Genomic DNA, 121,896 nt, shown 5'->3' with positions numbered 1-121,896 from the left:
GGTCACTAGTGTCCATGATCATCTCTAAACAGAGTGCAAGACTATGACCTTCCTTCATGGGAGGAGAAATTGAGATAGGGTCAGATCCAGGCAGGCTCCGGCTCTCTCTGTCCTTGATTGGAACAGCCTACGGGGACAAGATGCTCTCGGAATGCACTTTATTCCATTGCTAAGGCTGGCCTGGCTTATGGAGTTATTTTGTGTGGTCCCTCCACTGTTCTTCCAGAAACTTCCACCCAATAAAGTCTTCTCATCTTGACTTAAGGTCCCTCATTATTGCCCTGGTGACAACTGCTTCAGATGGTGTCCTCTGAAGTTACAGTGATGCGCTGGGAAGGAAATGCACCGAGGCAGAAAGCCCGGTACCCCTGTGTGTTTTGGCACGCTGGCTTGGCAATGACCCATTCCTAAGTGGTCCTGCTAGTCAGGAATGCCATGTGAGAACTCCAAGACTCACCATTGGGGCCACTGCTGGTAGAGAGGTTGCACATGGGTCTACCACAGTCACTCCTCAGAGCTCACTGGCAGCCAGACAGAGTGTGGCTAAGAGAGGAACTGATGAACTGTAATGGGCATCCAGAGCCTCTTGCTGGGAACTGGCTGAAAATCAAGAGGTGAACTAGGATGTCCCTAAGAGAGAGCAGCAGGGTCAGAGAAGTTCTTCCAGGTAAGAAGAGATAAGATCTGTTTCTCCACAGAAGTGGGCAAGGGGTAGGTCAGTCGTGGAATGCCAGGATGGAGTTACCATGCTATGATTGCTTAATGATTAACTCTGTTCCCCAATGACAGTCGGTTCTGCTAGGCGGTCCTGTTACAAGATAATAAAGTCGAATAAATCCTGAAGGTGGCACAGCCTTGTGTGGAGAGTTGCCTGCAGTGGGCTTCCATGCAGATGGCTGTGGGGCTCCAGGGGCCCCTGCGAGGGCTTGCAGTGTTGTTCTTGCTGTGCTTGTTGCCCAGGGCTGAGGGCAAGAAGGTGCTGGTGGTGCCCATGGAGGGCAGCCACTGGCTGAGCATGCGGGATGTTGTGCGGGAGCTCCATGCCCGAGGCCACCACACCGTGGTCCTGGCTCCAGAGGTGAATATTCACTTCAAGAAAGAAGACTTTTTCTCCTTGGAAACTTATGCTATTTCATATACACAAGAAGAATACCATAACCTCTTAGTGCAGAGCCTTTTAGGGGCATTTGAACATCAGCATTATGCGAAGCTATTTGCAAAATCAGTGGAAGTTTTGAAAAATGTATCTGCGCTCTATCTCAGTTCCTGTGCAGCGATTCTGCATAACAAGACCCTTATCAGTCGTCTGAATTCCAGTTCCTTTGATGTGGTCTTGACAGATCCCGTTTTCCCCTGTGGGGCTGTGTTGGCTAAGTATCTGGATATTCCTGCTGTGTTTTTTCTGAGATTCATCCCTTGCGAATTTGACTTTGAGGGCACACAGTGCCCCAATCCTTCCTCATATATTCCTAGGTTTCTGACAATGAATTCAGACCATATGACCTTCCTGCAAAGGGTCAAGAACATGCTGTACCCTCTGCCACTGAAGTATTTTTGCCATATTGGTTTTATTCCTTATGTGAACCTGGCCTCTGAGCTTTTGCAGAGGGAGGTGTCCTTGGTGGATATTCTCAGCCATGCATCGGTGTGGCTGTTCAGAGGGGACTTTGTGTTGGACTACCCCAGGCCTGTCATGCCCAACATGGTCTTCATTGGAGGAATAAACTGTGTCCACAGGAAGCCACTGTCTCAGGTCTGTATTGGTGCCTTTACCAGTTTGTGCTCCAGGCAGAGTTCCTTGAAAAAGAATCTTGTTTTCGAGTGCTTACTTATCCAGAGGTGTCTCCCAAGATTCCTGCCTCTCCTTCTCCTAATCATCTTCAGTGAGTTTAATTGTTAAGGTGTCACTGCTCATGTGCCTAAGGCTTGCACTGACCACTGGTGGGGCTGATGTGTGGCATGGGGTTTGTATGATGACTGACAGGCAATGATGTGACTCCATCTGCCCAGCCATCCATCTGTCAGGGCAGTACCTTCTTGGTGGTGCCATGTCCTTCCTGTGCAGTAGCAGAGAAATTGAGGTATGGTCTGATCCCTATGGGAAGATTTGCTTGCAGGTCTTTAGTAGAAGTGCACAGCAACCAGCAGGTTGGGATTGTTGACATGATGGTTTGAAATGGTCTTGTCTAGGAGGGATGGAGAGGTGCTCACAGCACACTGAGCAGTCAGTGGAGTAGAAGCAACCTAATGTGTGTTGTACTTATGCAGCCTGACTCTGTTAGGGAGAGTTTAAAAATGCTCTCTGGTCTCATGTCTGCAGTGGCAGCTAAATGACAAAAGAGTTTAAATGTTCCCAGAACATGCTTCAATTGCACATTTTCTGTTTTTGTGTAATAAACTCATGAATCTCAAAACCATATCTTGTATAACTGAGTTTTCTTCCTTATATAACAGTTTTGCTCAAATTATATGTAATTGCAGCTTTATACATATAGCAGCCAGACTGATGCATGTAGGTTTACGTCTTGTATTTTGTTTATATGGTTGTATCTTATCTTTAAGTAATATCCCTCGTAATCCACCTGGTCCTATGTATGTATTGCTATTTCTTGTTATTTAGGTATTGCCCATCTGTTTTCTTTTGCCAAAAATATTGTGACGTTTTAAAAACATTTCAAAGAATTGTTCAAAAAACCTCCAATTTTTTACTTCCTTTAGATGTAAGAGCTCTGCCCATTCATGCAATGTATGTGCTTGATCTTATTCCTCCCACATAGGGTAAGCTTATTCTATTTACATCACTGTTTCCTCTTGTTAAAACCATTCCTCCTTCTTCTGAATTCTGGAATGCAGTGGCCCTTTTTCATTTCCATCTGGATGTGGTGTGCCATGTGCTGGTGGTCACGTCTCCCTCTTTCAGTTATTTGAGCCTACGTGACCACAGCGGGCCTGCCCAGATACTCCAGGACAGTCCTTTCACATCCACACCCCTGATCTTCCCTGCAAAGTCCTTTTGCCATGCAATGCAGCATACTCACAGGTGTCAGGGATCAGGACGTGACCAGCCATTTGGGGCCACTCTTCTGCCTACCACAGGCGGGAAGCTGGACATTCCACTCAGGTACTTCTCTAAGCTCGAAGGCTGTCCTCCATCAAGCCACTGAAGTTTTGTTCTGGTTTCTCCCTTGAGCACACCTGTCATCCACTCATTTCTTTAGTGTAGGCTCTGTGCTATGGTCTTCTATACCTCCTCTATTTGCCCCTGAAATCCAAGAAGAGCATCTCTGGAAGTCCATGTTTATGTCATTGGTCTCTTTTCTGCAGTATCATTTTCTTTTGCTTTAAATAAGCATTTGAAAACTTTTACCACTTTTGCTTTCCTGAATCAGTACTATCCTGTGAACAACTACTGCCCACAAATAATTTGGTTTTCCTTAAGGTCGAAAATTCCTGTGAGTTTTGCACCATAGAGTTACTTACAAGTGACAGATTCTCCCTGCATTTAAGTTAGTATTCTCAGCCCCCAGATGGAAAAAGACAACAAAAGAAAAGCAAAGCTATGGAGCAGTTTTTAGAGATGTCTAGCTTCACACAGCTTGCTTGGGAGTCAGGTAAAGGCGGAAAGCAGAGAGAGTGGTCCCGTGAGGTCCCTGACTCCTTCTCCAGCACAGTCCCACCAGGGTGGTGGTGCCTGAAGTGGGACTGGAGTGTGTTCATCAGGCTGGGGAAGAGGGAATGAAAGGGATCTGCATTTGTCGAGAAAGCCTGATGAGAGAGTGCAATCAGGTGTCCCCAGAAAGGTATCAGGACCAGGTGAATGATTTCCTTTGATGGGAAAGGTGTGTTTTCTCCATCTGGGGACAAAAGAGTAGAATCAGAGGAGAAAAATATAATTTTGGTTATTTGAAAACAGCATGGGCCCTTCCAAATGCTTTCCACTGTCTGAGGTAGGCAGAACCCAAATAGTGTGTAGTGCCTCAGGCAGGAGAAGTGTTGGGCTTTTTGAAATTTTGGAGCCTTCTCAGAGGGCTGCTGGTTTCTGGGGATATGACTCTCCTTGCCTGGTGAGGAAGGAGGAATTCCCCCAAGTGGACTGGGGAGGTTCATCTTAGCACTAGAGGAAATGCCCCATTTTTCCCACTTTGAGTATCTACTAGAAGCCCTCCTGCCTAGAACAGTGTGTCCACTTAGAACAGAAACATTTTGAAAATAGAATTTCAATTTTGAATATTTTTTAAGTAAAATGCTTTATTACTCCATAAAAAGAGAACTTTCCAGTCAAAGTGGTCCTAATGCAGGGTACACCAAAACTGATTTTGAGTTTGCTCCCAACAGTTAAACCTAGCCAGACCTCTTAAAGACCTCTGAGTGACCTTGATAAGACAGGACCTTTGCCTACCACTGATCTCTTTCTGGGCTGTCTTTTGATCTATTGTGTAGCTACATAAAATCTGTCTTGCGCTGAGCCATGATTTCACATGCACCTCCACTGGCACACTGCCTGCTCCTTTCTGTCGCTTCACAACTCCCAAGGTCCCCCAACTGCTTCAGGAGCAAAGCCGCCCAGCAACTCCCTAGTGAGCAAGTTTACAGGCAAGAGCACTCTGCCTGTGAATGAATGAACTCTTTTCCAAAAACCCCAGTCATCTGTTTTTCTGACACTCTTGAAATGTTAGTACATAGGGAGCAACTGCACAGGTTATCTCAGGACTGTTCCCTGAAAGTGGCTTCAACAATTATGTGTGCTCGTGAGACAGTGCTGAGTCCCACATTTCTGCTGTGAGTCATCTGCATGTCATTCCATGCACACTGGAATTCTAGGACACAATAAGGATTCAGGCCTGTTCTCACACAGTTCTAGTTGACAGTGTGTTCAGGCCACATGACCGCTTTGCAAAGAACTAAGAGTTTGCTGTGTTGCTAACCTATTTCACGTGTCTATTTGCTTTTCTGTCCTGTAATCCATAGATGACAACAGGGTTAGGACCCTTGGTGATGGACTGTCCCAAGGCAGCCATGCTTTGACGAGGTGTTGGCTGGAAATGTGCATGGTGGCTGCCCTTGCTGGGAATACAGTAGCGGGCTTCACCTAGACACTCTTCACGTCTGACTCCTCAGCCAGCAGCTGCGCCCTCTCGTGATTTTATGCAGGGAACATGGCAGATGAGCACCTCACCCTGCACAGCAGGTCATTGTGCGAGGATCTCCAGAGAAGGGAAGTGAGGGATTCCTTCCCAGGCTAGTAAGACAGACAGTAAGAGCTATTTCTCTAGGAAAGAAGAAAGATCCAGAACAAGAGAGCAGAGAAGTTGCTGTGGAGAGGAAACAGGAGAACCAGGCCTCTGCATTCCTAGCCTGCAGGGAAGTTAACCCACTAGCTCCCTGCATGGTGGCAGGTGGCAGTGCCCAGGAAGCTTTGGGATGCACACTTGTGCCCGTGTTGCCACCCATCCTGAGTGTGGTTCTGTAAGGGGGCCACTCCCTCCCAAAGGGCAGCCTCAGCCTGGCCCTCCATGGTGGAGCAGGCTCAGCAGGAAGACTGAGGTGCAGGGGGAGAGAGGATGCCTGACAGCCTGCCACACTGTTCCCAGGAAGATGGGACAAGCAGGTGGCAGCCATGAGCTGAGCCACAGGGCGTAAAGATGGGGCAGGGCCAGCCTTGTAGCTGTGCAAACTGTGTCAGCCCACGGTTTCCAGCCTGCCCTGGCCTCACACTGGCTCTGTCCATGTGGAAACCTGAGCTAGTTTTCACAAGTTATGTCACCCATCCTGTTCCTGGGCCTCTGTCATCAGGAGTGGAGGCTGACAGTGATCCTGGAGGAAAGCCTCATCACAAGTGCAGGGCATGACAGGTCACTTAGTGTTCATGCACGTCTCTAAACAGAGTGCAAGACTATGACCTTCCTTCATGGGAGGAGAAATTGAGATAGGGTCAGATCCAGGCAAGCTCCGGCTCCCTCTGTCCTTGTTTAGAGCGAGCAGCCCACGGGGACAAGATACCGTCAGGATGCACCGTACATCACCGCTTAGGCTGGTGTTTACACCTGTTCTTTACATAGTGGCAGACATGGCCCTGTAGGGTAGATACAGAATCCTCAGCAATCTTTTCAGTGAGGATTGCAAAATCATCTTCAGTTCAAGTTATCCCTCACCACTGTCCCATTTGACAGCTGCTTACATAGCATTCCTGATCACTACAGTGACATCCTGGTAAAACAAATGTCCCAAAGCAGAAAGCCAGAAAACCAATCTTTGGTTTGGTCAAGCTATCTTAGGAAAGAGCTATTCTTAAGTACTTCCTGCTACTCGTGAATGTATGATAGAATTTCAAGACTCACAGTAGGGCCACTTCCAGTAGAGAGGTTGCACATGGGCAAACATCAGTCACTCCTCAGAGCTCACTGGCAGCCTGAGTGTGGCCAAGAGAGGAACTGATGAGATGTAAGGGGCATCCAGAACCTCCTGCTGGGAACTGTCTGAAAATCAAGAGGTGAAACAAGATTTCCTCAAAGGAGCTCCAGGGTCAGAGGAGTTTTTACAGAGGAGAAGAGATAAGATCTGTTTCTCCATAGATATAGCTAGAAGGGTAGGTCAGTCGTGGAAGGCCCGGAATGGAGTTACCATGCTATGATTGCTTAATGATTAACTCTGTTCTCCAATGACAGTTGGTTCTGCTAGGCGGTCCTGTGATAATAAAGTCGAATAAATCCTGAAGGTGGCATAGCCCTGTGTAGAGAGTCGCCTGCTGTGGGCTTCCATGCAGATGGCTGTGGGGCTCCAGGGGCCCCTGCGAGGGCTTGCAGTGTTGTTCTTGCTGTGCATGTTGCCCAGGGCTGAGGGCAAGAAGGTGCTGGTGGTGCCCATGGAGGGCAGCCACTGGCTGAGCATGCGGGATGTTGTGCGGGAGCTCCATGCCCGGGGCCACCACACCGTGGTCCTGGCTCCAGAGGTGAATATTCACTTCAAGAAAGAAGACTTTTTCTACCTGGAAACCTTTCCTGTTTCATACACCCAGGAAGAGTATAACCATTACATGGTGAATAATGCTCACTTCGTTTTTGATTCAGAACATTTTGTGAAGAAGCTTCTAAAACATTTGGCAATTTCAAAGAATGTGTCTGCACTCTTTGAAAGTTCTTGTGCTGGGCTTCTTGGTAACAAGGTCCTTATCAATCATTTGAATTCCAGTTCCTTCGATGTGGTCTTGACAGATCCTGTTTTCCCCTGTGGGGCTGTGTTGGCTAAGTATCTGGATATTCCTGCTGTGTTTTTTCTGAGAGCCATTCCCTGTGAGTTGGACTTTGAGGGCACACAGTGCCCCAATCCTTCCTCATATATTCCTAGGTTACTGACAATGAATTCAGATCACATGACCTTCCTGCAAAGGGTCAAGAACATGCTGTACCCCCTGTTCTTGAAGTATTTTTGCCATATTGGTTTTATTCCTTATGTGGACCTGGCCTCTGAGCTTTTGCAGAGGGAGGTGTCCTTGGTGGATATTCTCAGCCATGCATCGGTGTGGCTGTTCAGAGGGGACTTTGTGTTGGACTACCCCAGGCCTGTCATGCCCAACATGGTCTTCATTGGAGGAATAAACTGTGTCCACAGGAAGCCACTGTCTCAGGTCTGTATTGGTGCCTTTACCAGTCTGTGCTCCAGGCAGAGTTCCTTGAAAAAGAAACTTGCTTTCAAGTGCTTACTTATCTAGTGCTGTGTCCCAAGATTCCTGCCTCTCCTTCTCCTAATCATCTTCAGTGAGTTTAATTGTTAAGGTGTCACTGCTCATGTGCCTAAGGCTTGCACTGACCACTGGTGGGGCTGATGTGTGGCATGGGGTTTGTATGATGACTGACAGGCAATGATGTGACTCCCAGCCATCCATCTGTCAGGGCAGTACCTTCTTGGTGGTGCCATGTCCTTCCTGTGCTGTAGCAGAGAAATTGAGGTATGGTCTGACCCTTATAGGAAGATTTGCTTGCAGATCTTCAGTAGAAGTGCACAGCAACCAGCAGGTTGGGATTGTTGACATGATGGTTTGAAATGGTCTTGTCTGGGAGGGATGGAGAGGTGCTCACAGCACACTGAGCAGTCAGTGGAGTGGAAGTGTTGTACTTATGCAGCCTGGCTCAATTAGGATGAGTTATGGTGTCATGTCATACTACATGATCAAATTTCATAAATATTCTGAGCATATACCCATATTGCCTAATTTCAATTCTTTTGTAATATATTCATTGAATCTGCCTAATGCTCATAAATGTTATATAACTAATATTTTTTCATGATGTAACTGGTATTTGTTAAAATATAGTTGATTTTTTTAAAAAAAGTCTTTGCAGTAGCCAGGTTGGTGCATGTAGGTTTAGTGCTTGTACCTTGTTTATAGAGTTGGCTGTTATGTTTGAGTACTGTCCATATTTCACCTGATGCCAGTGTGGCTACTCTGTTATTTTTTTTATTGCCAGGCTCTTTACTTTCACTTAGAATATTGTGAGCATTTTAAATAATTCAGATAATTTTTTAAAAACCCTCAAATTAGTTTCTTTTGATGGAAGAGGTATGCTCATTCACATCATATGCTTGATTTTATTCCTAACCATTAATTCATAGGAGCTTTTTATCCAGCTTACACATTTTCAAAACGGACTTTCAGTTCTAAATATTCTTTAAGGAAAATGCTTTATTAGTTGATATTTTGGTAGAAGAATTGGGCAGTGTGGGAAGAGGGCTAGAAGAGATACTGTTCATTGTAAACTGTAGTACTTTAAAAGTTTTGTTCCATGGAAATATACTTCTTATTCAATAAATTGATAACAATGAAAAAATGCTTTATTACCTCTGTAGATAGAAAAATTTCTATTCACTGCAGCACTGATATAGAATATGCCCTAATTAATTTTCGGGTTTGCTCCCAACAATTAAGACTAGCCAGAGATCTTAAAAGACTGTGACCTCTGAGTGAACTTGGTATGCCAGGCCTTTTGCCTACCACTGAATTCTTTCTGGACCATTTTGTGACCTATTGTGTTGCTACACACACTCAGTCTGCCTTGTGCAGAGTAGTGATTTCACATGCATCGCCATTTGGACACTGCCTGCTCCTCCGAGTTCAAATTCCTGCTCCCGCAGCTTCTTTGGAAACAAAGCCACCCCAGCGACTCCTTAATGAGTATGCTCACTGGTATGAATCCCCTTTCTATGCCAAATGAATATGTTTTCTTAAATCCATGGAAGTTTGTTTTTAAAAATATTTTGCTTGTGTTTGTGTGTGATACTGGGTATTGAATCCAGGATGTTCTACCGAGCTCCATCCATAGCTCTATTTTTCATTTTGAGACAGAACTTGTTAAGCTGCCCTGTGTTCCTCCTGCTTCAGCCCACCAAGTAGCTGAAATTGCAGATGTGAGCCTCCACATGTGGTATTTTGTGACACTCTTGAAAGGTTACTACATAGGGAGCAACTGCACAGGTATCTCAGGACTGTTTCCTGAAAAGTGGCTTCAACAGTCTGGGTGCCCATGAGAGTACTGAGTCCCATCCCATGTTCCTGCCGTTGAGTCATCTGCATATCATTCCATGCACACTGGAATTCTAAGACACAATAAGGGTCAGGCCTGTTTTCACACAGTTCTAGTTGACAGTATGTTCAGGCCACACAACTGCTCTACAAAGGACTAAGAGCTTGCTGTGTTGCTAGCCATGCCTTGGTGTGTGGTACATGGTGCCTCACCTAACCAATCTTTCTGGAAAAAAACTAGTTTGTCAAGCTAATAGGATATCTGTTCTCAGCATGGCTCTCAGGCAGTGTCATGTAGCCTTAGGGAAAGGCTGTTTCTTTGCTTCTTTCCAGCCTCTACTTAGTTGTAGAACCAAATCAGGCCCAAGTACAGTTCTGACATTAAATACCTTTACTTGAACATTTCCCCGTAAGAGGGAGCATGTTCCTGGTCCACTCTTTTCAGTAAAATGGATTTCAGACTTCTGTTTTCCAGAACTTTCAGAGAAGAAATACAAATTTATTAAGACATCATGTTTGTGGTAATTTGATACAGCAACCACAGGAAACTAGGTAAACCCATTTTGCTACATTTACATTTAACTCTTTAAAGAAAAGCCAGGTTTTAACATTTCATTTAAACAATGGTCAACTCTTGCTATACCACCAGTTTATGTACAACCAAAATCCATCTTTATTTTAAACCAGAACTATTATTAATATCTTTCACTGCTATGTGCCAACAAATTGATTCATATTCAATGGCTCATATTTCAAACAATGAAATAATGAACGATTAAAGTGCTATAGTGACCACTTTTTCCTAGCACTACGAAATAATCATCGTCTGCCTCGGGATTAAGTTTAATAAATAGCACAGTGCATACAGATATTTACAACAGTTTTAAAGACAGAGATTCTATTCGTGTAGTCCCAACAATAACAACAAATTGGTGTTGGCATGAACTGTTTATACATTCTTGGGTACAGCTGTTTTGAAAGTAGACTTCACTTGCAGTCTTAAAAAAATGTCCTGCTATTCCCCCAAATGTGCTTTAAGTCCAGGGGAATTACTTGGTGTCAATGTGTAGCAACTGCTCTCTGCCATTTATTATCAGGGACTTTAACTCTCCGTCTTCTTCCACTTCCACTCTTTCCTGGCCATTCTCAATGATTCTTTTGGTGGTGACTTTTTTGCCATTAACTATTTCGGTGGAAGTTGACATGGACTTGAAGCTTCCTGTCCCACCACTGCCACAAGACATGGAGAAGGAAGAAAGGCCTCCATTTTCAAGGGAACCAAAGGAAGTAAATCCTGTATCAAAAGAAGAAAAACCACCCCCAAAAGCTGGAAAGCCACTGAAGGTAGAGAAAAGGGGTGCGGACCCTCTGCTTCCCCGGGAGCTCCTCCGACCCCCAAAAATGTTCTCAAGCGGGTCTCCGAAGAAGTCAAACGAAAAAGGGTCCCGGCCGCCGAAGAACTCCTTGAAGACCTCAGCCGGGTCGCGGAAAGTGAAGACGAACTGGAAGGGGTCCTCGAAGTTGCCTGCGCCCGCGCTGCCGCCGTCCACGCCGGCCTCACCGTAGCGATCATAGACGTCGCGTTTCTTGGCGTCCGACAACACCTCGTAGGCCTGGGCCACCTGCTTGAATCTCTTCTCAGCCTCCTCCTTGTTCTCCGGGTTCTTGTCGGGGTGCCACTTGAGCGCCAGCTTGCGGTACGCCTTCTTGATGGCCTCCGAGGAGGCCTGCCGGGGCACACCCAGCACCTCGTAGTAGTCCACCATGTTGGGCGGCGGGCACGGCCCGGGGCCAGGGCACGGCGAGCAGCGCGGGGCAGCCGGGGCACGCGGCCGAGTGCGAGCTGCAGCGAGGGCGACCGACAGGGGCGCCCCTTGTGACGTGGCCGCCTCTCATTGGCCGAGGCCTCCGTCGGTGCCGCATCCCAGAATGCTGTGCTTGGGGGCCTGTGCCCACCGCTGGAGGAGGCGCTCTGTGACGCCCCACCCCCGGCGCGGAGGCCCCGCCCACCGCCCCGCCCACTCGGACCTGCCCTTGGGGTGCGAATAGACCAGGAGAGAGACCCTCCCTGGAGAGAGAGGGGCGAGCGCTGGCCGCTCTGGAGATGCGGTTTAACACTCCTCTGTGCGTGGAGCCCTCTGCCTCAGCTGGGTGAGGGCCGTGAGGGAAAGGGTAGGTTGGTGGACCCTGGGTGGGGCAGTCATGTGACTGCGTCGGACTGCTGTCCTCAGGACCCGTTGCTTTACTGTGACCGTGTTGTATCTAACATGTATAAGAAATTAAAACTGAGAATTAAAAGATGTATTCATTAGGCAGTAATAATGACCCTTTGCACGCTGGCGTAAATCCCATTCATATGAGAAAATAGCTGTTTTTCCAAACAAATAATCCCGTGAGAAGAGTGGCATCGTTTTACATTTTTCACATCTCGTTGTATTATCTGACTTAATAGAAAGTTGTATTCTCATGTCTTCTTCTGCATTCAGTCTGTTTTGATGTCAGGCAATGGGAAACCTTTAATTATCTCCCCTTTATGCTTGTAAAAGAGTGAAAAAATCAGCATTGTTGTCAGAGCAACTTTTTTTTTTTTTGGTGGAGAATGGAGGGTGTCTTGCCAAGTTGTTCAGACTGGTCTGGACCTCCTGCCTCAGCCTCTGGAGTAGTTGGGATTACAGGTGTATGCTACAGGCCCCTCTAGGAAGTAGTTTTGACTTTGTAAAATTCCCCTTAAAAGTTCTTGGGGGATCCCCAAGGATCCCCAGCCCATACTTTGAGAATCACTGGTCTAGTAAATCAAGATCTGTATAATTTGTGTGCTGTCTTTATAGTACTGGGGTAAACTTGGGATGCAGAGATTAGTTCCACTGAAACTACTGGATCATGATGGTTTTCTTTTTGACATTTCTTGATATCTGAGTTCTCTCGGTTTTCTCCCTGTTCTCTTTTGGGCACAATATTCCTGCTTTGATTAGTTGTGAAGCAATACATCAATAAAGGCTATTTAGTTCTAAGGGGAAAATGATTAACCAATGAACTAAGATTTCAGCATGAAGGATAATGAGTGGAACTGGGTGCATTATCTCTCCAGAACAAATTGCCAACTTTATATCACATTGAGTAACCCAACTTGAATTCCTGGACTTGGCACTTAGTAAGCACACAATAAACATTAGTAGGCAACTGTTCAGGAGTGAAGTCCAGTATGAACAAAGCAACTTGGGAAAGTACAAAACAGGTTTTGGGAAAGGCAAATGATCCAGGATGGCTGGAGAGCACATGGTAGAGGGAAGAATCGAGCAGAAGAGCTGGAGAGCAGGAATGTGCTTAGGCAGATGGTCTGGGTTCATTCTAGGGATGTCCTGAGGGAAAGACTGTAGAGTATGAATGTTCTTGTGGGTCTTAGGAAGCTGTTGAGCCAGGTGCCAGCAGTGGTGGGTGGTGGGGCAGGGCAGGGAGTGGCTGATGCTGTGAGTCACACTCAACAGCTAATGGTTGAAGGGACTGGAGCCTGAGGCTGCTCCCAGGGGAGGTAGCAGAGGGGGCTGAGCGGTGGTGAGAGAATCACCCATATTCAGCACCTGCCTGCTTTTGGATGTGGGGCCTAGAGCAAAGGGAGAGGGAAGTTGAGCTACACAGAACTTTTATTGAGTGCATACTGTCTAAAAGACTGTGGATAGGTGCCTGGGTGAGACAGTGATTCCTAAATTGAAATCTTGCCTATAAGGAATGTAGATACTTATGTACAGTCTAATAGCAAGGACAGATCTACAAACTGGTGAATAAGAAAGGCAGAATAGAACAGAATGCTGCAGAGGTTTGAAGAAGACAGATTTGTTTCCAATGGAGGGTCCTATAGATGATCTGTAGGACAATGGATATGTTTATGTTGTTCCTTAAGTAATAAATCCCTCCATTCTGGTCATATTAAAGGAATTCAGAGTGCCCCGAGTGGTGGGATTATTAACTTCTAGCTTCAGTTTAAAAAGAAAACACTTCCTTGTGGGTTCCAGGAAAACTTTACATGAACACCTCACTCTTCAATAGCCCCCAGGGAAAGAAAATGTTACTGTCCTGTTTTTCTTCCATGGCCACCAGAGCACATCTCACTCTGCCCTCCAGCTCTCTGGTTGTAAATTTGTCTCTACCTGCTGATCCCCTCCTCATAGTCAGAGTTAATTCTACATTGGTTTTCTGGCTGTCCTCTGGGCAGAATGCCTGGCACACAGTAGTGCTCACATGTTCCATAAATATTCAGTGAATTGGCAATGGAATTTAAGTGTCAGGTTTGCTCAGGTGCCAGGCAGAAGTTTTTTTGGGTCATTCAGCCATGGTTCTTAGAGTGGTCATGATGAATGAGGATTGCTTGCCATAAAGATTAGGACGCATATTTGCTGATCAGGAAGAGTTGTAGTCTCAAACCTAAAAAAAACTCCACGATCTAGAGGTGTAGCTCAGTAGAGCATTTATAAAGCCTGCATGAGAACTGGGGTTGTCCCAGTACTGCATTAAAAAAAAAAGAGGCCAAGGCTCTACATGATTCAGAAAAGTCATAAAAATCATTACAGTGGCAACTGTGTGCCCCTTTGCTCCATGTTATCTGTAGATGAACTCAAACATTGGAACTTTGGAAGAATTATCGCTCTTAAAGTTGAGCTTGGACTGCAGGGTTCATGATTACAGATAAGGACACAACACATAATGAAAAAACTGCTGCGTCTTTTCTGCTCACCCAGAATTAAGAGTGCTGGGGGGCAGAGAGAAGCTGCTGGGGCCCTTGTGTGCAGTTGTGTGCATCCCCATGGGAGATGGGGGATCTGTTAAGGAAGGATGGTGGCTTATAGAAAAGGGACCCTAAGTACCAGGAGGAGGGGTCCCTGTTACTGTGTCCCTTGGGACACCAATTTAAAGTTGGCAGTTTCTCTATGACCTTCTTAGCACATCCCCAAGTATGGTTGGCAGTGATGTCCATGGTAGAAATGTTGGTATCTGTTTTCATCCAGGTCTTGTAGAGAAGAGCCACTGATCCCCACCCCCCAAAAGATTGCAGGGCTCAGTGATGCCTGAAAGAATGGTTGGCCCTTCTTTGGGAGGGGCATATTTGTTCAGCCAACTACTATAAGCTCACTCCCAACCTTTGCCTGGTCTCCTAGGACACCAGCTGGTGCTGTATGAACACTGTTCTTGGCCTTAAAGTTCTTCCACCTGCCTTTACTTCTCTCAATTTGATTGGGTAATGACCTAAGATCACAGCTTTTCTTCCAGCTTCTAATTGCTTGTAAATTTCAATCCAGGGCTTGGCCATCATTATCTGGGAGCTGTTAGAGGCCAAAAGATCAGTGACTTGGAGCACAGACCCCCAGGGCCTGTATCTTAGCCCTACCACTTATATATGCAGGACTCTGGCAAATCGCTTTGCTTCTCTTAGCCCCAGTATCTTTGTAAAGTGAGAAAAATGCTGTCTGCCTCTACAGGACAGTTCTAAGGGATTGCATTAAAGTGTTTTATGGGGCACTTAACAGTGCTTGGCACATAGGGCACACTCAATAAGTACAGAGTTTTATTATTGTTTTGTTCACCTGTCCCCTTTGCCTTTAACGCAGTTGTTGGAGTTTACCCTGGACCTTTGGTAAGAATACAATTGAACTTGCTTTACTTTGCTTATCTATTTTGATTTCCTATTTGTCAAATGTCCCCTGACTGTCTCTCTGAGTGAGTACAAGTCTGTCTTTGGAGAAGCCTTCTGTGCATACCCTCTCTAGTGGATTTCCCTTCCCAGTTGCTCTCTACCCTAGCATGACCCCCTCCCTTGATCCACATCATTAATTTCTTTCTAGTACATTTCACAGCCTCCAAGGTCCCTATTTATCAGTTTAGATATGAGTCTGTTCATCTTGATGGAGCTTAAAAATGAAAAGCTAATAAAAGTGGTCAGGCAGAGCCCCAAGGGAGCAGTGGAGAAGGGCATTCTTAAAGTCTCCATGGGCCAAAGGTGGTTTGGGTGTTGCATTCCAAGAAACTTTCTCTTTCTTGGAATGCAATACCCACTTTGTTATGTAGTGGCCCTTTTTCTTCTGGTTACATGTTCTTGATCCATGAAAATAATAATTTAATGGATGCAGAGGTGCTGGAGATATTTTTCTTTATGTGCACACTCAAGAATGTAATTAGAGGAAGGATTCTGGCCAGCTCAACTGTTGCTGCCTGTTAAGAAACCCTGTTAAGTAAAGCTCCACCCTCATCTCTGACAGCAAGCTTCCTGCTGACTTTGGAGAAGGAGGGCTTTAGTCATGTGACACTATCAAACATTAACTTGGTGTATGGATTGGCTACATGTAAGGTGTACTGCAGGCAGCAGAAGAGGTGGAGGCGCCATGGCTGTAGTGTCCCAGGGCCCATGCACACTTCTCTTGGGCTTGCTACTGTGTGTGCTCAACCCTTCTATATCCCATGCGGAGAAACTGTTGATAATCCCAGTAGATGGCAGTCACTGGCTGAGCATGGTCGGGGTCATCCAGCAGCTGCAGAAGAGAGGACATGAAATGGTGGTCATAACACCTGAAGCATCAATTCATATAAAAGAAGCATCATTTTATTCCTTGAAGAAGTATCCTGTACCATTCCAAAGGGAGGACATAGAAACCTCTTTTGCCGAACTTGGGTTTTATGCTTTTGAGAACGTGCCTTTCCTGCAGCGCGTGGCCAAAATGTATGAGAAAGCCAAAAAGGACTCTGCTGTGCTTCTGTCTGGCTGCTCCCACCTACTACACAACAAGGAGTTCATGGCCTCCCTGGTGGAGAGCGACTTTGATGCTGTGCTGACAGACCCTTTCCTGCCTTGTGGTTCCATCGTGGCCCAGTACCTAGATCTGCCAGCTGTGAACTTCTTGAATGCACTGCCTTGCAGCCTGGACTTAAAAGCTACCCTGTGTCCCAGCCCACTGTCCTATGTGCCCAGGTCTCTGTCTTCAAACTCAGATCACATGACCTTTCTGCAGCGAGTAAAGAACATGCTCATTGCCTTGTTGGAGAACTTTCTGTGCAGTATGGTTTATTCCCCTTACGCAGCACTCGCTTCACAAGTCCTTCAGAGAGACCTGACTCTGCAGGACCTTCTGAGCTCAGCCTCAGTCTGGCTGATGAGAAAGGACTTTGTGAAGGATTACCCCATGCCCATCATGCCCAGTATGGTTTTTGTTGGTGGGATCAACTGCCTTCACACAAAGCCAATCTCCCAGGTGTGTATTTGAGGGGAACTTTACCTGCCCATATTATCACAAGTACTTTGGATGAAGGAACTTTTCTTAGATATATGCAGGGCAAACATGATGAGGTAGTTTTAAATGTCCTCTTTTGTCAAATTTTGTCCTGGTCCTGCGTGTCTTCTAGACATCAGTGTTTCTGTCTTTGGTATAATCTTCTGAGTTATTCTTTATATCTAATAAGAGTTTAAGAAAGCATGCTTTAGGCATTTTATTCTGGGCATTTCAGTGGGTAGTTGTCAATTTAATGCAGTAAGTATTAAATGCCATAAACACAGAGTGCTGCGTTTGGGGCACCTTGCACTTTGCCCTTGATCAGGTAACAGACTTGAAGTTTAATCTGATCAATAGTTCTTTGGCATTTATAGATCCTGGCAAGGGGACTTCCAGATTCTGGGTGTCGTAACAGGAATCTGGATCCTGTGACCTCTCTTTTAATAAGTTAGTTACCAATTGGGTTCTGCCCTTGGGCAGAAAGGTCATGAATCTCATTCTGCAGTGTGTAAGGAGAGCTGATGACCCCTGGAAGATCTTGCTCTAAATGTCTGACATCCTATGGCCTGTTGGACAAATGTGTGTGGATGAGGTGGCCTACTTGAGAAAGAATGAGTATTACTGATTTCCTAAAAGTGAGATGATAAAATCTAACAGGATAGAAAACCATTAATTATTCTCTTTCAGATAAAGGAAAATGAATAGGTGAAATATCGCCAAACCAATTGATACATCTCAGACAGGAAAGAAATCCAGTCAGCCTGCCCAAATTATGGAGGCATGAAAGAGAAATATTTTTGCTGTCACTGAAAGATCCAAGAGAGAGCAATGGCATTTCATATTCACTTTGAAATTTAAAACTTTGGTGACAGCATGCATACTGGAAATTCCAATCAGAATGAGAAGACTTGTTTATAAATCTTCAGATCTTCCCCCACCACATCAGCCTTTTCTATTCCTGGGACAGTCTGTCTTTCCGGCTCAGGATCCTTGGTACACTGCCCCTCTCAGTGGGGTGCTGCCCTCTGAATTTGTCACATCTGTCTGCTCGTCTTTGAGATCAGCTTCAGTGTCACCTCCTTGGAGTTGGCCCTCTCTAGCAGCATTCTGTGCAGCTTCCTTCAGAATCCTTCAGACACGCTGTCGTTTCACTTAGGGATTTCCCACTGTCTCCTCCATGTCCTGAGCCATGTGAAGGCACGTGAGACTTTGTGTCCATCACCTGCTGCCGTGTGCATCCCTAACATCTGGCAAATGGTCTATACGTGTTTGCTATGCCTGGAACATCAGTTCCTAAGACTAATGTACTGTGGGTGCTCGCAGAATATTTGGCAAATGAATGAATGAAAAAACAGGTACAAACTAGAACTAGTTTCTGAATAGATAGCAATCCCCAATATTTCTTCATATTCCTATGATTGCATACAGATATCTATAATTGTATACATGCATATACATAATATTATTTATATATATGTATCTTTTTATGTTTGTTTTACAAAATAGGGTGGTAATTTGTGCCTGTTGATCACTTATGAATATGCTGTGATTATTGCTCCAGTTCTCAATGCTGTATCTATTTTTTAAGTGCTCATCAGTATTTTGTGATGCTTGGGTCCCATGGTTTATACCGCTAGCCATCTAATCTAGTTCACTATGGAGAAACATTGAAATTCGTATTCTAGGATGTTTTGTTGTGACTTCCAACATTATCTTAACAAGGATCAAATATTTTATAGTTTTCCTCATATTTATTCTGTTTTTCTCATTTTTAAGTGTATTAGTTTTTTGTCACTACTGTGAATGTGTTATTTTTCCATTTCTAGCTCTAATTACCTACTCATTATCAGCTATCTCACCAAAATATTGATTTTCATGATTTTTTAAAAATGAAAATTCAGTCAGTTTTTGATAAGGAAATTTTGGGTTCTTCCATTCCGAATTTCATGCAAAATACTAGGGCTGTTGAATTTACTAGAAGCTGTAAGAGCGTGAATGATACTGGTGATTGCCAGGATTCCTGGCTGGCTGCTGATTTTAGGGGAAACTGAGTTTTACTTTATCATTTTGCATTATGTCTGCCACTGTTTGTGGGAAAACAGTCTTTTTATTCAAATGATTTTAATCTTTAGGAGGTTTATAAGGAGAGGTGGTTAAATTTTATCAGCTGCTTTTCCAGCATTTATTGATATAATCATATTCCCCTCTATCCCATAAATTTGGTGAATTGCACAATCTATTGGTAGATGCTTTGTTTGGTGCACACATGCTCAGGTGTGAAAATATCCATGTAACTATAGCTGACAGTAGCCTTCTTTGTCTTGTTTTAATCAGAAACCCAACTATTTATATAAGTTAATTTTGCCACTCCTGTATTACTTTTCAAAATTTCCCTCATACCTCTTCAGTGCCCACTGTCTTCAGACTTTCTTTTTATATACCATGAAGGTGGTATTTGTAATCTGGCCAGACATATTGCTTTAATACGTGAATTTTGCCTGTTTGACTCTATGACTAGATTTGATTGCGCCTTGTCTGATTTATTTTACATTTCATTGACTTTGCTGTTTTCCCCCTTTGCCTGATTTTTGCTGGTTTGTCAAGTTACATGCTATTTTCTCTCTGCCCCTTTGTGAGTTAAAACAATACTACTCTGCATTCCCTTCCCTCTGGTGGCAGTGGTCCTAGTTCCAGCCCTCTTAGTGGAAGTCCTGAACTTCAAGAATAAAGATAAAGTCTTTATTCCATTAAGAGCATCCCTAGAGAAAACACGACCTGGCTTTAACACATCTGCAGTGGGTCTGGAAGGAAAAGAATTGGAGAACAACATTTGGTGAGAAAGGAGTGAGCCTCAAGAGATCCCAGGAGTCATTCCTCGGGCAGGGAGAGAGGCTCTTTGTGGACTGTAGCCTTTCAGAGACTGGGCCAGATGCAAGATTAGGGAGGCAGAGACTTCAGGATGGCCTGGAGGAAATGTGCCCAGGAAGAGGAAGCCCTGAGTAGGTGTGGTTGACCTGAGGGTAAAGTGGTGAAGCGTGAGGTTTCCAGCATGTGGTTGAATTGGACTCTTGAAAAACAAAAAGATATTTGCCAAGGGAAATTATGATAAAATCCTGAAACTAAAAGTACCCAGTAAAATTTAGGAGCTCTTCTAAAGTTTTTGTCTTGAGTGGAGGAGGGCTCATCAGAGTGGGGAATCCTTTCACTCCGAGGTGAGAGGGTCCTCCTCCCTTTTGGAAGGAGTCAAGGAGTGGGGGAATCAAAGGTTATTTTCAGTTAACATGTTGCTTCACTCTTTGGCCATTCCAGTGGCTGTGAAGTTAGGGCAAGGTTTAGAGGAAGTATTAGCAGGAGAGGGATCAATCCCAGCTTTATCCAACCCCATAAAAGCTGGCACAGGGCTGGGTGCTGGCTGTGATAACACAATTTCTGTGGTTGCTCCTGTAGGTGAACCTTCACGCCATTTGAGCTTAAGTCCTGCTATTCAACTGGATGTTTGTGGAGCTGTGGGCTTGACATTGTGTTAATCACATTCTCCTGGTTGCAGAATGGGTGTGGGAGAGTGTAAAAGATAGGAAATTAGACTCTGGCCTTTTCCCTACAAGATTAAATGTAGCCTATAGGAGTGAAGGTCCTTGGAAAGTGTAGGTCAGCCATTCACATCACTGAGTAGGAAAGGGCACTTATATGTGATCTGCCTCTCTCCAGGAAAGAGGGAAGGAGGCATGTGGTCTTGATCCCCGGAAGAAGGATTTTAGAAGAGCCATGGTCAGGATGTTCTTGCCATTGACCAAAAATGTGGTGTGGTGGGCAGAATGAGTTGGCCTCTCTGACCTATTTGATAAGACCACTGGATAAGGTCAGCTGCTATGATGAGCCAGACAACTTCTGAGGGTCTGAGGCTGCTGAGGGGGGGTGGGAGTGCGCTCCTCCCTGGGAAGGCTGCTCAGTGTTTGCGCTTTTCTGTCCATGTCTGTGGTTGAGCTTGGCAAATGTTGCCGTTCAAGTGACACATGTTGAGCCCTATGAGAAGTCTTCTGTACCTCACATGTAGGTTGACCAGGGTCCTGGCTTTCCCAGGACCATATCCCAGGGAACCCCCAGTTGTATGCAAACCTACCACTTCACAATTGCATCAGTGCCCTCGATATGCTTCGTGAACATATAAAACTATCTGGGAGACTCTCAGGGAATCAGATCATTAATTACCTAGGGCTGGGGAGGATTGCTGTGATTATCAGAGCTCCGTTTTCCCAAAGTGGGACGGCCACCCTGTGTGCACGAATGTACATGGCTGTGTGTGTACATGGCTGTGTGTATGTGGCTGTATATGGCCGTGTGTGCATGTACATGGCTGTGAATGAGTCTACAAGGATGTGTGTGTGTGTGTGTATGTGTGTGCGTGCATAGATGTGTGTGTGCGTGTGTGTGTGCACCTCTGCTTTTCTTTTGGGAAATGAGCACATTGCCTGGATTCCGAATCTCAAGGCAGTCCCACTGGTAACTCTGTAAAGCTCCTGTGGCGGGGAGCAAAGGAGGGGAAATGATATAAAATTCCCAATTTTTGCCTTTCACATTGTTAGAAAGACATCTAGTTCATAGCTTAATGTATATAGTCACTAAAGAATATGAGCAAACAATTAACTGGAAATTTCTCCTATGGCTCTAGGAATTTGAAGCCTATGTCAATGCCTCTGGAGAACATGGAATTGTGGTTTTCTCTTTGGGATCAATGGTCTCAGAGATTCCCGAGAAGAAGGCTATGGAAATTGCTGATGCCTTGGGCAGAATACCCCAGACGGTAAGAAGGCTCTATATATCACTCCTCTATTTCTACTTTCATAGAGACTTCTAGTAGCTAAATTAATTCCACTAGTTGCAACTGAAGATTTGGCCATTCACTTTCCCTAATCCAAAGTGGTTTTTGTTTGTTATTTATTTCACTTGTGGTGGTGAAATTTAACTCTTAACTATCATTAAACCATGGTCCCCTTCACTCAGAAGTCTCATTTTTCTCTAAGAGACACTTGTAGAGACCTTTAGTTAAAAATGGAGAATTCAGATAAAAATAAATAACATGTTGTTTCTTCATATAAATAGGAGCATTTCTCCAGAAAGCTGTTGGTTAGAACACTCGCTTTCTTTCACGTGCTGTTCTTCATCCACTGCTGTCTTCAGTAAGCTTTCCCTTGAGGCGCAGACAAGGGGAAGCCCTGGGTGCGCAGCCGGTGCCCGGGAGGAGCCTAGCCAGTAGCCCAGGCCTGTGTAGTTGCAGAGGTCATGCGCATTCTCTTCCTTCAGAGGACTTGCTGCCAGGCTGCTGTCGCAGGGATTTTTTATTTTGTTTTAAATCCTGCCACATTCTTTTATTAAGATGTCCCTTTCGCCCCTGCAAGGTCCTGTGGCGCTACACCGGAACTCCTCCATCCAATCTCGCGAAGAACACGAAACTTGTCAAGTGGTTACCCCAGAATGACCTGCTTGGTATGTTGGGAGGGTCGGAGCCGGGCACAGGCGCGGGCTCTCGGGTGGTTGCACTGGGTCTGGCCTGCGGATCTGGGCGGCCACGCCCTCCCCGTGTGCTTCTGTGGGGCCCAGCGCAGCCCTGCCGAGGCCTCAGCTGCAGGACAGCCGCACCCCTCACGGTTCTGCCTTCCAGGTCACCCGAAGACGCGCGCGTTCATCACGCATGCTGGCTCCCACGGCATTTACGAAGGCATATGCAACGGGGTACCGATGGTGATGATGCCCTTGTTCGGTGACCAGATGGACAATGCCAAGCGCATGGAGACGCGGGGAGCTGGCCTGACCCTGAATGTCCTTGAGATGACTTCTGATGATTTGGCAAATGCCCTAAAAACAGTCATCAATGACAAAAGGTAAGAGAGAGGGCAAAAAATACCACCTGTGTTTTCCCCCTTGGGTTCACCGTCAACATTCTGGTGTGAAAATACCCCCAAACCAGACTCATAAATAAGATAATTTGGGGATTCACTTTATGAAAGGACACTTTAGTCCTTATGACATTTTATTTCCTCTACTAGATTTTAAATTTTAAAAAAGAGTCACCAATAATAGGTGCCTCATCTATGAGTTTCTGCAGAGAGAAATGTTCTGTTACAAGAAGCAGAATGTCCCTAAGACAAAACAAGCCCAGGTTCCCAAGTACAATGTTTCCTCTGAGGCCTTGTATCCAAGAGGCATCGCACAGGTGGAAGTTCTGTGATATCACAGACAAAAGCTGAGAAGAAAAGCAAATGCTCGTTTATTAAAAAATGACTCTGAAAACTGTTCTATGGGCAAGAGCCATCATATCACATGCTATCTGCATGAAGTGTAGGGTAATGCTGTCAAGCCAACTCCCAGCCAGGGAAAGAAATAATGGCCAGCAATGCGTCTCTTCCAGCAATAGATAGCGTGTGTGTTTGCATGCCTGTGTGTGTATGTGTGTGTCTGTGAGAGTGTCAGGAGTGTTGTCGTTGTCTGTTTTCGTTGCAATAACAGAATACCTGGGGCTAGGTGAGTCATAAAGACAGACATTTACTGGCTCACAGTTCTGGAAGTTGGTGAGTCCAGGGTCTGGTAGTTGCACTTAGTGAGGGCTTCACACTGTGTCATAAGGTGGCAGAAAAATGGAAGGGCAAGGCATTTGTCAAAGAGACGGAACACGGGGAACCCTTGTTTGCAACAACCTATTCTCCCAGTAACCACGCCTGTCCCACAGAAAGGCATTCATGGCTCCCACTGACCTAATCTCTTCTTATAGGCCCCACCACTCCTCTAACTTCTGCATTTGGAATTAAAGTCCCCACATCTGAATTTCTGGGGTCACATTAAAACCACAGCTTACCCAGGTTGCTTTCTTTAGGAAGATGCACCAATTGGGAGAACAGATATGAATAGCTGGGTTGCATTCACTTGGAAGGACACAGTACACTGGGGACACAGAAAGCCTGGCCAGGGGAGGTGGGAGAGGACTGAAGACTGGCTCCCAGATTTGAGGTGCTAAGTGTGTGCTGTGCCAGTGGACAGGAGGGAGAAGGCCACCTGACCCTGGGCTGGAGTGCTCGGTGAGCAGGTGATGTGGGTCGCAGCCCTTCCTCTCCTGGGCGTGGTCTTCTGACCTGGCACTTCAGGCCCACTGTTCTGCCCATGCACCAGCACACTAGCCGCCTGGCTTCAGTCCATGTGTTGATGAAACTCACATTAGTAACGTGACTTTGCTCCTTGGCTCAGTAGTGTGGATGACTACGTGTGACATAAAAATGACTACAAGTTCTCTAGTGTGTTATTATTTCATTTTTTTTTTTTTGTGGTGCTGGGGATGGAATCCAGGGTTTCATGAATGCTAGGCAGACACTCTCTCACTGAGCCACATCCCCTGCTCACATTGTTATTTTTAAAGAACACTAACCCATTAGCTTAAGTTATTATCTAACCTCAACTATTTGTTTCTGAGCAAAAAATCTCTGTCTCCATGTTTCTAACAGTCTAAGTTAGGACTGTACCTATGCAACACAAAGAAAAATGGAAAAGTCTCAAGTATCAGTTTATGCAGACAACCATGCCATCATAGGTGCTCAATAAATATTGAATGAATGGCTGGCTGGGTGTGGTGATGCACATCTATAATTCCAGTTATTTGGGAGGCTGAGGAAGGAGGATTACAAATTCAAGGCCAGTATGGATAACATAGCAAGACCCCATCTCAAAATTTAAAAAAAGTAAATTGAACAAATGACTGAAATTTCTAAGAAAATTTAATATATGAGCTATATAAAAGGAAGCTATTTAGCCAGATTTATGGCCAAATATGAATATTATGTTATGGTAATATATTTAAATAAAATACCGATATATTTAAGAACAGCAGTGATCATAAGTCCTGAAGAGGAGTATCTTACTTTTCTCTCTTTCCTTCTCCTTCTTCTCCTCCTTCTAATGTGTCAGCACACCAAAGCATCTGCCCATTTTGGATTTGTTTGTTCTAATTCAACTATCAGCACTGTCTAATAATCAGAATCTGTTTTGCATTAGCAGTTTGCATAGGCAACTTCAGGCTAAATTGAGCACACAGGTGGTTTGGTGTGTCAGTGAGTCAGTTGAAAGTGTACCCACCACCTCGGAATTAGCACTTCAAAATGGTTTTTCTTTGGCCATGTGTGATTGTTTGTAACTTCAGATGGGAGGCCACCTATAATTTATGACATGACTTTTTCCTTGATTTTACTATAAAGTAAAATTTTAAAATTTTTCTATAAGTACAAACTAATATTAAACAAAATTCCTGTTTTGTTGTTTTACTATAAAGAAAGCATAATCTAATTCCCACAAAAATATAACTAAAAAGAAAAGAAGTAAAGTAGGAAGCAAGGTTTTAAAAATGTGTAAAAGTACAATTTGGGGTTCCAGTCTCCCTCCCTCCCTCCCTTCCTCTTTTTTCCTCTCTTCTTTTTCTTCCTCACCTTCTTTTTATCTACACAGAACATTAATTGAGAGAGAGAGTATGTGTGTGTGCGCTTTCTGGTTAGAACAGAAATACAGTTCTCTACCAAGTTCAGAAAGTCTGGTAATGTCCTCCCTGGCCGCCAGCATAAAGGGTGGCTTGTTCATTGTCGAGGATGTCCTGGGCACCCACACATTTGTCTTTGTGTCTAGCTACAAGGAGAACATCATGCGCCTCTCCAGGCTCCACAAGGACCGCCCCATTGAGCCGCTGGACCTGGCTGTGTTCTGGGTGGAGTTCGTGATGAGGCACAAGGGGGCCCCGCACCTGCGTCCCGCCGCGCATGACCTCACCTGGTACCAGTACCACTCCCTGGATGTCATTGGCTTCCTCCTGGCCATCGTGCTGGGAGTGGCATTTATTGCCTTTAAATGTTGTGCCTACGGCTGCCGGAAATGCTTTGGGAAAAAGGGGAGCGTGAAGAAAGGCCACAAATCCAAGGCACATTGAGAGGTTGGTGGGAAGTACGGTGAAATTTTGATCTATCCTCCAATCAGTGGTAAACTTGAAAATAGGATCAGTGTTAAATTCTTTTTATTCTTATTAAAGAAATATTTTGCCATAATTAGACATTCCCAGAGCATTTTATAAAAAGGAAAGTAATTTAATAGCTAGTTAAAGGTAGATAAAGGTATTAGATACAAATTCTGAGTCAGTATTTTCAATCTGGCTGTGCCTGTCCCCTCTCCTGTGGCTTACAGACAGCCTGGGCATTCTGGGTTAATTTCCTTATGCAGCCGTGTGGCCTGTTTGGGAACACAGGATTCAAAGTTGGTCCCACAGTTTCCCCTACTTCACATGGCGGTTTTCATGCCACCATCTTGGTTTGTGGACTGCTGTGGACCAGCCCGTGAGTCACCAGTGACAGTCAGTCTTCACTTAAGTTCAGGTTCCTAGGAGGCACTTTTTATATCTAAAGAAGGAAGCCTGTATACGAGTGGGTGGGTCGGAGCCTTGAGAACAGTGTATGATTACTGACTTTGGGGAAAAATAATGATGCTATAAAATTGATGGACGATGCATTTGCAAGGATGATCATTATTTGTGTCAATGATAGAAACCAAGTACGTTTTATCTGTTTTTCACAACTAAAAATTTGTTAATAAATTGGCATAAATTATTTTTTCTGTGTTTTTCTTTATATTGGTGTTGCATTTATTTATTATTAAATTAGATTTTCTAATTATGGATGCAAGATAAGACCGAAATTTGAAAAAATATAGAAGTTGACATATCACACATTAGAAAAGAGGATTTGCCAATAATCGCATTACCCCGAAATAACCATCGTTCCTCCTATAGTTTGGAGCCTGAATGTCCCCCAAAAGCTACATGTTGGAGGCTTGGTCCCCAGCCTGTGGCATCATTGGGGGGTGGTGAAACTTTTAAGAGGTGGGACCTACTGGGAGGAAGTTAGGTTGCTGGGTGAGCCCTTGAAGGGGACATTGACACCTGCCCCTTCCTCTCTTTCTTTGCTTCCTGGCCACCATAAGGTAAGCAGCTTCTTTCCCAAGTGCTTCCACCATGATGTGCTGCCTTACACAGACCAAAAGCAGCAGGTCCAAGTGACCATGGACGGAAACCTCTGAAACCGTGAGCCTCTTTATAAGTTGATTTATCTCAGTTTTTTACAGTAATGCTGATTAACATCATTAACCTGTATTTTAGCACATACAAATATTGCAGATACACCAAATATACCTAGTATTTTCCAACATTCTGTACTCACTTCGCATTACTACAACAAAATAACCTGAGGCAACTAACTTATAAAGGAAAAAGGTTTATTTAGCTCACAGTTTAGAGGTTCAAAGACCTGTTCCAGTGGTGCATCAACCTCTCTTCTGATGAGGACGGCAGGAGGTGGCATATCATGGAAGGAACCTGTGTAAGAGCAAACAAGTGATTACATCTTGAACCAGGAGGGGAGAGAGTGAGAGCAAGAACGAGAGTGAGGGCACATCCCCAGTGACCTAAGGACCTCCCACTAACCCCCACCTCCTAAAGACCCCATCACTTTCCAATGAACCCTCCTGCAGACCCCCATGAGACCCACAGGTCTTTGGAGGACAGATCTAAGCTCTTGCATTCTTTTCCTCACCCCCAAAGTTTCGTATGCATCTTACAGTGTAGAACCCCAAGAGTTAATTCCAACCCCAAGTCAGTGTTCCAGCAATGCTCAGAAACAAGTCCAAAGTCTCATCTGAGACTCAAGGCAATATCAGTGGTGAGCCCTTTTTAAAACAAAAAAGTAGGTTACATATGTAGAAGATACAATGGCAGGACAGTCGCAGGGTGTGCATTTCTATTCCTAAAGGGAGGAATGCAGAAAGAAAAAGGGGGAATCAGCCCAAAGCAAGGATGAAGCCAGCGGGGAAAACAGCAAACCCCAAGGCTCCATATCTGGCATCTGGGCACACTGTGGAGGGACATGGGCTCCCGAGGGCTTGATCATCCCTGCCTCTATGGCTCTACCGGTGGCAGCCCACATGGCTGCGCCTCCAGCTGAGTTTCCATGCTTCTTGCAGCTTTCCCTGCAGGGGCTGCATGTAATGACATCTCTGTTTTCCTTGGGCCTCACTTTAGCTTTGGCTTCACTCCCTCAACTGCCATGCATCATCCGTGGGAGACTCCCTGCAGGAACTGCAGCCTTGTAGCACAACTCTGCCTGGCCTCCCAGACTCTAAATTACCATAGAGGCCACCAAGAGCCCATAACCCTTGCAATTCTGCATGCCTGCAGACCCAGCATCAGTGGGTGGCCCCAAGCACTGCCATCAGAGTGAGCAACACTGGGAGCACAACTGTGGCTGTGGAGGGTTTTGCTGATTGAATGTAGAGAAGTGAATTCTGAGCAGTCCTGGGCTCTCATAGTTCCCTGGGACTCTTTCCTGAAATAGTTCTTCCCTGGAAAGTATTTGAAACAAACTTACACTAATATTCCTCTGTGCCTGTGAGGACAGTGGTGGCCTTGCTGATTGCTGAGATGACTGGGAAGTGTGGTTCCTATTTTCTCGGATTCAGCTTCTTTATACTGGTGCTAATCTCTTTAGAAACCACCCATCCATGGTCACACCCTTACATTCTTTTATGCTCCTTTCCTGGCCAGGATACACATTTTTCAAGTCTTCTTTGCTCCTTTTTGCTCTTGATTCTCAATGTAAATTTGACTAAAAGCAGCCAATAACATCCACGGTATAAATGCTTTGCTATTTTGAAATCTTCTGTACCAAATAAATTAGCCTACCACATTTAAAGTCATCACTTCACAAAGTAATATATTCCAATTATTTTCCATGGTGTGACAAAAGGGTGGCCTTTTCTCCAATTCCCAATAGGATCCTCATTTCCATGAGAGACCTCATCAACATGGCTTTTACTGTCCACATTCCTATCAGCATTTTGGTCTTCTGAGCCCTCACTAGAATCACCCACAGGCTTACAGCATTCTAGGCTTTCTATTGTTTACTCCTCCAAACTTTTCCATCCTTTTTCTGTTAAATAATTAAAAGGCTCCCCCCCCCCCCACATCTTCAGGTATAGCTATCATGATGATCAATCTCACTTCTGACACCAGTTTTCTATATTGGTCAATTCATGTTACTACAACAAAATATTAGAGGCAACTAACTTAGAAAAGGTTTATTTATCTCGTGTATTCAACAAATAAAGTGTTTTCCTGTTTCCTAGTTTGTTCCCATAGAAACAGAGGTGGGAAGCTCAATAGAATGGCAGCACCTAAGAGTGTTTTATTTTGTGAAAGGATTATGTGTGAGTTCGACAGTATTGTCATGATCAGAAAAAAAAAAGTATTTTAATCTGTGGGGCCAAGTATGGAGTACTGCATATATGGTATGCGTTAAAGGCATCTGAGTGGCAAACCACTCCCCTCGTGCTAGGCGCGTGCGTGTGTGGCAAAATGATTACCCTATAGCCACAGTCCTGGGCGTGGAGGTCATGTGTTGGAGTCCCTGTGCTTGCTCCATGGCCCGCTCCTTGATTGGTGGCTGCAAGGACAGTTGGCAAGAAATTGTACTGGTGGCTGCCTGAAATCTGCTTAGCTCCTGCCTGAGTATATGTACATGATAACTGCAATAAAGTCAGACCTGCTTCCTGCTTGGTCTCCGGAGGTCTTCAATAGTGACTCTGCAGCCACACTCTCCTCTACCCTATTCCATGGACCTCCTCTCTGGATGAGAGAGCCCATCACCTGGCGCCTGAACAGGGATCTGAGGCAAGTCTACACGAAAGGGTGTGGCCCCTCACAGAGCAGTGAGGAAGGGGAAATGGGAACCTACCTAGTTCCACCACAGACTCACAGCTGCAAGTGCTGCACACTGTCTTGGATACTAGAGGTTTAACCCTGAATAAGAGAAGCCCAGAAGTTTTGGGACATAGTGATAGATACCAGCCCATGGATCTATGCTGCTGATGTTTCTGATCCTAGGATATGGGACAAGATAATGGCAAATGCACGGCAAGCTGAAGTGAGACAGGGGTATACTTTACCATGACATTTCTTTCCTATTGTGACAGCCATTCAGCAAAGTTTAGGGTGCCCAGCAACAGATCCTTGTCATATAATGATGGCCCTGAGGGAATGAAGCTGTGAGAGACAGACAAGGGGAAAGCAGTGGGGGTGAAAATCTACCTCAAAGCAAGCAACCACAGCAGGTGCAGGAGGGAGAGAGACAGGAAATGGTACCGATGGCCTTCATGGTACAAGAAGGTGCAGGTGCACCTTCTACTGACAGGCAACGACTATATCCTTTCCTAAGTCAATGGCAACTGCCTCCTTATGAGGCAATGCCACAGCCAGCAAGGGACTAAGAAATGACAAGGCCACAGACAGGCCCAAGCCATGGTCTCCCAGAAACCCATTCCAGGAGGCCAGAGATCCTTTTGAAGATCTATGCAGGATAAGAGATGAAAAGTGGGGTAAGAGGACACCAGCCTTCCCAGTCAACATGAACCCCACCCACAGCGCCCCGCCACTTGGTACCCACACATTCTGGGAACCCTGAAAGAGTTGAAGAAGGCAGTAAAAGAGGATGCACCCTGGGGGCCATTTGCAGAGCAAATGCTTAAATCGCTCAGTCGCTCAGTCTTGAACTTAATTGCACTCAGGACTGGAAGGACCTAGCCAGAGCAGCTCTTGAGCCGGCAACATTTTTGAAGTGGAAGGCATTCTTCTATGATGAATGTGAACAGCAGGGAGATCACAACCACACCCCAAATGTTAACCTCCCAGCTGAATGCCTGCAGGGAGAGGGAATCCACCCTTCTCCCGTGGTACAAGCCACAGGCCCACCAAATTATTTCAATCAGGTACGGCTCTGTGCTCTGAGAGCCTGGAGGAAGCTACCAGCTGGGGGAGGCACAGCTTCTCTACGGGGCTTAAGGCAGAGAGCCACTGAGGACTTGCCACAATTTATTGACAGAGTAAACAAGGCAATAGAAGGGAAGGTGTCTCAGGAAGGAGCTAGGGCAGCACCAGCCAAGGGTTTGATCTGGGACGGGCTAAATAAGGAACGTAGAGCAGCAGTGGCACCAGTACGCAATGGCACACTGGATGAATGGACTTTGGCCACCCAGGATAGAGGGACACAAGCAGCTCAAGCTTCTCTGCTGGCCTCAGCCATGGCAGTTGAATAAAAGCAGGACTAGGGAGGCTTGCAGACAGCTAGTCAGAGAACGCAAAAAATATGCATCTTTTCTCCCCAGTGGCTCTTTACAACCTGATGGATGAATCCCCAAGAGTTAAAATCTAATGCTTTTTGGCAAATGGATGGCACTCACTATGCACCTTTTGGAAATTTAAAATACATTGATGTGATCCTTGACGTCTATTCAAGCTGTGTAATGGCCACAGCCTCCACAGGAGAAACCACAAAAAAGTCATCTCCCATCTACTTCAGTGTTTTGGAATTATGGGTGTTCCGTTGTCTATTAACACTGACAGAGGGTCAGCCTACCCTAGCAAGACATTTCAAGCAGATTGCAATGAGTGGCATATATGGCACTTAACTGGGATCCCCTATAACCCCCACACTCCAGGCATCATAGAAAGAACACACAAGGAATTAAAGACCATGCTATAAAACACGGGGGAAACTATACCAAGTCTCTTCGCCATGCCTTGAACAAAACTTTATTTGCTTTAAATTTTCTTTCAATGTCAAAATTTTCTATGGAAACAGCAGCTCATAAACACTGGGTCCCCCTCATGGGGCCCTCCCCTCTACCTATGGTCTCATGGAAGGATCCCATAACAAATGCATGGGGTGGTCTGGGGCCCCTCCTAACCATGGGTCGAGGGTTTGCGTATGTTAACAGGAGCCTCACCCCATCTGGGTGCCTGCCAGAAAGTCAAGCCATGAACCCCCAGAACCACCAACCAAGAAGATGAAGGAACTAACTCTGGAGGAAAAACCTCACAGGCAAAGAACTCAACAACCCTAATGGACCTCACATAAAGTAACCTGGGGTGATCTTAAAGGTCTTGTTGACCAAGCCACCAGATTGGCCCCTTTGCCTGGTGGCAACCCCATCCCTGGGCCTATGATGGTGGTCCTACTGTGTGCAATGCTCACTGCTAACAGTGAAGCCTCCTGTCAGGTAAATTGAGCTTTGGTTACTAGGCCACCACCTTTAGCAGTTGCTAATTAGGAAGGGGCTTTACCTGAGCTCTTCTCTAATAATTCCAACTTTATTGATCCTGAGTTATTCACCCAGGAGGTGACGGTACCCTGGAACCAGCATTTCCATAGCTATTCTGCCCATTTGTTTCTCTGTAGTAGATAATGAAACCTATAATCCAGACAGTCACCTCTGTTTTGCTCTTGTCAATGAAACTATAATAAGCCTTATGTTGGGCTGTCTCTCACTGACCTTAGAGTTACAGTTAATACTATCTATGGCCATAGACTCCCCCATGGCAAATGCAAGAAACCCTTGCTGCCAACAAGCCCAACAACGCTTTTTGGAAAGCCCCCCGCCCCCTTGGATAATGATAGCATCCCATGGAATCAACGTGTCACTGCCATACCTTATCTCCTTGATGAGAGGAATTCTCTGGGGAAGGACAATGTCTATGCTCCTGGGTGGGCACAGCTCCCTGGAATGTAACTGATGTGCCCAAAAACCATATTGGCCACTGCAGTACCTGCTACACAGGATGAGCCATTACCAACCGTTTGCAGGAAATCAGTATGGCATGACAGATATTATGCCAGAATATTGTTGGCTGTTAGAGCCATCAAATTGGCATTAACCTGCTAGATGAATAGGTTGATATTGAGTCCAGACCCTTACCATTTGCCTTTATACCCTCTATGCACAGGCGTGTGTTATGCCACCCTTTGCCATGCTAATAATCAATGATACTGAGGGCATAAATATCACTCAAACAGAGATCCCTTGTGCTGACAATATATCCTGCTGGCTCACAAATTGCCTAACCCCTACTATGACAGCTAAACGTATATTTATCCTCAGAGTGCCCCCAGCAGTCTGGCTTCCAGTGACCCTGTCCAGAGAGTGGAGGAGTCCATGGGACATGGAGATGAAGAATCTTCTGAGTGAGATTCTACACCAGACAAGGCGTGCAATTAGCCTTACCATCACTGGGATTATTGCCCTGGTGGCTGCCATCGCTGCCACAGCCACTGTCGCTGCTTTGCTCACCCAGAATATCCAGATGGCTCAGACTGTGAACAATGTGTCTACTGCCACGGCAGAAGCCTTTGCCATCCAAAATGACTTAAATAACCTGTCCTGAGCCACTATTTTAGTCATTCGGCAAGCACTAGACCTCCACAGGAATAACTAGATATTCTGTTTATGTTGTAAAGGCTCACTTATGACCCTGAATTTCATAGTCTTTGTGTCATCCAATATGCTGTATCTGAAAATGTAACCTTACACTTCTCCAATTTTTCTCAGTATATTAAAGGTGCTTGGGATATTGACTATATTATGACCTTACTAAGGTAATTGTTAAAATCAATGAGACTAAGGTGTCTATCTTAACAACCTCTTCTTTCTTCCAGGGATTGAATAAACACTGGAAACATCTGATAGCCAAATTAACTTCTCCTTATAATGCTATTATCCTGGCCCTACTTTTTATAATAGTGATAATTTTTTTCTTGTGTTGTGAGACCCTTATGTAACCATGTAAAGGCCACCAAAAGAATAATAGCAATGCTGGCTGAAGTCCTTGCCACACAGTCAGAGGGGAGAGATGTGGGAACAAGTACATGGAGTACTGCACACATGACATGTGTTAAGGGCATCTGAGTGGCAAACCTCTCCCCTCATGCTAGGTGTGTAAGTGGCAAACCGCTTACCCTGTAGGCATAGTCCTGGGTATGAGGCCATGTGTTGCAATCCCTGTGCCCACTCCTCGATTGGTCGCTGCAAAGACAGTTGGCCAGACATTGTACTGCTGGCTGCCTGTAATTGCCTGAGTATATGTTCATGGTAAATGTGCAATAAAATCAGACCTGCTTCCTGCTTGGTCTCCAGAGATCTTGAATAGCGACTCCACAGCCACACTCTCCTCTACCCTGTTCCGTGGACCTCCTCGCTGGATGAGAGAGCCCGCACATTAATCTCATTGATAATGGGTTCAAGGGCATTACACTTTTTGCCATGAAGATTACACATTATTCTGCATATAATTTTAATAAACAGGCCTTTCTCCATCCTCCTGATAGCTACATCCTTCACAGTAGGATTTTGCCACTCTTCCCATCAAGAAGGGGTAGGGGGTATCTCTATCTCCGCCCTTTGAGACTGGGTTGGTCTGTGGCTTGCCTTGGCTGAGAGGAAGTGGTAAGCAATAGGTGCTGGTCCCAGGAGGCCTTCATGTTTCCACTCACTCTCTTGGAGTCCTGCCAAACTGCTAGGAAACTGCTGGGCTAGACTGGTATCTTAGTTACCCTCCCCACTTCTGCCAGTACCCAGCCAGCAACCAGTCCATAGCCACCCACTTGCTGACTGCGGGTGCGTGAGTGGCTCCAACTGCACTTGGATGGACATGGTCCAGATCAACAGCACCAGACAACTGACCCACGAACTTGTGGAAATAATTATTGTTTTCAGTCGTTAAGCTTTGAGGTAGTTCATTACACACCAATGGCTAACTGACACCTTCACTTTTGGCTCCAAATCCATGATCCTTCATGTGTTAGGTTGAAGACCCTCAGAGGAAAAATAAGTCCCTACCCACCCTGTATCCTGCCACGCTTAGCTGCACACAGAGGTATGCAACCAAAGCACGTGGAAGTATTTTTGGAATTGCAGCCCTCTGATTTGCGTGATCCTTGAAAGAGATAATAAGGCCTGGTGGGGAGAGGGAGGAGATACTGCAGAGGAGCTGCGAAAGAAGACGTGCATGCGACCACCTTCTCGAATCTAGTCTATAATGATTGATGGGTCTCCAAAGGCAGAATTAGGAAAAATGAAGGACTTTTATGGGGAAGATGTGTTTGAGTGATATGATGGAAATTCATTTTCTAATCATCCCAATTCTGTGATGTAGAAATAGGCAGCATCTGAGAGAAGTGAGCTCTGTGGTATTAGAGGTGACCGAGCAGGGGCTGAAGAACTCCCACTTGGCAGGATGGGCAACTTTAAGTACAAGTTTTAACTAAGGAGCCTTGGACCTGGGTGTGGCTCTGATTCTCGCTCTGTAGCCGTGGAAGGCATAGAAAGCTTCCCTGAGGCCAATACCTCTTTGTGCAAATATGGGTCTGGACCATTTGTTTTAGTTTCAAGTGACAGGGAAATACATTAGCACCGGCTTTTGACTTAGGGAAGCAGAGTTCCTGCTCCTCTACCTGTCTTTGAGGTCATTTATCTTCCAAGAGTGCTGCTGACGGGAACCCATCTCCCATCCTGCACACTGTCTGATCCTTGGCAAGATGAAGTCCTATCCCCAGACTCTGTCACTCCTCCTTTTCTCTCCGGCGGCCCCATCCTGGGCTCCCTCCCCTGGGAAGTGGCTGTGAATCACCCCTACTCTCACCATTTCCCTTTTCCAAACAGGCCGCAGTACATCAGCACAAACGAGTGGGCAAGAGGAACGTTTAAGGACAACAGCACGTGGAGCTTTTATCCCAGGGCCCTGTGCACCCCCCAAAAGCCCTGGGTTGGGACAGAGAGTTGGGCAGTTGGATCTCAAAGTTCCGAGGGTCTGGGGTCTAACGGGTGCCCATTCTGATGCACCCTCCCACACTGCCGGGCGGCACATTCCTCATAGAACCGTCATGGAGGAGTCCAACGGCCTCACCTGGGCACCTGAGGCTGCCAGTGCTCGTATTCCTGTTGATGTGCAGTAGGCAAGGAGCAGAGCTTCTCTTAGTGGCATAGTTTTGTTCCATCTATAAGAAGACTCTGAGAAAAGGTCAGTATTTAGGTCCCAGAGCTAAAGGAAACCCAGGAAGAAAAGACCACCATGGTGAAGGGCCCGAGGATGGGCCTCAAGGACAGAGGAACTTGGGACAAAAGGAGAAAGGAGCTGGGAGCTTCTTATCCCTGCCTTAACATCTGTGTTGGCGTTTGTCAGCCCTTAAGAAGCTGGGAAAGCCTTTGAAGGGAGTTAGGAGAGTAATTGAGTTCAGGAGTCATGAACTTTCAGGGTCTAGAAGAGTACGGGGGACATTTTGACCAAGTGTATTAGTTAGTTATTGCTGTGTAACAAATGATCACTAACCCAGTGGCTTAAAGGAACACCCACTGATTATCCCTCAGTGTTCGTGGTTCAGGAGTCTGGGCTCAGCTGGGTTGTTTTTGCCCAGGGCCTCAGAGGCCCCATCAAGGTCTTGGCTCTCCTGCCTTCCCTTCTGGAGCTCAGCGACCTCTTCCAAACTCTTGTGACTGTTGGCAGGGTTCAGTTCCTCAGGATTGAGGATTGAGGCCCCATCCCTTACCACATGCCCCTCCATAGGCAGCTCGAATGCCGCCTGCTGGCTCCTCAAGGCCAGCAGGACGCGGATCTCCAGTCAGCCCAGGTGGAGGCTTCTGTTAACAACAGCATCATGGGAGTGGCAACCCTTTGCTTTTGTCATATCCTGTTAGAATCAAGCCACTGGTTCTGCCCACACTCCAGGGGAAGGGTGTGTTGCCATATGGAGTCCTTTACAAATCTCATTTATCTCGCAAGAGTTTGAGGAAGAGATGGCAGAAGCAGCCGCAGACGTGAATGGAGACGTGTCGGAGGAAGCAGAGGACGCAGAGGGTCTTGCATTAGATGACAGTGGTAAGGAGGTCACTGCCAGCCTCGCCTTCCTGTCCCTCTCGGCCACTCACTGCTGGAAGGCCAGCCCACCTGGGTCTCAGCTTCTCCATCGTCACAGTGGGCGTGATGTCCCGGGGAAGCTGGAGCTGGGCAGGTGCAGGGGCTTCCTGTGACGGCCACCTCCGCACGGCACCTGTGCCCTCTTTGTTTCAGGTATCTACCAACAAGTCACAAACCTCCTGGACATCATGGACAGTGAGTCAGCAAAGACAGACATGGCTGGGGCAGGCCTCGACATGCGGAAGACCCTGGCCTCCGTGATCATCACAGAGAGGGCCACCGCCGAGCCCTCTATGGTGATCCGCGCTCTTACCCGCTGCCTGCAGGTGCCAGAGGTAGGGCCGCCTCGCCCTGCACACCTCTTCTGAGCCCAGCCTCCTCCTGCTACTCAGCTACAGTCATGACCATCACAGGTGCAAAGCTGTGCTGGGGTGCAGAGACGAGGAGCGGCAGGGGCCGGACCGCTCACATTTTCCAGGCTCCCTGTGTCGTGGTACCTGGGTTTGGGAGCTGCCTGGCTGGGCCGTGGGCTCTGGATTATTGGCCGTCACCTTTGACTGCATGGGCTGCGAGAACAAGAGTACCAGAGACTCTGTGGCTTAACATTTATTTTCTAGATTCCAGGAATCTATAATGGAGGTGCCGGCAGATTTGGTTTGTGCTGTGGGCTCTTTTCCTGGTGTGTAGACAACTGCCTTCTACTGTCCTCATGTGACTTCCTCTGCATGCATTGAGAAAGAAAGCTCCCCTCTGCCTTCTCCTCCTTTTATCATTACACCAATCCCACTGAATCAGGGACCCATACTTCTGACCTCATGTAACCCTAATTACCTATCAAAGGCCCGTCTCCAAATGCCACCCAACTCTCGGGGTTAGGGCTTCAACGTAAGATTTTGAAGGAACACAATTCAGTGTGTGTGTGTGTGTGTGTGTGTGTGTGTCTGTCTGTCTGAAAAGCATGCACATGCGTGGGCAACTTGTGTACTATTCTAGGAGTTGGCTAACTCGGGGAGAAGCAGTCCCCAGAAGTCAAAGATCAGGAAATACAGATAAAAAATGATGAATACATAGGCCTTAAACAGAGATCAGTGTCAATAAGCAGACAATGAACAAGTACACATATTTTAAAAGTTAATGTGCAACAAATATTTTATTTATTCATTAATTTGTGGAGGAACCAGTAAAATGGTAGAAGCTGTTCATATGAGAATTTTACCTATGGAGACTTTTCTTTTTTACCAGATAAAAATCCACTTGCATTGCCCTGGCTGATGATGGTTTTCACAGCTGGGGGTGGGGAGAACTTTTGCATTGTTATCAGTTTAATACAATTTAATTTTTATGCCTATAGAGCTGTAAAATAGCCCAGACAATCAAGGGCAAGCTAAGATGCACACCCCTATAGACCCTGATAACCCCAGAGCATCTGCCAGACAGCAGCACCGAGCACTCCTCTGGAAGACAGCCAATAGTCACCTGTCAGTCAGCTCCTAAGTCTTTGATAGCTCTTCTCTTGTCCAAACACCCACCCTCCCTCCCTCCCTTCCTCCTCCCCTCCCTCCTTCTCTTCCTCTCTTCTTTCTGATTGACACATAATAATGGTACATATTTATGGGGTACAAGTGAAATTTTGATTCATGTGTACCTTGTGTAATGATCAAATTGGGTATTTAAAATATTCATCCTCTTAAACTTTTATCATGTCTTTATGGTGAGTACATCCAATCTCCTCTCATCCAGCCCTTTTGAGACAAACCTGCATTATTTATGACTGTACTCACCCTGTTGGGTAGCGGAACACCAGAACCTCTTCCTCTTGTTGACCTGGAAAGTTGTACCCCTTGACCAACCTCTCTGCCTCCTCCTTCCTCTCTCCTCCCTATTCCTCTCAGGCTCTGGTGGTTACCCTTCTACTCTCATCTTCTATGAGATCAACCGTTTATGAGGCTCTGCACAAATGAGGTCATGCAGTATTTGTCCTTCTGTGACTGGCTTATTTCACTTAGCATGATGTCTTCCAGGTCCATCCTCTTTATCACAAATGACAGGACCTCGTCTTTTTACGGCTGAATAATCTTCCATTGTGTATATATAGAGATCACATACTCTTTTTCAGCTGATGGATATTTGGCTACTGTGAATCTGTACTCCTATGTGTACGGATTATTATTTTGTAAAGTTAGAGCATTATAATTATACATAGTATTTGGGTTCATTTTGGCAAAATCATACATGCCTGGAATTTGATTTCAATACCCATTCCCCCCATGTTTTCTCCCTTCCTCCTTCCCCCTATTCTTCCTTCTCTCCTCTACTGATCTTTCTTTCCATTATTAACTTATTTATGATTGATACTTTCTACATGCACATAAGGATAGAATTCCCTTTGGTACCTTTATATTGTAGGTAACATGATTTTGTTAGATTAATTTCATATTTTTCCCCTTTCCCTCCTTACCTCCCTCCCTCCCTCCCTTTTGTTCTCCTCCTACTCCACTGACTTTCCCTATATCTTTATGATAACAGATCCCCTTTTCATCTGCCTTCTTTCACTTATTTTCTTTAGCTTTCAATATCAGAGAAAACATTGGACCTTTGATTTTCCCAGCCTGGCTTATTTCACTTAGCATGATTGTCTCCATTTCCATCAACTTACCAGCAAATACCATCATTTCATTATTCTTTGTGGCTCAGTAGTACTCAGTTATGTATATACACCACATTTTCTTGATCCTTTCATCTATGATGGGCACCTGGGTTGGTTCTATAATTTGGTTATTGTGAATTATGCTGCTATAAACGTTGATGTGGCTGTATTTCTAGAGTATGGTGATTTTAGATATTTTGGATAAACACCAAAGACTAGGGTAGCTGGGTCACATGGTGGTTCTATTCCTAGTTTTTTGAGGAATCTCCACACTGCTTTCCCGAGTTGTTGTACTAATTTGCAATCCCATCAACAATGTATGAGTGTACCTTTTTCCTCACATCCTCGCCGGTATTTATTATTATTTATGCTCTTGATCATTGTCATTCTGATGGGAGTGAGATGAAATCTTATTAGTTTTGATTTGTATTCCCCTGATTGCTGAAGATGTTGAACTCTGTTTTGTATATTTGTTGGCCATTTGGCTTCTTATTTTTAAAAATTATTTTTTTTGGTTCTTTGGCTCATTTATTGACGGGGCTTTTTTTTTTCCTTTTTTTGGCACTGAGTTGTTTTGAGTTGTTTATATGTGCAGAGTATTAATCCCCTTCAGAGGGGTGACTGGCAAAGATTTTCTCCCATTCCAGAGACTATCTCTTTACTCTATTATTCCTTTGTGGTGCAGAAACTTTTTAAATTTGATGGCATCCCAATTATTGATTTTTGGTTTTATTTCTTGAGCTTTAGAGGTCTTGTTAAGGAAGTCAGTTCCTGTTCCTATATGATGGAGTGTTGACCTTTAGGTTTTCTTCTAAGAGTTGCAATTCCTAATACCTAGGTCTTTGATCCACTTTGATTTAACTTTTGTACACAGTGAAAGATAAGAATCTAACTCCATTCTCTACATATAGATAGATATCCAGTTCTCCCAGCACCATGTATTAAAAATCTTCAACAATTCTTTTTGGCACCTTTGTCAAGTATCAAGTGGCTGTAAATACATGAGTTTGTCTTGGTGTCTTCTATTCTTTCCCATTCATCTTCATGTCTATTTTTATGCCAATACCATGCTGTTTTTCTACTATAGCTCTGTAGTTTAATTTGAAATCAGGTATTGTGATGCCACCTGCATCACCTTTTTCTTTTTAAAAATATTTTTAGTTGTAGATGGATACAATACCTTTATTTTATTTATTTATTTAGATGTGGTGCTGAGGATCGAACCCAGTGCCTCATACATCCCAGGCAAGCGCTCTACCTCTGAGCCACAACCCCCCAGCCCTACTGCATCACTTTTCTTGTTCAGAATGGCTTTGGCTATTCTGAGTTTCTTATTCTTCCAAATGAATTTTAGGACTGATTTTTTTTAGTTCTGTAAAGATGTAATTGGTATTTTTATGGGGATTGCATTGAATCTGTATATTGCTTTTGGTAGTATGGCCATTTTGACAAAATTAATTCTGCCTAGCCAGGAAAATGGAAGGGCTTTCCATCTCCTATCATCCTCTTCAATTTCTTTCTTCAGTGTTCTATAATTCTCATTGTAGAGGTCTCTCACCTCCTTGGTTAGAGTCATTACCAGGTATTTTTTTTTTTTTGAGATTATTGCAAAAGAGATGGGTTTCCTGATTTATTTCTCAGCTGAATTGCTGGTGGGGTATAGAAAAGTCATTGATATATGAGTGTTGATCTTGCATCCTGGTACTTTATTATCTCTAAAGTCTTCTGGTGAAATTTTTTAGTCCTCTAGATACAGGATCATGTCATCAGGAAGCAGTGATAGTTTGCCTTTTTCTTTTTAAATTTATATCCCTTTAATTTCCTTCTCTTGACTGATTGATCTGACTAGAGTCCCAGGAACTAGATTGAATAGAAGTGGTGAGAATGGACGTTCTTCTCTTCTTCCTGATTTTAGAGGAAGAACTTTTAGTTTAGTACGGCATGGGCTTTGGGCTTGTTATACCTAGTCTTTATAATGCTGAGGTGAATTCCTTCTATCCCTAGTTTCTCCAGTGTTTTTAATATGACTGTTGCTGTATTTTATCAAAGGCCTTTTCTGCATTTATTGAGATGATCATATGGTTTTTGTTCTTGATTCTATTTAAGTGGTAAATTATACTTGCTGATTTGCATATGTTTAAACAACCTTGATCTCTGTGAGGAAGCCCACTTGATCATGGTATATTATCTTCTTCATGTCTCTCCAAATGCAGTTAAATAATGTTAAGGATCTTTGCATCTATGTTCATCACAGATATTTGTCTGAAGTTTTCTTTCCTAGATGGCTCTCTGTCTGGTTTTGGTATCAGAGTTATACTTGCTTCCCTGAATGTGTTTGGGAGTGTTCCCTCTCTTTCAATTTCATGGAATAACTTGGAAAAAACTAGTATTAGCTCTTCTTTAAAGGTCTGGTAGAACTCAGCTGAGGATCCATCTGATTCTGGGCCTTTCTTTGTTAGTAGGCTTTTCTTTTTTGGTGCTGAAGATTGAATCCAGGGGTGCTTACCCACTGAGATGCACCCCCAACCTTTTTATTTTGAAACACTTTATTTATTTATTTTTTATTAAAATAAAACTTTTTATTTTAAACATTTTAAAAATCACCATTTTGCTTAGGGCTTTGCTAAGTTGCTGTTGTCATCCTTGAATTTGTGGTCCTTCTGCCTCAGCCTCCCAAGTTTCCGGGATCACAGTTGTGTACCACCACACCCAGATGCTGGAAGGCTTTTAATTGCTGTTTCAATTTCATTACTTGATATTGGTCTGTTTAAATTTTCTGTATCTTCCTGGTTCCATTTAGTCAGATCATATGTATATAGAAATTTGTCAGTGTCTTCTAGATTTCACAGATTATTGGAGTATAAATTTTCAAAGTAGTTTTTAATGATCCTCTGGATTTCAGAAGTATCTGTGGTGATTATCTCCTTTATCATCTCTAATTATGTTCATTTTGGTCTTCTCTCTTTTAGTTAGTTTGGTTAAAGGTTCATCATTATCATTTATCTTTTCAAAGAACCAACTCCTTGTGTTGATCTTATGTATTTTTTTTCTCAATTTCTTTAACTTTGGCTCTGATCTTTATTATTTCTTGTCTTCTACTGATTTGGAAGTTAGTTTGTTCTTCTTTGTAAGGCCTTTGGTTGGAGAATAAACTTATTTGGGATCTCTCTACTTTTTAAAAATGTAGGCACTCAATGCAATGAATTTTCCTTTTAATATAGCTTTCATACCTTTCTCCAAATTTTGGTGTGTTATATTGTTGTTTTCATTTTTTCCTAGTATTTTCGTGATTTCTTCTTTGCTCCATTCTCCATTTAAACAGTATTGTTTAATCTTCATGTGTTTATGTGATTTCTATTATTTTTCTTGCTGTGTTTCATTCCATTAAGGTCCAATGGAATACACAAGATTACATCATTTTTTTTTTGTATTTGCTAAAACTTATATTGTAACCTAGAATATCTTCTATTTTGAAAAAGGTTCCATGAAGTGCTGAGAAGGTAAATTCAACTGTTTTGAGATGAAACATTCTGCAGATATCTATTAGATCCATTCGATTTATACTATTATTTAGGTTATACATACCTTTATTGGTTTTATTATTTGATGACTTGGTCTATTGGTGAGAAGGGTGTGTTAAAATTACACATTGTTATTATCTTAGGGTCTATCTAGGGTTTAATATCAAGGAGTAATGCAACTGGATATGTTGACATTGGGGCATACATATTTGCCATTGTTTTATCTTCTTGTTGAATTATTCCCTTTGTTAGGATGTAACAGCCTTCTTTGTCTCTTCTGATTAACTTTTGCTTGAAATCAGCTTTGTTCGATATGTGAATAGCTACTCCAGCTTGTTTTCAGAATTCATTTGCATGGATTTTTACCCATCCTTTCATTTCCAGGCTTTCAGTGTCTTTGCCTGGAGATGATTCTCTTGCAAATAGGATCTAGCTGGATCTTGTTTTTTGATCAATTCTACTAATCTATGTCTTTTAATTGTGGAGTTTAGACCATTTATATTCAGTGTTGTTATGGATATGTGTTTATAGTTTGCTGCTATTTGATTTTTTGTTATATTTAATTCTGTCTTGATTCTTGTTTAGATGATTAATCTTTTATTAATCTTCATTTATTTGGGAGTTTTGGGATTTTTTGGTGGGGGGATTCCATTGTGTGCAATTTATCTTTAGAATTCTTTGTAGTGTTGGCTTGGTTGTCATGTATTCTTTCAGTTTACCTTTGTCATGGAAAGTTTTTATTTCCCCATCAAATATGAAAGAGAGCTTTATTGGGTACAGTAATCTTAGTTGACAAATGTTTTCTTTTAGAGATTGAAATATCTCAATCCAGGCCCTCCTTAATTTTAGTGTCTAAGTTAATAAGTCAGAAGTGAGCCTTACTGATTGGTTTCCTCTAAATGTGACCTGATGTTTCTCTCCTGCAGCTTTAATATTCTTTCCTTATTTTCTATGTTAGGCATTTTGATTATGATGTGTCTTGGAGAACTTCTCTTCTGATCAAGTCTATTTGGGATCTTGTTTGTGGATGTCTATTTCACTTATGATATGTATGGGGAAAGTTTTCTGTGACTATCTTGTTGAAAATGTTCTTAATGCCTTTAGTTCTTCATGCCTTTATCTCCATGTTTTCTTCTATCCTGATGATTCTCAGGTTTGATGTTTTTACAGAGTTCATATACATTCTAATCATGTTCTATTATTTTTCCTTTTTATATTATTCTGTGTATTTAAGTTCATGTATCCCATATTCAAGGCCTGAGGATTTGTTTTAAATGGTTGAGGTAGTATTTTCTATACAATCTAATTTGTTGATGATGTTTTCAAGTGAATTTTAAAATTTGATTCATGTGTCTTTCATTTCTAGGAGTTCTGATTGGTTTATTTTTAATATTTTTATTTTTTATGGAAATGGTCTTTCATATCTTGAACTTTCTCTCTTAATTAATTCCTTAGATCTTACTTTAGTTCATTGAACATTTCAAGAATCAGTTTTTAATAATAAGAATTTCATCCACTTCCATATCTGTGGGATCTTTTGTTGGGGGAATTATGAACTTTTTTGTGTATGGGGGAGAATTTGTTTGCCTGTTTCCTCAAATTTTCAGAGGTCCTATACTTGTGCATCAATTGAGTTTATTTCCCCTTACTCTTTTATATGTGTGTCCTTATGTGTAGTTCTTTTCAATTCTAGTATTTATTTCTGTTTTTGATATATGAGTAAATGTTGATGGATGGTCCTGAAGTTCCTCTTTGGTTGTTCTTTCTTGGGGCCTGGTTTTTGGTTTTGGGGTTTTCATCTCCAAGTTTTATGAGTTGAAGTAATGTTTAGGTTCAGGTGGGGCTAGATCATATGTGGGGTGAGATTCACTGTTGTTTGGATTGTGAGTATTTCTCAGCAGCGGAGTCTCTACTCTGTAATTTTGAAGTTACCCAATCATTTGCCATACCCTCTTAGAGGGAGGAGGGAGCCAGAAATAACACTGAAGTCATTAATAGATTGTATAGTTTTAAGATAAATGTCCAATATCTACTATGACATATGTAATATTACCACCTATATAGGAATGGTGGGGGTTAGCATTTAACATCAGCTTGAACAATACAAAACTGTTCACTATTTCAGGCATTCAACATCAGGTGTTTACTAGGCTGTCCACCATATTAATTATCATGTCAACATGAAGGGGGTGAATTACATAAACTATATAATTTTACTATTTGGTGGGATTATGGTTTCTAATGTAAAGAGAAAATAGGGTGAGTAGAAAATATTTTTAAAAAGGGATCAGAGGAGATTGCAGGAGGTTGGTAGTAGATGCTGGCTATAAGGAAGAAAGAATAAAAGATTTCCTAAAGTAATAAAGATAGGAAGTGGAAACAGAAATTTGGTTGTTAATGGGGGAAGAGAGTGAAGAAGTAGAGATAAGAGGGGAAAGAACCATGGTACAAAACAATTAGCGACTGTAAGATAAAATCAACTCACACCTGCATATAATTGAATCCTACCTAAGACAAATCAAGGCTAAATAATAAGTGTAGAAGGAAGCAATTAATGTGAAAATAAAATTATACAAATACTCATATATTTTTCGAACCTATCCATGGTGGCTACACACCTCCCCCCATCCACAAAATCATGCATAATGGAAAAAAGTAAAAAGTAATATAATATGGTGAAGTGAAATTTGAAAAAAATTAAATAGTTAAAATTTACAAAGAAGGATAAAAAGTATGAATATGGCAGAAAGAAGAAAAAAGTGAAAAAAAGAGGGAAAAATTTAAAAATTCTTGCTGAGAAATAAAGGGCTTATTTCTGCTGAGGTGGTCAAATCTGTTGGCCAGGATGGATTTTCATTCTTCGCATTTGCTTTTGGCTCTATAACCCTTGGCTTGGGGGTTGGGGGTTGTTAGGCCCAATGCATTTGTGTCCCTCACTTAGCTTCCAGGCTTTGTGACTGGGAAACACAACTGGTTGTAGTACGTTTCAGCTTTGAGTCGTCTGGTTCACAATGGGCTCAATACAATTTGGGTATTGACAAAATGTGCATTTCTGTGGTGGAGGTGCTAGAGTTCTAAACTAGAGATTTTGGTAACTGGAGTTTAGTCTTTTTTTAAAAAAATTTTTTTTATTTGTTCTTTTTAGTTGTACATGACAGTAGAACATATTTGGACATATCACACACACATGGAGTATAACTTCCCATTCTTGAGCTTGTACACGAGGTGGAGTCACACCAGTCGTGTATGTATATATGAACATTGGAAAGTTATATTCCTATCCATTCTTCTGCCTTTCCCATTTCCATCCCCTGTCTCTTGGGGTTTAGTCTTGACTGAACTTTGGAACTCTTGGTAGGAGTTTGAGAGTTGATCCACAAGCTGGATTGCTGGGGAGATGCCCCACTCTGCAGGATGTCTGGATCTCTAGGGTCTCTGATGAAATCCACTTTTAGGGAAGAGGGACGGCACCGCCACAGCTTTCAGCTTCACTATTATGAATACTAATTACTGGGTATCTGCCACGGGGTACAGATGCTCCTGTGTGGTCACTATAGCATCAACAGCAAAAGTAGCTTTCTCCCGTGGGATCCAGAGCCTGAATGGTTCAGACACAATTTCCTTTGTGCCTAATTTAATCTCTTTGGTTCAGGTGCCTTCTGGAAATTGATTTAAGTTGGCTCAGGCGTTCCCAATCTCCTGTCTCTGCTCAGGGCTGCACTGCCTGGTGGCGGCCAGAACTGCTCTTACTGATTACCCTTGATCACAAATGAAGGCTGGTCTTGCTGTCTCTTACCTGGCTATTTATGGAGTGTACAGACCTCCTTGAACTTGCCTTGAAAACCTAGAGCATGCGTTCTCAATGGTGTGATGTTTCTCCCAGTGTTCTCACTGGGATGAAGGAAGTTCTACATTTACATATGAAGCATGGACGTGTGGACAAGCACTGTGCTATTTAAGTTTTGTTGGGGGAACACTTAGGGAAAAATGGCTAAAAAGTCTCCTTAAGTGGGTGCTACGACTGCTGCTACTACTACCAACTATTATTAATAGTTGAGAAATACTGGTCTGGAGATATACAGTATTGAGCAATGACTAAAGCCCCACCACTAATATCCATCCAAGTACTTTCCCAAAGCTATTGCTCATTGGAATTTTAGGAAACTCTATTAGTTGCTTCCCCAAGACTAGGAAACCAAGGCCAAGACTTCTGTGTTGGATGTCAGCAGAAGAGCTAAGAAATTTGAGTGAATTCCTCTTCTTGAGGCCCCCAGATTTTCTGAGATTTCTGGACTTTCTACCACATGAGGCATTTCTCCAGAACTCTCATTCCTTAAGAGTGCCTTTTCATATCTGACCCTTGCATGACTGTCCAGGTACGGTCTTGGTGCACAATCCATCTATCCGATCTCATCCTAAGCCAGGTTATTTCAAATGGTGCCAGATTTTGCCCACGTAAGAATCAAAAGAGAGGAAGAGACAAGTTTCTGGGTCTTCATCAGGGTGAAGAGCTATTTGGGGTCTTTTAAAAGGGCAGTACTAGTTGTGGGGAGGACTGTGTGTGTTGACCATTTGACACCTGCCTTGCTGACTATTGGCCAAAACTGGGAAGAGAACCCATTTGTAAGTTACATGGACAGGGCCGGTTGGATGGGTGGGAGGGAAGTGCGAGACGTGAAGGCGGAGACCTGGTGGTTGGAGGGTGGTGGTGGCCGTCTCTGGATGGGATTCTGATGGAGAAGAGAGGGAGGGAGAGGAAGAGAACACCTGGTGCTGGGACAGGGCGGGGTCCTTCCCAGACAGACAGGGCCTTCCCACCTGCCTGCTTCTCTCCCAGATTTCCACCCAGCGCAAGATCAACATTTACAACATCCTCCAGGAGATCATCCAGCAGGAGGGGGAGCTGGAGGAGCCGTGTGTGCAGAGGCTGGTCACCGTTGCCTCCAAGGAGATGCGGGAGATCTCAGAGGTAGCTGGCTGGGCTCCATCATGCCTTCCCCCCACAGCCCAGGAGCTGGGGCCTCTGGGGGGCTGGGGATGCCCAAAGCCCTGGGGCAGTCACTTCTGGGTCGGGGCTGGGTGGGGGAAGGCTGAGCCCAAGCCAGGAGGATGGAGTGGGCGTGGGGTGGTAGGTTGTGAAGTCCTCACCCCAGGTGGCCCCCGTCCCATCCCCTGCAGGTGGAGGGCTACACAAAGGCAGAGGTGGCCAGTGACACGCTGGTGGCTCTGTCGCGGAACCACTTCAGCCTGGTCATGTATGAGCTGCAGCACCACCTCAAGCCCCTCCACCTCACGGACGAGTTTGTCGTCGTCACCTTGGCCAAGCTGGCCAATGGCAATGGTGGGTTGGGACCCCCGTTTCTGCCCTCTGGGCCCCCAGGGCTCTGGCCTTGCCCCAGTCCTTGTGTCTCCGTGGCTCTTTTCTCTCCTCGACTTTTCCTCTCCGTGGTTTCTGTGTCTCTCTCAGGTTTTGGGACTCTCGCTCTCAGCCTCTCATTTCTGTCTTATCCCTGCCGCCTCTTTTCCTCTCCCTGCATCAGTTTTTGTCTTCCCATCTCCATTTCCCTGTTTCCTTCTCTCCCTCCCTCTCCTTTCACCCCTGCGGTGGGCTCTGACCTCAGTGATGAGTAGAACACCCATGGCCCTTATCCTCAGGAGTGGCCGTAGTCAGGCAAACACCTTATACCGGGAGCTGAAGGGCAGGACAGGAAGATCCTAGTGGCCGTTAGAGACCAGGGTGAGGGCAGGGGCTCTCATCCTGCAGGGCCTCGGTGAGGAAGCCATATTTAGGCAGAGACCTGAAAGACGAGAGGATGTCTGAGTCAAGAAGAGGGTAGAGGAGAAGATTCCATGTGCAGAGGAATACTATGTGCCAAGTCCCTGTGGCAGGAAAGAGCTTGAATTATCTGAAGAACCGGGACGTGGCTGGGGCTGGAGTTGGGAAGCTGGGGGAGATGGGCACAAGTGAGGGGAGAGGTAGGCAGGGCCCAGTGGCCGTGGGCAGTCTGGACTTTATTTGAGGACACTGGAGCTTCTGAATGGTTCCAAGCAGCTGTTATCTGATGACATTTGGGTTCCAGGATGACCATTCTGGCTGGAGTGTGTCTGGAGGTGTGATAGGAGGTGGAGGTGGCTCGGGCTGCCGTGCCCTCGGTGAGCGGTGGATAGTCGTGAGATGGCCCTGGCAGGTGGGACATGGAAGTGCATTGTGTAGGGGAAGAAGGCCCAGAGGGGCTAAGCGCTGTGTGTCGACTAGGTTTGCTTCCTGAGATGGGAAGCACTAGAAGAGCGGGAGGGCTCCAATTAAGAAATGTGGTTCTGTGAGATGTCTCGACAGAGAGGCCACGTGGACAGCTGACTTCGGGATGTACAGGTCAGAGGGCAGGTCTGGCCTCTGTTCCCAGCAGCCTGTGATGGCAGGTGGCATTCAAAGCCACTGGGACCCAGAGAGTAAAGGTAGAGTGGGAAGAACTGGGGACAAGGACCCAGCCTGGAGGAGCCCAACATGGAGAAGCCCTAGGAAGAATCATAAGGAGGAAAGGGAGGAAGGTGGAGTCCTGAGGCCTGTTGGGGAGAGCACACTGCTCCTCAATTCCGACAGCCCCATCCAGGTGGACAACGTTCTAAGTGAAAAAACATTCACCTAACCTCCCGAATACCGTGGCTTAGTGACACAGGGCACCGTAGAGCTTGGTCGTTTCCCCTGGTGGCAGTCAGACCGACTGGGAGCTGCGGGTGGCCTGTGGCTCCCAGCATTACAGGAGAGTAGTGCCCCATATCACTAGCCTAGGAGAAGGTCCACTTTCAAAACTGGAAGTACAGATTCTCCTGAATGCCTGTCACTTTGTACCACTGTCAAGTCAAAAGCCGCAAGTCCTTGCAATTCAGGAAGGGCCAAAGCGCCCCATGTGTCCACTTCTGCTGAGAGGGCCAGTGGGCGAGGCTGGAGGAGGTGCAGGAGTTGCCTGGGTGCTGGGCACGGGGGCCTGTGGGAGGCGAAGAGAGGAGGGGCTGCAGCTGGGCGGCCGGCAGGGCCAAGGAGGGGCCTAGGTCTGTGGATGCTGCTGCCAAAGATCCCGGAGAAAGGGAGCCCACAGGGGACGTGGGCTTTTTTACTTCATTATTATCAATATATATGGTTTTTATTGTTCCAAGTCTGAAGAAGTTGGCGGGAGGTGCTGTCAGTGTGGGAGGCGGGGCGGGGCTTGTAGGGAGGGACAAGGTCCTGCTGGAGGATGTCTCTGTCACTGGTCCCCTTTCTTCCATCTCTCTAACTTCCTCTCAACACACCCCGGGGACCCTCTGTGGGGCCCCATGTGCTCCAGGAGCCTGGACTGCGCCTCTGCTTTCCCCCTGCTTCTCTGTGGTGCTTTGGGCCCCCATCCCCAGCCTCTGGTGGCCTACTCTGCCCCTCCCTCCCCTCCCTCCCCTCCCTCCCCTTCTCCTGCCTGCCTCCTCCTCCTTCCCCACGTCCAGCTCCCTCCCTTCACACAGGGTGGAATCCCACACAACTTCCTGTGGCCCCAGGAGGTACGGGTTCCCTGGATCTGGACTGTCAGGGACTGGAGGCGGTAGGCAGTGGGACTTTGCTCTTGGCCTTGCCCTGACTCCGCCCTGCAGTGACTTCTGTGACCTCTGTCCCCATCCTGCAGTGTTTGAGTTCATGCCATACATGGGCATCACTCTGGCTACCATATTCACGATGCTGAGGCTGGCCAACGAAGCCAAGATGCGCCAGGTGATATGTAGCGGTGCGTGTCCACGTGTGTCTGTGGGTCTGTCCTGGTCAGAGTCAGGGAGGGGGACGCAGGGTGAGGAGAAGGTAGAGGAACCTTGAGCAAGAGGTATGTTCTTCATTTCCCCAGACATTTGCTCAGTCTCCTGATTGTTTGGCCTCTGATCGGCTCTCCTGGGGTCAGGTGGCTGAGACACGTGGAGGCCTTTTACAAGACCATGGCATAGGGGGTAGAGGCCGTCGTGTGCCTCTGTAGCTTGCTCTGTAGTTCAGCGTTTGAGACTAGAGAGGGGGTGGACGTTCAGAGAAGGGGACGTCAGGGGAAGCCTCTCCCTTTAGGTTAGACTCCGTCCTGTCTTTAATGCAATCTGATCAGCTTGCCCAGAGCACGGTGACTTAACATCTATTTTCTTGATGATCAAGAAAAGGAGGGTCGAGCCTGTTGGCTGGGCTCTCCATGGGAATCCCCAGGACATGAGTAGAGAGTCTATTCCAGGCCCCACCACAGACCCTGCCTCAAGGGCAAGGGGCTTGGACACACCTGTGTGCTCGACTGTCACCCAGGTGGCACAACTGGGGAGCCAAGGGGTGAGAAGCGGGGAGGGTCTCGGCCATCCAGAGAGGGGCTAGGAAGATTTGGCTCTGCTTCCGGCCCCTCTGGCCCCATCTGCCACCTCTGCTGCCGGCAGCCACGGAGACCTTCTGTGAGACGGTGCAGTTTTACCTGAGGCACCTGGAGGACAGCGTGTACCCCGTGATGACCGAGGAGCAGTTTGCTCTGAAGCTGTTCCCCATGTACCGCTACTTCGTGACCGTGTGGCTGAGGCACCACAACCCAGAGGTGAGCTGCGCCCTTCCAGGGTACCTGTTCCCCTTTGCCACAGTCAGCAGACTGGGCTGGAAGTGCTGAGGGACCCTGGGTCCAGCCTCTCTAGGGTTCTCTAAGGGCTAGAGAAGCTGTGACCGGCCGAAGGGCAGAGCTAGCCACGTGGAGGGTGCTTAGCCGCAGGGACCCACCTAGCTTGCTTGGTGAGCTGGACCCTGTAAAGGCCCCTGAGAGACGTTAGATGTGGGCTCCTTGCTTCAGTGCGACGTGCGGGTGTCCTCTGTCTTGTCCACAGGAGCTATTTGCACTCTGACTCTAGGGACTAGGACTATTTTAACGAGGAAACTGAGGCCCACAGAGGTTCTGTACCCACCCGAGCTTACCTGGTTGTAGGTGGGACCCCAGGGTAGTGTGGCCATGCTGTACTGTCCCTGCAGCCTTGGGCTCCCACTCTGCCTCAGGTCCCTCCTCCTCTGTGTCCTCGGAGTCAGTGGGTGGGGCCGAGATCACGGGACTAGCTGGGACTTCGGGGACCCCATTTCCTGGGCAGGTGAAGATGGGGGTTGTCAAGTCCCTGAAGCCCATGCTGAGCCTCCTCCTGCCCAACGATGAGCTGCGGGAGCAGGTCTACGACTACATCCCCCTGCTGCTGGCCGAGTACCAGGGCAGCCTGGAGGCCATCTTCATCACACAGGTGAGGCAGAAGGCCCAGGGGGTTTGGGTCCCCAAGTGTCCAGGGGAGTCATGTAGGTGAAGGTGAGGACGCACATATTTTGATGACCTATCAACAGACCCCACATCTGTACCTACAAGGGGCTGAGGAGCTTGGTGCTTGTCGGGTTTATGGAAAATGAACTCTGTCATTCCAGGTGGAAGGGACTAGCCCTGAAGAGTCTTGGAAGGCCCTAGGGGACCATGGCCTTTGTGTTAATTTAGTAGGACTGCTGTGATTAGGAATCACAAGAGTCTTGGGATCCTTAACTAATTATGTCTGCAAAGACCCTATTTCCAAATAAGGTCACATTCTGAAGTTCCAGGTGGATATGGATTTGGGGAGGACACCATTCAACCTGCAGCAGCCTTTGGCCCAGCTGAGATGGAGATGCTGCCAGGTTCCAAGTGGAGGCATGGTCTGGGCTGATGGCCACTGTAAAGGGGCCATTCGTCCACAAACAAGGCTGGCACTTAGCTGCAAAAGCAAGAAGCAGAAATGAAAGTGATGGAAATGGGGAACCATCCTTAGATCTTTGCAGCAAAAGGAAGATGAACAGGCCTGGGTGATGTGTTCAGAATGTGCTCAGTACGGGCACTTCCCAAGCTTCACTGTGCCTAGGAATCACCTGGACCTGGTGGGGATTACCAGCGGGTCTGTGTTTCTAATTAGCCCCTGGGGAGGCTGGAGCCACCAGTCAATGGCCCACAGAGTAGCAAGCACCTAGTCTGACCCTGAGTTGGTAGAAGGCCACCTGCAACAATTTGTCCATCCATTGCAGGTTTTGAGACAGATTCTGGAAGTGTCAGTTGCCACCAACACCCCCATCCCCCAAATGCAGCTGAACCCCATTTTCATGGAGCTGCATGTGCAGGTGAGTCCGGCAAGCTCAGCTGCGACCTCAGGGTGGGTCTGCAGGAAGCAGCTGCAGGAGGTAGCCTCGCCCTGGCTCACTCTTGAGCCTCCTGCACCCTGCGGGGTGCAGGCACGGTCAGGCTGGGCTGCCTGTGTCTCCTGCCCCTGAGATCTCCCCTGTCCTCCCTGCATCCCCGTCCCCAGGTGTGCACCAAGGCCCCAGCCCAGCATCAGTACAGCAGCCAGAACCTGATGGAGATTGTGCACTGCTTCATAGCCCTCGGTGAGCCTCGGCCACAGGGCCCTCGCCCCTGCCCGCAGGTCTGCCGGGAGCCTCACCGAGTCCCAGCAAGGCCAGAGGGAGTGACGAAGGGGCTTATTCCACTCCACAGCTCGCTCCTACCCCAAGGAGCTGATGAAGTTCTTCTTCAGCCAGATGGAAGTGGGTAAGGAGGCCATCCGCGTGGGGACACTGACCCTGATTCGGGCTGTGGTGAGCGCGGAAGGTGAGCATCAGTGGGCAGGTGGGGTGGCAGAGGTGCCTCTTCCCCCTTAGAGACACTGCTGTGGCCCCAGGGAGCCATGTCTCTTGGTGGCTCCTTATTTTTCTAACTGTGACTCGAACCAGCACTCTGGCCCACCCCAGCCTCTGAGTCTGGATCTCCCTATGGACCTTTAAAGGGGATCCAAAGGCCAGATCTACAGTGGCCCATGGATTCCATGCCTACCCTGAACCTCTGTCTAATCCCTGAGCCCCAATTCCAAACCTGGCCTTGGCATCAAAGGTAACAGATCTCCCCACCAATTCCCTACTGACATGGCACCTATGAGTTTGAACAAAGTGCCCTCTGGGACAGCGTGTACCTTGAGGGTACTTAATGGTTGGAAGAACGTGGGCAGCTCCCGCTTGGCCTTGAAGCTGCCTGCCTCTGTGCAGGGCAGACTGTGGGCTGGGAAGTGCTGAGGGATTCCAGATCCAGCCTCTCTGGGGTTCTAAAGTAGGTAACTAGATGTGAGGCACCTTCACCCACATGAAAACTTCTCTCTTAAATAAATGCAAATTTAAGTAACAATGAGATCCTATTTACCTAGTCCGTGGACAGAGATGCTAAGGATGATAGCTAGAGTTGGCCTAGCCATTTCTGTAAAAGGCCACATAGCAAAGGTATTTTTAGTTTTGTAGGCCGTATGGACAAGCATCTCTCACCTCTGCCACTGTAGAGTTAAAGCAGTTGTAGACTGCCGAGCTGGCCATGTTCCAACAAAACTTCACTTACAAAAAGATTGGACTGCAGGCTCTGCTTTTCCCATTCCTGGTCTAGGCAACAAGAAACCAGCTCTCCATACTTCACTGGAAGAGATTTTAACTGATAAAGGACTGTGGATGGTCAATCAAATCAGGGCCAAACCTTGGGCTCAATAATCTAACATTTTGTCAATTATGTGAAAGAAATAATTGCCAAAGGTGATTTGACATGAATGTCCATTAAAACATTGTACTTAAACCAAAACTTCAGAAACAGCTGCGGTGTTTTTCTGCAGGGAATTTGTGGAATAAATTACAGTGTATCTTCATAATGGGATGCTATACACCAAGGAGGAGTGGTGGAGTGGGTCCCTAGTTTTCCATGGCAAAGCTGCTCTGTCGGTATTAAGCACAGCATCACAGTGCGGGGCAGGGCATATGCCATGGCCTCGGGTGCATGAAGAAGATCTGCTCTGGGCACACTGACCCTGTGAAGAGTGGTTGTCTTTTATTTTAATTTCGCAATGAACATGAACAAATTTCACGTTCAGAAGAAATAGAGTGTCCATCTTAGAGGCGAAAACCTGAAACTGTGCCCTTCTCTTACCTGCCACCTTCTACCTGCCCTGGTTTCCTCTTTTCCTACCCAGTGGTCACTAGGTGACTCCAAGCCCTGAACTTCTTGTTGTACTGCCTTTCCAGACGGCTCCAGGACCTTCTCTTCCTTGCCTCACTTAATCTTCCTTCTTTATCTGGTGTCAGTTATTTGACTTGCACACAGGCCCACAGCCCCATGGTGCGCTGGGCACGGTGTTAACACGTTCCTGCTCACAGTGGCTCTGTACGGGCCACACTGTTCTTGTTCACACACAGCCACGGAAGGGCTCAGCAGTGCACCTGAGGCCACACAGCTGGATTGTGGTGGAGGCAGGGTCAAAGCCAGGCAGCCTGGCACCAGTCCACAGTCTTCACTGCTGAGCTTTGCCGCCCTGTGTGCCCAGAGTGGTGTGCCCGGCTGCAGGGATCCAGGGCAGGGTTCACGCTCTTGCGTGGAGGCCTTGCCTTAAGGAGAGGGTACCGGGGTCAAAGGAGGCCTGTAGCCAAGGGGACAAGGTGTGAACCTACGCCGTCTGGGCCTGAAGGGAGGGTGCTGCTGGGGACAGTATGAGGAGACGCTGTGCCCAGGGCGAGCCTGGCTAGAGACATTCTAAGAGAGTGTCTTTGGGATGTTGGAGGGGATTTAAGGGGAGGTGACAGGGAGAGGCCTCCTGTTGTCTCCCTGAGCCACAGACCTCAGACCGGTCTTCCTTTTTCAGACCCCAAAATGAGTCTCAGGACCATCTACTTGGCCATTCGGGTGGTCAAGAACACCCTCTCTGATGCACGGTCCAAGGTAACAGGGCAGGAGCTGGGAGAGATGGCACGAGGGGACCCCGTCAGGGAACCAGCTCTCTGGGGTGGGGACCTTGATGGAAGCCCTGGCTTCCCACTCAGTCCTGAGTAGGCCCAGAGGAGAGTGGCTATGAGAGCCGGCTCTGCCCAGGAGGCCCTGGTGGTCACTGAGGAGCTTTCAGGGCCATGTCTTGGCACGGCCACCAGGTGGGAGGGGAGCCCAGCTGAGCTGCACTGGCTCCAGCCACATGGCGGTGTGCCCCCAGGAACAAGAGCTGGGACCACAGCCCCAGCTCCAGGGCAGCCTCAGCCACAGCCTCCGGTCCAGCTGTGGACTGGGAAGGGGTAACTAGGACGGGGGGGGGGGGGCGGGGGGACAGCACAGAGGTTGTGAGGGAGATGGGCAAGGAACATGGGTGTCAGGAGAGGAGATCTTCAATGCCTGGAGGCTTCCAGGGGAAAGTGCTGGCTTTCCTTCTCCTCTGCGTAGCGAGTCTCCCTGGAGTAAGCCCAGAGAGCCCAGGATGAAAGACGGGCCTTCCCCCCCACCCCCCAAGACCCCTAAGATGGGCCACCACATGTCACAGGGTAGGAGTAGGTGTGTCTCAACATGGGCACACCACAGGGTGGGTCCCCCAGATGCGATGAGGCGTGGTTGCCAGAGTGGGCAGGAGCCAGGTGGCTCCTGAAGCCCCTTCCAGCCCTTAGCAGTGCCAGTTCCCAGATGTCTCACCCGACAGGACTGGGTACTGGGTGCTGAGTTCCTGCCCTGGGGCCCTCCCCACACCAGCAAACCGTGGCCCTGTTCCCCTCAGGTGAGGATGGCTATTCTCCGCATCATCGGCCAGTTGGCTCTGTCAGGCTACCAGGACCGGATCAAAGGTTGGGGCCTGAAGTACGTGTCTGTGCAGCTGACCCTGTCCACCTACAAGCTGGTGAGTGACCCTGACATGCACACCGTGGAGCAGATGGGCTTTAGAAATGCTTCCAAAGCATTGAGCAGGAATGCTACTTTATGGACCTGTGTTTACAACGCAAGGGCAGAGGGTCCAGGTGTGTGCAGGAGACACACAGGCAGGAGACCTGTGCATAGCAGTGAGCATCCGGGAGACCAGTGTCTGGGCATGGATTCCCCAGCCGAGGAAGAAGACCACCCCTGAGACCACAGCAAACCCCTGCTAGCCCTCTAGCAGGGGCCCTTTGTTCTGTCTTCCAGAAAAATCGCCGGGACAACTTTTATCAGAGGGACTTGGAGGAGAAGATGGTCCACAAAGTCACCATGGACACCGTGAAGACCATAACCTCTTCTGTCAGTGGCATGACCAATGTGAGTCCACTCCTTGCCCAGCCAGCCGCCATGGTAGAGCCAATGGCTGCTGTCCGCACCTGGAAGACTGGAGAGAAATGGGCACGTGGCGGCTCTGCACTCTCACCTCTTCCATGCTCACTGTCTGCAGCAGCTGGGGGTTGGGGGGTCTTTGTCTTCCACTTGCCTGAGCTCTTTCCCTTCAAAATTCAATTCCAGAGCCATGTATTTTGTGGATGTGTTTGTGTATGTGTGTAAGCAAACAGTCCATGAGCACTTAGCAAGTTCCTGCTGTGTGAAAGATGTGAAGGTACAGGCTAGGAGGACTCTACATGATCACAGGGAACCCAGAGTCATAGAGAAACAACTTTCAATTGCAATGAAATGTGACATAGCAATAAGATAGGAAAAATTCACTACAAAAGCATCAAGGAGGGGCTGTAAATCTGACTGTCACAACTGGCAAGCACAGCTGGGTCATCTGCCCAGCATGCAACTCCAGAGGATTTGGGGTCAGGAAAGGGGCCTAGACAAAGACAGTGCATTGGGTGTAGGTCTGGTATGAGGCTGGCAGGCAGGGTGTGAGACAGCTCTAGCTGGGTGAATGCCACCGAGACCCTCCTGACAAAGGCCGGGCTGGCAGGAGTCAGTGTAGGCTGAGTCTGTCAGTGGTGTCCGGGGCCAGCTCTGGGGAAGTTGGCTGGGGCCTCTGCTGTGCATGTAGCTTGCCAGTCTTGGATGGCCCTGGGATGCGTCCAGCTGGTCCTGGGTTCCTTTTCCCCTGCCCCACCCCAGGAGTTCTGGGTACGGCTCCTGTGCTACATCATGGAGACAGACTACACGGAGGCCTTGACACCCATCTGCATCAGCCTCACGAACCTGGCCGAGCGCCAGCTCCACAGCAAGGATGCAGAAGCAAGCATGAGTGGCAAGTGCAAACACGGTGAGCAGGAGCCCTGAGCCCGCTGGTGGGACCTGGCTGCTGGGTCTGTTCCTTGTCACCCTTCCCCAAGTCCCCTCCACAAAATTCTCTAGGAAGCGCCCGGAATGCACCTTGCCCCATCTGAGGAGGTGCTGGAGTCCTGTGGAACTTCCTCCTGGGAGCACACTCTTCAAGTCCCCATGTCCCCAGTCCACACTCCTGGCCCAGACCCCACCTTGGGGGCCTCCTGCTCAGGCTCTCTCCAGGTGTGGTCTTTCTGGGTCTCTGTTCTGCTGACCTCTCTGAGTCAGATAGAGGGACTATAGTTGTTCATCCAGGTCTTCTGTAAACTGACCCCATGATGAGTCTGTTAACACCAGACTCTCGGAAAAACAGCTATGCCCGTCTACTATGGATTGCTCTGTCCCCCTCCTTCCCACTTCTAGTGCTGAGGGGGCTGCTCTCACGGGCTTGGGGCTTCACAGGGATGGCTGTGACTAGTGATGTTGGTAATTTAGTTAGGCCTTCAGGATCCATGGTCTGCCTAGCTGGCCCCCTGAGGTCTTCCTCGTGGCCCTTTTAACTTTGGGACTGGGTCCCCTCCTGGGCTCCAACACCTGCAACTTCCTAGCAGGCCTGGCCCCTCCCTTGTTTATCCGTCCAAGTCCCGTGAGTTTGCTTTGCATGGGCTCATTGACTCCCAAAGCCTGCAGGGGACAGGACGGGTGGGAGCAGGCTTTCTAATTACTGCTGGCTCAAGGGAAGCCAAGGTTCACAACAGGGGACAAAACACTATCATGGCAAGTCTGGTAACCGTTGCAACGACCACCCAGGGGTGAGGTCTGAACAGTACCTCCTGCACTCAGCACGTCAGCATGAGTTTCCCTTGTGCTGAGTCAACTATGGTGATGTTCTTTATTGGAAAGTCCCCTGGGAAGGCACCTCCCAGGGTCAAGTCCCCCTTGGGTATGTGGGTGTGTCCTGGTATGGGATGGGCAGCCTCAGTTCAGGTTGCATCTCCTTCCTCAGTGGACCTGCCTGCACCTCAGAAGCTGCTGGCCCGTCTCTTGGTGAGTGGCTGACCTGCACATGCCCGGGCCTGGCAAGGCTATGTCCTGTGGTGCCTCTCTCTTGAACTGTTCATTCCCTGAGCCCCAGGAGCAGAGAGCCAGGGTGCAATGAGGGAGCTGGGTGCTTAGCAGGACAGAGTGTCCCAGACCCCTATTGTCCCTGTTGGGGAGAAGTGGCAGGGGCAGTGTGCTCAGATGGCCAACTGAGCTTCCTCTGCCCGGAGCATCTCCAGGACACTATCAATGGGCTGCCTGCCCCTGTGGGTGGGGGTGAGGGGTCTGTTCTGTGGATAAAATCCATGCTCCACTGAGGCTTGGGGTGGATGAGGAGGCCAGGCCTGGCCACTCCTGCCCCGCCCCCATCAGCATTTTCTGTAGGGGCCTCTCTGTCCCCCAGAGATCCCTGGAATCTGTTTGAAAACCACCCACCTTCACCTCCACTTACAGTGAGGGCCATGAGCCCCAAGACAGAGGGAGGTGTCAAGCCCTGCTGCTCTCATGAGCTGGTATCTTGTAGGTGCTGATGTCGTCACCCTACAAGGGGGAGGGCCGTGGGATCGCTATGCTGCAGCTCCTGAGGACCCTGAGCCACAGCATTGCGCCCTCCATGGCCAATGTGTGGGAGCAGGAGATCCCCCTGCTGATCCGGTACCTGGAAGGTGAGGTGCCCACCTCGTGTGTTCACTGGGCACAGATTGCACCGCTTGGGCACCAGGAACCCAGGCTCCAGGTGGACCCACGTGGCCTACTTTGGTCCTAAGAGCTGGCCAAGGAGCGGGAGGTGGGGAAGGAAGTGCTGCTGGCCAAGGGCTCTTTATGGAGGCCTGGGGTGGCAGCAGGGTGCTGACCAGGGACGACAGAGGGGCAGCCCGTGCCACCAGCTGTGTGCCCCCACAGAACACACGGAGTTCACCTGGAATCAGAAGGCCTGGGAAGACAAGCTCATTCAGGTAAGGGCGACGAGGCTGCTGAGACCTGGACGGGTGGGAGAGCCAGTGGATGGGAGGGCATTGGTGGGGTTGGACAGGCAGGAGAGCCAAGGAATGGGAGGGCATTGGTGGAGTTGGACAGGCAGGAGAGCCGAGCCAGTGAATGGGAGGCCATTGCTGGTGTTGACTTGCGAGGTTTAGGGTCCCCTAAAGGACATGTTCTCCTTCTGTCAGAGAAGATTTGGAAAGTATAAAGTCCCTAGCTATAATCTCTCATCAGGGAGACCCCAGAGAACCCAGTGCCTGGGGATGCATCAGTGTGGCAACTGTACTGTCAGCCCCCAAAGGCACAGCCATTCCCTACCCACAGACACCAAGCATTAGTGCTGGATTGGGGCTCCATGGACTGTGAGCTAGAGATTTGGGGAAGGATGCCCAGAGAGGGCAAGCCATTACTCAAGATCATACAGCATTCCCAGGGCCCAGCAGGGAGCAGGGCTGGTGTCCATGGATCTTCTTTCTCCCCAGTTTCTGAGACTTTCCCTCAAGACAACTCGGGGGACCAGCTGGAGCCTGCGCCTGAGTAAGGAGCTGAACAACCAGATCGGGAGCTTTGATAGCCCCTCTTTGGAAAAGGTTTGTCCCCACAGCACAGAGCGTTTGGACAGGGAATAGGGAGTGCAGAGGGTCCCCACGTGTGGGAGACCAGCAGGACCGTGGCTGTTTGCAGTTCCTGGGAGAAGGGGCAGGTGGTATAGTCCAGGGAGTTTTAGTTTTTTGTTCTGTTCCATCTGGGTCTTTGATTTGTTTATGTTCCAGATTCTGGTTGGTAATCACATGAAAAATGATTTAAAAATCCTTTTTTGTACAAAACTAAACAATTGTTGAAAGAAATTGGGGAAGGTCTCAATAAGTGGCAATCGCCTGTGTTCATAGACATAGGATTATAAAGATGGTGATTCTCCCCAAATTTATGTACAGATTCAACTCCTCCATAATCCCAGTTAGCTTCCCACCCCTCGTACACGGACGACTTAATCCTCAAATTCATATGAAAACGCAAGGGGCCCAGAGTAGCCAACAAAACTCACTTCCTGATTCCAAGTCTTCTGACCCAGCTGCAGTAAGTAAGACAGGGTGGTCCTCACATAAGGATAGACAGCACTGAGAGTCTAGAAATAAACTCTCACATTTATGGTGAATAGATTTTTCAATAAGGGTACCAAGACAATTCAACAGGCAAAGAATGATCTTTTCAACAAATGGTGCTAGGACAACTGGATGTCCACGTGTAAAAGAATGGAATTGGACCCCTTCCTCACACCATGCACACACATTAGATTGGGTAGTTGGCAAAAATAAGAGCTGAAAGTGTAAAATTCTTAGAAGAAAACTTAGGCATAAGACTTCATGACTTTGGATTAGGAAAGACCTTCTGAGATAGGACATCAGAAAAGAATAGGTGATAAGAGAAAGAAAAAAAATAGAATGAGCATCATAAAAATTAAAATCTCTTGCACTGAAAATAATACCATTGAAAGGATGACCCACAGAATGGAAAAACATATTTGCAAATCAAACATTTGTACAACAGTTGTAACACACACACACAAACATGTGTGCACACACACACACACAGCAACTTATTAATACAAAGACAGGTTAACTAAAAATGAAAAAGGCATGTAAATAGATTTTTCTTCAAAGATGATGTATATATGGCCAGTAATCACACGAAAAAATGTACGTTTTAAACTTCTTCTCTGATATTTCTTCTACTATTCTGTTATCGGAGTACCTTGGTTTGTTTGGGGTGATTTGTTCCCTTGCTTTTTCATATTGTCTATGTGTCTGGGTCTGAGGTAATAGAGTTTCTATCCTGGGGACTTATAGCATCCCTGAAGGTTTCTAGTACCTCACCATGTAGGGGGAGACAAATAATAACAACAACCAATGCAAACAATATACAGCATTAAACAAAGTAGTTCCTTCTATCACATCTACAATATTAATTGCCCCAATAAACAGAAATGATATGATTAGTTATTGCCTACTATAAAAAAGTAAGTTTGCCAAAGGGTTTACAATGGTGAACAGGGAGAATGGTGAATAGTGAACAGGGAGAGAATAGAAGTGATATAGGATGTGATCATTATAAGGGAGGAGGATAGAAGATAGAAATAAAAAATTAAAGGAAGAGTGAAAAAGAGAACAATAGAGATTGGCTGTTAGCAGAAGAAAAGAGAGAGTTGGGGAAACAGTTAAGAGAGAAAATATATGTAAAGTAAAACTTTTAAAAGTTAAAAATAAAAATAAAAGAATACAAAACAAAAATTAAATACAGTAATCAAACATGCTAGGCCTCAAAAACTGATCCATGAAAACAAACTGTCTTGAAAAATGTTGAAATGAGAAAAAAACAAATATGAGTGTTGTATAAATGACCATGAACCATTAAGGTCACAATTAAATACAGAAAAGAAAAAAATCTTGATGGAGAGTTAAAGAATTCTTCCTGTTGGAGTTCACAAGACTCCCAGCTTCTCAGCAGTGTTAGGTGGGGTCTTCTGGAGGGCGCTGCTCCGCCCTCTGGGTTGCTGGAGCAGGAGAGGTAATCCCATAGGCAGAATTCCTGGAGGCAGGGTTTAGGCTCAGGTGGCTCTAGGTGCTTTGCTGAATACCAGTTGGTCTGGAGATTTCAAATCAGCTCCCCTCCAGGGCCCAGCCATTGCCAGTCCACATTGGAAGTCTGCACCCCAGGATCTCCCCTGCGTTCCATTTCTGTGGTGGAGGAACCCATCCTTAGTCCACTAGGTCACCTCTGGACCCCACGTTTCCTGGGCGTGATTCAGTCTCCAAACTCAATCTCTCCTGCCCTTCCCTTTCGAGTTCCGGGCCAAGTGCATCTCCCCCAGCGGATCCTGCAAGCAGCCAGGTTGGAGGTGGAGGGAGAGAGCCGAGTGGGTTTTCACGTCCAGTACCCCCTGTGTAAACCTCTCTCCATGTTTGGTTTCCTCCTGGTCACTTAGGCACACTGTGTGGTGCAGTGTGCGTTTTCCAGGTCGGCATTTCAGGCCGAACTCGGGTTTGCCAGAAATCGGCTTCCCAGCTGCGGGCCCCGATGCTGCAGCTGCAATACTGTTTCTTCCTCATTCTCACACACTGCTGGGAGAGACGGGGCTTCTTTCCTGCACAAGGGTGTTGTGCACCTGCCTGTCGGTTTAGTCGGACGGTGTCTTTGATCTCTAAATTCACCATACCCAGACATGGTTTGGGTGGCCTAAAAATTCCCTCGTCCCTCCACTTGGCTCACAGAGGGACTGCTCAGGCTGGTGCCTCCGACTGTGCAGTGGCTGTAGCCTGGGGTTTCTTCCTCATTTTATTATAGCCAACCTCCCGAGTCCCCAGTCTGCTTTGAGTGTCCAGCTTAAATTCCAGACGAGTCTCCCGTGTTTCCTGTTGTTGCTGTTGCTCACCCACCCAGAAGCTGCCCAACTCCTTTCTTGGTTTCACTCCGCTGAGCAGCCAGGAAGGCGACCTCCTGTATTCCATCCTCTTGAAAACCCTGACCTGAGTTGAGGCTTTCGATAAGCCAGTGTTGGAACAGGAGCCTCAGAATGGGACCGCTTGGTTTTAAACCCCGGTTCCAATTCCTGTGTGTTTTTCTCACCTCTGAATACAACAGCATTTACCTTATCAAGTTACCGTGAGGATTACGTGATTCTTCTTATGTTTCCAAGTATAAAAGTAAAATTCTTACAAATAATAATAATAAAGTAACCCACTAGAAAAATTGGGGAAAGAATATAGCCAGAAATTAAAAGGGGTAATATGTCTCAGGAGGAGAATAGGGAAAGATGGCCAACGTGACTAGTAATCAGAGAAGCAGGTCGACAGGAGGATGCTCCAGGCTCACTGAGCATCCCTGGGTCAGGGAGTGGGTGGAGAGACCGGTGGGCCCCCCTTACTAGGGAGAGGATTTGACTTAGGCTGCTGTAGATGTACACCACGCCTGCCTGTATACAACCAGACCTCCAGAAGAAAACTGAATATTTATTTTAAAGAATATAGGACTCACATAGATATATGTGCAGTATAAGATGATAATAATAATGATAAAAATCTGCAGGGATGTGTAGGAAGCCCTCCGCAACAGTGCCACCTGGAGGGGGAACGGGCGGTCTGAGCTCCCTCCCTCCCTCCCACTCTCCAGGGCTTTCTGTACCGGGCCTTGGGCTTCACCTTGGCCATGGGGCTGGAGGCTGACAAGGTGGAGCTGCTGCTGCTGGAGCTGCTGTACAAGACGGACTACAGCAACGACTTTGACCGGGAGGTGAGGGTGTCCACAGCCCCTCAAACCCCCCAGGCCCCTTTGGATCCCAGGGGACGTGTATTCATTCATGTGAACATGCATGCATGTGTGTGCACGTGTGCTCGCACCCCTGCTCTCCCCCTGCTCCAGGCCCTCACCCTGCCTGGCGGGGTCTCCCCACAGGGCGTGGTTCTATGCTTTGGCCTGTGTGCCCGGGGCCAGGCGAGGACCGTGCTCAACGTGCTCCAAGACTTCGAGGACAGGATCCAGGAGTCGGAGCAGTCCTGGCAGATCAGTGCCTGGCGGGTGAGGCCCCCCGCTCCACTCTGGCCTCCGGGCCTCTGAGCACAGCACAGCTGGTGTGCCGCGTTCCCCTGTGTCTCCCGTTGCTTCGACGACTGAGAACATGTGAGGAGCACAGGGAGGGCCTTTGCAGGAGCCTGATATCGTCAAACAGTCGTCCCTGAACACTGGGTCCCTCAGTCCAGGTGGAAGCCTCCTGCGTGCAGGACACCACCCATCAGCTGTGAGGGAGGGAGGTTGATGGGGACACCACCAACCAGAGGCCACTTGTGCACTCCTTCACACCTTCATCAAGGTCAAGGCTCCTACCAAAGATGCTGGGTTGGCGCTACCCACGTGCTAAGTGGACCGTGTATGCTGGAGGGGCCGTGTGTTGGAACATGAGCCTCAGAATGTGACCGCTTGGTTTTAAACCCCGGTTCCACTTCTTGTGTGTTTCTCTCACCTATGAAAACAATAGCATTTACCTTATCAAGTCCCGCTGTTTAGAGAAGAGGACATGGAAGTTTGTCCACATGCACAAACTTGGACAGGGGAAGCCAGGTCCCTTCTCTGGAGCCTCAGAAGACGATGCTGCAGGCTGGCTGAGCCACCATAGGAAACCATCTGCTGTCAGTGCCCTGGGCTTTGGCATTGACCTCAAACCCCTGCCTGGAGTCTGGTTGTGTGGATGGAGAGAATTAAGCCTGTCCCTGGCTTCTGCCCCAGCTCCTCCCTCAGCAGAACTGAGACCCAGACCTACCCAAGGCTAGCAGTGCGTGGGGCCCCGGCGTCCTGTGCAAGGGAAGTCTGGCCTCCCACCGCTCCTCCTGCTCAGAGGGTGTGAGCACCAGGAAGGCAGGGCCACGGGTCCTCAGCTCAGGAGCGTTGGCCTTGAGCAGGTGCCTACAGGGAAGGCATGAAGCAGTACAAAGGCAGCCTCTGGGTAGGGGTGTCCCCCCAACCTCCCTTAGCCGATGGGTGGTCCTGGTGTCTGTCACTGGACTGAAGCCTCCTGGGGGAGGCAGGGCCCTGGGTCTGTCTTGCTCAATGCTTCTAGTCATTCCTGGTATATATGGTAGGTGCTCAGCCCAGATGGAAATGAGTATGTTGGTGCGCGTGTGAACCAGGGCCAGGCACCCCGACACAGTCGTGGGGGCACTTGGTGACTCTGCAGCTGCTCCCCCGAGAGGGGCGAGCTGGGAAAGCCTGCGTCCCCAGTGGTCCTTGCCCTTCCTCACTGCCCCACAGAAAGACCACCCCTGGAGGCGGGAGACGGTGAAGAGTGCCCTCATGGTGATGTACGGCTGTGTGTGCTCTTACTGCCACCCCCAGATGCTCCTCTCCCACGTGGACACCCCCATCACCGCTAAGATCATTCACCACTACTCCAGCGGCTGCCAGGTAACCCACACGGGGCCGGGTGCCTCCCTTGAGCCTTGCTGCTGCGTGCCCTGCATCGCCTCCTGAGCAGCCCCTGCCCAGGAGACGGGCAGGAGTCCTCCCTGGTGCTCAGCCTTTGGGGAGCTCATTCCCCAGACTGGTATTCTTCCCAGTTCTTCAGTGTCACATAGGGAAGGGAGGGGACATCCCCCAAGAGCTGTGTGGGGTGAAACCCACCTCTTCCCAGATTCTCCTGCTCCCTCTGCCCTCATCTCTGGTCCACCTGACACTTGGCCCAGGCCTTGCCTAAAAGACAGGAAGTGGGCTTGTCTTCAAGATGCAAAGGAACTGGGTGCTTTCCTGAAATAGGGAGGAGAAAACAGGGTAAAGCAAAAGTTACTTCATTTTTATTTTTTGAAAACTGGTAAAATGCACACAACCTTCAAATGACCATTGTGATGGTGTTTAGGGGACAACCCAATGACAATAAGCACATCACATCATGGTGTAGAGTCAACCCTCCTCTAGAATTCTTCATTTTGCAAAATGGAAACCCCGTCGCCATTAAACACTGGCTCCCCACTTTTCCTCCCCCCACCCTGGCAATCAGTGTCCTACCTTCCAGCTCTATAGTTCTGCTACTCCAGGTTCCTCACGTAAGTGGAATCATACAGTAATGACCCAGTTATTGTATGTCAATAATTCCTTCTACCTGCTTGGCGACACAGAGTGTCTCTGAAGCAGGCCACTGAGCTGCGTTGCTGCCCTCAGGCACAGATGTGGAGGCTTGGGGAGTGGCATCCTCTCTGGGGTCTGGGTGCTGTGTCCAGTGCAGCATCCCCCACAATGGGGCAGATGCCGAGTCAATGTGCTTCAAGGACAGACTGAGCCGACCCCTGCTCAGAGCATCCCTGACGTTGAACCTTCTTCAGAGCAGAGGGGTCCAGGAGTGAGTCCTGAGGCTTGGGTTCTTTAGGAGCTCCCTCACAGACAGGGCCCCCTTCCCATCCTTCCTCTGGACATAGGACATCAGCCTCAAAATGGCCTTCATGAAGAGTGTTGTGCAGGTGACCAGGGCCATCAGAAGCATCAAGGACCAAGAGGACTTCCACTTTGCTCAGAAGCCAGCGCTGACTCGCCTGGTGATGGTGAGCAGGGTGGGCTGCTCAGCCCTGGGAGGTGGGGGCTCTAGCTCTCTGTGACTGGTTTCTCCTGGGGGAGGCCCTCAGGGCGTGTGCGTGAGGGGAAAGGGGCTTCAGAGCCCTCCCTGCCTCCTTCGGCCTTGAGCCGTCCAGCTGAGGAGTTCGGAGAACCGGCTTTGTGCTGATGAAGGGTTTCATAGCCAGGAGAGTTTGAGAACCCTGGGGGGACCTCAGTTGACTGGGGCCCTGTGGTGTCCAGGGAGGGAGGGACATCAGAGGTCCGCTGTAGCCTTAGTGCTTCTCCTTGGGAGGGACTTAGGGGATGGTGGTCTTCTAGAGGCAGGGCTTAGAGTGACATTTGCATAGAAAGTGTCAACTGTCCAAAGGCTGAAGGAGCCTGTGGGACACCCCATGCCCTTTGTCTCCAGACCTCCCCACCCCCGCCATCCTGCCAAGGCCGTGGGCCCCTGGAAAGCACCCAAGCTGTGCTGGATGTCCTGGGGGAGTGAGGTACGGGTGGAAGAGGGGACCTCGGGAGATGAGCACACGTCTGTCGTTTCACACCAGCCTGGCCCAGCCTGTGGAACAGGTGTGGAGTTCTGGACGAAGAAAGGGAAGTGGGCTCAGGCAGGGAAGTATGTGGCCAGGACACACGGCCTATCGGCCTAGGCCTTGCTCCTTGTACTCTTTCCTGCCTCCCGAGATGCCAAAGGCCAAGAGGACAAACGAAAACCAGGACAGAGGTCTGGGATGATAGGGAACTTTACAAAGGGCCAGGTCTTCCCTGAGCCAATGCTGTGGAGTGCAGTCACTGTCCCCATCAGCCACGGACCTCCTGGGTGGCAGGAAGGTCACCACCTTTCTTGTGCTGCACAGGCGATCCTCAAGATGGAACCCACTGACCACCTGGCCTCTCCCGTGCGGACAATGGCAATGGACGCCCTCTCACACCTGAGGTGAGCTGGGCCTTTGTCTGAGCCCCGAGTGGCCCCTGGGCTTGGGGACAAAGCCCAAGACACCCCTTGGTGCCCCTTCAGCATTTGCATCTCCTCCTCCCTGCCTGCCTCTGTGTTGGGGTCTGGGGCAGCTGCTCCCTGGGGCAAAGGGCATCTAGAAGACGGGGTCGGCTCCTTCCCTGATTCCCAGCAACATGCTTCTCCTGGAATGGCAAGAGGGCGGACGGTTTTGGGGTGGATGAGGGGTTTTGAGCCATGCCAAGGAGCATCGAGGGATATGGGGGTGGACTCAGCTGACAAACCCAGCACTGTTTATGGATCTGTTTCTACAGGTAATACCATAGCAAAGGTGTGCCCTCCCCAGAGGTCCACCTGTGGGAGGGGAGGGGAGGGGGGCATTATGGATTTGTGGTTAATATTTGAGGTGGTGGGGACATTTTCAGGGTACTTGACTTGCAGAGGACTGATTGTTACTGGGCTCTCTGAGAAGCCACGTGTGGCTCTAGGAGGCAGCCACAGGCGGATTGTGGACAATCCACTGACCCCAGCAGAGCACATGTTCAGTTACACGCTGGGTACGGGGCAAGGCCGGGTCCTGGCCTCTCAGGGACTTCAGGCACGTAGGTCAGAGCTGACCGAGAGGGATGTGTTTGTAGGGGAACCAAAAGAAACAAGAACAGACTGAAAAGGAGGGCTGGGCAGAAAATGCAATCGGCCTCTGTACAGTAGGGGCCACCAGAGGGTGTGGAGCCAGAGTCAGCCCTTGACTTCTGCTCTGGGCTGGGGCAGAGGGGCTGAAGGAAGCCAGACGCCTTCAGGCAAGACGAACTGGAAGTTAAGGTGGGAATAGGGTCTGTCAGCCCTGGGGGCACAACAGAACCACTGGGGAACTTTCAATAGTGCCATGCCCTGGTCCCACCCCAGGCCCTTATGTAAGAATCCTGAGCCTGGAAGTGGTCTGTGGGGGTCCTTGGGATTTCTACAGGTAATGCTAATGGCACCATCTTGAGAAGCATTGGTGAGGGGGATAGATGGTGTCTGAGCTCTGGTGCCCTGGTCAGCTGGCTCTCCCCCTGCAGTGTTAGTGAAGACACAGGAAGCCGGTGCACCCCAGAGGCTTTGGTTCACTAGGCCTGCAGCGGCCAGAGTTTCTGTGGCTAACAAATACCAAGTATTACACCTTGAAAATCCAGGGTTTGGACCAGATTTTCTATGACTGAGACTGGGGAGGAAGGAGATTCACAAGTGCAAAGCAGGCACTGGAAGTGGGAGAAGTGACCTGGGACCCCCGAATCTCTGCTTCGCTCAGAGATACGGCACTGGAGGCTGGCGGGCAGGCAGACAGGGCCCCTGGGCAGGGATGGGATGTGCCTCTGGCTGGGCTGTGGGCAGCACAGGTTCCACTCCTCAGTGACTCTCCTCTTGTCAATGCCTCTTTCCACAGCAAACTACGGCCTTTCTACTCCATAGAAGAAAGTAACGAGCTGATGGATATCAGTTTACATTCTGTCATTTCTCTCCAACCCCCTGGAGAGGACAACGAGTCTATTAAGGTAGGTACCCTCTTGGCCACCTCATTTTCTGGGTCAGAACCTGGGTGTTTACTTTGACATGGACAGAGTCCACCTTCCTGGGCCACGTGGTTAGTGGCAGCAAGGTGTAGAGGGCTCTACTAGTAAATACCAGGTAATACTAGCTGCTGTAACAGATAAACCCCCAAACCTCAGTGGTGCAACCAGATAAAAGTTTCTCATCCAAGCAAAGCCCAGTTGTCAGTGAGGTAGAATGTGGCTCTGCTTCATGCAGTTGTCACGAATCCAGGCTGACAGGGGCCCCCACCATCTCCAAAGCGTAGCTCCTAGGGTCCTGGTGGGTATTGATTTCCCACCTGGACATGGGGAAAGAGAAAGCATGGAAAATTCGTGACCCATTCTGTCCTTCCATGGTCCAGAAGGCAGTCACATGACTCCAGCTAGACGCAGGGTCCTGGGACATGTGGTCCCTCACTGGAGGGACCAGCAACACTGGAAGAGAACGGATGCAGAACGCTGGAAGTGGCCACCTCTGCTTCAAAGGCTGGTCATAGGATAAGGAGTTGGGGGAATTGGGCTCTAGTTTTGTAAGATGGGTTCCTCTTACAAGATGGTCTTGCACTTCACATGGGAAGATGAGAGTAAGTAGCTCACTGTGGGCAGCTGTTAAGGGCTGGCCATCAGGCCCTCTCCCCTCTGCACTCTGGCATGGATTCCTGCAGAGCCCAGTGGCTGACTGTGTGTACCCCTCATGGCTGCCCTTCTGTCTCTTGGCCTTAGACTCTGTATGCCAACACGCTGAGGTCTCTGGAGCAGCTGATGGAGAGCCTCATGCAGAGGCAGCTGGACCCCCGGGGGCTGCAGGAGATGGTGCACGTGAGTGGCCTGGCCAAGGGCGGGGAGCAAGAGGTGGTCACTCTTCCAGGGAGTAGGCTCCAGAGCCAGACTGTGGGAAGCAGGGTGGTGCATCAACCCATTGCAGTGGTGACACCGCTGGTCATCGGTGGGTTATTGGTGACGAGTCCTGCTTCCCCACATGTTGAAATCTGAACATTAGAGACGCACCCCGAGGCAAGCAGATAAAGCAGGGTTTATTTAAAAAGCCTGTGTCATAGGCTTCTCCTGGGAGGGAGGAGGGGGCCATAGCTGGTGTCCTGGTGTCCCCAGAGGCGAGGTGTTCTGCCCTTTTTATGTGTCCGAGGATCCTTTGTTCTCCTGCTTTCCCCCCTTACCTTTCTCCTTCCTGCATGTGTGACTAGGCCCAGGAATGCTCAAGGGCCAGAAGGTGGGAAAGAGGTGGGCTGAAGGGGGGAGGGCAGGATGGAGTAGACAAGGACATAAACAACCTTATAGCTCCCTGTAGGGAGGGGCAGTTCCTGGGGCAGGTCGCCTTGGCAACAGGTTGGAGCAGGGGCAGGTTCTTGATAAGGTCCCTCAGGGGACAGTCTCCAACTTCCCAGACTCACTCAAAATTAGCCTCCTTGATCCGATCTGACTCGATTTACTATCTACACTGACCGCCTGACTACTTCTGGCTTCTGTGGTTTTGTTTTGATTACATTTCACGTCTGCTGAAAAACAGCAAGAGTATAAAGTCACGTTTCCCCCAATCCATAATTCTTAACATTTCTCCACATTCTCCCCTCTGGCTCTTCCTCATCACTCACACACACACACACACACACACACACACACACGTTTTGAAGCATGGGAAGATAACTACTCATAACTACTCACCTCAAGATCAAGAATGATCTATCACCACAGGACCACGATCAGAATCAGGGCACTGATTGTTGCTACATTGCTCTGTTAAAATCAATGATCCATATTGAAATTTCACTAATCGCCCCAAATAGGGTCCTTGATAGCCACTCCCAAGACCAGTCCCTTGCACGCTTTTAGTCACGGGTCTCTTTCTTCTCCTTTAATCTGGAACGGTTCCTCCCTTTGACCTTGTCTTTTTAAGCCTGGCCTTTTTGAAAGGCACTGGATGGTTCTTTTGTTTTTAAATTGGACTTTCTTGTTACGGATCCTTTAGAGGTCTAATATATTCTGGGTATAGTATGCCAGTTACAGGATTTAAAAATATTTTCTTCTAATCTGTGGCTTTTCTTTTCCTAAATTCCCCAGTGTCTTGTGATGAAGAGACGTTTTAAATTTAGATGAAGTTTGGTTTCTGTTCGTTTATGGATCATGTTTTGGGTGTCTAAGAAATCTTTCCCTAACCTCAGGTCACAGAGATTCTCTCCTGTGTTTTCTTCTAGAAGTTTTTATATTTTCAGGTTTTATAATTACATTTCTGATCTATTTAACATTAATCTCTGATAGATTTTGAGTTAATAGGATACACTTTGAATTATTTTGTATGATGTGAGGCACAGGTCAAAGTGTATTGAATTTTAGTGTCTTGGCATGTGGGTAGCCAGTTGTTACAGCATCGTTTGTTGAAAGGACGGTCCTTTCCTCATGAATTAATGTCATGCTCGAATTCGGGACCCCCAAAAGACCACCAGAGACCGAGATCGATGTAAGCAGCAAAGAGGCATTTATTGCGAGCTAGTTCGGTCCTCCGGGCGCACACAGCAACTGATGATGCTGAGGGGCCCCGAGCCCAGGGTTTGCAGCAGTTTTATACACTCTTTGGGGAAGGCAGGAACTTCACATATATCATAGCATCTCTTAGCAAATCTTCACACACTGCAGGAAAATCAAACAACAACTCTTAACATTGATTAGCACATTCACTGGTGGGAACAAGTTGGGTAGGGGTGATGGGTTAGTACAAGAGGGGGATTTGTTTGAACTGATTGGTTTAAGCCACGAGGGGAGTACTACTGAACTACATGGTTTCCCAACATGTTATCAACCACCATAAACTACCGGGAGGGTCATCTGGCATCCCAGGTATTTTCCCTGTCTCATGCTGATTGGAGGTTGCTAGGGGATTGCTATGGGTCCCCACCTAGCCTGACTGAGTCAGGGACACCTGGCGCAGCAGATCTCTCCTGTTATTTGTAGATAAACAACTCAGCTGGGTGCGTATGTGCCTAGGAGTGCTCTGTGGGTCTTTCCAAGGACAAGGGTCACGCCCCCTTCCTTGGACAGGCTTTGCTCTGAGGTAGAGGCTGGTTTCTCAACATCAGTTTCTCAGTTAAAGCCAAATCAGGCCAAGCATTGTTCAAGTTTCCTATGTCTTTTATGACATTCTGCCTTCTGGTTCTCTCGGTTACTGAGAGAGAGTTGCTGACCTCTGACTGTCACTGTGGACTTGGTCTCTCTTTCCAGTGCTATGCATTTCTGCTCTGTGTGTCCTTTAGCAGTGCTACTGGGTGTGGAAAACATCGAGGACTGCTGTGACTCCTAGGTGAACTGACCCTTTGTGGTGATTCGTGGCCCTGGTGCTCCACAGTGGTTGTTGGTCAGCTTTCCATGGCTGTGACAAACCGCCTGGGAAAATCAGCTTAGGAGGAGGAGGTGTGCTTTTGGCTCCTGGTTTCTCAGCATTCAGCCCGTGGCGGCCGGCTCCCTTTCCTTGAGCCTGTGGCAGGGCAGAGCAGCAGGGCAGGAGTGCCTAGCTGAGGGGGTCTGCTCACCCCGCGGCCACAGGAAAGCAAAGAGGAAGGGAGGAAGGATCCAGGGTCCCAACCGTCATCTGAGGACACCCCCAAGGACACCCCCAGTGACCTAGCTTCTTTCGACTAGGCCTCACCCTCGAAGGTTCTGCCAGTTCCCAGGGGTGTTCCAGGCTGGAGGCTGCGCCCTTGGCCCAGGGCCTTTGGGAAGCACGCAAGATGCAAGCCACAATAGCAGTGTCCCCTGCTCTGACAGGAACTGTGGTGTTTGGATGGCCCCAGGCCCGTCTGGAGTGGGGTGGGCTGTGCTCCCGGCCCCTCGTTGCAGGCAGATGTTTGGAGCCAGGCTCAACACAGCAGCCCAACACCATCCCTGTGGAGATGCTGGGGACCCCCCTCTGCCGCAGCCTCGTTTTCCTCCGTAGTAAACCTGTAAAGAATCCAGACGTGCCTGGAGCCATGCAGAAGCACTGAAAGTCAAACTCAGAGTGGGAGGTTTCAGGAGGGCCAAAGCTGGCCAGGGCTGCCCAGGATTTTAAAGCCCACTTCTGTGTTCTGGGCTCTACACATAGCTCCTGGAGAAGTGGATCTTGTCAGAGAAAGAATGGGAACGGGAGAAGGCCACCAGCCTCCACCTCCATCTCATGCAGATCTACGTGCAAAGTGTCGGCGTCTGCGTGAGTCCAGGGTCCCCAGCCCAGCCCAGCCGGCCACTCTGACCTCATAGAACTCCTTCGTCTCTGGGAGCTTCTGAGTCAAGTTCTGCCCTTGAAGAGCCCCTGGAAAGAGGCTGTCATGAGCAAGCCCTGGGCTCTGGGCGGGGCAGTGGGGAGAGGACAGGCCAGCAGCTTGGCCTGGACCAGGTTAGTGAACCTGAGGCTTAGCCAAAGAGGACACTCACGTTTGGGTACCACATGGAAAAAGCAGTCCACTTAGAATGAGGGAGTGCATTGCGACAGTCACAAATGGCTTGACAAGCACCACACCCTGGGGATGGCTGAGGGTGGGAGGATGGTGTCCCAGGGCTGAGGTGCAGCACAACCTCAGGCCTGGGGGTCGTGTGGGTGAGACCCTGGGGCACCTGGATGGAGGTGGGAGCAGCTTGGCCAGGTGCGGCAGGAGCTATGGCCAACATTAAGGCCATGTGAGGCCAGGTACTGTCAGGACACGTGACCTGGATTCCGTGATCTGTTCTCATAATGTCCCCGAAAGAGGAGGCGCCATTGTTTGCTCCACTTTACAGACAGGGAACGTGAGGAACTGAGAGGCCATGTCCCCTGCCCCGGCCACTCAGCTAGTGAGTGGGGAGGCCCATTTTACAGGAATGAGACAGGGGCCTGGATATAGAAACTGGGCCCCAGTTCAGAGCAGTGAGCAGGGCAGAGCTGACTCAGGGCATGTCCCGAGGCCGGACCCTGATCCTGGCTGACCTCCTGCAGTGCCATACCCTGGCGCTGGGAGACTGATTCCTGGGAGGAGGTGGATGGGGTAGCCTTCCTGTACCCAGAGCAGGGTGCCCAACACAGGGTTCACCCTCTCTAGCCGTCATCATGCTGCCTCTGGGCAGCCCCAGGTATGTGTGAGGATAGAGGTGTGAGCCCTGCTGTCCACTGTCCCTCAGATTCCCCTGAAGCTGGGGCAGTTTGGCACACTGGTTGGACTCATTGCCCCATGCACCTGTGATACTCACCAAAGAACACGTGTGGCCTCAACTAATATCCTGTCCAGCCTGCTAGATCTTCACGGTATGGGGAGAGCAGGCCATGGGGGCCGGCCTCTGCGGGCAAAGAGGCAGGCTGCAGGGGGAGGGTCGGCTGCAGGCCTGTCCTGGGGCAGTGTGACTGTCAGTGGGGTGGGTGGGAGACAAACAGGGCTGCCAGAGGAGAGTGGAGGGGGCCAGAGTGCACCAAGAGGCCACAGAAGGTTCCAGAAGGAGAGACCCATGGGTTGATGCACTAAAGGCAGTGCTGGGCAAGGTCAGCTACGGATACCCAGGATGCAGTGGGACTGGCTGGAGCTGAGCACAGGGGGACACAGCGGGGCTGAGCTGTGCTAGAGGAGGTGTGGGCAGAGGCCACCCCTGGAAGAACAGCGAGAGCAGGTGCAAGAGGGATGGGATGTGCCGATGCTGGAGGGTGGCTCAGGCCTCTGCAGCCAGGGCAGGAGTTTGCCGCTGAGTGGCCTCGGCCAGACCCCCGTCCTTGCCCACCAGGTCTGAAATTGTATTCCCAACAGCAAGCCAGACCTGCTCCTTATGGGATGCTGCCAAGGAGAAGGAGCTGGAGAAATGCAAGGAGGACATGCAGGACACAGACGCTGAGAAGGTCTTCTGTGCCTCCTCCAGGATGGCCAAGGTGATCACCGGCTGGTCCCCACCTCTGGCCACTTCTTGGGCTGTGCTTTCCTGGGCTGGCTGTGTCTCCCATGTTCTCCTCTAGGGGTTGCTGCCTCCCCAGCCTTTTGTCCAAGGGATATATCTGCACTGAAATGACCTGTGTAGGGCTCCTCACTGGGGCGCTGAGCAGAGATGGTGCCTACCATTTCCTGGTCAAGTCCTCCCGGCACTTACAATGTGCTGCGCTGAGCATGGAGAGGGCCACAGGAATGGCCCAGAGGAGGCCTGCGGGCTAATGTCACACTAAAGAAAGGCAGTGCCCAGACGAGGCTGCTGTCACCTGGACAGGCACCTTCCTTGCAAACAGGCCTTCCGTCGTGAGCTCCCCTTCGCCTGAGGGCAGAGCTGCTTCCTGGTGCAAAGGGGGCTTTTGGGGAGGCAGGATGAGCACAGGGCTCAGGGCGCAGGCCAGGCAGGCTGCAGGGCAGTGGACTGGGGACAGGAGATTTGTGTGGGAGCATCCTGTGTGGGGTTCAGGGAGGGCGGGAGGCAGGCGGCGAGGACTGGGAGAGGTTGGTTGTGGGAGCGCTTTGATGTAGGAGGTGCTGAGTTGCTGTCTGAGCACCTCGTCAGGACAGCGAGAAGCTGGGCAGCGAGTCCCAAGAGGGCCATTGCCATGCCTCCTGGGTGGAGTAGGAGGAGCCAGGGGAGCGGGCTGGAACTAGGCTATGCTCTGATCCTAGGTGGTCTGCATGGAGTTTAACTGTGACGAGGTGGTCTCACTCATCCAGAAACTCTGTGAGAACATCGGGGCCATGGACCTGCCGCACGACAAGGCTGCTGTCACCTGGATAGGCACCTTCCTCCAGATGCGGGCCAGGGAGCTGGAGGATAAGGTGGCACAGCTGCTCAGGGCCCTGGGTGGGGCTGGGGCTGACTCCTGAGACTGCCTCTCCCACAGCCCTGGGGCCAAGGAGGAAGAGAGGAGGAGGAGGAGGAGGAGGAGGAGGAGGAGGAGGAGGAGGAGGAGGAGGAGGAAGAGAGGAGGAGGAGGACAGGAGAGGAGGAGGAGAGGAGGTGAAGAGGAGGAGGAAGAGGAGAGGAGGAGGAGGAAGAAGAGAGGAGGAGGAGAGGAGGAGGAGAGGAAGAGGAGAGGAGGAGGAGAAAGAGGAGGTGGAGAGGAGGAGGAGTAGGAGGAGAGGAGGAGGAGAGGATGAGGAAGAGAGGAGGAGGAGGAGGAGAGGTGAAGAGGAGGAGGAGAGGAGGAGGAGGTGAAGGGGAGGAGGAAGAGGAGAGGAGGAGGAGGAGAGGAAGAGGAGGAGAGGAAGAGGAGGAGAGGAGAAGAGGAGGAGGAGGAGGAGAGGAAGAGGAGGAGAGGAAGAGGAGGAGAGAAGAGGAGGAGGAGGAGGAAGAGGAGAAGAGGAGGAGGAGGAGGAGGAAGAGGAGGAGGAGGAAAAAGGAGAAGAGGAGGAGGAGGAGGAGGAGGAGGAGAGGAAGAGGAGGAGAGGAAGAGGAGGAGAGGAGAAGAGGAGGAGGAGGAGGAGGAAGAGGAGGAGGAGGATAAATGAGAAGAGGAGGAGGAGAAGGAGGAGGAGAGGAAGAGGAGGAGAGGAAGAGGAGGAGAGGAGAAGAGGAGGAGGAGGAGGAGAGGAAGAGGAGGAGAGGAAGAGGAGGAGAGAAGAGGAGGAGGAGGAGGAAGAGGAGAAGAGGAGGAGGAGGTGAAGGGGAGGAGGAAGAGGAGAAGAGGAGGAGGAGGGGAGGAGGAGGTGAAGAGAAGGAGGAAAGGAGGAGGAGGAGGAGGGGAGGAAGAGGAGGAGGAGGAGAGGAAAAGGAGGAGGAGAGAAGGAGGAGAGGAGGAGGAGGGGAGGAAGAGGAGGAGGAGGAGGGAGAAGAGGAGGAGGAGGAGAGGAGGAGGAGGAGAGGAGGAGGAGGAGGAGGGGAGGAAGAGGAGGAGGAGAGGAGAAGAGGAGGAGAGGAGGAGGAGGAGAGGAGGAGGAGAGGAGGAGGAGGAGAGGAGGAGGAGGAGGAGGAGGAGGAGGAGGAGGAGGAGGAGGACATAGCTGGAGTAGAGGCAACATGTTGACAGTACCCAGAGGCCATGGGACGTGTCCCTCTCCTGGGGCTCACCCTCACCCTGAGTCCAAGGAGGAGATGAAGCCTCTCTTTGGAGAGGTTCTGGTGTTGATGCGGGGGAGGGTCCTGGAGTCTTGCCCTGCCCACTGCTCTCCCTCAGGGAGAGGTGTCCCACAGGGCCTGATGCCCCAGTGATGCCTGCCCCCTCCCCAGGTGGCTGAGATCCTGGGCGCCATCCTGGTCCACCTGCCAGTGGTGGACCACCCGGAGGTGCGGCGCCTTCTCATTGAAGGCATCCTCTTGCTGGCTCATTACCACCAGGAGACTGTCCTCACGTCACTCTTGAGGCAGCCCCTGCCCATGGAGAGGTGGGTGCCCAAAGGAGGAGGACATGTCCCAGAAGCCTGGGCCCAGGGGGCGTCAAAGCCAATTACCTGCATCTCATTAAGGGGTCCCCAGCCTCCAGGGAACCACTGACCCAGGGGCCAGACTTCCAAAGCCTCATCACATCCGCTGGACTCTGGGAGCTGTAGGTCCTCACGTGTCCTGGCTGTTCTGTCTGGGTCAGGCCAGGAAGTCCAGTACTGTCCCCTGATGGCAGCCCTTTCCCTTCCTGTGGGGACAGAGCCTCAGGCAGATGAGCCACAGCCTGAGAAAGCCCCTGAGATGCTCCAGTCCCTGTTCCTTTTAAAATGTGGCCTCCGAGGGGAAGGGGTTTACCGGGAGCCACAGGGCAGCCCCTCCTCCTGGAGGCGTCTCTGGGAGCCAGCTCCTCCACAATGTCCTGTGTGCAGGCGGGGTCTCGCTGAAGGTGGGGAGTGTGTTTGGGACAGCACTGGAACTCACCAGGGGAGGCCCAGAAAGAACTCATCTGGGGAGTCCCCCCGCCCCCCCCCCCCCAGCAGCTAGGCTGTGCTGCCACAGTAAGATGAGGGGGATGTCACACTAAGAGGCTGTAACCCAAACCCAGGCCTCAGGCCCACAGCCAGGGCTGACCTTCCACTCCTAAAGGAGCCCTGCAGGGTCAGGTGGGAGGGCAGCTTAGGTTTTGTGATTTAATTTAATGAGGGTTGGTGGCACTTGGAGCAGTGCTGGAAAGTAGGGGCAGAGGGCCGTGCACTCCTAGTAGTGTGTCCCTAGGTCCTACTGGCATTCCTGGTGGCTACTGGTGGTTGACCAACATCTGTATTGGTCAGCTATCACTGCATAATAAATGCCCCCAACTTAGTAGCTTTGAACACCCTGTCGTGAGCAGTGCTATTAGTAGTTACTCAGAGATGGGTTGCTTTAAATGCAAGTGTATATCGACCACACCAATCATCAAATATACACAATTAATGCAAAAAGTGCTGGCTGTGCAGGAGCACCCCGACTAGCCTTCAGTGCACACTGATTAAACACTATAAGCACAGCACACAATCCCAGGGCAACCACGAGCCCCCAAATACCTCCGATGCCTTGTGACTTCTCTTAGCCAAGAGCAGACGTTGTCCTGATCTGGTTCTCTCCAGCCCATGGCTGGATGTCAGGGAAGGGTGAAGTCAGTCCAGGGACAGACAGCAAGGCGGCCAGTCTCGCCAATGTCCTTGGAGAAAAGACTCTTCAATGTGGCGGGACCAGCAATTTAAATAGAGTTCCAAGTTGGTGGCGTACGTTGGTGATTGGTTAAACCCAGTGAAAGTCAATGTCCATTGGTTATGTCCAGTGAGGTGATGTCATTGCAGCTGGCATGTTCTTTGTGCATGTCCAGGGAGCTGGGCTCCCTGCCAGTTGTAGCCAGTCATTGCTAAGCATGCCTGTGGCTAGTGGCCCTCACAGCTCCTTATCAATTACAAGCAGACGTGACTAAGCAGCTCAATGGCTGCTGTTCCTTATGGCCAGCAACATAGTGAGTCCCAGCATGTTCCAGCATGTCTACTGCAGATGCTCCTTACAACCTCACAGTTTGTGAAGGTCAGGAGTCAGCACTTAGGTGGCCATTCACTCGGGGCCTCAGGAGACTGCAGTCAGGTGGAGCTCCTCCAGTTTCAGGTGACTGCGGTAGAATCCAGCTTCTTGCCATTATGGGCCTGAGAGCCCTATTTCCTGACCCCCATGATCTCTTTATCCTCGGCCCTAGCGAGTGTCTTTTGGGCCCCTCATCTGATTTCTACCTCTGACCCCCTCCCCTCTACTCTTTCCACAACCCCAAACTCACCTCCCTGCGCTTGTGCATGTGGTGTGGAGGGCTGGAATAGGCAGTCTACGAGTCTCTTTGTTCTCTTCAGCCTTGTTAGACTTTTGCTTTAGCCCTTTATAACCTACTGATGCCCACCTCTGTCCCTCTGTACCTGGCGCATTCAGACACCACCCTGGGCAGTAGAGCCAGAGACTTGAACTTGAGGACAAGGAAGACAGTTCCTCTTGTAGTTTGGCTGGTCACCTGACTTCTGAAAGCCTTATTCTCCTTTTCTGTAGCATAGGGAGAGAAAAATAGCTTCCTCTAAGACTCACTGGGAGAATTAGCTGATAAAACAACATCAGCAAACTGTCCTTACAGACACCAAACATAACCAGTGGGACCCCAGGTGTTCCAAGGGGGCCATGGCTTTCCCAGCAGTACTATGAGCCTGGGCAGAAAAGGGGGCCTGAGCATGCGGTCGGGGACCTGGGTTCTAATTACGCAGACTAACGCCACCTCCCTGAGGTTCAGCTCCCAGAGTTCAGACAGTAGCTGGGGCCCTGCCAAGGGGTTGAAAGGGATTCTTCCCTACCAGGGCACATGGCAGAAAACCCACTGTCCTTGTGCCTGTCTTTGGCTAGCCACCTGACGGAGGTGTGGCTGACTGTGGCACAGAATGTGCCTTTTGCACGGACTATGCTCCACGGCTTGATGGGCCGCCTGCAGTCGCGGTTCACCCCCAGGGTAAACGCCACCTCCAAGGCCGACATCTGGCGCCTGGCTGCAGTGGACCCTCTGATGGTGAGTGGCAGGGCAGGCCCTGGGTCTTCTCAGGGGTCTCAGCGTAGAATTCCCAACACCTCTGGCCCTTCTCTCCTCAGACCCTGTGCACCATCCATCTGCTCCTGGAGAAGTTGGACAGGGAGGACAAGCTCCGGGACCTGTTCCCTGACCTCATCTACACCCTCCTGCTGCAGCTCAGCAGCAGCCACAGGCCCGAGGCCGCCTCACCTGTCCTGAAGACCTGGAGGCTGGTCCACACTGGGACCCTGCCCGAGGAGATAAACCTAGAGAGGTGCTTGAGGGCAGGTGGGCAGGTGGGTGGTCCATGGGGTCCAGGCAGCAGGCTTGGGCTGGACCTGGCCGCCAAGGCTGGACCTCCCTGAGAAGCTGTCTGGGCCCCTGGTCACCTGCACGAGGGGGCGTAGGTACCTCCTCCTGGTGGGGAAGTTTCTGGAGGCTGATTTTACCATCCCTCTTATGTGTGTCCAGCTGGTGTGGGTTTCAGTTTGCAGACCCACTCGGCCCCCTCAGCTCTTTGCATGGGGGCCCAGAGGGGTTGGGATCCCCACCTCCCAGACAGGAGAGCAGGGGCCCGGGGCCCAGCAGTACATCAGACCTGCCGCCTCCTTCCAGGATCACCATCAAGTCCATGCAGCTTTTGCTCAAGAGAATCAACAACGAGCGCTTGCTGCACGCCCTGGAAGAGCAGTCTGTGTGGGCACTGCTGGAGGACAGCCTGACCTTCCTGGAGGGAGTGGGCCTGCTGGCCAGGTGGGGCCCAGGCTCTCATGGGGTGGAGGGCACTGTGGGACAGAAGGCCTTTGTGACTGGCACCGCTGGATGCCTTGTATCTGGGGACACTGCCACACTGACCTGTGTCTCAGACTCTGGGGTGGCAGTGCACTGTAGGACAGTGGGAACCTTTTGTTCAAAACTTCCTGCTCCAGAGCAGATGTGAGGTCAGGGAGAGGAGGGGCTAGCAGCAGGACCAGCATGGGCAGCACCTCCTGGGTCCTGATCACCACGAACAGCCCTCATCCTGTCCCACTTTTAGAAAAGCAGATGGAAAGAGAGCATTTCACTGACAGCCCCTACTAAGCCCCTCAGACCCCCAAGCCAGCGCCAAGCGCAGAGCAGTGGGCAGGAGCTGGGCTGGCTTCCCTGGCCAGGTAGCACCCTGGTGTCCTTCACAGGCTGTGCATGCAGAACATGGAGAGCTACAGGCTGAGGCTGTCGGAGCTGGTGCTCAGGGGCATGGCCTCCGAAGTCCTGAGCTGCCGCGTCAGCAGCACGGCTGTCTGCGTGGAGGTGAGGCCCGTGGCCCTGTGGGGTGGGCGGTGGGGTGGTGTCCTGGGCTCTCCTGCGATGGCTGGCCTCTGAGGCAGGCACCCAGTGGCTGAGGGTCCTCTGAGCTTCCTCCTTTGCATGCTCCTTGACTCCTTCGCTCCTTCTTCCAGGAGCAGTGCGGGGTGGGCACTGTGGGGAGAGGCTGAGATGGCCCGTGCCCGAGACGGGCAGCCGAGGCATGGCAAGGGGAGGGGAATGACCTGGGCCAGCGGAGGCACCATGGGATCCACCGAAGGCTTTGCACAGGAGGCTCCGAGAGGCCCCCAGCCTCGCCAGCCAGGAAGGTGGGAGGGCCACAGCCATGTGGCCCAGCTGCTCTGCCAGGGGAGGGTTCATGAATCCTGAGGGAACTGACCAGAGACTGTGAGGGAGACTTTACTGGGCGCATGAAGTCCGATGTGCCCCAGGAACCCCAGAGCCCAGGATGGCAGCAAGCTTTGTGTGGAGCACCTCCTAGCAGGAAAACAGCCCCGGGTGCTATGGAGACCGTGGGTGCGGCGGGGTTCCAGTAAAGCCTTCCTGATGGACACTGACACTTGAGCTTCACGCGACTTCTGCGGTCATGAAATCCCTCCACCATTGAAAACTATGAAAACGACTTTTGGCTTTGGACCACACAAAAACTCCTAGCCCAGTGCAAGACCAGCCTCAGACTTTCTAAGCTTTTACAAGTTCTCAGGCTCGTCTGGTGTTCATGCCTCCGCTGTGAACCCCGAAAATGACGGTGGGAAGAGATTTACACAGGTGTGGCAGCAGGCCCTGGGGCCCTGAGTCACAGGGCCCTGGTAGGATCCAGCTTCCCCCACCCCACAGCTGGACAGCCTTGGGCAAGTTCCTTAAGGTCTCTGGGCTTCAACTTCTGCCTCTGCTGGAGTGAGAACAGCGGAACCTACTTTAGGAGTCTCTGAGGGGAACTAAATGAGATCACGTGTATGCTGTTTGCATGGTAAATGTTAAATTCCAGCTGATTATTACTAAAAAAGTTAGGTTCAGCTTGTAAGAGGCAAGTTGTTTAAATTCTTTCAATATTGATGGGGCTGAATTATGCATGATGTTTTTCTTTCTTTTTTGGGGGGGACTACTGGGGGTTGAATCCAGGGGCACTCAACCACTGAGCTTATCCCCAGCCCTCTAAGTTGCTGAGGCTGGCCTTGAACTTGCCATCCTCCTGCCTCAGCTGTGGGAGTCGCTGGGATTACAGGCACATGCCACCGTGCCTGGCTCTTCAGCTTTCTTTAAAACCACATTGAGGCTTTTGTGAGGTTCTCCCAAGGGAGTAGAATTCAGGGTCCCGGGCATTTCAGTTCAGACCGGAGGCACCGGCCCCGGGCAGCGGCTCTGTTGTGTCAACTAGAGAAATCAATGGCAAGGAATGTGCGTCTCTGTGCAGGTGACCATGCTTCCTCACTGGCGTCATCCCCCTCCACAGATGAGGACACCGAAACACCTGGTCCCCCTCTCCTGCTCACAGAGGGACCATTCCGGGTGGTACCTGGTTCCCTGCTGCGCAGTGGGCCTCCCCGGGGGCTGACAGGAACCTGGTCCTTTGCAGTTCATGAGCCGCCCGATCCTGTACCAGCAGAAGCTGCTGAGGCCCGCGGTGATGATGCTGGAGAAGGGTGCGGAGCAGGAGGAGGACGAGGCCCTGCGGGTGCTCTCCCTGCGCGCCCTGGGCAACATGGCCCTTGGTGCCCCCAAGAAGGTACTTTCATGCCCTGGGTCCAGGTCCCAGATGCTGAGGGCCGCATGGGCCTCTCCTCAGGTCTGCCGGGCTGCAGGGTGGAGGCTGAGCTCTCTGCTTCCCTCCAGGTGAAGCAGTATCGGAAGCTCTTGCTGGAACAGTGCCTGGGCTCCCTGAGGGGTCCCGCGAGCAGCAGTGTGACTGTCGAGGGCATGGAGACCCTGACCAAAATCCTGGCTGAGCTCCGAGAAGGGGACATGGGCTCCTCTTTCGAAGCCGTCTCTGAGCTGTGCAGAGTCTTCTTTGACAATGTGAGTCCAGCCGAGAGCCTCCCTCAGTATCTTAGAGTTTTTCCGTTGCTAAAACAAAATACCCGAGAGCCCGGGTGACTCACAGGCATAGATGATTGATTTAGTTCAGGGTTCTGGAGGCCAGGAAGCCCCCTGAGCAGGATGCCCACGTCACGTGGGGGCCTTCTCGCTGCATCATATGCAGACAGATCAAGTGTGCCAGCTCAGCTCTCCTCCTCTTCTGTGAAGCCACTTATGTCACCATGGGAACCACACCTTCATGACCTCATCTAACCCTAACTACTTCCCAAAGGCCCACCTCCTAATTCCATCAGCATATGGCTTTAGGGGTTGTTTCCAATACCTGAACTTTTGGGGCACAGCACAGCGCTCAGCTTGCTCAGCAGGTGGGCAGGGACTCCTCACCCTCACGAGAAGATGTGCTCTGGAGCAGTGAGCGGAGGGGCCCGCTTGCCGCTGATGTGTGCAGAGCTGGTGGTAGGATCCGTAGAACCGACGCCTGTGCTAAGCTGCAGACTCTAGCTGTGGCCCTTTGAGCTCAAGAGCTTCCTCCCCATCCTACCCCTCCCAAACACTCCCGCCCTGCACAGGGAAGAGCTGGTCCCACAGACAGGTCACGCCCAGTCCCTGGAGGGCCACAGGAGCCCTGGCCAGGGAGGGACTCCTCCCTGCAGAGTGGTCCAGAAGGCCTGCAGGGCGGAAGCTCTGGAATGGCCTGGGGAGGCGGGCGGGCCGGCGGGCTTCTTGCTCCAGGAGCCATCCCCTGCTTGTGCTCCTGGGCCCAGGAGAGCGAGCTGCTGCGGCTGAAGGCCTTCGTCCTCTTTGGGAAGCTGGCGAAGATGGTCGGGATTTCCAAGAAGCATTTCTTCAAAGGGGAAGTGAAGAGGGCCTGGGTCCCCCTCCTGCTGCACTGCCAGGACCCCTGCTCCAGCACCGCCCACGTAAGACTCGCCCCCATCCCTGTCTGAAAGGTGGCGCCGTCCCCAAAAGGAAACGGTCCGGTCCTTCGGGAGGAGGCATGTCCAGCCTCTCCAGAGCCCAGCAGCTGCTGTCCATGTCCTCCCTCCTGCCGGCTGGGAGAGGGCCCCCTCGGGGCGACTCAGAATGTGCCTTTGTGGGAAACATGGCCTGGCTTCCTTCTGCTGGACTCTGCCTGCGGCCACCCTCCGCCCCATCCCCCTTTCTTCCCAGCAGGTCACTTTAGGCTGTTAGGACTCTGTCCTGCTTAACACTCTGCTGAAGTCTCCTGTTCCCTGTGGGGCGGGCCCATGTCTGGCGGCTGGGAGTCATGGACGGGCCTGGCCTGGTCCCTTCCCTCTGCAGGGCCAGCTCCCCGGGTGCTGTGGAGTGAAAGCAGGGAGGAGAGGGAGGGCCCATGCTCCTCCCTCAGGCCCTGGCCCTGGCTGGCTGGAGCACGGACCTGTGTGACAGCCACTCACCCCGCTCATGTGACCTATGACCTCTCACCCAGGCTCTACAGGGTCCCTCTGGCCATGACCCCACCCCCTTCTCTCCTACACAAACTAGGGTGGGCAGTGGGAGGTGGCTGAGCTTGGGGTGTTCTGCCCCTCTCAAAGCCTGGGGTTGCAGCTGACCCACGCAAGGGCACTCAAACCCCAGTTCTGGGGTCGCAGGTCCCCTGCACACTGTTCGTGAGTGTTGGGTTTCTGGGTGGCAATGGGGTGGACGTGGTGCAGATGGCACTCACAGGGTGAGGGACGTCCCAGAGTGCTCTCCCCAGACCCGGGTTTGGTTCTCATCACCCCTCTCTGCCCAGACTCTGCTGCAGGGTCCCTGGTGACATGGGGCAGGCAGCATCAGCGCTGGGTGACTGCTGTCCCTCCTGCTCAGCCTCCACTCTGCCCACAGGGACGAGGGTGACAGCACACCCAGAAAGGGTGGCAGGGACGCCAGCGCTGTACCCTCCCCTGCTAGGAGACACCCCCTCTCCCTGCCAGAGGCCAGGGGCGGGGCCTCAGCTGGTCCTATAGCGGGCAGGGGCTGGGCGGGGTGGGCAGGATGGGACCCGTGCTCAGGGGCCGATGCCATGCTGCCCGGCTGTCCCGTGTCCCTCCAGGCCTGCAGGGCCACCATGTTTCAGTGCGTGCACTTCTGGGGCTGGAGGTCCCTGGAGAGCTCCTCCGGGCAAGGCCACACCAGAACCGACGAGGAGATGACCGTTTTCCAGACAAGCATGTGCTCCATCCTGGTGAGGAAGCCGCAGGCACACCCCACTGAGGCCCTGGGTTCTCTTCTGGACATGAAACGTCCCCTGGAGACAGCTCGCAAGCCACACGCCTGGTTTAGGTTTCCCAGTGGCCATATTCCGAAAGTAGGAAGGGGCCAATCGATTTTAATGTGTTTAACTTAGCCTTAACCCAACATGATCATTTCAACATGTATGTTATATATTTATATATTATATATAAAATTATTACTAATATGGCATACATAAAGTATATAAATATACCACACAGTATTTATTAGATATTTATAAATACATACAATATATTTAATATATAAATATATAAACTTTAATGTGTTGTTATTGTAATTATATATTATTATGATAGCTTACATTTTTTTGGTACAGTCTTCAAAACCCAAAAGGCATATCATACTTAATTCAGACCAGCTACATTCTAAGTGTTCAAGGACCACCATGGCCAGTGGCTACATTTTGGATAGCACAGGTTCCTGATAAATGTAATGGTCCCCGTAGACAAGAACCAACCCAGGGACTAAATGTCCTTAACTTGCCCTGCTATGAATCTGCTGTGTGATGCTGGGATGGGCTCTTGCTGTCTCTGGGCAGAGGCTTCCAGCTGCAGGAGCACTGGTGCATCAGACAGAAGGGGATGCTCCTTGTGATCGGCCTGGCTCCAGGTCTCATCTTAAAGCTGTTGTATGTCACTTACTTTTTGCAGACTCAGAAAAAGCCTGCTGTTCTCTATGGCTTCTTTCTGGAAACAATGTCCTATGTTAAAAGTAACTTGTTAAGGATCAGAATCGCTGCCTGCAACTTAGCAGGTAAGCAGAAGATATCTTGATTCAGGATGGACCTTGAAGGGCACCTGGGCAGCCAGTTAGCTGGAGGGGCAGTGGCAGGGTGGGGACGAGGGTTCAGGTCGAGCCTGCCCACTGTGCCTACCTTCTGGGCTCCAGTTAGACTTCCTCCTAGTCTGGTCCTGGCCAGCAAAATCCTTCACTGAGGTCTTGGTAAGGCAGAACCACGCCTCTTGCATAGGCTCTCCTGCTGACCTGGCCTAGGCAGTGGCATTTCTTTGGCTGTCCTTTTAGGGATCATAGTGAAGCAGTTGTCTGTTCATTATCTGAAAAAGCTGGACTGGCCGGCCCTGCAGAATTGTGAGTAGTGGACAATCGGTTATGCACAGTCGGCCTCCCCACACTCCCGAAGGAGCCCGCTGGCTCCGCGAACCCCTGGGGAGCCCGGGAGGGCAGCTGGGCCTTCCTGTGGGCTTGTCTGGGGGAGAGGAATGTTCCTGGGATGAGATGGGTGGCTGTGGAGGGCCCTCCTGGAAGGGAGCTGCTGGCCGCGTGAGTTCCCCCCACTCATGGCTTCTCAAGGGCTGCTTCTGCCTTGACGCTGCACTCAGGTTCTGTGAGTGACCTTTTGGTCCCTGTTAGTGGCTGCTGACGTCCTGAGAGGACTTCAGTGGGCATGAAAACTGCAGCTCCACCTGCCATCTTCTGGCTGCATGCCCGTGGGGGGGGGTCCAGTCCTGCCAGGCCACGTGGCCACCACCCGCTGCACCAGGCAGAAGGGTGTGGTCTTCCCAGAGGCTCGACCCTTTCCTCTTTGTGCTCCCACCCAGCTCTTCAAGAACTACAGCTGGATTCGGATCCTGGGGTCAGGAAGGCAGCGCTGGAGACGCTCAAGGTCTTGGACAGCTGTAGCCAGCACTGGCAACTGGCACTTGGCCTCCCCTGAGGGCATGTGCTAAGGTTCCCACGGAGCTGTAAGCTGCCTCCTTGGAGCATGGAATCCTCGCACAGCAAAGCAAACAGTTTAAAATTTAGTTTTCAAGATAAACCTTGTAGTCAGTGTATTTTCTTCTATTGAAATAAGCCCCCATTGCCATTTGGGGTGTGGACTCCAGATGGTGAGTTGTGGGGGTGCAACGGAAACTTCAACCCTAACGAGCCATGTCTTTCTCACTTTCCCTGGCACGGGTCAGACAGCCCCTCCACCCAAAAGGACCACACCGGGTGCTGCCCAGCGACCAGCCAGCCTCTGCTCCCGGGGACCCCAGGCCTTTGGTGGGGTGTCCAGCTCATGGTAGCACAGCACTGAGAGGAGGGCTGGGCCAGGGTGGAGTGCTGCAGCAGCCCTGGAGAGGACATGATCTTTATCCCAGGCCCCCTCACTTGTCCTGTGGCCTGGGCTCGTTGAACGGGAGCCCAGTGAAGCCTGGAACGGAATTTGGCCGAGGGCTGAAAAGGAGAAATCAGCCCCGTGTCTGAGAAACACGGAGAGGGGAGAAGGGAGGAGAGTAAGGAGAGACTCACCTGCACTTGGGTGGTCAACAGAGTTGTTCCCAGAGCAGGCAAACAGGACTTCCACACCTCCCCTCAAGCCCCCGTTGAGCACTGCGGGGTGCACCACAGGTCAGCCGGGAGCCCAAAGGGCCAGCCCTTCCCTATGGGCCTCTCTAGGACAGTGGTCTCCAGCTGTTCTGTAAGCAGAGCTGCTTTCCTTCCACCAAGTGAGGAAGCTGCTCACAAATGGCAGAGAAGAAAAAGTAAAGGGCTAAGCTCTCAGACCACGGTCAAGGGTAACTTCTGTACAATAAAATACAGAAAAAGGGGTGGGAGAAGTGACTTCCATGTCACATCAAACTGGGCTGGTTCGTGTAGTTGGATCTAGAATATTCCTGAGTCAAACTGAGGCAACACAGCAGTGTCCTGAGAGGAGTGGTGGAAAAGTTGGGACCCCAGGAAGACAAGCTCAACCCCAGGCCATCAAGACAAAGCCAAGCTGACTGTGTGGTGCCATAACTCACTGTCACCACTAACCTCAGAGGCTGTCAGTATCTGTGGGCAGCAGTGACATGGGGAATGGGCCTCTCCTATCACTGGACAGATCACAAACTGGAAAGCCCCTTGGGAAGGCAATCTGAGGAGAGCAAGGCACAGCCATTCCTGAGTGTGCCTCTAGGTGTGTGCAGACAGGTTTGCAGTTGTGCACAAGGACCACAGGACCACAGGCAGAGTCCTCCTGCAGAGAGGCCGATGCTCAGTTTTGTGTTACTATCACGAAATAACTGAGGCAGGCTAAAAAACAAGTTTGACTCTGTTTTGGAGGTTCAAGGGCCAGGCACCAGCATTAGCTGGGCTCTGGTGAGGATCTCATGGTGGATAGAGTGTGTGGGAGGTATGACATCTTGAAAAGGGGAAGTCAGGTGGGGTCAGCCTCAGGGAAACCAGGGTCCCATAAGAAATTCCTTAATCCTTGGAGGGCAGAACCCCAACTTACCCAAGTACCTCCTGCTTGACCCCATATCACTTCCATTACCACCACCCTGGGGACAATTCCAACCCCTGATCCTTTGGGGGACACATTTTAAGCCATAGCACCCACGTCGGCTCTTGTCAAATGGAAACTCTCTCTTGGTGAAAAATGCTGCAGACGACAATAGTCAATTATGTGAGTGAAGGCTGAAAGCGGAGGCCACATCTGCTTGTGGGTCCTGTGTTGGCTGATGCTCTGAACTGGCTGACTCCTCCCCAAACCCCTTCTACTCCACCCTCCTCCCCGGGACAGAACACTGTCACCTGGTGGCCAGCCTGGCCCGGCCTGCACAGCTCAGCAAGGCTGCTGTGCCTGAGGGGCCGAGGGCAAGTGAGGCCTGGGCAGTCCGGGCGAGGACCAGTCTCCCTGATGGAGGGAAGTGAGCTGTGTCCTCAGGAGCAGCAGACCTGAGGGAAAGGTCCGGGACTGTGGAGGCCAGCCTGCCCCGGCCGAGCCCGCCCCAGCACTGCTGCCGGCCTGCTCTGAGGGAAAGGGGAGCCTCCCGTGAGGGGCCAGGTGTCGGCCACACGCAGTGCAGGCCACCTGAACTGGTTCAGTGCTGTGGACCAACCTGTCCCTCCAACCCAGACGGTGAGGGTGTGTGGACATGGGACTTGGGGAGGTAATGAGGCTTGGGTGAGTCATGGTGGGGGGCAGAATGGTAAGTCCTCATAAGAGACAACAATGGGCCAGGGCGTCCCCACCAGAACCTGAACGTGTTGGCACCCTGCCCTGGACTTCATCTCCAGATGGCAAAATACACCTGTTGTCTGAGCTGCCCAGCCCAAGTTGACAAGCGCAGTGTGCACGTGGTCCCAGCTGAAGACAGGCGTGGAAAAGGGACACGGCAACGTGAGGATGGATCAGTGAGTGGGGACAGGAAGGAAAGGTGCCTTAACCTTGTCTTTCATCTTTTATTGAGAACACTTCCTTAACACACATCAGCAGTAACACACATCAACAGTCATCACTCCAGGTGGCCGCACGTGGGTTTCACCACTGAACTTTGAATATTTGAAATATTTCAATAAAATGTCCCTGTGATAACCTATTATAAATCACCTCAAAGAAACAAGCACTAGGTACTGTGGGGTGCAGGGGTGGGGTTAACACGGGACAGTTCAAAGACAACACACCTCCACCTAAAACCAGCAGGATGCCAAGAACTGCTTTTTATGGGCCAATTATGTTTTAGTTTGTACTCCAAAGATCAAGGATCGCTGTATCCAGGGTTTAAATAAACAAATGATGGTGTAACAAAACAGATTTGTGTCTACATTAAAAAAAGAAAACAGAATAGGCTCACCAGGGCTAATTGGCATAGTGACTGAGACGGGTTTTTAAGGGCAGGGTTGCAGCTGAGTGGTTGAGCACTTGCCTGGCACGTGTGTGGCCCTGGGTTCCACCCCAGCCCTACAAAACAGAGCAAGAGGGAGAGGAACTATGCTCCAGGCTAGACCTCAGCTCTAAATATCTCTAACAAAACCACTATTCCCCTCTATCCTGAAAGATGTTCTTTCCCCTAGAATAAAAACAAGGTGACACCCTACGATGACCCCGGATACAGCCAGCAGAAGCCTGTTTCGAGCCCCACTGCATGTGAGGAAATACATCTACTACAGAAAACGCCCCGGTACGTAACCCCAAGGCAGGTCTACTTACAGAGCAACCCAGCAGGCAGTGTACCTCCCCAGCAAGGCCCGCGGGGAGTCTTCAGGCCACACTCCTCACTTACAAGGAGACAGCCTGCCTGGTCAAAGGGTCCTGTGGGCACTGAGGCAGGGCACAGACAGCTGCAGGCCAACAGGCAGGCCCTCGCTGCTAGCCAGTGACTGTGCCCCTGCAGCCGCACTTGTGGAGATCTGGGCACTGCCCGAGAGGTGGACACCTCGAGTAGGGACGGGGGAAACATGCACACACCGTGGGCTAGTGGTGTCGCCACACTCACCTGCCATCACCTGCGGGGAGCTGTGAGGGCCGCACTGGGCACTGAGGGCAGAGTCCCATGCCAACGTGGGGCACCTGCTTCTGCTGGGGACTTGGCACCATTCTGTGAGGCTGAGGTTCCCTCTACCTGGCCAGGCAAGACTTCCCAGGAGAGGGAGGAGCTGAGGCCAAGGTGGGGCAGGAGAGTCAGGCTGTATTCTGGGGCCACAGGGCAGCTGGGAAGGCCAGCAAAAGGCTCAGGAGAGTCCTGGGGCCAGGGTCAAAGGCATGGGTGGGGGAGGGGACTACTTGGTTTAGACTGGAGGGATAGCGGATCAGGGACCTGTGATGTGCAGGCGGCCAGGAGAGACCTCAGGGACGGCTCTGGGCCGAGGATCTCTTTGGTGAAATGCTCCCTTTCTGTCAAGAACTCAGGTTTTCCTAAGTGACCCAACACAGGAACATCTCTTCAAGGCCACCCCCCTGGAATGTCCAGTGAGCTCTAAGGCCCCACTGAACTGTAGCTGAAGGTCCCCCGGTGGGGCCTACAAAAGCCACATGGGCCCTGGATGGGGGAGGTGGGCAAACAGACCAAGACCCAGAACAACTGTGCTGGTGGCTGGGCACTGCTGGGACCAGCAGATGGAGGACACTGTCCACAGGGCACTGGGCGGCTGCTCTCCAGTTCTGGCCGCCCCCAGCCCTCCTGGTCCCACCAGAGGCTCCCCCCTGGGGACAGGTGCTTTCACCTGGTGGGTCTTCCCTGGGAAGAGGCCAGGCAGGCGTGTGCTCGGCCCTGGCTGCTCACTCCTAGGACTTCACATCAGCAAGACAAAACGCAACTGGCCAGAGGATCCCCCGCTGTGCCAGGCCTGTGGGGCGCCTGTGCAGACGGCTCCCTCCTCAGCCGGGTGCGCCTGCCCGGGGAAGGAGAGGGAGGACCCTGTCATGGCAGAGCCTGGCTGGGTGACCCTGGGAGGACAGGGGAATGGGGAGAGAGCACACGGGGGCGGTGGTGGTTTCTAGAACCAGCCAGATGCAGGAGGCAGGAGTGAGCTGCTGGGAAGGGTCCTCGGCTGGACAGGCAGCAGTGGGAAAAACAGAAAAGGAGGTAACTGTGGTAGGCAGGGCCCATCAGCTGACCCCCAAGGGGGTCGGCCCACAGCAGGGGACAAACAAGAACAGGAGGCTGTAGACACAGCCTCACCTTGCCTGTCCAAGCTACCATCAAACCCAGAGCCCAACTCAGCCCACATCTGTCGGCCAGTGGGGACAAGTGACCGCAGTCACTCAGGTGAGCCATGCCACCTGGAGCCCACCTGAGGACACATGGATCCCACTGAAGACCTGGCACTTCGTCACGCTGGCCCGTCCACCCCACCCGCTCCCTGACCCACGATGGGGAAAGAAAAGGGTACAGCGGGGGCCAGCTGTGGCTGAGGGGCCCAGAGCGCGAGCAGAGCCCAGAGCCGGGAGCCAGGAGGGCAGGCATGGGAACCTGGAGGCTGCTGGCCCTCCGAGGAGTTGGGAAGGGGACAGGGGTCACCATTCCCAGATCAGTTTCACCTTCCTACAATTGTTTTCTGAGTGTCGACACAGACAGATGAACAGACCGGACAGACAGCAGCAGTGAGGGCATTCCGGTGAAGACACAGGACCCGCTTCCTTCCAAACACTTCCAGCTCCATCTTGAAACCTCTCCCACACAAACACATCCTTGCTATCAATGCCGACTTTAGAGGAAGCAGACGGTCTGGGAGACAGCACCTGGAAAACCCACTCACAGTCCTGCAGGGACCGGTCAGGAGGAGCGGCCAGGGTCGGGATGCTCCGTGGCACCTGGCGTGCCGTGGCTTCGCTCCTCTGCACCGCAGAGGAAAAGTACCTGCTGGCAGGAACTGCACCCCACAGGTGGAAGAGCTCCTCCTTACCAGCTGGCCTGTGGGGGGCCACCCTGCTCCCCTGGTCTGGGGTCGGCTTCATCCACCTCTGAGGAATCCTGGAAACTGGCCCGGTGTCCACGCGCCTGGGGGTCTGACAGCCTGTGTCTTTTTGCAGGGAACTGAGGGTCCCTCCTGGTACCATGAGCAGAGTGAGCAGATGGACGAGCCTCAGCTGCAGGTGAGCCCTGTGGACTTCGCATGTGCCACTGCGGTGACGGTGACAGCTTCTGGAAGAGAGAGTCTCGATTTGACTTTCTGAAGAGCTCTTGGGTTTGGCTCTGAACTCCTACATCAGCTTTATCTGGAGACACTCCAAGCGGGGCAGGTGCCTTTGCCTGCAGTGCCTGTCGAGGCGACCTCTGGCAATACTCCTGATGAAGCTGGTCAAAGTTTTCTTTAATTTCATTGTAGCGATTTCTCTCACAGGCCAGAGGTTCTACCCTAGGTACTGAAATAGCTTGGCGGGGTGACCATGCCCTTCTGAATGTTCCAGAACTGTGTCCCTGAAGGAGGCCAGATGTCGGCCAAGAGTGGCCGCGGCTCTTGGGAAAAGATGGAGAGGCGCCGCTCTCTGGTGGGCCTCTACCTACTTCCACACATCTTTTGCTCAGGTTTTCAAAGGCCTCACTTAGCCCCTTTGGTTTTGCTTTGCTGAGAGGCAAACTCCGCCTGAGGGTTTTTAAGCCCCCGAGGCCACGTGGGCTCACAGAACCACCTCTGTACACGTCCATGGCCCAGGAGCCCGAAAAGCCATCTGGGGAAGCTCGCTTCCCAACACTTGGGCAACATTCTTGATGAAGCTTGTTAAATTTGATTTCAATCTCCCTGTGTCGATTATCTGCTGGGCTGGGCAACATTTTTGGTCTAGAAACCATTTTTACAGGAGAAATCAACCACTTTAGCATCCTAAGTCTATTTTCCTGGTCAGGATAATGCACTGTGTTGAGGTCCAAAGTCAAGGAAGAATGCTTCCAGGGTGTCACCTGAAGTTCCTTCCAACGTGGATCTAATTTAAGGCTCTGGGCTTTGTTTCCTGCAAGAAAAGCTCTGTCCAGTTTTGAAGATGGCTCATGCTGGGCGACATGCAGTAAGTTCTTACAGTCTCTTAGGGGTCCTGTCTCTTGCCTGGGCTCTGAGCAGGGTGCAGGCCTCTCCCGGGAGCCCCTCCGGGAACACCGAGCCCTGGCACTGTGCCGCTCGCTCACCAGCACCCTGCCCCTGCGCACGTGCCTCCTCCTGGAGCTCCAGCTCTGGACGATGAAGGTCTTGGTGGAGATGATGCTTGAGGGCTTTGTGCTCAGCAGCCGGCTCATGGAGTGCAGCATACCCGCGTACAAGTCGCTGATCGTCACATCGTAGATGTCATCCGCCTCGAAGGACTGGCTGCTCACGCAGCTGCTGGTCCCTAGCAGTGACAGACTGTCATTTCTAGATGCTGTGGCCAGGTCTGCTGGGCAAGGACCCAACGGATCCAGCTCTCTGGGGGAGGGAGTCAGCTCCATAGGGTCACCAGGGCTCTCTGCAGAGATACTTCCACAGGGTCCTGGGGAAGAAGAAGAGTCAAGGGTGTCAGTGTTCAAAGCCACCCCACATTCAGGGCATGGAGCTCAAGGGCGGACCATGACCACGTTTTCAAAATGATACAAAAAACTACAAAGGATTAGAACCAGCTTCTCAGATTTCTTTTTAGCTCCTAAATCCATTTCTGCTCTCCACCCCACCCTCAGGAGTTCTCTCCCCTCAGGCTATTTCGGAGATGGTTGCCTTTTTGAAAGTGTATTAGAAACCAGAAACCAGAAACCAGAAAATACAAGTCTACCCACGGGGACCTGGGGAACCGAGTAAGGCCCCTGCACTCGCTGCTTTACACAGCTTTGCTTTCACGTTGTGTGAAAGGTTTATTTGAAAAATAAAATTGAACTTATGAAAATGAGGAAAACCCTACAAATAGAAACAGAAAAAAATAGAAGCTGTGCACCAAGCTGGTGGTGGGATGGGAAACAAAGATCCAAGTGGGCACAGCACCCTGAGCGCTTCCCTTGGGGGACACTGTCCAAGGGCCAAGAGAGCTGGCTGCGGCTGCCACCATCCTGAGGCTAGTTGGTACTGGATGAGAGAACACATTATGGGGCTGGAGGTGACCAGGAGAGAGGGGAAGCAGCCTCAGGGTGAAGGCGATGGAGCTCAAAACGGATGGGATGTGACAGAGGGCTGGTGAGCCAGGAAGGGTGCAGGCGGGGCTGTGTGAGCATCAGGGGAAGTAAGGGCTCCAGCGTGGACTTAAAAGGTGGCTGTGCTTCTGATTCTAGGAGCAATAATTAAAAAAAAAAAAAAAAAAAAAGGAACGGGACGGGGAGCCAGCTGTCTGTTAGAGAATACCAGACAGAGGCCAGAGGCCGTCACTGAATGGCAGGGCTGGAAGAGGTCCACCGTTCCCAGCACCTCAGGTGGTCCCCCTACTGGACGCCCAAACCACCAGTGAACGGTCTTAGGGAAAAGGCTCCTGGGCCATCCCAAAGGCTCACCTGCTGGGGACCCAAGGAGAAGTGCAGTGAGAAGTCCTTCACTAAAGGACCAGATAAGAAGTCACCAGCAACGGAGAGGCGGACGGAATGTCTGAGAGGACACAGCATCACGCGCTTGTACTTAGGCCAGGAGGCTTACCGTGAGGACAACCACGAGGCGGCAACAGACAGGTCTAGAGGGAGGGACGTCGGGACTGTTTAAGACAGGCCACACATGAGAGATGAGGGGGCAACACGAAGACCAGGAGCCGCTCTGGCCTGCACGCGACAGCCAGACCCGTGGGCGAGGCCAGTGGGCTCTCCACTGTGGGCCACGGAAGACTGTGGAGGACGTCACTGGCTCGTCGGTGAACTGCCCTTGTCACGCCATGTTTCTGTCATGTGCTACTCACTGTGATCATGGAGAACCCTCTGTGCTCCGGAGACAGGGAGCCCTGAGGGACGATACACACGGACCTGCACGTGTGTAGTGTGTGCGCATGCGTGTGTGGAGGGCACTGAGGCAGGCCGTGCAGTGCGGAAGGATGCTCACCGTGCCCCTCCTGTGCTTCTGCAGATCCCAGGCTGCTCAACCCAGTCAAGAGGGTGCAGAGCTGGGAGCAGCCACCAGGCCACATGTGCTCAGGGAATGAGGTCATCTGAAAAGATCTTAATTCCCATGAGGTGCAGGTATCTGAGCTCCTGCTGACGGAACGTGCTGGCAGTGAGCAACGCGTCCCACCTGAGTGGTGCTGAGCTGAGCTGCCCCAGGGCTACAGGGTTTCTATGTCACACTTACCGGGGCCAGGCGTGGCAGGAGAGGCCAGGGAAGGCACGGGAGTCCTGGGTGTGTCTGATGTGCCTCTCTTATCTGTGCCCTGAAATCAAAGCTGATGATTACAAGAGAGCCACCGGGTACTGAGGCCCCAGGTGCTGTCCCCGACAAGAGAGCAAAGGCACGTCAGGAGTAACCCTGCATCCATCAGGCAGCACAAGCAAGTGAGCCTGTGGGCTCTGGGCAGGAGGGAGGAGTGTCCCAGAGGACCTGGGACTCTGCCCTCAGGCCAGCCACCCTCGCCTGCCAGGAACTCCTGCCTGGGGATCTGCCGGCTTCTCTTCACTCGCCATTCCTGTGGACGGTCGGAATGTCTGGGGACCAGAGGGACGGTGGGCAGAGCTCAATCGCCCTGGGCCCAATTCCAGTCCCTGCCTCTAATCAGCACAGCACCAAGAGGACGACACCCGCTGGGCCATGTGGGGGACAGGGTGTTACGCCTGTATCACTAGGCCAGGGCCCCTGTCACCACACAGCGACAGGTGAAGCTGAGGCCTCTGCAGGCGCGCTGTTCTCCACTGAGCACCGCGCACTCCGGTGGTACTAGAGCATCCTCCACTTTCTGAAGGATCTGATGCAACACGGGGAGCTAAAGAGGTGGCGCCCTTAGGCAAACCTCCACCTGAGCTTAGGCTCTTCTTCCAAGTGGAACTGAGAAGCGGCCACCCTGGAGCAGCACTGCACCATCCTGGTTTGGGGCTGGAAGGCTGCCCGCCTCTTATCCCGCCAAAGAGCCCCCCCGTACTGCCTCACTCCAACATGACCTCAGACCAGGCAGGATAGGTTGAGGACGAGAGGATGCCGCTCACCTTGCTGCTGATCCCAACCCCAGTCACACCAGTGAGTGAGGTGGAGGTCCTTGGAGAGTCCCACCCCTGGCTTCACTAGGTTTGTGGGTTGCCCCAGGACGGGGTGCGGGGGAGGGGATGGAGTCCACCCTCTAACCCTGCAAGTTCCCCTGATGGTGCTGCCGAGGGGCTTCCTAGTGTTAATTCAGAGCACAGACACAGTATCATGGGAACAGAAGGGTCTGGAAATCATCATGCACAACACTCTTCACAAGCTCTGTGTAAAGTACACAAAAACTCCTCAATGTACCTACTTCACACACACACACACACACACACACACACACACACACACACACACAGAGACAGTACCTCAAAACACCCTGCGTCTTGAAGCAGTGCATCCACCTGGGTCAGATATTTCCTTCTTAACTCATTTTCCAGAGGGCTCCAAGGCACTGAAGGCTGATTATAAAGAGAAGTCAGTACCCTAAGAGCTGCTGGGCACTGCTGTCATGAATTCTGGAGCAAACTAATGAGCTCGTTAATGCAGACCTCTAAATGAAGCTATTCAGAGTCAGCCTGTGCCTCCTGCTGTTAGCAGCGCAAAGTGGCCAGGCCCCTCTGAAAAACTGCTGGGCCCTGGGCTTAACTACCAAAAATAAAGTAAAAAGACCCAGAACATAAAAGCTGGGAGGTGTTTATGGCAGCTTTACTAGAAGAGAAAACACCTTAAGGCAACCTGAACATTCCTGGAAGGCTCAGGACTCCACTATCAGGAACTGACAGCTGAGGGCTGACAAGAGAGGCCCAGGATCCAGCTCAGGACCTCTCCACACCTGGTGCAGCCCAACTGGGGTCTCAAGACAGATGGGAAGGACCACAGGGAAGGCTGCACCCAGGGTCTGTCCAGGGGCCATGCCTGCTACAGACTTGGGAAGTTCCCGGGGTCACTGCCACCCCTGCCCCAAAGGAGGTTTAGAGGGAAGCAGGTGCAGTTGTCTCACATCTGGCAGCATGTGACACAGGGGACACAGGGGCCAGGAGGGGTACAGGGCAGACTAGCTGCCCCTCCAGAGAGGCAGGAAGGAAAGAGCCAGGCCACACGGAGGAGACAGCTCTGTGCCCTTGGGGCACTCAGGGCCAGGAACACACAGGAGCCTTTCTCTTCAGGCTAGCTCCAGCCACCTGACTGTGTGACCTGTGACTAAACGGGCTCAAGGGCTGACCCGGAACCCGACTCACAATGTCTCTTAGTTAGTCAAGGCACTCAGCATGCCATGAACCACACTGGTGACAGTTCTAGCTGCAGAGAGAAAGTCCCCAAATTCTTTACCACTGTCTAAGTTCAGAGGTCAGTCCAGAACGGAGCCACACTGGCTGTCAAGTGCCAGGCTGAGGAGACCCAAAGAGAGAACCAAGACCTACGAGGTGGCAGTGGTAAGAATGCACCCAGAGGACTGGGGGAACACTGCCCAGGGCCAGCTGGGTCTGCCTGCCCGAGATGAGAGTGCACCCGAAGCCCCCCACCGCCACCCATCCCGAGGCGGCCCTTACCACCAAGGCCTGGGCCGGGGGACTGCCCGGGTCCAACCCTGCTCTGGCATCGCTGCCTCCTGGATCTAAAAGTGGAAAAGGAATCGCAATCAGGATTCTTGGGAAGCCTGTCCATCCCTCTCAGGATGCTTCGTAACACTCTGAGTGTATTCTAGCACCAGAGGCTCCAGTGGCCTCTGATTGACAGCTGTGACCCTGCCCAGCACTGTCCCATGGAGCTCCTATGATGATGGAGGGGTCTCCACCTGCTGTTCAGTCAGCTGCAAGCCACACCAGGCTACTGAACAGTGGGTAGCAGGACTGAGAATGGACTTTAAGATTTTTTTTTTGTGGGGGGGGGGGTACCAGGGATTGAACTCAAGGGCATTCGACCATTCGATACCACTGAGCCACACCCCCAGCCCTATTTTGTATTTATTTAGAGACAGGGTCTCACTGAGCTGCTTAGTGCCTCCATTATTGCTGAGGCTGGCTCTGAACTCACAATCCTCCTGCCTCAGCCTCCCAAGCTGCTGGGATTACAGGTGTGAACCACCATGCCCGGCCTGATTTTAAACTTCATTAGAATTTGATCTAACACTAGTTAACGACACTCAAGACCAAAATCTCCATTAGTTTTGTAATTTGACTTTGAAAACCCAGTTTTCCCTTTAGTGGCTCAGCACAGATCACTGAGTGTCCACTGGGGGCAAGGTTCCAGGGAAGGGCTGGGTGAGGGGTTGGAGCTCTGGAAGGACCAGTGTTGGAGGGAGAGACAAGAGTTAGAAACATTCCAGGGCTGTAAGGAGGAGACCAAGCATAAAGCTGAGCTGCAATGGGGGTCAGCAGGGAGGATGTGGTGTAGGCAGGACAGGTAGGACTTCAGGTCTCACTCTGGATCCTAGCCTCTTCCCACAGCACAGTGGGAAGCCACCACAGTGCTTCAGACAGAAGTGGCTTGACCAGAATTCCTTGCATATCCAGGGTGGAGGAGCCCAGAAGGGGACAGGAGCTGGTGCGAAGGGCCGGGGGTGGGGGGTGAGGCAGTGGGCCTGAGAGAGGACAGGAGGTGACAGACCCAGGACAGCCTTGGACTTGAGGAAAGAGGGGGAGGCTGAGAAGAGGACCCTGGATTCTGGCTCATGCTGGAGGGGGAGGAAGGTGGACCTTGGAGGGCAGGTCTGCTGCGCTGTGGAAGTGCCAACGTGGACAGGACGTGTTTATGGAGAGAGGTCCCCAGCAGTAAAATGCACCGGAAGGGGTCTGGGCTGGGGGCAAAGCCAGGCCTGACAAGTGCACAGGGGCTTCAGACCAACCCTGAGAAAGGGCACCCTGAAGGGCCAGCAGGTAAGCCAGCAGCAGGCCAGAGGACATGCAGGAGCGAACTGAAGAGCAGTGTGCAGAGGCCAAGGCCAGAACTTTCCAAATCTTCACATGCTGCGGGGGGAACAGGTACAAGGTGGGCCCAGCAACAGGCGGCCTAGAAGCCCTCCCAGAGGGAGGCTGCGGAGATGGAGCCCAAGCCAGAGGGCACCAGGTGAGGCATGCTCAGGTGTGGGACCAGGGAGGGTAAGGTGCACCTCCTGGAATTGGGTTGTAAAGGGACTGAGGGAGGGAGGTGGCCAGGCAGGGACAGGGCAGTGGAGAGTCACAGGCATGTTCCACATGTGGAAGGCGAAATCTGACCACCCTTAAATGTGGACGGGGCATGTAGCCCAGAGGGCAGGCTGAAGGTAGGAGAAAAGAGCGGGGCAGGGCTGGGTCCAGGCAGTGAGATGGCCTGGGGAAGACTGACAGTTGACAGAAGCAAATGTTCACGACCATCTTGATCTTAGGTCTTGTCAAATCCTGATGTAATATATCTTAGACTGGGGCAGGGGGGGTGTTCATTTATATAAGAAATATCTGAGTGTTTTCTGTGCCGGGCACCATGGATATATAAGGACAGGGCCTACCCTCCAGGGACTTCAGAAGGACATGACAGGGCACTTCAAGATGACCTTAGTTTTTAAAATACCCCTTAGGAAACCGCACCCCCTCGCCCCCCACCCCCCGCCACAAAAGAACTTTACCCTTGAACTCCTGTGACAGAGACACAGGTTGGCCAGCTCCTCCCAGCTCCTTTCCTAAGGGGTGGCACTCACCGGCTCCCAGGACTAGGGTGCACAAAGGCACAGGCTCGTCACCTCGGGCTGCGGCATACCCAGGGTCTTCTATCCTGTCTTCTGGCTTCCCACGGGGGTACTAGTGGTACAAAAGTCAGCAGAGACAAGCTTACTTGAGCAATGGCACATCTGAAAGTCACCGTGAAGTGACAAACCTGCATCTGTTCTTGAACACAGGGAGCAGGCGCTCCTCAGGCTTCTTACACCTTTGCTTCATCAAGGGCCTAGAGTCTCCCAAAGGCAGGGGAGGACCCCTGCTGGAAAGCAGCCCGCCTTCTTCCTCAGCTAGCCCCAGGGCTGCTATAAGTCCCCTCGAGGGGGAGGTTAGCTCTGTCCTGGAACGACCCGGTCCCAGCCCACACAGGGTTCCACAGGGACTGCAGCAAACAAAAAGCCGAAGTGAAACAGAACAAAACTGTCACCTGGTCAATGGGGAGAATCCAGAAACGGTGGTGGCCCACGTTCTCAGTAAATGCCCAGAAGTGGTTTTAGGACCTTTACAATGTGGTGTAGCGTTGAGGTCCTGTGTGCATCCTACAAATCCCCTGTGCCTGGAGCTGGTCTAAACTTAAGCTCCTAACCAGGGGTTCAGGCCACAGGTGATCAGCTGGTCACCCTCCTGGGGAGGTGTTCCTGCCCTCTGGAGCCTGTTCTATACCAATGACATCAGCCAGTTCTCACCAGTGAAACGTGAGCATTCGACATATTAGACTGGCTAAAATATTTCAGGAATTCCCATGGGGAGCACTGTCCCTGTAGGAATGGTCCTCAGCCACCTCTGTGGGTCCAGGGGACGTGAGGATCTTGTGAGCACTGCACAGCAACTGAACGCACTTCTGGACACCACTGCCTTTGCCTCCCAGTGACATCTCACACAGGTGGGACTTGGTGTAGTTTTCAGAGCTAGGTTTTGTGGCTGCCTGGGTCTAAAGGGTAGTAAAACTAGTTTGGGAAGCAGCCGGCCCTCACCAATCCCTGCTTGGCAGCATTGGCATCTACAGAGAGAACCCAAGCCTTAGGTTATGCTCAAACTGGCTCAGGGAGATGCACAGTCTCCAGGGACCGTGGGAGCAGCATGAGCATTTGGTTTTGGGGGAGAAGTTTAAGGTGGATTTGGGCACAGTCACCAACATCTAGTGAGGCTGTGGGGTCCACGCTATAATCACAGCTATGCCCACTTCTCTAAGCTCAGCAATTCTTTGGGTCCCAGGCAGGGGTCCTCCTGCATTTTAAGCAAAAGCCTAAATATTCAGATAAGCAATTTGCTACCAGGACCATCCAGCACTGATCTGATTAAGTGGGTGCCTCTGTATGTATGTATAATTTAAAGAGAACAGATCCTTTGACCTCCTAATCTCAAATGTGGGCATTGACTGAAAAAAAGGGGTGAGGGGACATCATACTGGGGAAATTAGGACCAGGATATTCCTCTTGGAACTACACAGCAGGAGTTTTATTAATAGAGCTCATTTTATTAATGGGGGCTCGTTCATATCATCCAAGCTGCCTCCCCTATAAAAGGGCTGAGAAGTTTATGCAGACATATAGCCAGCAAGGCCTCAAATATTCATATCGGTCTTTCAGAGAAAGCATACCAACCCTGACTGATAGAGAGTCAAGGGCAGGAGACAGTTACAAATGCTGGCTGAACTGCAGGACGGATGATGAAGACAGGGGTCCTCATGAAAGTGAGAGTAAAAACAATGTGTATTTATAAACATGTGTGCTACAGACAATTTACATTAAACTAAAATGGCATCAGCGACCACTGCAGCACAGAGATCAGACTAATTTTCAGCCGTTCTGTGTATTTTCATCATGTCTGTGACTAAAATTAATCAAAAAGGTGGTTTGATTTAAGAACCCCTGGACCCAGACGTATCCTCAGAACAGGAGGATGTGTTCATTCTTGGGTACATGGGTTCCCTGACCTGTGACCTTGAGGAGGAACGTGAGGTGTCTAAGAAGCACAATTAATGGAACACCAGACAACCTTGCAAAAGCTACTGGGGCAAAAGGCTCCCGGGGTCTCACAGGACGAAAGCAAACTCTCCGGGCACAGGAGAGATCACAGAGCCCCAGGGCTGCGGGGAAGGTGGCGGGCATGGAGCCTGCACACTCCCCTTCCTCTCATCTCTCCCTCCCCCAGAAGGGACTGGATTGGGTCTCTTCCATGAGGACCCAGCAAGTGAGTTCCAGGCTAGGATGGCACGGCCTGTGAGAGGGCACTGACATTGAGCTGGCCCAGCCTCTGCACCTGAGCCTGCAACTTCTGATGGGAAATGCAAGGCATAAAAAAGAGCTAGACATCACGTGGCTGCTCCTTGCCCGACAAGCAACGAAGAAATGCTTCTCAGTAAATCCTCAAAAGCAGAACGGAGCAGTGAGGCCAGGAATGTCAGTGGGGCCACCACTGACATTACCTACCTGGATTAGTCCTGCGCTTCCTTCCGCTATTAGTTTTCCTCCCCAAATTTTCAATCCTTTAGAGAAAAAAGAAAAATAACTGTTTAATCCTCAACACTGAATTTCTGCTCAACATGTTTTCATAGAAAGCCAGTGTCAGATACAAAAAGGATATGATATTAAAAGTGAGCCAGGATCCCAATAGTCCGTTGCTAGCCTTTAAGTTGAACAGACAGCTCTGTCTTAATAGAAACTTCCCCTACCTAATGGGCAGCAGTTCACTAAATCACACTACACTGTAAAGTTGAATGAAAACAGGAACATACATATGCCAGGTAGTGTCCTTATCCTTAAAATATACGTGTACTAAGGGCAATACATATACTGTATTTAGAGTAAGCACTTTTCTCTTCCTTTTTTTTTTTTTTGGTACTAGGGGTTGAACCCAGGGACACTTAACCACAGAGCCATATTCCCAGCCCTTTCTATTTTTATTTTGAGACAGGGTCTTGCCAAGTTGCTGAGGCTGGTCTCAAACTTGCCATCATTGTGCTTCAGCCTCCTGAGTTGCTGGGATTATAGGTATGTGCCACCATGCCTGGCAGCGTAAGCACTTTTTGAGAGCATTTCTACATAACTCAGAGTAAGTGCTTGTACCTACAAAGCAAGCCCATGCAAAGGGCCAACAATGAGTTCTGGCCTGCCACCTACCAACTTGGAGAATCTGGGCCATATACTCAAGGTCTCCCTAAACTTGCTGGGGGAAATTCAAATTAATAAGGAATGGTAGAAACTTGAGATAGTTGTTAATAATAGCAGCAAAAACTTACATAATGCTCACAATGCTTCAGGTTTATTCTAAATCCTTTTCAAGAATGCCATATTTACAATTCACAACTACTCACCCACACATAACTTGTACAGTTCTCCTGACATCTGTGGGACAGGGACTTACCACAGTCGTCGTACAGATAGATGTGGGCAAAGCAAAGTTCAAATACTAGTCCAGGCCACCTGCCCATGGAGCCAGAATGTGAACTCTGGGCAGCACTGATCCTGCACTCTTGACCACTAGGCCACAGGGCCTTTCCAGAGCAAAGTGATGCTTGCACACATGGGCTCAGAGTTATCAAGTTTCACACTTTGGTTAAGTGACACGGTACAAGTTACATAACCTTTCTGAACTGTATCCACATTTAATTGTGATGATTCCAACAGTGGTGCCTACCTTGCACAGTTGAGAATCAGTATGAGAGGCTTAGGGGAGCAGGGTATGGGGTAGTGATCAATACACTACCCCCTGCTGTCTTCGTCACAATAGGTGCCAGAGTTAGTTTTACTCTCCCCTTTGTGGTGCTGCCTTAAGCTGGCAATTCACATTACCATGCATTTAAGAAAAGGCCATGCCACTAATTATCTTATGAGAAGCACCAAGACAGGGACCCCGGGCCAGGAGCACGAGCCATGAGCTTGTAACACACAGATCTACTGAACTGGCACCCAGTACCTTGGCTGGTAGTGCCAGGAGCCTGTGGATTAGCCAGCTCTTTAGGTGGCGTCTACATGGTCAAGCATGCCTGTTCCCAAGGTGTTGGGGTGCTTTATCCACTGTTCTCCCCAAACTGACACCCAAAGTTCTCACTGGCAAAATCAGTGGCACTTAAGATACATACATTGTTTAAAACACTGCAGATGCTCCCTGTCCTTGCCATATGAAGACAGTGATGCCAACAAACAGACCCTTAGGTCATGTCCTGCCAGACCAGAAAGTAAAAGAAATTTGCTGCTGGAATATTTTAGTTTCTGCCCGGGTAAATTTTTCACTGAATGTGTGACTGGTTCAGCTAAAAAGGCAGAGAATGAGGATTTCTCTTGATTTAAGCAGCAGTTTTAAGAACCTTTTGTGCCTGTCTGTCTAGTGCTGGGCAGAATGTGATCTGAGATTTGCTTTCTTTAGTAGGTAAAAATGACTTGGTAATAAGGTCACATGGAAGCAACTGCCTTCATCTACTGCAGAAGCTCTCCAGTCACTTACCAAAGAGAATCCACTTAAGGCATTTTACAACATCTGCCTGTTCCAACACAGTGGTCAGAACCTTGAGGAGGATGTGACTACCCAAGTTAAACACTGACAACAACAGTTAATGAGTGTCACTAGTGCCCAGCGGTGCTCCAAGAGTCTCATAAGGGTTCTGCATAACTGCTACCACATCCATGAAGGGTAGGTGACTGTCATTATCCTTCCTCTCTTACAGATGAAGAGCCTGAGTCACTGAATGGCTAAGCTGAATTGCCAACCCAGGAAGGCAGGGGCATTTTGTAACCAGGTGGAATCTTTCTGTCTTCAGGAATTCTGCTTAGTTAGATAAGCAATCCTGTTGGCAGTACATAACATACACGTTCAAAGGAACGAGTAATGTTCCGGGCCCAATGGTGAACCGAGTCACTTTCCTACGAGGGCGGGGACAGCATTTTAAATGGCAGTCTGCACTGTTCATTCGCACACTCCACCGCAAACACTCAGGACGTTCCCTACCCTGGGGCGTCTGGTAGGTCAGCGTGGCCATCTGCACCAGTGGGTCGTCCTCGAAGGGCTGGTCATACTGCGGGGAGGAAGGGGCTTCGAGTCAGGTCCCCCGGCCGCACGGTCCGGACCCGGGAGAGGAGGTGCCAGCCCGCCCGCCCGCGCGCCCCTCCACCTCCCAGCGGCGGGGACCACCTTCTCTATCAGCTCCCGCATGCGCCTCTGGAAGCGGCGGCGGCTGTCCCTGAGCTTCTGCAGCAGCGCGTCTTCCTCCAGGCCCCGTCCCTCCATGGCGCACGCCGCTCGCCGCCACCAGCCGCGCGATGCCAGACCGCCCTGCGCGCCGCTCCCACCGGCCGCCCGGTCCCCGCCGCCTCTTGGGCTCCTATTGGCTGGCGCGGATGGACTGCGTTGATTGGTTCATTCGAAAGTGTTTGCACTACTTTCTCTTCGCCAATCCGCGGCCGAGCTTCAGGCCCCGCCCCGGGCGTTGCGTGGAGCGGAAAGAGAGAGGGTGGGGTGAGCTGCGGCCAGGCAGAGTAGTGGCGGCGTCTGTCCTTGGGTGCTGTTGTCGCCTGTGCGCTCCGAGGTAGCCCGACCTGATCTGTTCCTTTCCCTCACTCCCTCGGGAGCGCGGCTGCAGGACACTCCTTTATAAGCTTCCTGTGCACTAACTCAGTTTGGTTGCGCCCTGGGGAACCCGACCTACTGCAAGTGGTCACCAAACCTGTATAATGTGCAGCTTTTCCAGTTTCCTGGAGCGGATGAGGCACCTCCTCCTCCTTAGGGGATGTTCTTTGTCTCCACACATAAATTAGTTTTTAGACATCTAATGCCACACATTTAGAGACTTGAGGCCTTGGACAAGGTTTCCTTTATGTTTTGGAGAACTTTCTCTTCTGTGCCTGACTGGTGTGATAGTGCCACTTTTCAAAACTGGCCTCTCCCAAGGCTTGTTCCTCATCCCTGGGAAACCACCCTCAGACTCCAAGGCTTTTCTGACTGGTTTCACTGACAATCCAAGGATCTGCCTCTGTCCAGGGGATCCTGGGCAGCTTCAGGAGAAAGACTTCTCAAGTCTCAAGCTCAAGTCTAACTGAAGTTTAAAGCAGGTGTTCTTGCCAATCCTTCGTGAGCACCCAAAGCCCTTGTCCCATTCTGGCCTGCTAGTCTTTCAGGTCCCTCTGACTGGCTTTCCCCATCCCTTGAGTGATGGTCCAGCAAAGGAAAGAGGAAACCTAGTGATGCTTCTCATTTGATGCCATCCCTACAACTCCCTACCCACGCTTGGCAGCCTAAACATGTGCCTCCAGGAACCCAGGCCTGCTGAGCAAACTCCTTCCCCATCACCTACCACTCCCACGTAGAGGGGAAGTGTCACAAGTCAGCTTCTTTCCCAGGAGCAGGAGTTCCTGGGTGTGGCACTGCAGGGTCTCAGGGTTCCCATGGGCAGCAGAGTTCAGGGCAAGAGGCTGTGGCCCTGGCTTCAGGGTCTTTTATGTCTGCCCTTGCACCCTGCTCTCTGCTAGCCAAACTAGGCTTTCCAAACCTCAAAAAGTCATTTACAATAACTATGCGTAGAAAATCCTTCTCATTGGAGTTATTTTATGGTTGCTCTCATAAAACGTGCCTGAATTTTGCTTCAAATAAAATGGAAGGAGATTTATTCTGCATAGAGTTGCCACATAAATAATTTTATGTTGGTAAGGTGTAGAAATATCATCCCTTTGTCTTTTTTTGGGAAAAGTACAGCTTTTGGCTGGTCCCAGGGTTGACACAGAAATTGCTATGTAACAGTGAGAACCGCAGTCTGAGATGAGTAATCAACTACAGAAACGAGGCCCCAGCTGATGCTAACAGAGACTGGGAAATAGCTGGTGACACTTGGATTGCCACAAGATGTCAGTCAAAGCTCACACAAATGTGTTTATTCTTTGATTTAATGAGTCTACTTTTAAAAATCTGTCAAAGTAGTCCATGATTTTGGCAAGGATTTAGCCAGAGGACTGTTAGCAAAACAATTGGTAATGTCCAGTAGAAGGTCACTTGAGTAAGTGATGGTGGGTAATATCTGCAGTCTACTCACGACAATTGTGAAGTTACTATAATTATTGACATCTAAAATGTATATGATATTTTTATAAAGAAGGTTATGAATATATGCTTTACATGCCTGCATTTTAGAAATATACATTATATGTTTTAAATGTTTATATACATATGTATATATATGTGTATATATATATGTATATATTTATACACATACCATACCCACTTATATATATTTATACATGTGTACACATGTGCATACATGTGCATACATGTGTACATACGCTTGTGGTGTATATATAAATATATGCACATGTACATATGTGTATGCATGTGTATATTTATACGTATGTGCACATATATGTATATATGGATGGATGGATGTGTATATGTATATTTATTTTAGAATTATCTCTAGATGATGTCTGATGGGTCATTTTTAATATTAATTTTCATTAGTTGCATTTTCTAGAATAGGCATGTACTGTGCAAGTATAAGTGCATCACTCATGTAATGAAACAATCAATTGTTTTAGTACATTTTGTGCTGCTGTAACATGACCAAGACTGAGTAATTTGCAGTGAACAGAGATTTATTTATAGCAGTTATGGAGACTGAGATTTCCAGGACCAAGGATCTGGCACTGGTAAGGGCCTTCTTGCTATGTCATCCTACGTGGAGGACAGATGGGCAAGAGAGGACAAGAGAGAGAGCAAGGGGGCAGATCTGTCCTTTGAGAAGGAGCCCACTTGCTCGTTAATGGCCTGGTCACCTCCCAGCTCTGTTTCATTGTGAAGTTTCTAAGACATTCTTCTGGGGGACATGTTCAAACCATGGCACCAATCGTGTGCTTTTACCTTGGTGCTACAAATTCAGAAGCCACTTATCCAATCGGGACAGGTGTGGCTCCAACCACTCTAGGTCAGCAGGGAGCAGCGCACTGCAGGTAGAGCCCCCTCCAGCTTTGCCTTTTGTGCCTGATAGTGGGAGGGCTTCTTCTAGGGCAACCCAGAGTGTCTGCAGAGGCTGTTGCCGAAGATGTGCATCAATGGGGTACTTACTCTCTAACTTCCTCTCTGTGGCCAGGTCATCATTTCAGCAATGATCCGAGTTCTCTGAGCTGTCATTGGTGAATTCATTTTGTTACCTTATGATTTGGGATTGAAGAACTCTTTGTTTAAAATAATTAGATCATTCGACCTTTTGGTTTGGAGATAAAACATTTGGAAAATACCTTTGTTTATTCGGCTGCATAAACAAAGTGCATGCTGGGGCTCAACTATCTTCTTTGTGTGGATATGTCTATGTGGAAATCTCAGATTCCTGCAAGAGAGTCTTCTTCCTATGGGAAGACTCACTGTGATCCCAAGTCTTGCACTTTTTTCTTGGATGCTCTAAGTGGGAAGTTTTTGAAGTGCTAGGTTTTGAAGATATAGTACGTTAAAATGAAGGTAAAGCATCTCATTAATAATTTTTAACATTGTTTATGAGAAATTGATCATATTTCAGATAAATTGGCTTGAATAGAATGTAATTCAAATATGTTTACATATTTCTTTTTACTTTTTGAAACCATCCCTGCATTCCATACTTCCTCAAAACTCTACCTACAGTCAGAGGGTACTCTCCCTGGGCAGCCCTCTGACCAGCGCTGCTCTCTGTCACCACAGTCAATCAACTTCCAGCTCTGTCCTTTTATTCAGTACTGAGCTGTGGCTCATACTTGCACAGAGTGGATCGCTCCTCCTCCACACTGCCGAAGCCATAGCTGGCAGATGTGCCTCTTGGGACCTATTAGGAGAGCAGAACGTGCCTTCATCCCTAACATGGCAATCTGTGGGGTACACCTGAGAGAGAGGCTCTGACCCCCTAATAAATTAATAATAATAATAATAATATTTTATTTTATTATTTTTGGTACTAGGGATTAAACCCAGGGGCAAGGAACACTGAGCCACATCCCCAGCCCTTTTCATATTTAACTTTTAGACAGGGTCTCACTAAGTTGCTTAGGGCTTCACTAAATTTTTGAGGCAGGCTTTGAACTTGCAATCCTCCTGCTTCAGCCACCTAAACCACTGGGATTATAGGCATGTGCCACCATGCCTGGCCTAAAATTTAATATATATCTGCCACAGGGTGCATAATCCCAGATACTTAGGAGGCTGAAGCAAGTGGATTGAAAGTTCAAACCTAGCCTGAGCAATTTATTCAAAAAATAAAAAGGGTTGGGGATGTAGCTCAGTGCTAGAGCATTCCTGGGCTTAATCCCTAGTACTTAAAAAAAAAGCAGGGGGGGGCAGCATATGTGGGTTAGTTATAATTTCTGCCCTTGGGGCTGTCAGTTACCACAGTCAGGAATGAGGAGCCAGCTCATTTATACATACATATATATTCTAAGTAATCATTCATTTTGTCAAGTTTTCAAATGTATTGGTTTAAATGAATGTACAGAATTCTCTAACATTCCGATCTTCACTGTATGTGTGGTGATGGCTCCCACTTAGTTTCTAACATTATTTACTTGTACATTCTCTATCTCTCTATGCAATACATATATAAAAACTTTTGGCCAGCATAATGTATAAAGATTAGCAAACAGGTGTGTATGTGAATTTTTATCAGCCCACACTCCTGCCAACACTTAGCATTGGATTTTTGCTTATAAGTGCAAAATAGTATCTCCTTGTGGTTTCAATTTGCATTTCCTTAATTGCTAACAAGACTGAAACACAATTCCACATTATATTTAAAGTTTCATTTTTCTACTTCAGTGTTTAGAACCACATTTAACTGTTTTTAATTGAATTTTTATTGAAATAATTATTGATTTATATGTAACTGTGAGAAATAATGCAGAGCTATTTCCTTAACATTTTGAATAGTTTCCCTAGAGGTAACATTTTACTTGTATTGACTTTAATTTACTCTTATTTTTCTAATTTCTTAAGGTAGGAATTTAGATTACTGATTTTTAGCATTTTAATGCTGTGAATTTCCCTTAAATTATTATTCCAGGAGCATCCCAAATATTTTGGATATGTTATTTCTTTCCACTCGATTATGTGTATTTTAAAAAATTTACTTTGAGGCTTCCTCTTTGACCATGGATTACTTGAAAGTGTATTATTTAATTTCTATCTGTTTAAAGATGATCTGTTGTCTTTCTGTTATTAATTTCTAGTTTGCCAGAGAACTATTGATTTTTAGTTTGATTACTGCCAGTGAACAGAATTGATATGATTTCAATGCTATAATATTTGTTGGGTTTTTTATGGTGGAAACGGTTTTAAAGTAGTAGTTCAGTTATTAGAAAATTAGTTCAACCAGGTTCATACACAAGATTTGAGACTTGGGCTCAAATATTATTATATGGTGGAGCACATGAAATGCAGGGATCTCACAAAGTTTTCTTTATAAAATCTGCCTTAAAATCTTTTATTCTCTTTCCAATATATATGTCACCAATTATTAAAATAGTTTTATAATAATGCAATGAGAAAGTTTATCATGAAAGTTAAAAACTGAAGTAACATGCTTTTTGGATTCGTGGTTCAGATCCACCACACAATCCCCATGTGGCTGCCCAGTGGCCTGAGATGGAGCTCTTCTCTGGTTCTTCCTCAGATCATTCAGTTCTCCATCACCTATTAAAGAATACGGAGCTCCAGGATCTTTCTCGGGCCTCAGCACTTGGTAAGATTGTGAGTTTGTGACATGTCATTTTTACTCCACACTATGACCTAACTCAAGTAAATTCTTTGACATGATTTCAAAAATAAGGTCCAAATCATTTGTGTAAATATTAAACTTCCCAATATTCTGCACTTTGTCCATTTGTAATTTTCCTCATCATTTTTTTCTTCCTTCAATTCAAAGTATTTCTTTTCTCTCTTATCACATTCACATTAGCACAGCCTACTATCAAAGAACATCAGCTTTCCATCCCAGTGTTCATCAGTACCTCAAGTTTTTAATATTAGTGTCCGCTGGTATCTCAGATACTTAATTTTCTGTACTTGTTCATACAGAATGGATTTTAATTTTCTTTTTCTTTTTTCCCCTTTGGTGGTGCTGGGGATCCAGCCCAGGTCTTGTGTATGCTAGGCAAGTGCTCTGCCTCTGCCCTATGCTCCAAACCCCTCTTTTCATGGCAATCTTAACTGCAGCTGAGCTCAGGTATTTATATTCATAAATACATATTATTGCATCATGAATCACTTTATTCCTCTTTTATATTGTCATTCATGGGTGTAATTTTCTGACTTAAAAAGAGTTTGTATCTTTATTTTATTTAGAGTCCTTACAATATAAAGGAACTCTTTTTTTACGATCATTTTGGTATCATAATGAGGTCAGGGAAGTCTTTTCAAGGATGACAGCTAAGGCAGAATATTTTTTAAAAAATTTGTTCTTAAAATGTAAAAACATAGAAATGAGACATTTTTTTGTGACCAAAAAACCTAAGAAAAATTCAACAGGCAAAAACAAAATGAGAAGAGTAGCAGAATTAAATATTACGAAGGATTGATAATAAAAACATGTAAAAGAATATCATGAAAAGCCCCGAGTGGGAAGTGGGCAAAGTTCTTAGAGTGTTGCCAACAAGGGATGGAATTCAAACGCACTGCAGGCATAGAGAGTGTTCTGACTTGAAACTAAACAAAGCGCCACAGCTGATCAAATGAGAAAATAGAACAATGACAAGGACCAGCAAGGGTATTTGTTTTATTCTAAGACTTCAGGAAAGCATCAATCATGCTTCCAAGTTCCTTTGGGTGGCATGTCTGAAAGGGACATGTCTGTTTGGGCATGGTGGTGCACACCTGTAATCCCAGTGGCTTGGGAGGCTGAGGCAGGAGGATCTCCAGTTCAAGCCCAGCCCACGTCTCTTCTTCCCTTTAATGAGTCTGCTTTCTGCAATCCATTCTAAGTCATTAGCCTGATGGCGAGGATGTGGCTGGAGGCCTTCTAGTGAAGCTCCATTCATAGCATCTAGCACAGGAAGGGTGACAGACACCTGTCTGTGCTCCATTGATCATTTTGAAGAACTGTATTGATTGGCATCTAAAATGTGTGTATTAATCTATATCATACATTTAAAAAATTTGAATGTGTATATCTCAAAATGTTTCCAGGGTTCTCTCTGCTGGGGGTATGAGGGTCGTTTCTGACACTGCTTTTCTTGAGCTGATTTTCCAGAGGGAGCATCTCATGCAGTTGCACAGTGTGTGCCTCATGAGTACACACACATGATCAGTTGTGTATTTTTACCTCAGCTCTGCAAAATCGGAGACCTTTTATCCAAACAAGACAGGGGAGGCTCCAGCGTTCCCAGCTGCTGCCCCACAGCTGGACACGGCCTTGCCATCTGGATGCCCAGAAATGGGTTTTCCTGGGAAAAGTGGGGTTACAACTGTCTTTGTGATGTTTCTGCTCCAGTTTCATGTGGTGGGAAATTGCTTTTTATTCTTCATCTTAGGCTTTTTGCAATACAAATACACTTTAGGGTCATGATTAATGTGTTTTAATGGGCTACCCATTTTGAAAATCAATGAAAAGAATTTATGTTAAAAATAGAAGGCAATTAGATTGATTTGAATGACCTATTTTTAATCAATCCCAGTATTTATGGATCTGAAAACTCTCAGTACATCTTTCTCCGGAGCATTCAGGGATCAGCCCTTCTGCCCTTATGTGTGAATGATTTTAAAACAGGAGGCACCAGGATGATGGATAATTTGCTAAATCAGTCTCTCTCTCTCTCTCTCTCTCTCTCAACCTTTGCAATGTTCTGGACTTGCCCTTTGTTCATCTTTCCTCCCCTCGGTGCAGCGCCTCTTCACCTCCGGTGATTTGCTGGAATGAGCTTGAAATGTATACCAGATGTTCTGTTCTGTTTCACGCAAAGTTTGGGTGCCTCTAGTTCTTATTAAAAAACTAACTTTTAAGTTAAATAATGCTGAATCTTCTCTCAACTATCTTTATCTTTTTATTCTCAGTTACTTTCATCATTGCTTCTAAAGTTCTTATTTCTGGCAAGAAATATCTATTTGCATCTCTTTTATTTATCAAAATTAACTTTGTTATAAATCACAGGATTAGGCTCTGTAGGGATTCACTTGCTTTCTCATCTTTGGTATTTTAAATATTTTTTGTGTGCAAGAATTTTTTAAATTGTTGAGAAGGATGTATATTTAGAATTCTTAAATATATATATATATGATGTTGGTGGACCTTTATTTTATTCATTTATTTATATGCAGTGCTGAGAATCAAACCCAAGGCCTCACACATGCTAGGCAGGTGTTCTACCACTGAGCCACAGTCCTCTATTTAGAATTATTTATGAATTTTCTTAATTCTATAGATTCAGAAAAAAGTAGTAACTCCATTTCTTTACCTTCTCTTTTCTCTGGTCTCTGCATGGCATTCTTACTATGTTCTTGCATTTGTATGTAAAAATGCTGGGCTTGATACTTGCAGTCATTTCTCTGAAATTAATAGTATAATTTGCTAGTGTGCTGAGGAGAAGGAATTATAGAAACCAATGAAACCGTCTCCTCTACCTGGAATAATCAATAGCCATTGGGTGTGAAGCCTGATTGGAGGCCTCAGAGGAGCGGTGAGCTGAGGCTCCTGGAGGTCAAGTTGTGTGGCCAAGGACAGACACATGTGCAGACTGAAGCCCAGCCAACCTCGATCCCCAGGAGGTGGCAGCAATGATTCTGCCCTCCTGGGAGGATCCAGCTAGTATTTCCTGAAGGTTCACAGTTCACCTGGCTGCAAGGTCACGAACACCCCGTCACTTGGTCCCCAGCACAGTTCCGAGGGTTGACACTAGTATCATCCACGATTTACAGAGTGGAAGCTGAGGCTGGGGATGGGGTGGCAGAGGTGATGTGACTAGTCCAGGGTTCCTGAACAGCTGTTAGTGGAGATGGAGTTTGAAACTAAATAATAGGTTTTGGGACCCCACACACCTGTAACCCATGAGTACCCCTGGCATATGTCTTATTTCAAGTTTCCCAGCGTTCATATGACAAGGAGACTGGGATTCTCAAAGCCAGAGACTCATAGCCCATCTGTTCTCTCCTTACATCTAACACAGGGCCAGCAGAACCAGGGCTGTGGTTGCCTGTCTCTTGAAACAAGAACAAAAACACCAACATTTGCCTTTCTATTATTCCAAAGTCCATGGAGGGAGATTCCAAATACTATATATAATGGTCTGAGGAGAAATCAGTTGGTTTTGTCATTATAGGAAAGTTGGCCAAAGATCAGGAAGGAGTCTTCTTGGGCTCTAAATTGACTTTTTTTTTTTTTTTTTTTGCTGGGGGTGGGGGGTACTGGGGATTGAACTCAGGGGCATTCATCTACTTAAGCCACATTCCCAGCCCTATTTTTTTTTTTTTTTTTGTATTTTATTTAGAGACAGGGTCTCACTGAGTTGCTTAGTGCCTTGCTTTTGCTGAGGCTAGCTTTGACTTCAAGATTCTCCTGCCTCAGCCTCTGGAGCCACTGGGATTACAGGCTTGTGCCACTGCTCCTGACTCTAAATTGATTTTAAGATCAGTATTAGGTTCATAACAAAATTTAGCAGTGCCTGTCACATTCTCACTGGAATACACTTTTCATAGCTGATGAACCTGCTGTGACACATCATTATCATGCGGTGTCATAGGTTCACATTGGTGTTCACTCTTGGTGCATGCCTTCTGTAGGTTTGGACAACTTTATAATGGCATGTAGCTACCTTTTCAGTATCATATGGAGGAGTTTCATTGCACTAAAAGTCCTCTGTGCTTCTCCCATGCATGTCTTCCTTTCCCGTAACCCCTGGGCATTGCCAAACTGGAAAAGGCAAAGGCCAAAGAACTTGCCACCAAACTGGGCTAACTGTGTCTTATTGAGTATGTTTTACTGGCTTGGCAATGTGAGCCACCGATTTTGGGCGTAGGAGGTTACCTCCCTGGTGATGTCGGAGTGCATCCTATCTGAGGTTGTGGTTGGTCCTGGTAGTTTCCACCAGCTTGGCCAGAGCTCCTATGGCTTCTGAGTTAGCCTTGTGAAAGCAACAGTGCCACACATCTTCCTGTGGACCAAATGTCCCAGCCTGCCTTCCTCTTGGTGATGCATGACGACCTTCCATCTTGACAAAACTCCAGCCTGACAGTTATGCCTTTTTGGTGAGTTTAGCCATTTATATTTAGTGTAATGATTGATAGGATTGGAATACCATCTACCTTCCTCCTAGTTATCCTGTATTGTTCCATCTACTATTTACTATCTTTTCTTCTATTTCAGTCTACTTCTAGATTATTTTCTATAAAAACATCTTATCTCCACTCTTGGCTTAAAATTTTTAAGTGGTTTCTTGGGGATTTATAATGTGCATTTTTGATTTATCAAAGTCTATTATCAAATGATATTACACGACTTCAACACAGCATTAGAGCCTCCCAACAGTGTAATTCCAGTCTCTCCCTTTTGTTCTTTCATTCTTTGGCTGTTGTCAGAAATTTCACTCCATAATACATTGCTCCTATTTTTGCATCAGTCAGTTATCTTTTAGAGTAATTAAAACATGAATTTTTTTATGTATCTTCATTTTTGTCATTTCTGTAGACATTCTCTGTGCCTAAAGGATTTCCTTTAATATTTCCTCAACCTTATTGTCTGAAAAAGTATTTAGACTCTAAGCACACTTTTTGGTAATTATGAAATTCTTACATCCCCCGCTTTCAACATGACCTCATTGTCTTCTGTGTTTTTAGTTTCTGATGAGCTCTCTCTCATAATTTGTATCTTTGTTCCTTTGTATCCTGTGTATCTTTTCCTGTCTGCTGCCAAGATTTTTTTCATTGATTTTTAGTAGCTCAACTATAATGTGTCAAGTTTTGCCTTTTGCTCAGGGTGTAGCTGTAGCTGTGTTGCTACAGAGTTGTTATATATAAATGTGTGTGTGTGTGTGTGTGTGTGTGTGTGTATGTGTAAGCTTATTTATTTATTTATTTATTTATTTATTTATTTCTCTATCTATTTGGGGATGCTGGGGATGGAACCCAGGGCCTTGCTTATGCTAGGCAAGTACTCTGCACTGAGCTAGAGCCCTGGTCTAGATTTTGTTGTTACTCTGTGCTGGCCTTTTATTGTGGGTTCTCTGTTGTGGTCAAGCTCCCTTCTTAGGGAGAAAATAAAACTTTTACCTTAGAGAAGATATTGTAAATAAAATAAATGTTAAGCCTCAGACTTGGAGAAGATACTTTCAATGCAACAATAACAACGTGAACTCCCCCAAACCAGAACAGAAACCCTAATTCATCAACAAATAGTTAATCTTTAGAAAAAGGCTTGTCTTCAAACAAATAAGAAAGTAAATCAATAGAAAAACAAAGGGCAAAAGAGCTGAGCAGGAACTTCATAGAAATAAGTCTTTCTTATTGTATGTCTCATCACTGTTGGATTGGGGTTTTTTCACAATTAAGAATGGTGTCTGCTATGAAAATATTGTACACAAATTTTGTCTGAATTTGAGATGATTTCCTAGGAGACATTCCTAGAAGGAAAACCATCAAGATATTGAACAATTAAAAGCTCTTGCTTGATGCATGATGCCCTATTACTTTCCAGAATTTGTGGTCCAATTTGCATTTTCATTACGGATGTTACTGATGTTCAAGTTTTCCTTCTGTTATCAGCACTGAACATAATAAATTAAAAAATTTACTAAATGCAAAAAAGCATCTCTTTGTGTGTTACACTGAGAATGAATTTTACTTCATGAAATCTGTCTGGGCCAAACACTTATCAGACATTTATTAGGACTTGGTGCCTATTGTAAAGCCTGTTGCTTTTATTTTTTGAATATACTTTTTAAAAAATTTATTTATTCTAATAGTTATACATGACAGCAGAATGCATTTCAACTCATAAAACATGTAGAAAATACAATTTTTCATGTTTCTGGTTGTACACAAAGTTGAGTCACACCATTTGTATTTTTATACAAGTACTTAGGGTAATGATGTCCATCTCATTCCACCATCTTTCCTACCCACTGCCCCTCCTTCTCTTCACTCCCCTTTGTCCTATCTAAAGTTCCTCCATTCCTCCCATGTTCTGCCCCTCTCCCCCTGCCCCCAATTATGGATCAGCATCCATGTATCAGAGAAAACATTCAGACTTTGGTTTTTTGGGGATTGGCTTACTTCACTTAGCAAGATATTCTCCAACTTCATCCATTTACCTGCAAATGATATAATTTTATTCTCGTAATGCTCAATAATATTCCACTGTGTTTATATACCACAGTTTCTTTATCCATTCATCTACTGAAGGACATCAAGGTTGGTTCCACAATTTAGCTATTGTGAATTGTGCTGCTATAAACATTGATGTGGCTGTGTCCCTGTAGTATGCTGATTTTAAGTCTTTTGGGTATAGACCAAGAAGAGGGATAGCTGGGTCAAATGGTGGTTCCATGCCAAATTTTCCAAGGAATCTCCATACTGCTTTCCATATTGGTTGTGTCAGTTTGCAGTGCTAGCAGCAATGTATGAGTGTGCCTTTTTCCCCACATCCTTGCCAATGCTTATTGTTGTTTGTATTCTTTTTAAAAAATATTTATTTTTTAGTTTTAGGTGAACACAATATCCTTTTTTTTTTTTTAATGTGGTGCTGAGGATCAAACCCAGTGCCTCATGAGTGCTAGGTGAGCACTCTACCACTGAGCCCTGTTGTTTATATTCTTAATAGCTGCCATTCTGACTGGAGTCAGATAAAATCTGAGTAGTTTTGACTTGCATTTCTCTAATTGCTAGAGATGTTGAACATTTTTCATATACTTATTGATTGATTGTATATCATATTTTAAGAAGTGTCTGTTTATTTCCTTGGCTCATTTATTGACTGGGTTATTTGTTTTTTTGGTGGTAAGCTGTTTTAGTTCTTTGTATATCCTAGAGACTAGTGCTATATCTGATGTGCGTGTGGTAAAAATTTTACTCTCATTCTGTAGGCTGTTTCTTCACCTCACTGATTGTTACTTTTGCTGAGAAGAAGCTTTTCAGTTTGAATCCATCCCATTCATTGATTCTTCATTTTATTTCCTACGCTATAGGAGTCTCGTTAAGGAAGTCAGGGCCTAATCCAACATGCTAAAGACTTGGGCCTACTTTTTCTTCTATTAGGTGCAGGGTATGTGGTCTAATTCCTAGGTCCTTGATCCACTTTCAGTTTGATTTTTGTGCATGGTGAGAGATAGGGGCATAATTTAATTTTGCTGTATATGGATTTCCAATTCTAAAGTGCCATTTGTTGAAGAGGCTATCTTTTCTCTAATATATGTTTTTGGTGTCTTGAGCTAGTATGAGATAACTGCATTTATGTGGGTTTGTTTCTGTGTCCTCTATTCTGTATCATTGGTCTACAAGTCTATTTTGGTGCCAGTACTATGCTGTTTTTGTTACTATTACTCTGTAGTATAGTTTCAAATCTGATATAGTGATGCCTCCTGCTTCACTCTTCTTCCTAAGGATTGCTTTGTCTATTCTGGGTCTCTTATTTTTCCAGATGAATTTCATGATTTGCTTTTTCTATTTCTATGAAGAATGTCATTGGGAGTTTGATTGGAATTGCATTAAATCTGTGTAGTGCTTTTGATAGTATGGTCATTTTGACATTAATTCTGCCTATCCAAGAACAAGGAAGATCTTTTCAACTTCTAAGGTCTTCTTTATTTTCTTTCTTTAGTATTATGTAGTTTTCACTATAGAGGTTTATACTAAAATGCATATCTTTGTCATATTGTTGCAGTTATTTTTCTATATCATATTGCTTCTTTTAAATTGCTTGCAATTTTTAAAAATAGGCAAAAGGTTGAAATTATACTGAAAATCTGCCCATCTTTTCATTCGAAATATCATTATTGTTTTTAAGCCTTAAAAATCTTTCTCCATTTCTTGACCAAGATGAATTTACTGATATGTTCCATAAAAGTGCTTTGATTTCCCCCTGACTCTTTATTCGTCTGGAATGTATTTATGTATGTGTTGATAGGCAAGATTTGACTGAGGTTCTTTTCCTCCTTTAAACCTACTCAATTATGCTGGCACTTAAAAAAAAAAAATGACTCTAGCAACCAGAGATTAATTTACTGTGAGACCAATAAGGCTCGAACTTGAGACCTCCTTTGTACAGGCTTCTCTGTAGTATATTGACTTGGCTATAATTTTTATAAAAACTTCAATAATAAAATGTCTTAATTACAATCATTTATGACATCCAACTCCTCACCTCAGTTTCCCCTGTGTCACAACTCTGCTGTGTTGGGTGGCTTTCCACTGGCCATCCCATTTTTGGGTGAGAGAAACAGAACTGGAATGAGGGGCTACTGGGGTACACCTTGGTGCAGTTGCCTCTGCATATATCTAACTTATTGTTGGTTTTCCTGGCACAGGAAGGTCTTCAGAGAAAATTCTTACTGCTGAGATTCGCTCAGGGTCATGCAGCAAAGAACTGCAGAGGATATTCTATCCAGTGCCTGCGTATATGAGAGGAGGTGAGAAATATGGTTGGAAATCCGTCCACAGAAACTTCTTCTAATTGTGAGGTATGTTAATTGACATTGAGGATTTTGATCTCATCCACGCCTCATTGAAACGGGCGTTTCTGTCCTATGGGATATATGAGATGAGGCAGCATATCCTACTACAGGCATGTCCTCGTTTTTATTTATTTCCTTTTTGATGAAAACTGTGCAAAGTGTAGTTTATCTGGATTTATTTTTTTTTAGCTAACACTAGGTCTAGAGATACTGGGTGGTGGTGGTGATTTTGTGGCTGGTGATGGCCAGGGCAGTGATTCCTTAAGTTCTGCTTCTCTTAGGTCGTAAAATGGTTTCCTCTGTTTCATGGGGTCACAGCTGTGCTCATGCCAGGAGGCGTGGGGGGACAGTGCCGGCTCTAAACAGGGGTCAAGCTTTGGGCTTTCTCCATTTATCTGTCCTGGCTAGATCATCTAGTGGTTTATAGTTCCTTCACTAGCTCGGAGATTTATTTATTATAAGTATTTTTTTCTTACAACTGCAATTCTGGGGTTTGACTTTCACACTGAACTCATTCCCTTTACTATGGTAACTTAACATGCTTGCCTACTTCAGTGTAGAATCCAGGTCTCTGACCTTTGTTAATGTGGTAGGTCACGTCTTACCTTGTTCAGTTTTTCCTGTTACACGGATCACATTTTTATGACCATTGTTTCATGGTCGTTGTTTTTCCTTTCTTCTGTCAACTCTGATTTTTTGTCCTTCCCCCATTGTGTTAGTCAACTTTCCATTACTGTATCAAATACTAGAGATAAAGCAACTTAAAAAGGGGAAAGGTTTATTTTGGATCACAGTTTTGGAGGTGTCAGTTCAGGATCGAGTGGTCCTTCTGCTTTGGGGCCTGTGGCAAGGCAGCACATTGTGGTGGAGAGCATGTTCTACCACTGTACCCTTCAAGGACATACCCCCCCCATGACTGGCTCCACATTTTAGGTTCCATGATTTCCTAATAGTACCGTTGGCTGGAGACCAACCCTTTAGACGTGGACCTTTGAGGACATTCCAGATCTGAACCATAGCACCCATTACATGGACTTCTTAGGGAGTCAGGGAATGTCCTTGCTTGAATGGCTTTGTCTTGAATAATGTGATGTGATTGGGAGACAGATCCTGAAGCAATCCATTTCCTCAGCTAAATTACTAATAGCAATGATATGTTCATTGAGCAGATGCTGTGCTAAGCAGTTGACATACAAGACATTCTGCCAGCATCCCAGCAAAGGAGGAAGTTGACCTGTGTTAAGATCCTAATTCTGCAAATTGTTACCAAGCCCACCCTGGGCAGTGTCTGAAGTAATTGAGGCTCAGTTACTTCACCTACAAAATGGGAATCGCATCTCTTTTGCAGAGTTCTGGGGACTAAATAAAACTCCTTCCCTCTTCTCCCTCTTGAAGGGCAGTACTCTGGCATTTCCAGGTGCTGCTGTGTGCTCTCCTGGCCGTCACAGACACCTACTGTGTTGCA

At 48.8% G+C, this 121,896-nt stretch overlaps 4 protein-coding genes and 1 pseudogene across 5 annotated transcripts; 3 read left to right on the top strand and 2 right to left on the bottom strand.

Annotated features, from left to right (window-relative positions):
* The first annotated feature begins 892 nt into the window (after window positions 1-892).
* Window positions 893-1,900, top strand: LOC143407241 (UDP-glucuronosyltransferase 1-2 pseudogene; annotated as a pseudogene).
* A 4,863-nt stretch (window positions 1,901-6,763) lies between these two features.
* Window positions 6,764-25,749, top strand: LOC143406733 (UDP-glucuronosyltransferase 1A1-like). 2 transcript variants are annotated; one of them, XM_076865482.2, is made up of 5 exons: window positions 6,764-7,624; window positions 21,440-21,571; window positions 22,167-22,254; window positions 22,430-22,649; window positions 25,429-25,749. In XM_076865482.2, exons 1-5 carry the CDS (start codon window positions 6,764-6,766, stop codon window positions 25,724-25,726), a joined length of 1,599 nt encoding a protein of 532 aa, XP_076721597.2. In that variant the 3' UTR covers window positions 25,727-25,749. The 2 variants fall into 2 exon arrangements, with proteins under 2 accessions (XP_076721597.2, XP_076721596.2); XM_076865481.2 differs by lacking the exon at window positions 6,764-7,624 and adding an exon at window positions 15,889-16,752.
* Window positions 10,567-11,283, bottom strand: LOC143407300 (dnaJ homolog subfamily B member 3-like). The gene has a single exon (XM_076866457.2). The coding sequence runs from the start codon at window positions 11,281-11,283 to the stop codon at window positions 10,567-10,569; it is 717 nt and encodes a 238-aa protein (XP_076722572.1).
* A 10,710-nt stretch (window positions 25,750-36,459) lies between the features above and the next one.
* Window positions 36,460-87,566, top strand: Mroh2a (maestro heat like repeat family member 2A). Its single transcript, XM_076866408.2, has 41 exons — window positions 36,460-36,541; window positions 36,734-36,915; window positions 47,586-47,717; window positions 47,927-48,089; window positions 50,401-50,499; window positions 51,173-51,324; window positions 51,860-52,003; window positions 52,803-52,895; window positions 53,081-53,159; window positions 53,269-53,382; window positions 55,439-55,515; window positions 56,330-56,449; window positions 56,731-56,841; window positions 57,616-57,763; window positions 58,772-58,812; window positions 59,330-59,471; window positions 59,710-59,762; window positions 60,270-60,377; window positions 63,955-64,074; window positions 64,237-64,359; window positions 65,587-65,739; window positions 66,744-66,866; window positions 67,737-67,816; window positions 69,261-69,369; window positions 70,129-70,224; window positions 73,496-73,600; window positions 74,545-74,668; window positions 75,159-75,277; window positions 76,002-76,154; window positions 77,545-77,699; window positions 80,134-80,293; window positions 80,374-80,567; window positions 80,909-81,046; window positions 81,469-81,583; window positions 83,175-83,324; window positions 83,432-83,614; window positions 84,400-84,555; window positions 85,692-85,823; window positions 86,542-86,644; window positions 86,915-86,980; window positions 87,451-87,566. The coding sequence occupies exons 1-41, from the start codon at window positions 36,460-36,462 to the stop codon at window positions 87,564-87,566; spliced, it is 5,013 nt and encodes a 1,670-aa protein (XP_076722523.2).
* Window positions 87,567-92,554: 4,988 nt separating this feature from the next.
* Hjurp (Holliday junction recognition protein) lies at window positions 92,555-106,065 on the bottom strand. The gene is made up of 8 exons (XM_077110272.1): window positions 105,970-106,065; window positions 105,787-105,853; window positions 103,272-103,327; window positions 100,824-100,923; window positions 98,701-98,765; window positions 97,516-97,608; window positions 96,320-96,398; window positions 92,555-94,559 (listed from the first exon to the last, which is right to left on the bottom strand). The coding sequence occupies exons 1-8, from the start codon at window positions 106,063-106,065 to the stop codon at window positions 93,001-93,003; spliced, it is 2,115 nt and encodes a 704-aa protein (XP_076966387.1). The 3' UTR covers window positions 92,555-93,000.
* Window positions 106,066-121,896: the final 15,831 nt, after the last annotated feature.

Source organism: Callospermophilus lateralis, chromosome 9, assembly GCF_048772815.1.
Source record: "Callospermophilus lateralis isolate mCalLat2 chromosome 9, mCalLat2.hap1, whole genome shotgun sequence".
NCBI lineage: Eukaryota > Metazoa > Chordata > Mammalia > Rodentia > Sciuridae > Callospermophilus > Callospermophilus lateralis.
This window is presented reverse-complemented; position numbering and strand designations above follow the sequence as displayed.

Excerpts from the sequence above, each read along its gene's own strand:
- LOC143407300 (XM_076866457.2), bottom strand. The coding sequence starts at position 11,283 with ATGGTGGACTACTACGAGGTGCTGGGTGTGCCCCGGCAGGCCTCCTCG.
- LOC143406733 (XM_076865481.2), top strand. The coding sequence starts at position 15,889 with ATGGCTGTAGTGTCCCAGGGCCCATGCACACTTCTCTTGGGCTTGCTA. Across the intron at positions 16,753-21,439 it reads ACACAAAGCCAATCTCCCAG|GAATTTGAAGCCTATGTCAA; the intron begins GTGTGTATTTGA and ends CTATGGCTCTAG. Across the intron at positions 22,255-22,429 it reads ACCCCAGAATGACCTGCTTG|GTCACCCGAAGACGCGCGCG; the intron begins GTATGTTGGGAG and ends TCTGCCTTCCAG.
- Mroh2a (XM_076866408.2), top strand. The coding sequence starts at position 36,460 with ATGGCAGAAGCAGCCGCAGACGTGAATGGAGACGTGTCGGAGGAAGCA. Across the intron at positions 53,383-55,438 it reads GGCTGTGGTGAGCGCGGAAG|ACCCCAAAATGAGTCTCAGG; the intron begins GTGAGCATCAGT and ends TTCCTTTTTCAG. Across the intron at positions 56,450-56,730 it reads CCCTGTCCACCTACAAGCTG|AAAAATCGCCGGGACAACTT; the intron begins GTGAGTGACCCT and ends TCTGTCTTCCAG.
- Hjurp (XM_077110272.1), bottom strand. The coding sequence starts at position 106,065 with ATGGAGGGACGGGGCCTGGAGGAAGACGCGCTGCTGCAGAAGCTCAGG. Across the intron at positions 103,328-105,786 it reads GACCTACCAGACGCCCCAGG|GATTGAAAATTTGGGGAGGA; the intron begins GTAGGGAACGTC and ends TTTTCTCTAAAG. Across the intron at positions 96,399-97,515 it reads AAGACGCAGGGTGTTTTGAG|GGCACAGATAAGAGAGGCAC; the intron begins GTACTGTCTCTG and ends CTTTGATTTCAG.